This window comes from Rhinolophus ferrumequinum, chromosome 6 (assembly GCF_004115265.2).
Source record: "Rhinolophus ferrumequinum isolate MPI-CBG mRhiFer1 chromosome 6, mRhiFer1_v1.p, whole genome shotgun sequence".
In the NCBI taxonomy this organism is placed as follows: Eukaryota; Metazoa; Chordata; class Mammalia; order Chiroptera; family Rhinolophidae; genus Rhinolophus; species Rhinolophus ferrumequinum.
The window spans coordinates 45,774,295-45,896,190 of record NC_046289.1 but is presented as its reverse complement, the minus strand read 5'-3'; the positions used below and the strand labels follow the sequence as shown (position 1 = coordinate 45,896,190).

The window sequence follows — 121,896 nt, the reverse complement described above, 5'->3', positions numbered from 1 at the left end:
GTGCATGGAATCCCCAGCCCCGTCCTCAGAACTTGGAAAATGAAGTGAATGAATTAAACACAGGCTGGGCTGACAGATATAGGCCCCGGCTGTGTGGCCCGTGGCAAGTCCCTTTTCCTTCAGACTTTAGTTACACAAAAGAGGGAAAGAAAGAGGGAGAGGCTAGCAGAGCTCTCAGGCCCAGGCCCACTTCACTCCCCACCTTCCCCCGAATTCTCAACATCTGTCCTCTAGGCATGCCCTCCCAACAGCAGTCTACATCACAGGGAAGCAAAGGTCAGAGAGCAGTTCCTTTGGCTGATTTTTTATTTTGCATTTCATATATTATCCAGTTTCACATTCTCACAGGATCAGCAATTACAACAGCCACCTCGTCTCCCAAGTCTGAAAACGGCAAGACAGCCACAGCTGTGGCCGAAGGCAAAGCACTGATGTGCTCACGAAACAAAAAATTGCACAATTTTTCCTTCATTTTTCTTAAACTAACGCCTGACACAAAGGCTCATGGCTGGAGAACGGAAACCCTTTTCTTCTTCATGCCTCAAACTAAACATTAAACTTATCTGACAGGGCGAACAAGGTCTCTTTAATAATTAATTGCACACACACAAAAAAATCCTTTATGATGCATAAATATTTTGTTACACAGGGTACAAAAATATTTTCACTTTTTGGTTGGTTTCAAAGTCTGGAAAGAATGAGGAGCAGTGGCAGGGTGGGGTGTGCCGAGGAGAGGTAAGCAAAACGGGCCGAGAAAGGATGTTCTTAACAGTTGTTGGCCCATCTGAGGAGGAGGAAGTGGACCCTGATTTGAAATGAAAAGAAAACACTCTATCTTTGTTCAGTGGTCGTTGCTGTTCAGCCTGAAAGTGTGTGTGAGGGGTGTCAGGGGGTGGGGGCACCGGGTGGAAGTGGCTGCTGGGCTCGGGCCTCACGTAAGCAGGGTGGGTGTAGAGGAGGGGTGTGGAGAGAGGACCAGGAGTGCTGAACCATCAGTGGCCAGGACCTGTTGCTATGGTGACACAATGTGAGAACAAACTGTACACTCACATATACACAAGTCTAAGTGTCTTAATTCATGCCAGAAAACATGCAAAATCAAATGCCTCATTTTGTGGAGGTGGAGCTACAGAAGCAAGTTTGGACCAGAGGTCAGGCCTTGCTCGGTCCCCGTGAGGCCCCGTGAGTCAGGGTGTCCCAGCAAGAAAGCCCCTGAGTCCTCCCGTGAGGCCTTGGGGAAGGGCTCTGGGGCAGGACAGGGCTGAGGAAGAGGAGAGAAAGGAAACAGGAAGCAGTCCACTGAGTCAGGCTTAAAATTCACAGTCTTTGGAGGGAAGCAGCGGCTCTCCACAGGCCGCCGAGGCGCAGTGGCAGCTCAGGGCAGCTTCCTCCCCAGCGGGGCAGGGGCTTCAGCTGCGGTCATGAGACCTGGAGGGAGCGGAGAGAGGTGGTCATGAGCAGAGGTGTGGGACTGGGGCTACACCCAGGCCTTCCCCTTGTGACAAGGCTGCAAGACAGATGGCAGGGGGTGGGTGACGGGTGGGAGGAGAAGGGGAAAACCAGCCAGAGTGCCCAGTGCACGAGGTCAGGTGAAGGACTGGCATTGGGCAGAGGAGGGAACCATGGCCCTGCAGGACGCCCAGGTCTGGGACACTCACCCTGGGCCTCTGAGCCAGCGCTTACTGAAGAACTAACAGAACTGACGGTATTTCCATCCTTGCTGGGTGGTATCAGAGGAAGGGTACCAGCGCACCTGCAAGAGAAGCCAACATCAGGAGCTAGCTGTGCAGTCCCTCCCCTCGACAGGGGAGCCCTGTAAACATGGCCTTCAGTGTCCCTGTGGGAGTCCTGATTCTGTTACTGACTGGCAGATGTTAAGCCAGTTACTACTCACCTGTAGGCATCAGTTTCTTCATCCTGAAAATGGGAGAGTTCCACCTGACCTGCCTCCTCCACAGGGTGAAGGTTCAAATGAGAGAATGCTTACAAAGGTGTTTTATACTCCACTAAGCCCGACTGGAATGTGCCAGGTTGTACCAGGTGGCGTCATGGCAGCAGGGGGGCACTGGTGCCAACAACCTGCCCTCCCCCCTTTACTGGAACAGCGTGGAATTCCTAACATTAGGAGAATGAACCTAATACATTTTTGCACTTCTCTGAGTCTCAGTGGCCTCATCCAGCTATAGACTAGAGATGATTAAGTCACGGGCGGTGGTGAGGATCAGAGAAGACAGAATGTGCAAACATCAGAAAGCAAAGCTGGTGTGGTCTCCAAGGGGTAGGATGCCAGACACTGGTCCTGTCCTTGTATGATTCTCGAAGGAAGCCATGGTCAAGACCCAGCTGCTGCATCCTTCCCGTTTCCACCTCTCCATCCCTCTTGTTCCCTCTATTACAAGGCCCCTAAGTCTAGAAATTTGTAACCTACTAGCTGAACCCTCAGGTAGGGACCTGGCAGCTACCAAAACCCCAGCACTTGCCAGAAGGCCCCACAGAACAGCAGCCCTGAAGCAGGATTCCTAGAGACTGGTCAGAAAATGACATGCACCCCCTTCTCTGTGGGCCAGTCGTCTGGACAGTACGCCGTGCTGGGTGCCAAGTCAAGATTGTAGGGTAGGCTACCTGCCCCAGTTACAGACAGCACATCTGCCCTAGCCTGACCCATGGCTGCCTGGATGAGGGTAGGAACAGGGAATCACAGGAGTCTTGGTGACGGGGGGAGAACAGCCATGAGAGGGGAGCCTGGGATCCCCTTAGGGAAGGAAGGGATGGCACACAAGAGCCGATGTAGAAACAAGTAGCAGCTGGGCACACAGACAAGTCCCTTGGAGCTGCAGCAGTCGGACCCAGTTACCCACTTGGCCGCCTGGAATCCCTGCCTCCTGGGGAAGCAGAGAGGATATCACGCGATGCCAGGCCATCGGGGGGCTGGTGGAAGCTTCCTGAGAACTTGCTCCTGTGCCTCTTCCAAATGCTAGGTGCTGGTTTATACAGCTCAGGACTCTGACCACCGCATGCTCAGCAGAAATCAGGGGCTGGCTGGTCACCCCAAGATGCCAGGACGCTTGGCGTATAGCATATAGCAGGGCCAAGTCTTAGGTCACTTGACCGAAGGCTCTTCCCTGGACTCCCAGGATGTGCCACTGCTGTCACAAGGACACAGATGACAGTAGGATGCTAGAAATACCTTTGGGAGCCCCACACCACACAGGGCTAAGAGCCTCTTCTCTCGCCTTTGAGCTGTCTAGCCTCAGAGGCTGCTATCCCTTCTCTCCTGCCTCCTAAACATCTGGAAGTGATTCCCTGCCTTCCTGGATGACAGGTGAGTGGGAAGAAGACTTTCCCTTTGCTGAGCCGTGGATGCCCTCAGCTGGATGCCCGGCTAGACACTAGAGCTCATTCCACAAGGACGACAATGAGGAAACCAGCCCGCTGCTGCCAGATAAGCCCGTGGTCCAGCTCAGGGAATCCCCCAGTGTGCCCTAACCACCCCCTTCACCAAGCCTCCAGCTGGAGCAGCCCCCTGGCAAGGAAGTGCCTGAAAGCTGGGTGCCCTGCAGGGCAGGAGTAGGGGAGAACATCGGATGCGAGTGGGAAGGACTCTTTCATCACCGGGGAAGCCGAAGCCTCCTACAGCTGCTTAAGGGTTCCCTCAGAGAGCCCGCCTCATCTGGTCCCACACTCTTACCCCATGTACTAGAATTCCTGCCTCCAAAGCAGCAGCTTTCCCCCTTGCCTGAGATGAGCTGGCCGCTCCTTGGGGAAGAAGTAGAAGGCCCCATGTTTGAGCTTGAGACAGCGTTCCCCAGAAGTAGATAGAACGTACTCAAAGGACTGCATTTCCACTTCCCTCAGACACCGAGTAGAGGCCAGTGGTCTGGGTCCTCTAAAGCAGCACAGTCCATTCCTGGCTGGCTCAGAACAAGAGACCCTCAGACCCAGGGGTCAGGGCCAGCACATCAGGGAGCGCTCAGCCCCCTCTCGGGGCCTCTAGTTGTTCACAGGAGGTTTGGGGGTCCTGAAAGGCCACCCCACAGGGACGAGCCCATGGGCATCTAGAATGAACCAGGCTCCAAGAGGACCAGCACCAAAACACAGAGGGGCACGAACTCACTCCTTTCTCACATCTTGAGGCTGAGAAGATATGTCAAGAAGTGGGCAAAGGAAGGAACTCACACAAGAAGAAATATGAAAAGCCAATAAATATGGGAGCCTCACTCATCAGAAAAAAGGTCGATGAAAACAATACCCCGTCTTAGTTAACTCAGATTGGCAAGTCTACACTTTGACCTTGTAACAGTTCTAGGAATTTGTGATAAGGAAAACAAGCAGGACAGGTGCCCAGAGAGTTGTGAACAAGGTGTGTACCGCCTATCAACAGCAAAAAATTGTGTAAACAACCTATTTACCATCGACAGGGAGCTGGACATACTTACACAGCGGTGGGCTGGCCAGGCATCCAGAATGTACATCTACATTTACTGATGTGGAAACATGTCCTGATATTTAAATTTTAAAAAGATTAAGCATGTATACAGTAATTTTTGTAAGCAATTCATATCTATGGATTTATTTATATACCTGCACCCAACTACCTGCTGAGTCTAAGGACTAAAAGTAGTGATTTTCTGGGAAGCAGGACGATAAGTCAAAGAGAAAGGAGAAAAAAAACCCCTGCCTATTTCTTTCCATAAATGCAGACCTCTAATAGCTAATGCTTATGAAGCTCTTAGCATGTGCCAAGTGAGGTTCTAAGAAGTTTTCAAGTACTAAGTTCATTTAATGCTCATAAAAACCCTATGCAGCTGATGTTATTACCATTCCATTATACAGATAAGAAAATAGAGGCAAGGGAGCTCAGGCAACTTTAAGGTCATCAGTAAGTGACTGGGTCAGCTGAAGTGGAAAACCAAGTCCAGTCTGGGAGGACCCTGGGGGGACACAAGGAGACATGGAGAATCCCTGCTCTTAGAACACCACCCTTATGTGCCAGGTGCCAGTGCCCCCTGCCATCCACACCTCGATTGCCTCACCCTCTTTTTAAAGGAGAGGATTCTACCAAGAGGATGAGAAGGTTGAACAAGATGGCCTGGTGCCGACAGAGTGGGATGAACCATCTCCAGCACCTTCCTACAGGTCTCCGTGGCTGAGGCTGGGCTACTGGCAAAGGGCACGCAGTCGGGGAGTGCCGCTGGGGTAGAGCCAGGAAGGCTTGCTTTTCACCTCCTCATCTCTTAGCTGCCACCTTCTTTCCAAGTCACCTCCTTGCCCCCAGACACAGAAAAACATTTCTGTTGGTCCTCTGGGTTCAGAATAGTCCCCTGAGGATCAACCCTGTCCACTTTATTTAGGCATTTTCAGCCTCGACTTCTGAGGCAGCATTGTCAGGGGGGTAAGCGGGGGCTCCTGGAAGGAAAAGAGAAAATGCTACCACTTAGAAAATGCTTTCATGCCTATTACTGCATTTGGTCGTAACAGCATGTTTTACTGTTGAGGACATAGCTTTCCAGAGAGCTCGAGAAGTAGGGACAGAATTAGTTACTACGTGGACCAATCTCTTGTCATCAGTCTGCCTCCCCCAAAATGCCGCTATCCTGAGGTGGCCTTCATCCCCTCCCCTGGGAGGCCAGAAGACAGGAACTCATGCATGAGGGGGCCTCCAGCCTCAGACAGGACTTGGGTAGGGAAACTAGACAATAATGATATTAAATAATAGCCACGGTAACTGACACTTCTATAGCCCTCCCTCTGTGCAACCCTATGAAGTAGGTATGATTATCACCATTCCACAGAGACGAATTGAAACACAGAGAGGTTAAGTAACTTTCCCAAGGTCACACAGGTGTTAAAAGAAAAGAAAGAGCCAGGATTTGGACCAAGGTAGTTGGACCGGAGCCGAACAACCATAGGGTGTGGGGAGGGTGGGAGAAAGCTAGAAAGGAAGGTACACAGCCCTCAGGGGCAGGTAGCAGCGCACCACTCCCAGCAAACTGGGGGGCCACCCCGAGAAGGGCAGAGGCGCCTCTCCTTATTGTAATCACTGGGACACTGTCCCTGGCCCCCAACCTCTGCCTTGCCACTGTCATGGCCTAGCATCTCGGCGCACATGGGGCAGAATCTCTCACCTGATCTGGTCTAGGCCTCTCGTTTTACAGACGAGGACACGAAGGCCCAGAGGTGAAGCCACTTGCCAAAGGTCAGGTAGCTGACTGGGGACAAAGCCGGGACCAGAGGCGAGGAGCCAGCAAGGCCTCGAGAAGGCCCTGCAGTTCAATTCTCGATTGGCCAGCAGCACAGTGTAAAACTGCCTGGTCAGACAGGGCAGGAACAGTCTTCCCCGCTCACCACAGAACCTGGTTTGTGGTAAAAATCCAAACACTTCCCTCCAGGAGAAGAGCTCTACCACCTCCTACCCCCATCAGTTTCCCAGTGGGCTGTGGCACGCAGTTAGGGAACAGCACCAAGTTGAACCACACTTCTGCCCTCAGTACACTCTAACGTTGCCGTGTTCAGGAAGAATTCCCCTGCGGAGGACTAGTAGCCCCGGAATCTGAAACTTCTACCTCAGAACTAGGCAACCCAGATGATACTAAGCCCTTCAGAGAACCTGAGATGGACGGGAACTTAGCCCTCAGTCAGCGTACTAGACTCCTCCCACCTCAGCTTCTAGTTCCTGTGAACTCTCCCTTCCTGGCTTCTCATTTCCTTTTCCTCCTCACCCTTCTCCTGCCCTGGTCAAGTCTAGGTAACCTCTGTTCTCTCCATCTCTATAGCACACAACGTGCCCTAGCTAGGTCACTCTTCCCCACGGATGAGAGACCAAGGTGGGCTGGCCACTGCTCCTCAGCCCTCCTGTGCCCCCTGGCAGTGCCTGGTCCATACAGCGGGCAGTGTCCTGCCATTGCCTCCCAGGAATGGGCCGGTGCTGACCACCCGCCTGTTTGCCTCTAGGGCACCTGGAGCGGCACTCAGTGAGCACAGAGCCCTCCTCCTGGCCCAGCTCTACCCGCCTGACTCTCCTAGAAGTGCCGGCTCCCTCTTTCCGACCCCAGCACAGGTTCTCCAGGGAGAGCATCAGGCTTCATGAAAACAGGAACTCTCACTGAGCACTCAGGATGTTTGTCCCAAGCACCGTTCTAGTACCTCTCATATTAACATTTAATTCTCACAACAACCCTAAGGCAGATAATAGTCACCTACTCCAGATAAGTGAAAAAAATCAAGACACAGAAATCTTGAAGAGGCAGAGGCAGGCGGCCTGGCTCAAGGCCACACTCGAGGTGGGATTTGAAGCATGGTTGTTGCCACAGACAGAATGCATTCCAGTGCTGCAGGTGTGCAGGGTTGGGGGAACCACGGCCGGTCTCTCTCAGCTCTGCCTCATGTCCCCGACATGGCCTCACCGCTGTCCTCTCCCCACCTTCCACAGAACCCAAACTCTAAGGGGACTGTTACAGAAGACAGTAGTTCTGCGGTAGCTCTGGAGACATGAGTGGCCCAAAGGCCAGGTAGGTACCAAGTCTGGCCAACTCAGAGCCTTCATTCTTCCCCTTCCTGCTTCTCCCCCCGAGGGAGGTCTTACCTGAGCATGTAGGGCAGCAGCAGCGGCAGCAGCAGTGGCAGCTGGGTAGGTGAATGCAGCATGTGAGATGGCTGGGGTCAGCTCTGTGGTGTATAGCGGGTATGGGGCCCAAGCCTCTGGGGACGTGGGGATCAGAGCGGCCCCCATCAGGTCATCTACAAAGGGAGACGACAGCCCTCATCATCAGAACACTCGTTTTCCCTTCTGCCACCCCATTCTACACAGAGAAGGCGACCCAGCACGTGGTTGAAGCATAAACTCCCCATTCAGGCCAGCCGGACTCCCCTGAAGAACCCCAAGACCAGGGAAAGAAACCATGTGAACTTGGCATGGCATGGTGAGCATCCTGTCTGCTCTAAGAAGCTCTCAGATGGGTTTCCACCCATCTCCACCAACAGAAATTACACAAGGCTTCAGGGAAGTTGGCATGGCTGACAGTGCAGGAGCTCAGTCTGTCTAAGTTCCAGCAAAGGCTGCAGGGGAAGAAAAAAGAGTGGAACCCGCAGGGACAGGAGGATGTGGATGCAAGCAGCCGCCTGGAAAAGGGGGCAGGCAGGCAGGACTCATTCCCTTCATGAGAATCGCAACGTCTGCTCACTGTATACAACTCCACTGGGGCCTCCAGCTCAGGCCGAGTACAAGGGCAGCCGACGGCAGCTCGGAGTGCTACTCACAGGGGTCCCGCGCCATGAAGTGTGCTCCTAGGGCAGGGTGAGCGCTGGTGGGATTTGGTGTAGCCATGAGCTTGTTCTTGGCCATCTTGGTGTTGGCTTTGGCAAACTCTAGCCTCAGGGTCTGTGGGTTCTCAGGATCAAAGCGAATACCCTACACCAGAAGGAAAGAAAGGGAAAAACTTTATTCGGTAGGACCCAGACTGTCCACTGAAGTGGGGATGAAAGGACCCCAGAAATGACCTTGCCTGAAAGACTGGCCCACATGGGGCCAAAACAGAGGACATGCTGCCCAGGCCTTCGCAGACAAGGACTCTGCCCCAGGGCATCTGGGAAATAAGGTCCGTCTGTAGGCCCTTTCCTTGGGTGTGGAGTGGGGAAGGTTTGCAGAAGACAGAACACGGACACCCGGTGCCTGGAGGTCTGTGGGTCAGAGAAAGACCTGTTCTCCATCTACTCACGTTCAATGCATTCTTGGCTGCTTCTGCTCCTGCCCGGCTGTCAAAGATCACAAAACCAACAGGCTAGTAGGAAAAGAGAGAATACCCTTGCATCTCTTCCAACATTCCATCTCCCTCTCAAAATAAAACAGAAAAACCAAAAAGCAACTCTTGCCCATTTCCTCCCTACGTTCACCTGGAACACTAGAAGGTCCTCGTGTACCATGTCTCCCACCCAGATACCACATTGTGGGAAGTGCCAATTGAGCTTTATCCCACTGCACTAAACATCTCCCTTTCAGTAAGTCTTTTATTTTAAATGCATGCAGGTAATCAAGTTCCAGTATTTTCTCCAAGAAGAAAGGGGACTCCACTATAGCAAGTGCATAGGATTCCATCGGGGGCAACAGGGTGAAAATTCTCCAACTTCCGTTTGCCAAGGTTTAGTCCCGACCCCAAGTGGCCCCAGCCTCCTGGCATGAGGAGCCGGAGCACAGCCACCACTTCTGTGGTCCTCAGTCTCGTTTCAGGCTGTGGCTTCTCCAGAGCCAGAGACGGAGGACCTGGAGCTGACTGGTAAGAAGAGGGGACCTGTGAAGGCCACTGTTTCATCAGCCCCAGACAGACATGGGGTGACGGGGAGCAGGTCTCAGCGGCCAAACGCCTCAAGATTGAGGAAAAGGCAACAGGCTTAGTTCCAAGCTGAGCAGTTGGTCTGGGCTGGGGGCAAGAAAACCCTTGGGGAGAAATTACCTGTCTTGACGTGAGCTTGATCAGGGACCCTTCGTATCCCTGCAGAGAGAGATGGTCATCACCGGGGAAGGTCAGAGCCTTGCTGTGCTGCCCCCGCCACCCCGGCTATCACGCCCTTTCCCCAGTGCTCGCCTGTATCTCACACTTCTCCCAGAAAAGTCGACCCACTCTGACCTCCGCTACTATGGGGTGCCCTCCGCCCTGTGTTCTGGATCCCATGGTCTAGCACATGGTTGGGCATCATGAGACAGAGGTCATCATTCCATGCGTAAATTGCCGTCTGCTCCACTAGCTTGTAATCCAGACACACAGACCTTACCTTTGTACGTTTTCTCATTTGCAAACTGAAAAGGCTACACTGAATCTGAAAGATTACTTCTACAGCAAAATCTACTGAGATGCTCTACGTCTCCCTTTTACAGATGAGGAAACAGAGGCTCAGAAGGGCTAAGCAATCAACAGAAAGCAAGATGGGAATTAGAACCAGGACAGAGAGCCGGGTCTGCAATCAGTTTCTGACACACTGCCCTACATCTTCCTGCTGCCCAGTCCAGGGCACAGATTCATTCTTGATGCTTCTCCTCCATCCTAGGCTCTGCCCGTGGGTGGCTGGGTCCACTCACCTTGAACGGCCTGAAGAGCAGGTAGAGTTCTCTGGGTTTAATGTCCACAGGGAGGCCACTGACGAACAGTGTCCGGACCTGGGGACAGAGACCACAGTGGTCAGGGTCAGTTTCTCAGGAAGGAACTGGAATCCTTCCCGAGTTTAGGGAGGAATTCAGTATTTCCTGGGTCTCCTTTGCAGGCCGAGACAAATGAATACTCAAGAGTTTCCCAGCATTTAACTTTTCAAAGCCCTTCCTGTACACTTTCCTTTCTCTAGATTTATCCTGCAGGTGTCAGTCGACAAGCACCCGCTGACCACCTCTGTGCAAGACTGTCTGCTGTTCAACAACCACAAGAAGAGAGAGCCCTGTTTAACAATGCACAGATCGAGCACCCCTCTGATATCTGAAGCAAGCTATGGAGTCTTACTCCCCAAAATGCAGAAGGTAAAATGTATATATTTTTCTTTTTTTAAAATGTGTTTTTCTAGGACCCATCAGCTCCAAGTCAAGTAGTTGTTTCAATCTAGTTGTGGAGGGCGCAGCTCACAGTGGCCCATGCCGGGGCTAAACCGGCAACCTTGTTGTTAAGAGCACCACACTCTAACCAACTGAGCCAACCCCCAAAAATGTGTCTATTTTTCAGCAGATACTCATGGAACCCAGGTTGAGAGGTTCTGTCTGGTCCAGGGGAATGGAGCCTTAAGTCCTGTGCCACGTGCTGGAGCCAGCACTTTCACACCCATCTCCTACTGCCTCTCATGCTACATGTAGGCTCTTCAGTGGCAGGGAATGTGTTGCATTCTTGCCTCTATGCCCTGCTGGTACTAAATGTTTCTGAATAAGGGATCTGGGTAAGAGATGGAACAATTACACTGGGTTTTGAAGCATGAGTAGGATCTTAACAGCTTCAAGTGAAGCAGATAATGCTGTAAGTTACAAGCCTTGCCCTCAACATGGTTACATTTTGGTGGTAAGGCCAGGTCTAGACACCAAATGCCTGTCCTGTGACTCCAGCCAAACCTGACCACCTGAACTGCATGTGAGGTCCAGGAGAGGGTTGACAAAAACACTTTCCTAATTCACCGCTAGTTAAATGTTGCTGGTATCCAACGCTCAACTCGCAAGCCCAGATCAGTCAATACTTATAGTGGGGAAGGAAAGATTTTCCATAGTTTAGATCTATTAAAAATCCATCTTGCGGGCCAGCCCCGGTGGCTCAGGTGGTTGAAGTGCCGTGTTCCTAACGCCGAGGTCGCCAGTTTGATTCCCACATGGGAAGTGCAGCTAAGATTGTGAACAATAGCTCTCCCTGGAGCTGGGCTGCCATGAGCAGCCGGAGGTTGGCATAAGCTGCTGTGAGCTGCTGAGTGCCATGAGCGGCCGACAGCCCGGCGAGAGCTGCTGTGAGCAGCCAACTGGCGACCGATGGTCTCAGCCGGCGGGGAGCGCAAGGCTCATAATACCGGCATGAGCCAGGGAGCTGGGTCCTACACAACTAGACTGAGAAACAACGGCTTGAACCAGAGAGTGTGTGTGTGTGTGGGGGGTGGCGGGGTGGGGGGGGTGGAGGTGGAGGCGAAAGAAGGGGGGGAATCCATCTTGAAACTATAGCTTCTCGAGTAATGAAAAATCCGAGTGTAGCTTCCCTACACACTTGACTCCCATTTTGAGCTGTATCTCACACCCCAGTGCCAAGCAGAGGTCTTCTCAATTCATCACTGTGGACTTAAGAAAAAGTTCACATGCCACCATCCACCCCATGACCGGGCCGTTCCTGAAAGCACTTTGATTCCCTACAGTTGGGCTACATCCTCTTCTCCAGAGGCACCAAATAATTTCCTCCAAGGTCTAGTGACGGCCTATTGAACCCAGGCAACAGCTTTTTTAGAGACAATGGCTTGAATGAGGAACCTGGAGCATCCAGGCAAAGTTACACCCAACACACACCCAATACCTCCCCTGCCCCCAACACACACCCCCCTCCACAACAGAGCCAGGACTCCCAGACCGTGGAGGGGAAGAAATGGGTAAGGACAAGCTTCTTCCCTCACAGGAGTTTTTGCCAAGAAGCGTACCCTTGCTCTTTAGGACGCATCTTTCCCCTTCAGTCATGCCTTTCCCTAACCTGACACGCCTCTGCTCCCAGGACTGGGGGAAAGGTTTTGTACACTTCACAGCCCTGGCAGCTCTGCGACCCTGTACACACAGGATTTAAGTGATGCCCTGTTCCCAGATGCACCTGGGAGAAATGGGCAGCCGAGGCCCATTCCCTCTGATGGAAGGGCATGTAATTTCCATGTAAACCCCAAGTGGAAGTGATTGGCTCAGGTCACACAGCTTTTCTTTCAAGGCAGCAAACCTGGGACTCAAAATCCATGTCTCCCAGCTACTCTTTTGGGCTGGTCGAGGTGACACTTGCTTCTGTGTGACCTGAATCACTACTTCTCCCTCCTCCCTGGGATGGCAGGACATGGTCTGGGTCAAAGAGACAGAGCCAGAGCTGCCCCCCAGAAACCTCTGCCTCAGTTCTCCCCAGGGGCCACCCATTTCACCGGAGCTAATTTTAAACCCTTCCTCAAATGGCTCCTTTCTGGCCAGACCTCCCCAGGGGCCTCCTTAAATGGCAAGTTCTCAGCACAAAGTTTCCTGCTTGGGTGGGGGGAAGGGAGTGAGCATAGAGGATCTTTCCCTAATTCCCAGCTCAGATCCTCGTTTCCAGCCTTCCCTCTGGGCCAGATGTTCCCAGCCTTTTCCCCTGGTTTCGATCTTTTCAGGTTCTGAAGTGCTCAAAAGGCTCCCATCCTGCCCTGGCCACCTCTCAGGAAACAAGCTGAGGCCAAGGCGTGATGGGTAGGTGGTAGGTCCCTGTCTGCTGGGTCACGGAGCCTTTGCTGGGAGCAGAGTCTGGGAGGTTAGGTCACCGGATGCCTCACCTGACTGACTACATCCTCTCCCTGGATTTTACCTGATCTTAGTCCCCCCCCCCAGCAGGTGACAGGCACCCTGCCGATCCCCTTGTGCAGACAGGGAAACTGAGGCCCAGAAAGAGCTCATGCAGGTTAGTTCAACAAGCCGACTCGGCTGTCTATTCCACCAGCAATCCATCCCACTGCAGGGACAGAGGGAGTGGTACAGGGGTGCCCTCGTTAGCCTCATCGGTGGGTAACATGGTGCTATACACCCCTTCAGTAGCCAATGACTTCCCTACGCACTTGCTTAGGATGACAGCAAAGCTGGAGTGATGGGGGCAGAACTAGATGAAACTGGCAAACCAGGGTGGAGGGAAGCCTGAGCTTAACAATCTGGTCAGCTATACGTTGAGAAGGCAAGAGGTTCTAGAACCTAAGGCCCCTCTCAAGGCAGCTGCTGGCACTGCCCCTCGGCCGCCCCTTCCTTGTTCCTTAACTGAAGGGCACCCATCCTTCAGGTCCCTCTACTTCCTCACTCCCCTTTCCTCGCTCTGAAGTCAAACAGGCCGTGAGGACTCCCTGCCTTATATTGTTCCTACCCACCTAAACTTACCCCTCACCTGGAGGCTACAAAACACCAGAGACGGAAGCCAGGTCTCAAAGCTTTCCTGTCCTCCAAGGCGCCTAGAGTCGGCCTCAGCACTCGATCTCCACCATCTCTACAGACCTCAGTCCCTCCAAAGAGACTCCTAGTCACAGATGTGGCCCAGTGCAGCAGTGATGCCATAAATGGGACAGAAGACAGGCTTTAGTGAGGCCACAGTCTGTGTCCCAGCTTTAGGCTTGGCGTGGGGGAGGATGCTTCATGGCTCCGAATCTCACTTTCTTGATCTGTACAACATGGATACCACCTACCTCCAGGATGAAGACTTCATCTTACTCCATGCGCAGCACATAGGAGGCTCAACAAAATGCACTTAGGGTTCCAGTAATCCCAGCGTCTACTTACACGAAACCATGAGCCCTTTATTTGTAAGTGCCTAGTGAGGCTGGGTCAGGTCTGGGCCAGTGCAGACCTGGCAACATGGGTGACACGATCTCAGGGGGTGCCTGGATTCTTTCGTTTTCCTCTTCCCTGGGGGGTAATGTCCATGGAGATCAGCTCGTTCAGCCTCTCATTTAGGAGGAAACTGAGGCTCAGCACAGGAAAATGACAAGCTGATGGCAAAGTCAGGTTCCCTTAGGGAGCAGTTACTTCTGCAGTTACTTGTACAAGGCCTGGCCAACTAATCCTGTGTCCCAGGCCAGCGTTAGAGACCACTCTTTCCGTGCCACTTGCTGGTGTCAGCCTCCTGGCAATAGGGCCCGACATTTCTTAGGGGTGGGTACAGACAAGGATTCAGACCCCACCAGCCAGCTGGTTAAAGCCCAGATGGAAAGATCAACCTAAGAACCGTGTCTTGTCTATTCCACAAACGTATTCTACGAATTCAACACAAAAATGTTTTCAGTGTTTGAAGGAAACCTAAAGGGGTGGTTCCCACAATCTTAGGCGGCCAGGAGTCACTAAGCTTGTTTACCTAGCCCTTCTCCTTCCCCACTCTCACCCATTCTCCAGAAGTATCCAGACAAGCCAAGGGATTATCTCCTTCCTGACCTGAAACGTAGAAAGCAACCACAACCATTTTACAATGGTCATCGGCGTGGCCAGTAAGAGCAGATGGGGCTAGACAACAGCCACGTCCTTCACAGAGCTGGATGATACGTTTGGAGGGGCGTAGAGAGGATACTGGGGGAGAAATGGAAAATGGATTCTCCATCCTTAGAAGTCAGTGAAAGAAGAAACATGTTGAGGAACCCACTGGAAGCTCCAAGTTCAATACGGACAAGGAACTTGGCCAGAGAGGTGTCCCCATGCAGGACATCGCAGACACGGCTGTGTGGCCCTCATGGCAGTCAGGAGCAGACTCGGCCTTGCTAGTGGTCCCAGCCAGGACCAGGCCTGCCCGGGAGAACCAACTGGCCTTTTGGCACAGCTGAGTCTCACATCCAGCAAGGCTTTGGGGGCTCCTGAGGCAGCTCTTCCTTTATGCAAATCCTGCTGCCTATCTTTGTTCTGAAGTTGCTAGAAGGTCCAGTCCCTTGTGCTAAGGCCATAGGCTACCACTGGTCGGGGTGGTACACGTCTGGCTGTGTCCCTGGGCTCCTTCCCTCCAGCTGGTGCTGGACCTGGAGTATCTGAGGGCTCCTGGCCTCCCCCAGCAGAAGCCCCTGAATCTCACTCCCAGTGCTCTCTGCACCCGAGAGGCAGAGAAAGCAGTGGTCCCCCAACCTCAGCCTTATTCCTGAGACCCTTGGGTTGGGGATGCCCCCTCCCATAAGAAAGGGTTAGAAAAAACCTGTCAACCACACTGTCTAATCCCAGCCTGACAGAGGACCCGGGCTCCTGGGGCCGCCCAGCGCTGTCCTTTAGGGTAGGAGGGGAAACTGCAGGCCATGGTCCAGGTTTTCCTCCCCCTGTGCAGCCCTCCCCAGCCCAGAGGTCAGAGCTTACTTTTTATAGAGAAAAGAGAAGTAGGAAGAAGAAACTCTGACAAACTCATTCATATCTGTGTGTCAGTGATGTTCTTCCACCAGACAAACTGAAATCTGTTTAAAGATCTTCAGAAAAAAAGGAAATCAAACAAAAGCCTCCAGGAGAAAGGTGACAGTGCCAGCCAAGCATCAGCACAAATTCAGGCTTCTGTGGAAAAGCGTCCAGGCAGGATGCTGACCAACCTTTCCAATCAGCCCCGGGGGACATCTCTTGGCTCTGGCCACTCCCATAGGCGGACCTGTCATTCAGGTTGCCCCCAAGCCAGGCCCGCTCCCTTCATAGTGGCTGTTCAGAGGTCTCCCTCCTCCCCAGGGTACACTTGGGCCCAGCTCACAGGGCGCCCTGGAGGAATTAAGGGAAGGGGGCTGGCAGGGGAGAAGGAGGGGTGGGTGCTCTGTTTAAAAGAAAGCAGCTGAACAAAGCCTCTGTGTGGAACAGGACTGGGGCGCAGGGTCCGCAGGGGCTACGGAGCCCCTCCTCCCTAGTGAAGGGGACCCCACACTCAGTGGAGGCCAGGCCGGGTGCTGAGGGCTCTGTAGCTCCAACTCTCCCAACGGTTCCACATGAAAGACCTCCTCCGTTCTGGGCGTTAAACGCTCAACTTCTCAGTGAAGGACGGCGGCAGGGTACTGTGGCTGAGAGAACAGGCTCCGGAAGTACCAGCTTTTATTAGAGATGACAAGGGTCAACACTGCTTTCAAAACCAGTGGTCTGCCCGTGGAGAGTAAACCCTCAGCCACAGCCTTCTTCAGGCCCCCAGCCTGATAATCTCCAGACAGCAGCCCAGACTCCAGGGTCCACCTGCCTGGAAGATGGAGCTTTCTGCACGAAGGATGCAGAGACAGGAAAATATCAGGGGCACTCCCCACCCGCACCCCACCCCACTCCCACAGAAATTCCACAGATCCACCAGGAACACTCTCCCTTGTAAGACAGACTCCTGCCTTTAGGCAAATCCCTGCCTCACAAGGCTGGGACTCAGTGAAAGACACCCCCCCTCCCCCAGGGAAACCTGACTCCAGGCAACAGAAACACCCTACCAAAGAGATAAAGATGATATTTGAAAACTGATTCTTTGCGGCAATCCCTTAGCATCTCTGAAAGTTACAATTCAGTCTGGAAAGGAAAAACTGTTTCAACTGTCCACTCCATCAAAACGTTCAAGTAATGTGCTTGCTTCAAATCCCCGCCTGCTGGCTGCTTAGTGTAAGCTCTCCTGGTGTCATCTGGATGGAAAACACCACTTAGGGAAGGTGGGGGGGGACCCAAAAAGGGAAAAACAAGCCTCTCGTACGCCCCTCCCACATCCTTCCCCAGCTCCCAGCCCTCAGCAGCAACCTAAATGCAGAATATTTGAGCTGGAAGAAACCTTATTTTTAGATGAAGAAACCAAGGCCCTGGGGCCCAGTGAGTTGCTCAGGTCACGCGTGTCAGAAGCAGCCCCAGGGTCTCCAGATGCTCATGCGCCAAAGGCCTTTTGCAGACCCTGATCTCACACCACCAACCCACAGCCCCTAGTGAGCTCAGCCTTGGGCCCCCAGGAAAAGGTAGGTGGCCTTCCGCTCCTGAGCTAAGAGGATAGAAACTGCCCCTCGCTGAAGGTTGATTGTGGGGGTGGGGGACCCACCGGATGATCCCATGGTTAGTCCTTAAACGAGTAAGTTATAGGGGAGTCAAAGGGAAGATGGACAGACTGCCAACTCCCAGCTACTGTGGTAGCCTTGTGCCTCCTTGACTGTGGGGGGGAGGCTAGAGCAGGGCTCCTCACACACCTTGGACAAGACAGCTGACCACACAGAGCCCCAGGAAGCCCGAGCCGAGGCCAGCCACCCCCCACCAGCCAGGCCACGAAGGTTTATGAACTGCAGCCTGCACTCTATACAGCTTAGGGCTTTCCTGATCTAAAGATGCTGAAGATCCTTTTGAACTTGTACCAGCAGCCATCATCACACCCAGCTCTACTCTGGCTTCTCCAAGGGGAAGAGACCCCACTGAGAACCAAGATGGGATTCAGGCTCCGTCTCCTCAGCGAACACCTGCTGCCCAGACATAGACACAAAAGAAAAAGAGCCTCAAACCAATTGTCAGGGAGCTTGGCTTGAAGTCCCAGCCCTGCCACCAGCCAGGCAGGTGGCTTTGTGGCCTTCCTCCGCTGCCTCAGCAATAAAGGAGAGGGGTGACCTAGCCACAGGGTCCTTCACACCACACCTTCTAAGATAACAGGGAAGCAGGAGAAGGTGTAGCTTAAACACTTTCCTTCTGCCCACACGAAGACAAAGAAAGTCGTGAAGAAGGGGATAGAGAACAAGAGGGAGGGAGAATAGACATCAGAAGCCAGGCCCTGGACCAAGTTGGGCCTGAGGGTTTGGGAGGGGTCTCTGCCAGGGCATTACTGGGGGTGCCAGACAAAAAGCTCAGAGCAGTCACCCTCCCATGCAGAGATCTCCATGGCCAAGGTTTTTTCTTTTGTGTATGTATGGAGGAGGTGGAGTGGGGGCTGGGTTCTGCCTGGGTCTTAGGCTTGGCACCAGTGCGTTGCTCTTACCCCTCCCGGGGTGGTAAGAAGTCCCTCTGAGCGAGGCCACTTGACAAGAGGTGGATGGAATGTGGTGACATGGCCCGCAGACCCAGGACTTATAAGGGCTGAACAAGGGCACAGGGAAAATGAACAAGTAGATCCAGCCAGACAGTGGATGGGAACCTAGACGCAAGTGCTCCCAGAACCTGGTGCTTCCCTTGCTTCCTCCAGGGAGCTCTGGGCTGCTCAGCTCCCAGGCCAGGCCCCCACCCCACTTCCCTCCAGGAAGCCCCCACCTAGGACACCAACAAGGCCATTGCAGTCTGACCCTGTGTGAAGTCCCAGGCTTCGGATTTGCTCCAGTGTTTCGCCTGTCCCTGCTAATTCCAGTCCCAAATCACGTTATTATCGGAGCTTGGCTCTCAGGCCCCATCTGGGCAGCACTTGTTGGTTGCCAGTTCTTTCATGTTTACCACTGGTACGTAAGCCCGGCAGTCCTTTGATATGACAGGACGAGCAATACTGGCCCATTTTACAGACGAGGAAACCAGCTCAGGAGTTAGGTTCCTGGCCAGCCAGCCAGTAGCAGAGCTGGGGGTCAAGTCCAAGTTGCCTAGGAAGTTGGGGCTTTTCCCCCATAGCCTGCAACGTGTCCAAGAGTTTTGACTGTGTGTGTGTAGGGGTAGGAAACCAAGCCGGGGTGGTAAGAAGTTCTCTAAAGGGAGGGACAGTGCTGGCATGTATCAAGTGTTCACTAAGAACGCTTCCAACCCCACGTCCAGCCCCAGGCTGACCACCTTAGGAACACACCTGGTCAAAGCCAGTTGTGAGCATTGGCTGACACCTCATGTAGGGAACCAGATCAAGCAGCATGAACTACCCGGGCAGACTCAGTGCTATGACTGGGCACCCACTTTACACTTGGTGCCAGACAGAGCCAGGGGCTAAGGTTTTCAGAACAACTCAGAGTGGCAGGTTCACAGGGCCTCCAGCAGGGAGGCCTCCAGGGCAAGGTCCCCTCCCCTTCTGTGTCATCCACCTCCCATCCTTCCTGGTGCCCTGTGGTCAGCCAATGCAGATCTACTGCCTGTCCTGTGTGCCTGGCAAGGGTTGCAGTTGTCACCACTGCCACACACCACCCCACAGATTGAAAGCTTTGCCCTAGAGGGACGCTTACACCCCTCCCCCAGCTCCAAAATCAATACCTCCAATCCTTAAACCACGTGATGTTATTTAGCGTGAACACACTGCACTGGCACACACAGCACTGAGCCCAGCACTCCTGCTCCCCACCTGACTGAGGCAGATGACACCTGCCAAGCAATGTTTCCTAACGGAAAGCTCCTGTTGGGAGTGGGTCTCTGTTCAGGGATGGAGGCTGCTTCCAGAACCTGCATCCTGGTCTGGAGCTCCTCTGTCACAAATACATTAAAATCCCTCCATCCTAGGCTGTGCCTGGATTTGGCCACAACTATACATCAAGAACAGGGACTGGTCTGGGTGGAAGTTCTTCACAGCCTTCACAGCGACAACGGTTCTCAAAAGTGGTCTCAGGTCCTACTCCAGTAATTTCTCCTGCCCCCCTCCTTTTCCCCCAGTAAAAGCCCAAGACCTATTTGGGAAGGGGAGGTTGGTCCTTCCCAAGAGGAGCTAGGTACTGCAGACTTATCCCATGGCCTGGTCTAGGTCAGGCCCTGCCCTTTCTCCCTGGGAGTCCAAGTCCTGTTCAGAACTACACAGGTGGCCTCGAAGACGTGTGACAGCCGAGGGCTTCTGCTCAGTCAGCCGTAAGAGCCTACAGGCAATGGCAGATGGGTCTTGGCAGACCCACCCTCTGCTCTACTCCAGAGGTCCCCAGCACAGACGGATCCATCAGTGGACTCTTCAGGAAGGGAGGGCCCGATGATACTGGCACCTGTCTAGCGTTGGCACATCTCAGAGGCATCCTTATTTTTTCCGTCCGTCCAAGGATGGAGGAAAAGGAATCAGAAAGCAGGCTGTGCTGGTCCCTGGGCAGGCAGTATACGGGTTCTGGACACGAACCATCATGAGCTGGGTGCAGTTCCCACCTCACAGCAGCATGGTTGCTGAAGGAAGGGATGGGCTCTGCCCCACCACCTCACAGCACTGCCAGGGGCATAAGGACCCTTCCGAGGTACCTATGGTCAGGGGATGGCAGAGGAACTCTAACACTCATTCAAGAAGTGGGTGGCCTGGGACCAGGAGCTCAGCCCTCCAGGTAGGTGGGAGGGACTCCTCCTTTCCCCCACATCTCAGGACTGTCTGGAGGCCCCGTGGGATAAATGGGTGGAAAGCATGAGAGCAAAGGCTCAGCATCCCGCCAGTTCATGCCTCGCTTCTAGCAGTAGTGGTCAGCCCCCCGCTGGAAATGGGGATGAGAAGTCAGAATGTCCAAATGTTGAATGAGATTTAGAAGCTGGTTCTTACTTGGGCAAACTAGCCAGGCTGCCCATGTGCAAGGAAGGAGATAAGGAGACCCAAAAGAATGGCCACCCAAAATGACAGGCAGTCACTTTAAAGCAAGCAGCATTACTTTAGTTAAGATGCCCAAAGCAGCACGGTACCAAGGAGTGTGTGAAGACAGTCAGCCCCATACAGACAACAAGGGGGCATATTGCCTGTAGAGAACTGAAAAATAGTAAAACTGATTTGGACTGGTTTTTATTATCACCACAAGATGGCAATTTTAAACAATATCTGTGATAAAATGCTCCTCCTACGGGGCTGACAGCTCCCCTCACCCAGTCTTGGGATGCCACCAACCCAAAGGGAAGCAAGCCTGGGGCCAGTGTCTGGGCTTCTGTTGGGACCTTGGCATCACCCAAAGCTCAGGCCTCAAAAACTTTAGTTGCAGGACTTTTTCTCCCCCTGCCCCCAAGTCTCACCAAAAACCCTAATCTAAAACTGAACAGCAGGTATAGTGTAGTGAATAGTAAACTCTGGGTTCAAATCCCAACTTACCCACTCGCTGCATGAAAACTTATCTAACCTCTGTGTCTGCTCCTCACGTATGAAACGGTGTGATAAGTACCTCACAGGGCTACTGTGCGAGTTACAGGAAGTCGAATGGTAAAGTGCTTCAGAACGCTGCCTGGCACAAATAGTATGTACGGGCTTATTATGAAGATAGCCTCTGCCACCGGTTGTTTGAGCAGAGGGGACACAGCCACAAAAGCCAGAAGGGAGGGGAACCTCACCTATCAGAATCCACCTGCATCCACCTGCCTGGGCCATTTCCAGGTAAAAGCCCAGAAACACAGACACCTCCCTCCCCGTACACCAAAAAAACCTGTGGACAGAACACCAAGAAATCCCAGATTCCGTCAAATGCTTTTTATGACAGAGAAAAGAAAAGGAGGAGGTACCCAAGCTGCACGCTAGCACCCATCATTCCTTTACACTCATCTAGAGTACTGACTCCGACCCTCCCTTTCTACCAGGGCCAGAGACCTGGCTGGTTCCTCAAGAGATCCCTAGAGGTCACACGATGGACCCAGGGATCCCAGGCCTGCAAGAAGCAACTTGGCCCAGTTGTAGTGAATGCAATGGACAAGCAAAGATGGAGGTGGGAGGGCAGCAAGGGACTAACACCCTCAGGTCAAGCTGTCACCCCTTTAGCTGCCATTAACCCCTGCCGTTCTATAGTTAACCATTAGGGTGACATAAAACTTCTTTAACTCTTAGAAACTCAAACACCCCCACCCCAAGATTCCAAATAACACCCTTCGCCCAGGGGGCCTCCAATGCATAATGACTGTAATTTAGTTTTACCTTGTATTATGACAGTAGAGTCTCCATTTTCAAAATAGAATGTTTTCAAACTACACATACTCCTCTCCAGAAACAGTGTAACTATCTAGCCATCCCCCCAGAATCACTAAGACAGGACATGCTTGGGGTTGGGGCTGATTATGGAAGGCAAACCTGCCTGAGTAGGGTTCATGTGCTATATGACCTCACCTTCTGGAGCGCAGGCACCTGCTGTGACCCACCTGGGGTAGCGTATATCCTCTAGATTGAAATGGACACGTAGCTTTTCCTCTGCAGACCCTCCCCTTAATTCCTCACTGCCCTCCTTAGCTTCCAAAGGGTATCAAAGCTTCTAATACATCTCCTTCCCCAGTGGCAGAAAAATACCAATTTCCCCCCAAGTCTGTATGATCTCAGGCTCTTCATATTGTGCCCCCCAATACTGCTGCAACATAGCAAACTCCTGGTAGTCCCCAAACGAGCCATGGGTTCCACCATGAACTCCCACTTTCATACATGCTATTCCCTCTTCTTGGAATGCCTTTCCCACCCGCACAGGTGTGACACGCTCCTACTCAGCCATATCTAAGGAAGGCCTGACCTCTAACTTCTCAGCGGTACCATGCATCGCTTGGTGATATCCCCTTATTTTATCTACCATTGCATGTAACATACCATCACTTCCTGGCAAGTCCTTGTCACCTCCCAGTCTGTGATCTTTCACCTATATCCCCGACCGTGGTCCAGAAAAGGAATCTAATGCTTAGGATATGGATGAAGCCCCTATGGGTAGCTTGGGCAAGCAGCAAGAGTCCAGGCTACACAAAGATGAGCAGCTCCACTGAAACCTCCTCCTGGAACTATGAAAACACACCTCCTTCTCCAGTGACCTAACACCTTTAGGAATCGAGGGCTTATGGTAGACAAGTAGGGTTCCTTGGTTTTCTAGGGTTGCTTTAGTTAATCTCCAATAGTTAACTGGGAAGAGCCAACCTAGGTCAGCCATGAGAGAAAACTACTACTGCTAATGCAATTCCCTCAAGAGTGGCCCTTAGGGATCGCAGAACTAACCACCTAGGGTACACCTAAGCTAAAGGAGTCCAATTCCAGCTCCAACCACCAATCCAAGATGGAACCCCAACAAGAGAGCTCTTGGCCCACTGTGCAGAAGGCTAACCAGGGGAGGGGCCAATCCCTACACTTACCTGACCGGAGCAGGAACAGACACTGGGCTCCAGGATATCCCGAGCCCTCAGTTCTAAGACCTTCACACATAAGCCCAGGCCCCTTCACCAGCACCAGCTGCACTGACTCCCTGAACCACTACAGTGCAGTGACCACCTCCACCCCCAAGGAGTAGCTGGGATCCCACTTCTTGAGGATGGATGCTGCCCACCGTCCCAGAAAAGGCACTTAGAAAACAGTGACCAATACCTGAAACGCTCTCTCCAAGACTTTAGCCTGGCCACATGGTTCACCCTTCCCACTTCCAAGTGGTGGGTATGAGGGTTCGCCCAGCCTCCTGGGCAGTGTGGGGTCCCTGCTCAGGTCAACCCTCTAGCAGAAGTGGCCTTCTGGGTGCCAGGCCAGGTTCACAGGACACAGCTTCCCTCCCCCTTTCAGCCCACAGGTCGGCAGAGATCCCACACACCCTCCCCCAACTCTCAGGAGGAGATTCTAAAAAACCAGGTAGAGTCAGGATGGCATCAAGGTCCCCAAAGAAGAATCTGTGGGCATCGAGGTCCAAGGAGGACAAGAGCTTCAGGAACAAAACAACATCAGCACACTAGAGCCCACATCACACTAGTGGACAGATGTCAGGCCCTCCCTTGCCACCCTTCAGAGTGAAAAGTTGTACATTCCTCCCTTCCTCCCCCCCAAGAAAGCGGGATCTAGATCTAGATTCTCAAGATGTCATGTCATTGGTGGACTGGGCCTTGCAGCAGGCCTCTGAATTGCTAAGAGTGGGAGCTGGCAGTGTGACCCTCCCACGATCCCTCCCACAGTGAGGAGCCCAGCCCAGCAGTGGGCAGTTGCCACCATTCTGCACCAAACCTATAGCACGGTGGAAGGGCCGGCCGGCAGCACTGCCACTAGAACGGAGGGAGGTAGCAACACCAGTCCCCACCGGGGGCTCTGTGGTTTCTCCCCCAGATCAAGGGGAAGGGAGCTCAGGCTGGATAACTGGCCCCTGGTTTCCTGGGCAAGAGGATGCCAGGGCGGGGCAGGAAGGGTCTCTTGTCCCTGGAGTGACACAGCACAGGCTGGAGGCCCTTCCAGGGAACTTCGAACCCTGCCCCCTTCCCACAGCAGTTTTTGTCTCTGCCGGCCCAGTTCCTGGTCTCCATTCGCGAATAGCCATATCTACCACCTCACCCCACACATCCTCCCCGATCTCGCCATCCCATTAACCACCCAGCTGCTGGTGATTCCACGAAGCCGCCTCATAACTCCCACCTCTTAGCACATGGCCGGTGGACGATAATGTCGTCTCTCCTTGCAGAATCCCACCCAGGCTGGCTTTGGGGTCCTGGCTGCGCTGCCAGGACAAAACCGAAGCGATGAGAACCGGGAAGTGTCTTTAGGCATCTCCTTCCCAACTCTAATAAATTGCGGGTTGACCTCTTTGCCAAAGAGGCTGTGAGAGAAGCCCGTCCACCTCCCATGACTACAACTCCAGTGAACCACGGTGCCGGGCTGCCGGCCCGGGCCTCCAAGGTCACGGGGAGGGGTCAGGGTGGAGAGGGCATGAGACTGAAGGTGCCGCCCGCTTGCCGTGCTAATCCCGCTCAGTTCATTCTAGCGGTGGCGGGAGTCCCGGCCATGCGGGAAGAGCGCCTGGGAAGACCTCAGCGAGCCGGGCGGAGAGCGGAGAGCGAGGGACGCGCGGGCAGCAAGCGTGGGGCGGCCACCGCGCCGCTTGTCCACCACGGGACGCACGGACCGCGGCCCGCGCGCGGCCCGCCCCAAGCCCGGGAGGGCGGGGAGACAATGCCCGCCTGGCGGGGGAGTCCAGGCCGCACGCCCACGCTTGCTGGACACTGGCTACTCCTCCCTGGCCGAAGGGCAGCGGCGGGAAGGCGCCGGGAGCGACGTCCAGACCGGCCCCGTGCGCCCTCTCCCCCGCCCATCTCCGCGTGCACTTCACCCAACAAGTCCCGCGGCCGCAGACTCACCTCCTCCTCCAGGGTGCCGCCGGAGCCCGAGCCCGTGCCGGTGCTGGTGGTGTGCTCGTCGTCCGGCTTCAGGTTGCTCATGGTGCGGGGGGTGGGGTGAGGGTGGCGAGGGGAAGGGAACGCGTAAGGCGAGCGCGGCGCCGGGCCCCGGCGAGGAGGTGGAAGGGGCGCGGTGAGCGGTGCGCTCCGGGGGTGCGGGGCGGGGTAGCGGTGGGGGGCGCGCGGGGCGGTGAGAGGGGCGGCTGCCGCGTCGGGCTGGGGTCACATCAAGTTTGGCGGGTGCGGGAGGCGGGGAGGGGGTGCGGCGGGGGAGGCACTGGGAACCGGAGCCGAGCCCGAGCGGCCGCCGCCTCCGCCTTTTCACTGCGACCGCCGAGTGTGCCCGCGGCGGCGGCGGCGGGGGGCGGGCGCCGGGGGAGGGGGCGGGCGCCGGGCGGCGGCGGGGGGCGGGGGCCGGAACCGGCCTCAGCTGGGGCCGAGCCAGCCCCCCGCCCTCCTTGCGGTCTCCGGGGGAACGCGCAGCCAATCCCCGCCGCCCACTGCGGGCTCGCCCGGGCCCCGGCCACTGCGCGTCAGCCCCCGGCGGGGCTTTTCCCCTCTCTCCCTTGTCGTTTCTCTCCCTCTCGTCTCTTTCCCCTTTGCTTTTCTCCAAGACAAGTTTTTAAACTTTGTTGAACTCGCCCACCGAACTTTCTTAAAGGGGCCGCGCGCACTCCCGCGCTGTCCCAGCCCGCGGGAAGTGGAGCTGGGTGCCCGGCACCCTGCGCAGCTCGACATCCTCGCCTCGGCAGCCCCACGCGAGGGGCTCCTGGGTCGTCGGCTTCAGGAAGTAGGCTCCCCTTGTACCCTGATCTGAGGTTATAGGGTCGGCCCACTCATGTCACTCCCACGTCCAGCCGCCCAGAGCTTGTCCACGCTCTCCTCCCTCCCCGGAGCTCAGGGCTGCTGGGGGCCGGGTTCTGGAGAAGATGGTGGGGGCGGGGGATGGGTGCGGACACCTGGGCTGTGGCCCCGGCTGGCCGCCGCTTTGCTGCGTGACCTTGAGGAAATCACTTCCCCTCTCTGGCCTCAGGCTTCCAGCCCAGAGGGTGGGACTTAGATCTAAAACTCCCTACCCGCTACCAGTCACTGAATAGGACTCAGGGCGAGGAAACGAACCTTTGGGACCCTAATGGTTATTAGCCCCGGGAGGGGGTACCTCAAATGACCTAGAAGGTTCCATTTCGCTCCCTCCTCCCCAACCCCAATTTTTGGGTCCTCTCTTTTTTCGGCTTAAATGTGCTCCCCTCCCCCCCAACACACACACACACACACACACACACACACACACACCCGTTTTCCCCTCCAGGTCATACCCCATGGCGGGGGGAGGGGAGAACAGCCTCGCAGCTCCGGCGGGGTGGTAGTGACTCCCCTCTGCGCGTCTCCAGGGCGCGGCTCCCGGATGGGTTTCCCTTTGACTTTGGAAAACCCTCGCCCGCCTCGGGTTGAGCTTGAAGCACAGCAACCACAAACCGGGAGGAGCTGCCCCAGAACCGGTCACCTCTTCCGCGCCCCTGCCTCCGAACTCGAGCTACCACCCGAGGCCAGATGTTCGGCTGGGACTCGGGGAGACCGGCGGAACCCTGGTCGGGATCGGGCGTCGCCGGGTGTGATCTGCCTCCCTGTATCCAGTGTCTGTTCTTACTTTCCCCACCAAACCAGGTCGTTGCACCTGGGTTTTAAGATTGGAAGCGACGCGCAGCATCAGTGGAATGGGAGAAGTTGGATTTGCAGTCAAACCAGTTAGGATCAGAGACCTTGGACGAGTGACTCCATCCTTCAGAGTCTCGGTGTGCCGGCCTGCTTGCTAAACAGGGCTAGCATTACCTTAAAGGAGTACTGAGAGTAGAAGTGTGCAATATTCCTGACTTAGTTTCCCCAACAATTTATAATCTTTCTAATTTTCTATTTCACAGATGAGTAAATTGAGGCCTACAAATAGGCGATATCTTTCCCAACGACATAATCTTTCATTCAGTAAATTATTGTTGAGCACCTAACTGTGTGTGCTGGTGACAAGGCCAGTAGCACCCTGGTTTCCCACCACTCCCATTGCCAGCATTTGGTTCAGGCCCTAGTATGAGGGCAACTGCCTCCTATAGGAAGTTGGCACTGCCGTTCCATGAGAGGTGTTTCACTTCATCCAAAGTTCTTAGATACTTCCAGCCTCTGGCACCTCCAGATGGAGCCAACCTTGTGAACCCGCAGATATCCCCACCATTCTTCATAGGTCTTAGCCCATCTGGCATCTTCCTCACCCCTCCCTACATCTTCCCACCAGGCAGACTACCACCTTTGGCCCAGCTCTATTCTTCCTGCTCTCCCTCCTGCTCCCTTTTTGTTCTTTCCCCTCTTTTTTCCCTGCCTTATCAATTCCAATCCTCTCCTCAAATTCGTATTATGGCCCCATTTTTTCCAGGAGGAGGAGCCCGACCAGTTTTCTAAACTCAGGTATCCTCTAGAAGTTAGTTCAAATTTTTCAAAGAGTAAGGGAGTCTCATCTTGCCCTTCAGGTCTCCACTTTATAGAGGAGGAAACTGAGGCCCCAAGAGGCCCATGTGACAAATGACGCAGGGTCCACAGTTGACCCCCACCACTGTAGTTTTCCATGACATGAAGCTGATTATCTTTAAATAATATTTATTACTTTTCTGATGATAATAGCAATCCATGCACATTGTTGAATAGTTGCAAGCCATATGATAGTGTAGAAAACAATCTGCCATTTAGGGCATGAGATTATTAATAGTTCATTCTAGTCTTTTTGTCTGTGCCTATTTAAAAAAACAAAATTGCAATCTATGCTGAACATAACAATTTCAATACTCCTTTTTTTCCTTAAATTTATCCTGAACATTTCTTTTTAAAGTCTTCAGACAAAATTTTTTTAATGATTGCTTAACCCCCATTAGAGATGCCATAATTTATTTAACTTATCTCTTGTTAGACATTTGCATTATTTCCAGTTTTATTCTTTTTTGCCTTCATAAGAAACAGCTTATACAAGAATTTTTAGTGCCTCAGAAAGCTTCCTATATGTGTGACCAGCCCTTAAGCACATTGGAGGCAGCAACTGTCATTCCTCCTTGTAGCCTCCTCAGCTCCTGAAGTGGAAGAATTTCTGACTCCACAGGGACGTGGAGATTATATAAATGGAAAGCTCCCACCCAGCCTGGTGTGAGTACCCAGTGATGCCACCACCTTGGTGGTTGATGCCTGTGGGCCTGGATAGAGGAGTTTGGAGTATACAACTCTGGCAGACTCCCTGGAGGGTGAGAACTTTGAACTCAGACCCCTAAATGTGACCTAGGAGCCCAGCTTCTGGCAACCTTTCCGGTGCCTGCTCTTCCCCCAGTGCTTCTCATGGTTCTCGGTTCTCTTCTGTTTGCCTGGAACTGTCCCCTTTCCCCAGGTTCCTGATCTTCCTGCATCCACTCCCCGCTCCCCTTCCCAGATGCTCTCAGAGTGCCTTCTCTGTGTCCTCTTGAGCCCGGGAATACCTTTTCTTGCAGTCTCACCTACCAGATGGGAAAATCTCAGACTCCGTGAAGTATCCACAACCCCTGCTAAGTGAATACAGCCTCACCCCTCAATCTCTGCAGCCCCCGGCCTCCAGCAGAGAGCTTGATGAGTGATGGGCATTTGCAGTAGTAGGTGTTCAATAGACCTTTGCTGAAATGATCCCAGGCCATTCCTGGGGCCTCTGGGTTATCTGGGGCCTGTGGCCCTTCCTCTTTGATTTATGGTATATACATTACCCTTTGGTGTTTCATTCTTTTTTTTGTTTTTTAACTTTTGTTTATTTTAAGTGTGTTTTTCCAGGACCCATCAGCTCCAAGTCAAGTAGTTGTTGGAATCTGGTTGTGGAGGGCGCAGCTCACAGTGGCCCGTGTGGGGATTGAATCAGCAACCCTGGTGTTGCGAGCATCATGCTCTAACCAACTGAGCTAATCAGCCGCCCCTGGTGTTTCATTCTTAAGGGAGGAAAAAGAGTCAGCCTCCTGAGAAACGCTGCTCTGGGACCCACCCAGCATCCTAAGGGTGTGCCTGGACTTTAGGGTAGGCCTCCCATTCTAACCCCAGCTCCCCCACCATCACGAGAGCCTGGGCAGTAAGTAGGCAGGTAGAGAGAGTGACCTTGAGGCCCAAAGGCTGGGGTGTAGCTGAGGTGAATTTTCTTTGCACTTACAGGTTTAAGCTGCACTTGGATGGGAGAGGTCTCACTCAGGAAGGGAAGGGGGCAGGATGCTAGCATTTATAAAGTACCTACTCCTTCCTGCCCAGGCAATTAATATGTAGCCTCACAGAGTCTTCCCATTGTCCCTGCTTTCCCTAGTTGTAAAAACTGAGGCCCAGAAGTATTAGGGGAAGTCACCTAGCTATTATTAATGGATGGCATGCATGGTGGGAAACAGCCTTGTGATGGGATTCTAATTCTGTGACCTTGGGGGACCTACCAGCTGAGTATCAGTGAGTGCTCCTGTGAAATGGGAATACTAGTGCACAACTTCAAGGATGTGTTGTGTAAGATAAGTGAGAGCTTGTGGAAAGCACTTGGGGGTTGTGGTTATCGCCTTTGATCCTACTGCTAGTTTGAAGATCAGTGGTGCAGGTCAAGATCAGAGACTGGGTCATTTCAGCCCAAAGATCCTGAGCTCTGTTTTCCCCTTACCCTTCTTTACTCTGGGCTACATAGTTACCTCGACCCCAGATTCAAATCCAAAGCCAACAGTATTTCCAAACAAGCTGTGCCAGGAGACCTAGGTTTGAGTTTAGATGACCATGGCAACTTGTGTGACCGGAGGCAGTTTAATCTCTCTAAGGCTTTGTTTTTCTCCTTGTCAAACTAGATATGCCTTTCAGGTTCTCATGAGTGGTGATCCAGTCTTTCTTGAGTGCTAAATGAGATCCTGGCTCTGGAAGTTCTATGAAGGCCTCAAAGTTCTAGGACCACAGGAGGGGTGATTATAAAATCAGCAAAAAAGTAGAACCAAGAACTTAATTTCAAATCCAATCTTCCCAAGAGGCAATGTTTCCCCTCCTCCCCCAACATAATGTTATTTCTTCTGTTCCCACATGGCTGAAAATTAGGGGAGAACCCCGAGCACAGTGATGATGTCTTTTTTTCATTTTTGAATTCCCAGTGCCCAGGCAGGTCTTAGTACAGGGATTCAGTAATGAATATTGAATGAATAAAAGGCTTAGATTACCATGGAAAAATCCCTGAGAAAAGTATTGCTATACTAACATGTCAATGAATGCTTCGTCCCTCTCCCGAGGTGGGGAGGGAATGGGATCCCAGGAATGTGAAAGGGAAACGATTAAAAACAACAATCAGAAACCCAGAAAGGGTGTCTGGGCAGATCAAAGGTTCCTGGCCTGCACCCAGGGCTCCCAATTGATGCCTCCCTGTCAGCAGCCAGAGCCGCTGCCCACCACCAGTGCCACCCCAAACACTGGGCCAGCAGCCTTTGCAGATGTGGAGGTTCAGCGGCTGAACTCAATTCACCTGAGGTTGCGCAGCAAGGTACCGAGTTCATTTCATAGTTTCTATTTAATTGCAAAGACAGGTAACTTGGAAATTTTCTTTCTAAGAAAAAGTAAAACGAATCAAAGGTCTTTTCATATGGAGCCCTTAATGATCTTGTATCCCCCAGAAAAATCTGTGTGTTTAAAAAAAAAAAAAAAAGTTTTAAGTTCTGACAACGATTAAATGGCACTTGCTAAACTTTTACTGGTTTGGGTCCTTCCCAGGAAACCAAAGGTCACTGAGAATGGCTCTCTGGCCTGCTTCCCTGCCTGAGTTGCTGGTCCTCCCAGAGCCTGGGAGAGGCCCCCCGACCCCAGGCCAGACAAACTGCAGAATTGCCTGGCGTGCTGGGGAAGCTGGCCCCACTGGGCAGAATTTCCAAGACCTAGGGACTGAAAGTAACAATAGTTGTACTTGACTAGGGTCCAGTGGGACAAGTGACAGACTTTTGGGGATTAGGGCTCTGCGTAGAGTAGGGTGGGGCAAGGTAAGGAGGGAAGATGAGCTGGCTCTACCTTCACCACTGAAGGTGGCAATGAGGCGCCTGTACCTTCCACCTTTACAGTCTTTTTTGCCTTCCAGAAAACCTCTTGTTCATAAGGGGAAGGGAGCAGATGCACTCATTCTGTCTCAGGCCTTACGGATTTAAGGAGGGGGTAGGGAGAGAGGTCAGTGCCTAACCCAAAGGAATGCTTCCTCCAAGGTGGGCATTGCAGATGATAAAAGCTGTATTAAAAGGGGCCCTAGAGGTCATCCAAGCCAGTGGGCCTCACACTTGGCTGCAGACCAGAATCGTCTTTTGAAAAAGACAGATTCCTGGGGCCCATCTGAAAACAACTACATCCAGATCTTTGGAGACAGACCTTGGGAATCTCCTTGTACCCCAGTAACTAGAACCCTAGGACCTATATCCAGGTGCCTACGTCGCACACTTGAATCTCCACCAAAAACTGATCCAGCCTCTGCCTGAACTTAGGGAGAAGCAGCTCACATTACCCACCTCAAACTGCTCATTTCACTGCTTCACCTCCAGTTCTTCCAGGTTCTAGACTGAGACAGGCCTGGGTTCAAACCTTGTTGCACTTTATATTTGTTTTTGTGACTTTGTGCAAAGTGGCTAAGGACTCTGTGCCTCGGTTTCCTCCTCTGTGAAATGGGGACAATTTTGTGGGATCACACAACAGTGCTTGACACAGTGCTTGGCATTATGTCCTGTCAATTAAAAATTTAATTTAAAGTTAAACCCAGTTAAACCCAGCTCTGTCTCCCTGTTCCTTCACCCAACTCTTCCATATATATGGCCCTGGGTTCTATAGCTTCATAGAGCAAACCCATGCTCCCTGTCTTGGATGGTCCTTGGCAGACCCAGGCCCCTGTCCCAGTACCTGACCCTGGTTCCCGTCCCCTCACACCCTGGCTGGCCCCTCTTCTGGACTGTCTGGCACTAAGGGTGGTGAAATATTGTGGGAGGGGAACTCTGCTCAGTAGGGCCAGGCCTCCTACAGTTCCTTGAGCATGTGGAGAACCAGAGAAGCTAATGTGAGGAAAGCTGCAGAACACAATGATCCAAGGAGCGCAGAGGTGGCGCCCTCATCCTGCTAGTATAAGGCTGCTAAACTAGACTGCCAGCTGGGTGCCAGGCACAGAGCTACGCGTAACGAGTCCCAACTCGCATAGCTGGCCAGGTAGATAATTTTTCTGTCTTTTACATTTGAGGTGCAGCGAGGTTAAGTAACCTGTACAATGGTGCACAGCTCTAACTGATAGGATAGGGATTTGAACCCAGGTCCCCCTATACCCCACTACTGAAACTAAAATGGAACGAAGGAATCGAATTTGAATTGAGGTCTAAGTCCAAAATACAGTTTTCTTCCAGGAATCATCTAGATAAATATTTGCTAATTTCTTACCTACCAATAATCCCTTGTATTTACACACTATGCTTTATTTTTTTTCCCATGAAGTACACCTTCATATTTTTCTTTTTTGTTTTTAAAAGAGCTAATATTTGCTCATGGTGCTCCCGGTATACAATTCACAAAGGACAAAAGAATGTTAAAAACTGTTTTCAATTCTTAAAAATGTTAAATAGAATTACCAGATGACCCAACAAGTCTACTCCTAGGTATGTGCCCAAAAGAATTAAAAACAGGTATTTAAATAAAAACCTGTGCGTGAGTGTTCATGGCAGTGCTAGTCACAATAGCCAAAAGGTAGAGGCAACCCAGATGTCCATCAGCTGATGAATGGATAAACAACATATGGTACATACATACAATAGAGTATAAAAAATCCATGAAAAGGATCCATGTGGATGAACCTCCAAAACATGCTAAGTGAAAAAAGCTATACACAAAAGGTCACATATTGTATGGTTCCAATTATATGAAATATCCAGAATCAGCAAATCGCTAGAGACAAAGCAGATTAGTGATCGCCAGGAGTCAGCGGAGGGGAGACGGGGAATGATGTCTAACGGATATGGGGGTGTTTCTATTTTAGTGTGATGAAAATGCTGGGACTACATCGAGATGATGGTTGAACAACACTGAGTATACTGAATCATACACTTTAAAATGGTTAAAATGATTCATGTTATGTGAATTTTAACTCAATTTTATAAAAATATTGAACATTAAGTCTCCCCCAACCCCACCCCTCGCAACTAGCACAAGTTCTGGAGCTGTTCTGAGCATTTATAAACATTTGTAAGTGTAGTTTTTCATGTAAGTGGTAGCATCCTATCTGCATTGTTTTGTACCTTGTTTCTTTTACCTGGCAGAGATCTTGGAGATTATTCTACATTAGCACATAACAGACTGGCTGTGCTCTTTTTAACATCTCTCTACTGTTCCGTTTTGTGGATGTGCCCTGGTTTATCTAGCCTGTCCCCTTTTGATGGGCATTTAGATTGTTTCCAGCCTGTTGCTATTTTAAACAAGGCGGCTGTACATAGCCTTGACATGGGTCATTTCACACAAGCCTCTGTGAGGAAATTCCTAGAAATGGAATTGCGGGGTCAAAGGGCATGTGCATTTTAATTTTTCCAGTTGCAAAACTGATGCATACTTGTTATACAAATTTCAAACAACTCAGAAGCTAAAAAGTGAAAGAAGCCCGCCCCACGACCCCAGTCCCACGCCTCTGAGGAGGGGTTGCCCCCTCTTCCTGTCTGCCTCCCTTTTCTGGACTCTTCCTCCCTGGCCTTGGGTCTGCAACTCTCAGAGTCTTCCTTGCCTGCCTAATTCTGAGTCTCCGCTCCTTCTATTCCCTCACCTCTTCCTTCTGAGGGATGAGGCCTCAGTAGTTTATCATCTGTCCCCCAGGCCTGAGCTGGGGCTGAGGCTCACAGTCAAATATAATGTGTTTCCACCAAACCTATCAGTGGCAGGCCCCCGCCACTGCTTTGAAGTTATAGAATGTTCAAACCAAAAGGCACGGGCTTCTCATCCAACCCTCACATTCCACCTTATACAGGAGGCAACCGAGGTTCAAAGAAGGGAACTGTGGCTCAGTGAGTGGACTTACAGAGCCAGGAAGAGAAGCCACATTGCCTGACACTTTGTCCAGGAGTCATTTCACTCATTTAATATAGTTACTGAGTAACACGAAAGCCCACTGTTAGGCACTGGGCTCCTGCAGTGAATGAGACAGAAACCTTACATTGTGTTCAGGGAGACCAACACAAAACAACTAAACAGAATATTTCACTTACACGTGCCATGTAAGCATAAAAGTGACTTGGCCCCCGAAGTTTTAATTTGGTGGCGATATCCGAGATGGGGCCTGCATGGTGGGAAAGAGCCAGTTAAACCAGCATATGTAAAGGTCCTGAGGTAGGAAGAAAATGTGAGTGTGTGACAGACAAGAAGAAGGCCAGTGTCACCTGAAACTAATATTAAAAAAATTAAAGAAGAAGGAGGAGGAGGAGGCGACCAATGTGATTAGCGCAAATGAGGTGGCAACGGTACAGAGGGCTAATCACGGGTCTGAGAGGGAGAGTGAGGTCATTCTGTAAAGCCATAAGGTCAGCTTCTCCCTAGCCTTCCTCTGCCCCTAATAGCTCAATCTGCAGGACATAGCAGGGGTCCCTGAACCCTTGCTGAATGAATGAATGAGCACTGTGTGGTGAAGGTGAGAGAAGAAAAGCAGCAGATAGGTTTATTATAGAATCCTTGAACAGAGACATAGATTCAAGCCCAGGGATTACTTGCTGGGTGGCTTGGGGCCTACTGTTCGTCTGTATAATCATCATAATGGCAGCATCTGTGTTGCAATTACTCCACTCCGCCCTTGTAGCTATCATGGGAAAGCAGCCATAGACAATACAAAAACATGGGCATGGCTGTGTGCCAATAAAACTTTATTTACAAAATCAGGCTGTGGGCCAACCCATTAGAGAGTATTTAAAATGTGCCAGGTACAGTCTTAAGAACCTTACGTGTATTAACAAATTATAATGAGAGGCTGGACAGATAATTTTTCTGTATCTCATTTGGGTCTTGGACCCCCAATGAGACTCAGGTGGCATCTCTGGATGCTGGCTCTGGAAACCTATAGACACAGAGTTGTGCACACAGCTTGGGAGGTTAAGGACCTTTGTGGGCCCTCTCAATGAATAATCCCTAAGGCCCCTTCTGCCTCAGACAGGGACCATGTGGTGGTGCTAGGAATCGTGGAATGCCAGCGGGAAGGCTCCGAGAGACAGAGGAGGAATTGTGAGCTTCTGGAATGGATAGCAGACTTGCACAGCAGTCTAGGGACTGGCTGACAAGAGGCCTCCACTCAACCTCTCTGCTGGAGTCTGTATTATGAGCTCTAGACAGTTGTCTTCTCAGGGAAACGTGGCCCACTGGGTCCCTGGAGGACTTCCTTCCCAAAGCAAATGGCAGAAAAAGCCTAGCTGGGGGAGGAGCCCTGCGGGAGACTCCCTCAGCCCTGTTTCCTGGCGGAGCTGGTGGGTCAAACCGTTTCTTCAACTCTGTGCCTCCAGTGTAAAACAAAGGAGTTGGATTAGACTCATTCTTTCCAACTATGGATATTTATGAGTAGCTACTGTATACCAAAGACTACATTGGACCCCATCAGTGATGAAGCAGCCTCAAGCATACCAAAGTATGCCCAAGGGAAATGAGAGGCCACTTGCAGCCTTCAGCCAGGCCAGCTGGGAAGGCTCCTGGGGGGCTGCTGCACTGGAGCTGGACCCTGAAGATGGGTAGCTGGGAGCATTCCAGGCAGAGGGAAGGACATGGGTATGGAAAAACTCAGGGTGTGTAGAGCCTGGTTTGGCTGGAGTGTCAGGTGAACAGACAAGGAGAATTGGGTCCATGGTTTGGGCCCTGGTGGCAGCTGGACCAAGGGTCATAAGGACGTGGAGAGAAGGGCAAGCACTGGGCACCCCTCCCCCCCAAGAGCTTTGTAGGAGGGGATTAGGGAGGGACAGTGAATCCTGGGGTCGGTGGGAGGCGCCAGGGAAGGACAGAGAAAAGGCCAGATTTGGTAGGAAATCTGTCTCAGGTGGTTGGAAACGGGAGGCTGGAGCTGAGAGATTAGGCAAAAGATTGCCCAAGGTGAGTGAGGAGCAGGCAGTGGCTGTCTTCTCAGGGGAGACGTTGGTAGGTGCTTTAGGAAGTAAGTTTGGGAAGTTCCATTGTCCCCCTTCCATCCCCAACAGTCCTCTGGGAGATCCACAGTGCACATTAGCATGTGAAAGGCTCAGAAAGAAGGGGCGGTGGGGGTAAGGAGATTGGTTTAGCTGCTGTGGGCAGGGGAGGCGCACTGAGGCTCAGAGGATGACTTCCTGGAAGAACATTCCAGACAAACGTAAGGCATCTAAAAGATGTAACCATCTGACAAAACTGAGTATATTTTCTAAATGTTTTGGAGTAATCTAGCCTCAGTTGGAGGGGTGGATGGAGGAAGCGTGTGGGGTAGGTATGACCACGCTGAAGGCAGCCTGAGCCTTGTCCGGCTATTGGAAACCATCTCCCCTCACAACATTTTAACCCAAGAGGTTGGGATTGTTAACTCTTTTCCAGATGAAGAAGCAGCTGCTCAGAGAGGTTTAAAAGCTGCCACAAGGTTACAGAGCAGGGAAGCCAGGACTGGACTTGAATCCTAGTGTCTGACCTCAAGCTCCTTGCTTTTAACCTCCAGAGCATGCAACCTGGCAATTAAATTTAACTCTTAAAGAAGTCGGGATTAAAAGCAACATTAAATCAATGGATGGTTGGTAGATGAAGCAGTCAGGTCCCCCTTTCCCTCCTACCGCCTCAGTGGGGGCTGGCTGCCTGCCACCCTGCCCAAGCCTCCAACTCTTTAAGAATTGCTGGTTGTCTTGAGATACTGAAACCAAGAGAAATGGCAGAGTCTCAGACCTGGGGGCTTGGGAGCAGGTTGAGAGGAAGAAACAATTTTGTAGGATGATTATAGTTCATTTGTCATCGGATGGACTTGGATCCACCACTTATCAGCTATGTAACCTGGGACAATAAATATACTGTCTGAGCCTCAGTTTCCCCAGTTGTAAAATGGGGGTGGTGATGATACCTGCCGCACAGTGGATGTAAAGATGAAATGCAGTGCTGTGTGTCACACAGCTCAAGGCCTGTACGTGTATATGGTAGCGGCCACATACGTGGCTTTGATTCCTAGTTTCGTTATCCTCGGGTGGTTGGGATGGGTCCTGAGGTTTTTTTGACATTCTGCAGGGCTCGATGAGTTCACATTTTGAGCCTGAGATTCAACAAGCTGTTGGAGCTGCTGGACTGGAGGTCAGGAGAGAGGTCTGGAGTGGAAACTCTGGTCTGAGAGTCTGAAGCACAGCTCAAAGGTGGTCTCTGGGAATCTGGAGCCAGGCTCTAGTGTGTGGGGCATCTTCTGGAGGACACCATGCAGAGGAGCTCGGAGATGCTACCTGAGCTTCCCTCCTTTTTCAGTCCCTGCCATACACTCACCAACCACTCCTCCACCCCTCTCATCCCTGGCCCTATTTAGAGTCAGCTTTGGGCAGGGAACAAGTCAGGGCTCTGGAGTCAAAACAGTGGTTTTGCATCTTGCTCTGCCAAGATGCAAACTTGGTGTAAACTTGGGCAAGTCACTCGAATGTCTCTACTAGGCAGTTTCCCCATCTGTGCAAAGGACTGTGTAATAATGCTAACCCCAAGGGGAGGTTGAGAGGATGGGTCTAGACTCCAAAGAGAAGATATGAAAGCACTTAGTAAACTTTAAAGGCCGCACAAATGCAGGACATAACTTTTCTCACAGACCTGATGCCAATGGCACCTCTTCCATGAAACCTTCCCAGACTGCACAAATAGAATTGAATTCTTTCCCCACTCATCTCCTGCTGCTCATCTGAACCTTATGTATACACCTGCTGCCCCCATCAAGAGGCACGATTATCAGCACAGGACAGGTCTCTTGAATTCTGACCAGTATCTCCTGACACCCTTCTTGTGGTTTGTTCACCCAGCACTTTGCTTGCACTTGTCCTGTCCTCTGTCTGTAGGATGCAAAACCAGCTAGGTTCATCCTCTGTCGCTCTGCCCCCTGACTAAGGTACCGTGGTGCACAGTGGAATCCTTCACCCAAGTAGACTGATAAATCTCTGAGAATTTACACTTGGGCCTGGAATTAACAAGGAGTCAATTCAGCATCTCTCTGAGTAATTAAATGTGTAATACGCAAAACTCAGAAGCTGGTAGCTTTCCTTTTCTGTAAGTGGTGAAAACAGGGAAAGCTGTGATCAGAGAAGCAAAGATAAGTGATAGAGAAGCCTTCCTGGGCTCCATCACGTGTGGAAGCTTCCTTCCAGTAAATTCCCTTTTGGGCTTAAGCTAGTACTTGTGGGTTATAATACTTCCTGAACTTTATAGAAAAAGAAAGTAAGTCTTACAAAGACCAGCATGCCTGAGGTCACGTCATGAGTTAAGAGCAGAGACACATCACATATACTTCCTTCTAATCATGTTTTAAACAGATTATTTCAGGTATAATTGGCACACACATGTTATAAAGTATGCAATTTGATAAGCTTTGATATACGCACTCGTTGGTGTACGTTTGTGAAACCATCATCACATTCAAGATAATGAACAAATCCATCATCAAAGTTTCCTCCTGCCCCTTCTTAATCCCTTCAGCTGCTCCCTGACACTCAAGGCAACCACTGAACTGCTTTTAGTCACTATAGATTAGTTTGCATTTTCTAGAATTTTGTACAAATGGAATCATACACTGTGTACTCTTTTTTGGTCTTTCAGTCAGCATAATTTTTTTGAGGTTCATCCATGTTGGATATCTTAATAGATCATTCCATTTTTGTTGCTGAGTAGTAATCGGTTACATGGATATACAACTACATTCACCTGTTGATGGACATTTGGGTTGTTTCCAAGTTTTGGCTGTTACAAATAAAACTGCTATGGACATATGCTTTTGCTATTTCTTTTGGAGAAATACCTAAGAGTAGAGCGGGTGGATCATAATGATAGGTGGATACTATGTTTATCTTCTTAAAAAACTGCCAGTGTTTTCCAAAGTTGATTATTCTGTTTTGCCCTCCCACCAGCAATGTATAAAAATTCTAGTTGCTTCATATCCTCACCAAACCCTTGGTTTCAGTCATAGTTTTAAGAATTTTAATGCGTGGCTATAGTTTTAAGTTTTACCTTTAGGTCTATCATCTATTTTGAGTTGATAATATTGATATAGGCTATCAGTCAAATTTCTTTTGTGTGTGTATGAATATCCAATTATTCCAGCATCATTTGTTGAAAAGATTCTTCTTCTTACAAATGAATTCACTTTCTTTAATAAATATGTTGCTATTTAGGTTATTTCTTCTTGAGTTAGCTTTCACACTTTGTGTCTTTTATTAAGGAATTTGTCCATTTCATCTCATTTGTCAAATTTATTGGCATAACGTTTTTACAAATGATGTTGAGCATCTTTTCGTGTGCTTATTGGCTATTTGTATGTCTTCTTTGGAGAAATGTTGATTCAAGTCCTTTGCCCAATTTGTAATTGGTTTATTTGTTTCTTTTATTATTGTGTTTTAAGTGTTCTTTATATATTCTATACACAAGTCCCTTATCAAATATATAATTTGCAAACATTTTCTCCCATTCTATGAGCTGTCTTTTCCCTTTCTTGAGCGTCCTTTGAAGCACAAAAGTTTTAAATTTTGATAAAGTCCATTTTATCTACTTTTGCTTTTGGTGTCCTGTCTAAGAATCTGTTGCCTAATTTGAGATTTATTCCTATGTTTTTTTCTAAGAGTTTTATAATTTTAGTTCTTACATTTAAGTATTTGATCTATCTTGAGTTACTTTTTGCATATGATGAGGTAAAATTTCCAACTTCATTTTTTTTTTGTGTATGTGAATATCCAGTTGTCCCAGCACTTTTTGTTGAAAAGACCATTCTTTCACAATTGAATGGTCTTTGCATTTTTGTAGGAAATCAATTGACCATAGACACATGGGTTTATTTCTGACTCTTAATTCTTTGCCATTGATCTAAATGTCTATCCTTATGCTAGTACCATTCTGTTTTAATTACTGTTGGTTGTTTGTGGTAAGTTTTAAACTCAGGAAGTGTGGATCCTCCAACTTTGTTCTTTTTCAAGATTGTTTTGGCTATTCTGGGTTCCTTGAAATTCCATATGAATTTTAGCATCAGCTTGTTGATTTCTACAAAGATGGTAACTGGGATTCTGATAAGGATTGTGTTGAATCTGTAGATCAAATGGGGAGTATTTGACACTATTGAGTATTTGGGGAGTAAATGGGAAGTATTTGACACAGATTTAATTGCTAACACTATTAAATCTCCTGAGCCATGAACATAGGATGTTTCTCCATTTATTTAGATCTTCTTTAATTTTATTCAACAATGTTTTCTGGGGATGTTTTTCACTTCTCTTGTTAATCTATTCCTAAATATTTTATTCTTTTTTATGTTATTATACATGGAATTGTTTTCTTAATTTTATTTTCAGATTGTTGATTTGTGTATAAAAATGCAATTGATTTATGTATATTAATCTTTTATTTTGCAACCTTGCTGAACTTGTTTATTAGCTCTAACAGTATTTTTTTATGGATTCCTTGGAACTTTCTGTATACAAAATTGTGTCACCTGCAAATATAGTTTTATTTCTTGCTTTCCAACCTCGGTGCCTTTTATTTTTATTTTTTGCCTAAGTGCCCTAACTGGAACCTCTAGTACGATGTTGACTAGAAATAGTGAAAGCAGACATCCTTGTCTTGTTCCTGATCTTAGGGGGAAAGTGTCAAGTCTTTTATTTTTAAGTATGATGTTAGCTGTGGATTTTATGTAAATGCCTTCATCAGGTTGAGGAAATTGTCTTCTATTCCTAAGTTGTTTTGTTTTATTATAAATTAGTTGGATTTTGTCAAATGCTTTTTTTCATCTATTGAGATAATCATGTATTTTTTTTTGTTGTTTTTAATTCTATTATAAGTTATATTACATTAATTGTTTTTTGGATGTTTAACCAACCTTGCATTCCTAAGATAAATCCCACTTGGTCATGGAGTAATTCTTTTTATATGTTGCTAGATTCAGTTTGCTAGTCTTTTGTTGACCTATTGGCCTGCAGTTTTCGTATGATGTCTTTGGTTTTAGAATCAAGATAATTCTGACCTGATAGAATGAGAAATCCTGATAGAATCCTTTTCTGTTTTCTTGTAGAGTTTGTGAAGAATTGGTATTAATTCTTTAAATGTTTGGTAGAATTCATCAGTGAAGCCATCTGAGCCAATGGATACTTTTTTTAAATATTTCAATCTCTTTACTTGTTATAGGTCTATAGGGATTGCCTATTTCTTCATGAGTCAGTTTCAATAGTTTGTTTCTTTCTAGAAATTTGTCCATTTTATCTGAGATATTTAATTTAATGGCATACAGTTGTTTATAGTAGTCCTTTATAATTCTTTTTATTTGTGTAAGTTTAGTAGTAATGTTCCCTCTTTCATTTCAGATCCTTGTAATTTGAATCTTCTTTTTTTCTTGGTCAATATAACTAAAGATTTGTCAATATTGTTGATTTAAAAAAAACACAACAGTTTTTGGTTTATTGATTTTCTTTATTTTTCTGTTCTCTATTTCATTAATTTACACTGTAATCTTCCTTATTTCCTTACATCTGCTTGCTTTAGAGTTAGTTTGCTCTTCCTTTTTCTGTGTGTTAAGGTGAAAGTTTAAGTTATTGATTGAGATCTTCTTTTATAATATAGGCATTTACAGCTATAAATTTCCCTTTTAGCACTACTCTGGGCTGCATTCCATAAGTTTTGTATGTTGTGTTTCTATTTTAATTTATTTCATTTATTTATAGTCTAACTTCCCTTGTTATGTCTTCCTTGGACCATTGGTTATTTCAGAGTTGTCGTTTAATTTCCACTTATCTGTGAATTTTCCAAACTTCCTTGTGTCATTAATTTCTAATTTCATCCCATGCTGTCTCACTTTCATTTTTGAAACATATTTTTCCTGGATAAAACATTTTAGGCTGATATTGATTTTTTCTTTCTGAATTTTAAAGATGTGGCTCTGTTTCTCACTTGCATTGTTTCTGACAACAACAAAAATCTGCTGTCCTTATTTTTGTTTGTGTGTAATATGTCTTTTTCCTCTGGCTGCTTTTAAGTCTTTCTCTTTATCACCTTTTAAAAGCAATTTATGATATACCTTGATATAGTTTCTTATTTGTTTTCTTTTTTCTTTTTCCACTTGGGTACAGAGTACTTTACTGACGGTACATGCCAAACTCCTCCCCTTCTTCAGGGTCTCTGGGATGGAAATTGTGTCAAGGATGAGAGATTCTCAGTGTTTTGGGAGATTGAGTCGGGGCGAGCTCCCCAGCAGCTAAGGGCCTCTCTTTTCCTCTCATGCTCAGCGGGGCTGGTGATCCAGAGAACTCTTACTCCGTGGATGCCATATAGAGACTATAAGGTCCGTCACCCTGTTGCTGTAGTCAAACTCATTGTTCTGCCAAGAAAGAAGCTTGATAAAGTGATTGGGGAGGGCAATGTGAGCCTTAGCATCGAAGGTGGAAGAGTGGGTGTCACTGTTAAAGTCATAGGAGAGACAACCTAGTCCTCACGGTAGCCCAGGATGCCTTTTAGGGGGCCCACTGATGCCTGCTTCACCAGCTTCTTGGTGTCTTCATATTTGGAAGCTTTTTCCAAATAGCAGGTCAGCTCCATGACCGATACATTAGGGGGAAGGGACATGGAAGGCCATGCCAGTGAGCTTCCCATTAAGCTCAGTGATGACCTTGCCCACAGCCTTGGCAGCACCAGTAGAAGCAGAGATGATGTTCTGAGCAGTCCCATGGCCACCACACCACAGTTTCCCAGAGGGGCCAGCCATAGTGGGAGCCTATTCACCCGGGCTACTTTTAAGGTCTTCTGGCTTAAAAGTAGCCCGGGTGAATAGGCTCCCACTATGGCCAAATCTGTTGACTCCATCCTTCATCAGTGTGTCTCAGATGTACCTGGCACTGCACAAGCAGATGTGGCTGTCTGTCAAATGGGGAAGATCAGAGAGCATGGTATAGTTTCTTTATGTTTATTGTGCTTGGGGTTTATTAAGTATCTTACATCTGTGGATTTCTAGTTTTCATCAAATTTGGAAATTTTTCAGTTTTTTTTTTCTTCAAATATGTTTTCTGTCCTCTTCCCTCCTTTGGGGGCTCTAATTACACACACACACACACACACACACATATACATATATGCATATATGTTAGGTCACTTAAAGTTGTGTTATAGTTCACTGATGCCACGTTATTATTTTTTAAGCTTTTTTTCTCTTTGTGTTTTATTTTGGATAGTTTCTGTTACTGTGCATACAAGTTCACTAATTTTCTATGCGAATGTTTCATTAATCCATGCGGTGTGTTTTTTTTTCTCTGACATTATAGTGTTCATCTCTAGAATTTCAGTTTGGGTCTTTAAAAAAATATCTTCTATATCTCTACCTCACAGGGTCAGTCTTTCCTTTATCTCCTTGCACATATGAAATAGAATAGAATTATAATAAGTGTTTTAAACTTGTGTCTCCTAATTCTGTCATCTGTGTAATTTCTGGGTAGGTTTCAATTGATTGGTTTTTCTTTCTGTCATGGGTCATGTTTTCCTGTTTCTTTGTATACATGCTAATTTTTATTGGTTGCCCGACATTGTGAATTTTATTTTGTTGGGTGCTAGATATTTTTGTATTCTTATTAATATTCTTGAGCTTTGTTCTGGGGTGCAAAAGTTATTTGGAAATAGTTCAGTCCTTTCAGGTCTTGCTTTTTTTGTTAGATAGGGCCAGAGCAGCATTGAGTTTTTAACCCACTTCTAAGCCAAAAACTCTTTTGAGTGGTCTACTCAGTGCCCCATTAATTGTGAGGTTTCCACTCTGGCTTGTGGAAGCCCTGTGTGAGCTCCCAGGATTGTTCTCTCTAATCCTTTTGGGTTGTTCTTACCCTGCTTTCTGATAGTTTCCTTACGTGCAAGCACCAGGCTGAATTACTGAAGAGATACTCTCTGTAGAGCTCCAGAGTTCTCTATGTGCTGCTCTCGCCTTGTCAGTTCTCTGTGTCGTGTCCCTGGGCTCCTGGCTTCATCTTTCTACTGCAGGGAGACTGCCAGACTCCACCTGCCTTTCTCACTCAGCTCTGGTCTGGAAACTCTTCAGACAGTAAGACGGAACATTCTTAGAGCACACCTCATTTGTTTTCTGACTCTCGGGAGTCACTATTTTTCATTGTCTGGATCCAATGTCTTGAGAACCATTGTTTCATATATTTTGTTGGGTATGTTAGTTGTTTTAGGTGGGAATATAAATCCAGTCCCTGTTACTCCATCTTGGCTGGAAGCAGGAATCCTTATGATTGTTTGTGAATTTGTTCAGCTGGCATTAGTTGAGGGCGAGCTTGCTACGTACCTCCCTCACACTGGTCCCGTGGCTCCCCAAACACTGCACGTTTTCCCGTCTCAGGGCCTTGCATGGGCCCTTCCCTCTGTCTCAATGCTCTTTCTAGCTGTACTTCCCTCTCTCAGCTCAAAGGCCTTCTCTGATTCCCTTGTGTAAAGTGAATTGGTCTCTTTTATTTCCCATTACACTTCTGCTTTCCTTTACAGCTTCTTTTATTTGAGTGTAGGGAGGAATTTTTGTCGGATTCCCTGGAGCCAGCTCAGGGCCAGGCACACTGTAGGTGTCCAATAAATATTTATGAATGAATGAGGTCTTTGCATATTTCACGGTGCCTGTCATATAACAGCTCAGTCAAATTGGGGGGTGCTTGGCTGACGGGAACATCACTCACTCCCTGCCCTAAGGTGCCCAGCAGGGAAGGGATACTGGGCCCCTGGACTGAGGCCACACTCAACTCACTCTTGGCCGCGCTCTCCTTTGTGATAACCAAAGGCCCTGCGAGCTGGCCAGGGGAGGGCTGACAGGTGGGGCTGATGAGTTCCAGAGCCAGACCTCTGGGCCTCGGCACAGCTCAACAGAACCGGACGCTGGGCAGCAGCCAGAGCCAAGCTTCCATGACGTCCAGGGTCATGACGTCCCTCCCTGGGCCATGACCCCCCCACCCCCAGGCCCTTGGTGGGGCTTCAGGTCTCACCCTCCCCTCTCCAAGCTGTCTGCCACCAGGCTCTGGGGAAAGATAGAGCCCTCCCCCGGCTCTAGTCCCAGATCTAGTAGTATGACCATTGCAACTATCAGAACACTCACAGAATTAAAGATTGAAAAACACTTTGTAAACTGAAAACCTTCTATAAGTACTCACTGAACTGGAAAGGCCTTAGAAAGTATCTGTTCCAAACCCCCATTTTTGATAGAGGAAGAGATTGAGGTTTAAATGAGATAATGTATGTAGACTGCATAGCACCAAGCCGAGGACTTTGTGTTTTATTCTAGCTACTCACCACCTGCCTACCTCTGGCTAAGCGGCCTATGCCTTCCCGACAGCCCTCCCCTCCTCAGCTGGGGGCCTTGATCCATCTGTCTTCAATAAGGATTATAGCAATCATTTTTGGAGCATTTATGAGAAGCCAGGCCATGAGCTAAGCACTTTATAGGCATCATCTAATTCTCTTGTCATAGGGTGAGATAGGTTTTAGTGTTCCCCACTTTACTGATGAGGAAACTGAGGTTCGGAGACATTAGGTAATCTCCCCAAGACCCTACAAATAAAAAGTGGCTGAAGCAGTGTTTAGACCCCAGGGTGGAAGGTCTCCAAGCTTCTAGGTTCGGTTTCTCTCCCCTTAGGAGTCTCTTTCTTCTCCTCCTCCTCCTTGTTCTTTTCATATTTATTGATTTTCACTGTATTGACTTTAAATATGGTAAGAAGCTGACTGTGAGAAAGGGAACCAGTGATTGAGTTAAAATTAAGCTAAGGGTGAAAGTACATCACCTCTGGCTTCAGTCACCAAGCAGTCTCTTCTGATAACTTGTATTTCCTGCCAGCTACCCTCTCCTGAGCCTTTAGGGAGGGTTTCTGAGAGCCCATTTGGTCAGTCATCGGAACAGGGCAAGACAGGTCTACAACCCCCTTAGAATCTGCCCCGGTGCCCAGCTGTGAGCTTTCTGGAAGTTGGCGATGTGGATGTCTCTGAGGGTCAAAGATAATCTGGATCAGAAACAGTCCTGGGGTAAAAGGGAGCGTGGGCCCCAGCCTACAGACCCAGCTGTGCCCTCAGCAAGTGTCCTAGCAAATAGTTTTGTAGGAGCCCCTAGTTATACTTTCCCCACAGGATGATGGGAGCTGCAAATGCAGGCTGGTAAGTGGGGTCCAGCCCTGTGGGAGCTCCATGTGGCAAAGTCACCTCTGATGTGGCCAAGGTGGGGGCCTGTCTCAGAGGTTGGGGAGGACCTCACCAGTTTGGATGAAAGAGAGTGGGGGTGGGGTGGGCAGCCTTTGCAGCACAGAGAAGCCAGGAGTCCTGTTAGGCTATCCAGCCTTTCCCAGGCTCCTTTCATGTGTCCACTGTATCCACACCACAGCCCTGAGAGAGGGGTTGACAGATGAGGAAACAGGGTCCAAGACAGCAGGCCGGATGTGCTGAATGCCAGGTGATGAGGTGAATCATTCTGAAGGAGGCCTGTGGGGGCTGTGGGAGGTTCCCAAGTCTCTGGAGGTTACCTGGGCAATGTGTGGGGTGGCTTATCAGAGTGGAAGAGAGTGAAGGCCAGAGATGGAGCAGAGGCTGTTGGAGTAATCTTGGTGAGCTAGGCCTGGGCCAGGGCAAGTGCCTGGAAACAGAGTCCTGGGGGGAGAGGGCTGGGCTGATGGGAGGCGCGGGATGCCTGATCTGGAAGGGATCCCAGAGATCATCCACCCAATCCACCTGTTTTACACAAGGAAACTGAGGCCCAAAGAGGGAAGGGGGCTTGTCCAAGGGCACACAAGGGGTTAATGGTAGAGCCAAGCTAGAAAGACCCTGGGAAGCTCAAGGACACCCCCATTTAACAAGGAGCTGAATCTCCTCCTAGAAGAGACCCTCCTCCCCCTGGAGATCAGGTCCCCACCTGAGGTTAGCAGGGACCCCAGTAAGACCCTGGCCTATCCTCCTTTTTCCTGGGACACAGTTTTTGCTCATCTGTGAAATGAGGCCACTGGACCAGCTGAGCACTGTGGCCCTTTTCTGCCTAGAGGAAGATGAGGCTAGGCCTTCCTCCTCGCCCTGTCCCTCAGACCCCTGTTCAGCCTGCCACTGACATGAGGGTGGGGCTGGCCGCTGGGGCTCACATGCCTGAGGAGTGAGTGCCTGGTCCCGAGGAGGCAACATGATCTGTAAAGGATCCCTGACCCTCTCCTTTTGAACCCTGGAGAGGGCGTCTCAGTCATGTGAGGACCACAGGGGGATTAGTCCAGCTGAGAAGGGAGGCTGGGGAGGCAGCCACCTGGGGAAAGACCAGCAAGAGGGTAAAGAAGGAAGCAGGCTAAAGCAGGGCCTTGGGCTCCCGGGGAAAGCACTGAGCTGCTGGAAAGGGCCCTGCTGGGGCCCTGCAGTGGGAAGGTGCCCCAGCCCGTGTCCTTTGGAGGGTGTGGGACAGGCCACCTTCCAGCTCTAAGTTTCTGAGTGCATGAACCAAGTCAAGGTGAGCTTTTGGGGTGGGTGGGTAGGCCAAGAACCCAGGAGAAGGGGAAGGAGAGGTGTGGTGGGCCTGGAGAAAAGAGGAGGAAGGCAGAAGGGAAGAAGTCGGGCCCCGCCTGGGAGCTGAAGCAGGCAGAGGAAGAATATGGGCAGGGGGCTTTGAATGATGCCCGGTCCTGGATAAGAGTCACTGTCAGGCGTTGCATGCAACCCCGGGCACAAAGAGAGCTGGCAGAGAGGGGCAGAAAGCAATAGCTTTGGAGCCAGCCAGGCCTGGATTTCTGACCCTTCTGTTCACTAGCTGTGTGGCCTTGGGCAGGTCTCTTGGCCTCTCTGAGCCTCGGATTCTAGAACCAAAGAGCAGTTGTGTTTCATCCTTCACACTGGGCTGGCTGTGAGATTAGATTTCAATCCTATCCAAGACCCTCCCTCTCCCCTGGCTGGTCACCCTGGTTGTACTTCTTTACCCAAGCATACACCCCCTGGGGACTAGCATTATTCCCCCGTTGTCCACCCCCAGGGCCCACAAGGGGCTGCTTGAAGCATTCCGGGAGTGCCCCAAGCCCTCTAAAGGGGTTTGAGCCAATCCAGGGCCTTTGCAGAGAGGGGACCAAAATGGGAGGCTGGGGAGTGGGGAGGGCAAGGGCCTTTGCAAGGCTCACAGTGGGAGGAGGGAAGCACATGCCTTCTTTACCCCCGTACCTTCCCTTCCCCCTCCACCCTCTACTGGGATACTTGGGGCTCCCCTCCCCTTTTCCTGCTTGTCTTCTCCACAACAAGGAGAGAATGTTATTTAGAAGGAGATCAGGAGATTTGCCTTAAATAGGCATGGAATACTGTGCCAGGGCCCAGGGTGAGGGGTGGGGGAGGAGGCCACCCTGGGTGTTGGCGAGAAAGGAATGGAGCTGAAAGAGAGAACAACCTCTGCAGGAGTGTGCACCGCCCTTCCCAGTTTACCAAGCACAGCCCCTTGATTCACCCTGATGCTGACTGGGGCAGTTGGTCAAGCAGGGCTTATTCCCACCCCACTCCCATTCTGAGGATGAGGAAACTGAGGCCCAGCTCAGGGAACTGACATGCACTAGCTACCAAGTGGCACCTGAGACTGGATACCATGGTCTTTCTGCTGCTACAGTCCCCAGGAGCTGGGAGAAGGTGTTCAGGGAGGCAAGAAGCCCAGAAGACAGTGCCTCCTGCTGCAGCAAGGGTGGGGGCTCCTGCAGGGTGGGGATGTCTTGAGGCCTCCTGGGACCCCGGGCCCCACCATCAGTTCCCAGGCCTTTGGCTCCTGCCCCCAGATTGCCCCTGCTGGCCAGCCCCGGCTTGTAACTGGACGCCCTCCTCACTCCACACCTTCCCAGGTGAGCTGGGGCTCTGCTTACTGAACCCAACACCTGCCGGGGGAGGGAAGTGAGGCAGCCCTGTAGGTGGGGGTGGGGAAAGCATCTGCCAGGCGGCTGCGAGGCTAAGGAGTGGGATGCTGGGCTGCTAGCACCGTCACTGCCCTCCCTACAGGGCTTGTCTGGCACCTGGGGTTCACTTCCCTATTCAGGGTCTCCTTCCAAGCCTCTCCCTTTCTATCTTGGCCCCTCCCAGCCATTTATGTCTCAGCAGGTGATGCTCTTGGAATCCTAAAGAAATGGAGCCCTGAGTGTGGGGTTTCTGAGACAAAGCTAGGGGCCAGGAGGCACCCCATGTTTGCTCCTTTTTTCGAAAGCTCTGAACACCGAGGTGAGGCCTCAGACCCCTGGGACCCATCCTGGCTCCACTACTTACAGGTGTGAGACCTTGAGCTGCCCACCTGTGAGCTTCAGTCTCCTCTGTAAACTAGGTCTTAAGATCCCCCTCATGCAGATGCTCTGGTAAGAAGATGGAAGGAAGGAAGAAGGGGGCAGTTATGACAAATGCACTCATAGAGCAGGGCTGAGACCTCTTGTTGGAGGAAGGAGAGGGAAAAACTCCCCTTCCCCTTAGTGGGTGGGCCCAGCACAGAAGACTGTGAGAGAAAGCATTCACTTGCTCTGGGCTCCTGTTAATTCTCTTTGTTATTCTCCAGGCCACTCACAAGGCAAGCAGCGGGAGGGGGGTGCAGGCCAGTTAGGTAAGAATAATAAAGACCGATAGGAGAGAACCAGGAGGGTTTAACCTTGTGCCTGGCCCCACCCCAGCTCTTGCCTTGTCCTAACTTCATGGATTGGCTGTTAGCCCCATTTCACTAATGATGAAACTAGGTCTGAGGATTTAGGCAGCAAGTCCAAGGTCACATGGTAAGTGGTGGAACCAGTATCTGACTTCAGAGCCTTCTTGCTGACTTTGCAAAAACCCCAGGACCCTGGGACTTGGGTTCCAGACCAGCTTGCAGGGTGGCCTTGGCCAAGTCACCTAACCTCTCTCGAGATTAGTTTTCTCTCCCCATAAGGTGGGAATATCTCACTGTCCTCTCAGGGTTATTGTGGAAAACAAGAGGGCTAATGAACACAAACCATGAGGCATTCAACAGATACCAGCACAAGCTTCTCAGCAAAGGGACCCCTCCCTCCCTATGCTTCCTGGGCGCCCAGCTCCTGAGGTGTCCATGTGCCCCACCAGGCACTCAGACTGGGAAACAAAGGACCTGCCAGGTCTCTGAGAAGGGACTGAATGACCACTTGGCGCCACCTAGTGGTCTATGGAGTGTGGAGCGAGAGGGCCTGGTTGCTCTGGGATTGGGGGTTTGAGCGTGATCATTGGCCCCTGTGGGGGGTGGGGAAAATATGCTAGGACGTCAGAAAGGATGAGGTCATGCCTCGATGCCCTCCCTTGGCCACTCCCCTGAGGGTAGGGTGTAGTGGGGCACTCCGCCGGTCCACTATCTCAGCCCCACATCTTATTCCCTGTGGACGGCTGTGGGAAGACCACGGGGAGGCCACCGGGTCCTAGTTCCATCTCTGCCACTGCCTAGCTCTCTAGGCCTCAGCCACCTCCTCTTCAAAATCGGAGTAAACATCCCTGCCTCTCAGGGGACTGAGAACTGTCATGTGTTCTTTCATTTACCAAACATTTTATGAAGTGTCTCCTTTCTGAAGTCATGCTGAGTGCTGTGAGGACACAAAGGTGTCTAAGCCAAGTCTCTTGCTACCAAGGGACCCACCGTATTCTAGGGGGAGACAGATGTAAATTGCTAATTACCCTCAAGGCAGATCCCAACGGGCACTAAGACACGGGATACCTATGGGGGCCTGCAGGTAGTGGGACTCACAGGAGCCCCTCTTGCCCTGCAGGGGGGCTCTCACCCAGTGCTGAGCCTCCTCAGGGATAGGCCTTACGCCCCACCACCCCCATCTTCTCTTGCTTTAAAGTCTTTAATAAAGGGGACCATCAGCTCCATTTTTCACACCTCTGTGCCTTTGTACCACACAGTTCCCTTTTCTTAAATGCCTTTCTCCAACGTGTCCACCTGACAAACTCATCTTCAGCCTTCCTCTAACAAGTGGGGGAGAGGGGTGGCCGGTTAGCTCAGTTGGTTAGAGCGTGGTGCTAATAACACCGAGGTTGCCAGTTCGGTCCCCGCATGGGCCACTGTGAGCTGCGTGCGCCCTCCTTTAAAAAAAAAAAAGTAAAGAGTGGGGGAGAGAGTGGGAAATCTCGACAATAGGCAACTAGGGAAGAAGTCACGGTGTCCCCCAAACAGTGGCACAGACACTCCCACCGTCACAACAGCATGTTCAGGCAGAAGGCAAGCACTATGTTCCCCTAAGGCAGGCTGTCTGCATTCTCTCATTCCTTTATTCATTCCCTGCTCTTGGCCGGCTCCATTCCATGTGCTGGGCTGGGCGCTGAGGCTTCAAGAGGAGGGGACTGACTCAGTCCTGTTCTCAGGAGCTTCGTGGTGCGGGAGACAGACCCACAGCCAAGCACAGCACAATGGATGGGCTCAGAGTCGGGACCTGACCTCTCTGCTTAGAAAGGGGCAAAGCTAGTACCTGGGACACAGAGGAGGTGATGTCGCAGATGAGTCACAGGTGTTAAACTGGCCACTTCTGCTTTGCTAGAAACATGTAGCCAATCAGGGAGGTGTGAGGGGGGCAGCATCTGCTTTCTCGGACCATCTTCTAAGTGAGCTTTCCCTGCCCTGCAGATATTTCTGTTAGTGATTCTTTAGCATTTGTCACCATTTGAGGTTATCTTGTTATTTGCTTATTGTTTAGAATCAGTATCCCTCCCATGGATGCCGCATCCCGAGGCAGGGCCACGTGGTCTGGTTTACTGTGGTGTCTCCAGGGTCTAGCCCAGCACCTGGCCTATTAGAGGCATTGGATAAAGGGATGTGGAACAAATGAATGAATGAACACACAGGATGGGCAGGAAGTCTCCTTAGTATCTCAGTATGGGGATATTTCCTCCTTTGTTCTTCCCATACTTATCCATCCACTCCTATCCCCATACCCTAAGGGGGTCACCAGGACTTTGCCTCAAATTCAGAAGCTACCTGAGGATACCCTTTTCTGATTTGGGCTTCCCAGGTCCAATTCCTTGAGGGCACCATGTTGGGGTGAAGAAGAGTCAGAGAGAAGGGCCCCAAGACTAGAGAGGGGCAAATGATTAGAGGGTCCCCTGGGAGCCCCACAGGGAGGTGGCAAGGTTCCAGAGGGCATGGTGTGAGGCCCCTGGAGAGACTGGCTCTTGGAAAGACCGCCACCCCACCCTGCTCTCGGCCTCAGCCTGGGCAGTTATGGCCTGTAGAGGCTGGTCACTGCGGTGCAGCAGCCACCACGAAGCCCGGGAGGTAATAGGCCTGCTCTTACAAGGCCCACTCCTTGCCTGTACGACCCTGGAGGTGGGGAGCCCTCAGTACTGATGGATATGGCGTTTCCCTCTACCCCCAGGGATACAGGTTAGAAAGTACATTAAATTAGATGTCAAGAAAATAAAGAACCCTGAGGTTTCTTGCTTACCCCCCTCAAGAAACAGTCCACTATCATGATCTGAGCTGAGGGGCAGGGATGTCTGGAGTTCCCCCTCGTAGGAAACATGTCTGTCTGCCTCCAGGGGCCTTCTGGAGACTATCTTCACAAGAGAAGGGATGACTAAGGACAGGACTTTTCGGTGCCGGGGCCGCCTCATGAGGAAGCCGTCTTTAAGCTGGGCAAGGCCATCTGAGATGAGGAAAAGCTGAAATCAGTGCCTGGGTGAGGAGTAAGGGCTGAGAGGGTGAGGGGTGCCTCGGCAGTGTGTGTTGAGGGGGGCGTCAGAGAGGAGGGTCCCAGGAGAAGACTCTCAGACATTCTCAACAGCCTGGCTCTGGGAGATGATGTAAGGTTCATCTCTGGGCAGAAGCCCTGGTCCCTCTTGCCAGTGGCTGCAGAACCTGCGTGGGAGACCAAGCACACCAGTCACATACCTGCCTTTCGGTCTGGACTGAGTGGTACAAGAAGGCAGAAGAATGTAAGCCTCCTTCCCCTCATAGCTGTGCTCAGTATCCAGGGGTGGCTGCAGAGGTCTTCCTAGCCAGCTGCTACCAGCTCCACTCCTGCCGATGCTTCTAGCCTCCCTGGTTCCCACTTATTTCCAAGCCTGGGTTTCTGGGTTTCCTATCACTTCTCTGAGCTAGTCTTCTGTTCCATTACCTTCCTTTCCTGCTTAAGTTATCCTGAGTCAGTTTCTCCTGTTTCCATCCAAGAATCCCAAAGGTGCAGCGCTGTTAGAAAACACAAGACAATGCTATCTGTGCTGAAGTGGATGGTCCCCAGTGTGTTCAGTGGAAGGAGTGAAAAACGCAAGGTGCAACCTGATTGTAAGCTTCCTAAAGGCAGGGCCCCGAGCGTGACCTGCTAACAGCTGGGCCTGGGAGGGGGGCTGTCATGTGAGCAGACGGGGAACACCCCGGCCCTCGAATGGTACCATGTTTAAAGGCTCCCCTGGTTCCCCACTTGTTGAGGGGGTCGCCCTAGTGGGCTTGGCTTCTCCTAAGAGTGTCTTCTATTTGGGGCAGAGAAAAGGGTTCATGCTACAGAAAAACAATCGACTCCTCAAGGTCAGGAAAGATGGTAGTAAGAGAGATAGTCAGGGGTCATCCAGGAGCCCTGCTGGCACCTGTCTGCCAAAGGAGCCAGTGGAGGAACCAGACAGGACTGCTCTACAGACATCGTGGTGATAAACATTAGTAATCATACATGTTAATAACAGCCACTGATTGAGTTCCAGCTATATGGCTAGGCTTTCTCCCAAAAGCCCTATGTGAAAGGGAGTTACCACCTACACTTTATAGGTGAGGAAAACCCTCTCAGAAAGGTTGTATAACATGCCTAAAGTCGCACAGCTGGTAAGTGGCACAATCAGGATGGAAAGCCAGGCTTGTCCTGAGTTTTAACCATCAGTCAAATTCTCCATAGGCGGTAGCCCTGCCTCCTCCACGGGGCCCACAGTGAAGGTAGGAGGCCCCATAGGCCACCTGAACCACCATGGCACTGAGCCCCATGTCAATGGCCTCCACCATTTAAGCAGACACTCCCTGAGCACCTACTCTGTGCACTGGGGCCCCTGCTGGCTTTTGGAAGACAACGATAAATGCCTCCAAGCACCCAGATTTCATGTTCCCTGGCTACCAGCATGGGTTCATTCTTCTTGACCCCTTCCATCATTGGTGATTTCACATTTATGAGCTATTGCTCTCTGGAGCTGTCAAGGCATGCTTCCACCATCACTGTCGGTACCAGCCAGAATTGATACCTTTCACTCATAAGGGGGAAACCTTAACAGTTTTAACCATCCAATGACGGCCCCTGAACAATTTCCATCAGGCTTTTTAATCAACTGAAGCTAGTTTGTTGATCTCTTCTCCATCAGGATGTCCAAGCTGGCGCTCCGGCAAGGCCCACAGTGAGAAAGTTTCAGCCAAGGCTCCCAGCATTCTTCAGATGTTGCAACAGACCCCCTTCTTACCATGTGAATTTTCTGGTGTGTCCTTGTCTGACTATTGGGTGATGGTGGCTCACATTGTCATTTCATTGTGAGTCATCAACCTCAGGTAACTCAGCTTTCCAAATAACCAGTGATACTAATAAAACCTCATGAAAAGGTGCTGTGAGCTCAGCACCTGCCTTTGTGCGGGGGGCAGGACTGGGGGCAGGACACCCAGGAGTAGTCTCCCTGGGATGGGTATAGCCGGTGGCTCAGGCAGGGGTACCTTCTTAAAGAGAGCAGAATACTCAACTCACAATAAGGACAGTTCACAAGTTTATTTGTCCTATAATAAATAAATACAATCTGAGAACATCCATTTCAATCCCCCCCGACACTTAACTCTTCCCCCAAAAGCAGTTTAAGATACGGGCGCACAGTTTGCAGTGTGTGTTCCAATGCCAGGCTCAGGAGCGTGTTTGTTCTGACTGGGCTGGGCTGGGCCTACCTGTGAAGATACCCACAGGTTTCCCTCTCTGTGTGGGGCTGGTACTTAGCCTGAGTTTCCCAGGACTGCTAAGGCCCATTCCTGCTCCTGGAGCACCTGCCTCTCTCCTCCGACACCCAAAGGGGGCAGCGTTCCTGTGTGGCCCTGTGGCCAGCCCTTGCAGAGAGCTCTGTGCTCTAACACCAGATACCCACCACAGGCCCATTCCCAGCTGGCTCAGAAAGGGTTACTCCTGACCCTGGAAGCAGCTCACCCAGGACAAGGGGCGAAACTGAGGCACAGCTGGCAAATGGGTGTGAAGCATTCTCTCTTGACCCCTGCCAGGGGGCTGATAACCCCTTATGAAGGGAGAAAGGGGCACTGATTACCCTCCCCGTTCTCCCCTGGGAGCAGGAGGAGGGGAGACTATCTTTTGTCTTCTTTTTGCAGCTCAAAGGTTTGGGTCCACGTTCTCCTGGTCTGAGCCTGCCTCGTCGTCATCTGGGGACTCCTAGATGAAAGCCAGAGAAGCCGAGTCATGGGCTTCTGCTGTTCTCCAGGGCCACAGCCTTGGGCTCTCCTTCCTCTTGATGCTGTCCCCAGTGAAGCCAGAGAAGGCTCTGCCACCCCCAGTCCAGGCCCCTGGGCTTTTCCTGTCCTGGCTCCCAGGCTGCCCACCCCAGGGGGACTCCCTCTTACCAGGCCGAGGCCCCTGCCTCGCCGCAGGGCGGCATAGAAGCGCAGCACACGGGGGTTACATCGAACCACTGTGGGGTCAAAGTCCAGCACACGCAGGCTCTGCAGGCTGCGGGCCCGGGAAAGGGCCACGTAGGCCTGGCCGCTGGCAAACACGCGGCCCAGAGAGATCTCCACGCAATCTAGGGACATGCCCTGGGGGTTGGAGGGACAGAAATGGATCCAGCTCTGCCTGAAGTCCCTCGTGCCCACGAACCTGAACCCTACCTCACCAGCCCAGCTACTGCCCCTGGATCTCTTTGCCCGGTCCAGAGATTCTCCAGGCAGAGGGATAGGCTGACCCCAGATGGGTCTCTGAGGAGGAGAAGATCCAGGAGATAATCCAGGCTAAGAGTAGAGGGATAGGGGGGAAAGTGCTCAGGCCTGGGTTAGACAGGCATGGGAATGAATCCTGGCTCTGCCTCACTAGCTGTGTGACCTTGCACAAGTTACTTAATCTCTCTGATCTTGGTTTCCTCCTCTGTAAAACAGGAATGATTATTACATCATACAGTCATTGTAAGGATAGAGTTTAACATAACTGATAGTGGCTCAGAAAATGGCACAGCAGATCATAGAGGAGAAGTATACGAGTGCATCGGGGAAAGGAAGGGAAGGAAGCAGAATGGGAAATGCACTAAAGAAAGGTTTATTTTACAACAGGAATTTTCCATCGAGGGCAAGCTCAACCCTGATGAAACCTTTGAGGCCCCCCTTCAGGCCTATCTCATCCCCGACACTGGCTGCTCACCTGGCTCTTGTGGATGGATATTGCCCAGGCCAGCTGGAGGGGCAGCTGCTGCCGGCTGAGGAGCTGGCCCCCGGTGGCCTGCACCGTCCAGCGGTCAGTGCGGATGACCTCAGTGACTCCACACAGGAACCGCACCCGGGGCAGCCCTGAGGGAGAAGCCCAATCTTTCAGTCCAGCTTCAGGGCTCAGAGGTGAGAAGCAGGCCTCACCTCTCCATCCTAGCGTTCTTCTCTCACTTACCCCGGCACCCTGCTCCAAACCCAAGCAATAGGACTGCACCCCCATCACTTACCTCTCCCCTCGGTCTCGAACCCAACAACCACCCCTCGGGCACCATTCACCAGGCCCCGGGACACCGCTAAGTTCTTCACCAGCATCACCTGCAAGGGAAAGAGAAGTGGAGGCACGAAGAGCTGTCCCGTTCCTACACCTGGCCTCAGGTCCAGCAGTGGCTGCAGCAGTTCTGGGAGGCTGGGGTCTGTCATGGAGGGGCACTGAGTCCTAATCCTTAACTGGGCCACTGGCTGTGACCCATGCAGCAAGCGCCTTTATTTTCCCAGGTGTCATTCCCCCTTGTGTCAACGGGGAATAACATTTGCTCAGCATGCCTCAGGAGAGCGTAAAGAGCAATGAGGTAACAGACATCACAGGGCTTTGGAAATTTCCACATCTGTTATTGGGTATGTGTGGGGGCCACAATCTTGAGAGATAGCACCCAAGTCCTGCCACCCCTCTTCCAATCACACAGTACCTGCATCTTCCCCTTGGGTGTTCTTCAGAACCTGAGGAAAGACTCTCATTTGGCCCATTCCCAACAAGGGAGAAGGAAGGAGGACGCTCACGGTGTAGGGTACGTTACAGAAGACAAGTGTGTGGAGCAGATATTTTACTCCTCATTTCAGAGATAAGGAAACCAAGCTTCAGCCAGGGCGAGAAACTTGTCCAAAGCAATACTGCTTGGAGCTCCAAGCATAGGAACAGGAGGGCAGTGGGAAAGCTGAAGACAGAAGGTGGGTGGGAATAGGAGGAACGGAGTTTGCTGTGATCAGAGCTGGGCCATCTGGCTGTGGAGCAGCCTGGGCTGATGGGCAAGGATGGGGGAGGCCCAAGTTCCTAGAGTCTAGCCCTGCTTCCCACTTACCTGGGCCCCCAGCTTCAGCTGAAGGAGCCGACTGACGGGACAATGGGCATCCAGGGTCCGGGCTTGCTCAGGGTCACTGTCCATGGCCTCAAAGCTGTGGACCTCACCTGGGAAAAGAGTCGGGCAAACAGATTAAAAGTCACTGACATGGCTTATCAGACCAGGGCATGGGGGTAGGTAGTGGGGACAGCTCAGGCCTAGCTGGGGCTTTAGAATTGGAGACCTGGGTTCAAGTCTCAACTCCAAGCACTTACTGGCTGAGTGACCCTGACCCATTCAAAGTCACACCTCTCCAAGTCACAGCTGTATCTGTACATGTAAGGTCCTTACATAAAGGTCCAACCTCATGTAAGGACCTTTATGGCCACAGAGGTTGGGCCTACATATCTAAATGATCCCAAGGGCTCAGGCTGCCTGGGAGCCATAGCTGCCTGGAGGCCCCACCCAGCTGGTCTTGCCCAGCCCCAGCTCCCTACTCACCTGGCAGTTCCTGCAGCCGCCTTTCGTTGGTAAGGGTCACGTCATCCTGGTGGGTACAGAGCCTTGTGGCCACAATGCCATCTCGCCCCACCTTGTGGGTGGCTGTGGCCTGGAGCTGGCAGGTCACCTCATCCGAGCACCTGTGGGAGTTGGGCTGTCAGGGCAGAGCCCACCTGAATACCAGGTAGGGGGGGCATGTGGGTGCTATGGTCCAAGTAGCAGGCCATGGGTCAGGCCTGGGGACTGGAAGAGGGCATCAAGGCAAGATTTTGCCGGCCCCAAGGCTGGCCAACTTGTCCTTTCTGCACTTTGACCTCATATATGGGGACTGAGCATGGTTTGGGTGCGGGGGTGCTTGGCGGTGATCCTGGGTGGGCACCCTTTCCTGTGCCTGCCCCCAGGAAGGAGCGAGCCACCCACCCACCCCCAGTGTTCCTCAGGAAGTTGGAGCCACTGAGTGAGCACAGGCCAGGGGTTTGGAGGACCTACACCAGGCACTCATAACCTGTAATACTGGTAACATTATCAGATCAGCCTCCAGGGGACAATCTTCCAGCCCCTGGCCTGCTGTTTTGAGGGGGAAAAAATTGAGCCTGTGTTTCTATTTCCCCCCATTTTCAGGCTTCCTCCACATGGAGAAGACTAGGTGCAGCAGCAACTCCTGTGGGAGGAGGGGAAACAACTTGGACCCACCTTCCCCTGCTCTGCCACTCAGCCTGCCTTCCTCTTGTGTATGCTGTGCACCCTCCTACCTGCCTCCTGTCACGAGGCATAGAGAGCCACTCACCACCACCACCCTCTGCCTAGCCCGTCCCAATCGAACCTTGCCTTCAAGGCCCAGATCTGGCCCATGTCGTCCATCCTCCTGGCCTGCCCACCCCCATGTTAGAGTTTATGCAGCATTTCAACCTTTTGTCCTAGCTGGGCTGGGATGATGTCTGCAACCTCCTCTCCCCTACCAAGTGACCAACAAGTTCTAAGAGTGGAAGGAACTTAGGTTTAGAGTCAGACCTTGGTTCAAATCCCAGCTCGGTCACTTACTAGCCGTGACTTTGGGCAAGTCACTCACCTCTCTGAATCTCAGTTTCTGCATCTGAAATGGGAGTGTGGACATTACTGAGTTCCTCTTGTGTGTCCACCTGCCCAAACTTCCCTGACACCTACTCTGTTCCAGGCCCTGTGCTGGGTGATGGAGACCCCAGTCTTGGGGGAGGTCGGGTCCCAGTGCTCACAGAGTGACCATCTCCAACAGGTCCGGAAGCATTTCACCCCCTTCTCTGGGTCCCTGTGCTCCTCTCTGACCCACTCTTGGATCCTCATCCCGTGGCCCCTTCCCTATTCAAAGGGCCCACCTGCCCAGCCTGACAGCCTGCAGCAGAGAGATAAAGGTCTGGTCCGCCTGCCTCCACACCTTGGTCAGCTCCAGGGTCACAGGGACGCACCTCCTCCAGCTCTTGGCCTGGTGGGGCAGGGTGGGGGTGTCAGAGAACAGAGCAGACCCCTGAGGGGGAGCAGAGCAGGAGGGCGAGTGGTACCTGGAAGCAGAACTTCAGGGGCTGGGAGCCCCTGGTTACAGGAGGCAGCTGCAGGAAGTCCCCACAGATGATGAGTTGGATCCCTCCAAATGGCTTGTTCTGCTGCCGGATGGCTCTGGAGAGAAGCAAGGAGTGCTTTAGGGGCTGGGGTGGATGTGTTCCACATGGAAAACCACCAGAACCCAGCCCTCACTGCACATACTGACCTGGCCACGGCCTCCAGCTTGTCAAACAGGTCTGCCTCCACCATGGAGATCTCGTCAATGACCAGACGCTGGCAGCCCAGCCAGCCCTGCCGCACCCCTGGCCGCTGGGCCAGGGCTACACACTGGGACAGCGGAGCCCGACCTGAACCAATGCCTATGAGCGACACTATTCAGCCTGGGCTGAGACCCCAGCCCTGTCTCAACCCTGACCTTCCCTCCCTCCCTTCCAACAGGCCTGGCTTGCTCCCAGCTCTAGCCAGGGGCTCTCACCTGCAAAGGCATGGAGGGTGGTACCCCCGATGTGGCAGGCTGCCACCCCAGTGCTGGCAGTGGCCACAGTGCCTGTGGGCGGCAGTGAGCCCAGGATACGCTTCAGCAGATAAGACTTCCCTGTCCCTGGGCAGAGGGCAAAGTCAGGGCTACCTCTCCTCCATCCCTCCCCCATCTTCCCCCCACCCCTGACTGCCTCCCACTACCTGCACTCCCAGTGAAGAAAATGCTCTGGCCTTTCAGGACAATCCTCAGCACCTCAGCCTGTTCCTCAGAAAGCTGTGGTTTGGTGGGGTGCAAGCTCAGCCTCTTCACAGGCAGGGGCCACCTTGGTGCTTCCTGGGGAGATAGGGCTGTCTCAGGGTCTCTCACCACCTTCTCAGCATTGTCCCCCACCTTCTTGGCCCAGCTGCAATGCTAGGTCTGGTAGCCCTGTGTCTCTGCTGGCTTCATTCCTTGGAGCCCTTAGGCAGCCTTGGTTTATCTGGAGATCTTGCCAGTAACAAATGGGGTGCAGGTCTCTCCTTGAGAGGGAACCAAGGCTGGGTGTCCACTGACTCCTGATGTCCTGAAGACACCATTGTGCGGGTCTGGATCTCAGCTCCCTCCCCTAGCTTCCCTAAGCCTCCTGGTCCTCTCACTCACCTGTCTTTCCCACTACTCTCGCCTCAAAACACCCAAGAAAAATCCTGCCTAACCAGGGCGCCTTCTTGCCCCATCTCCATCTTCTCACCGGCTTAGTCTCAAACCCCTGTGGTCTACGTACGATCCATCTGTCCCAGTTCACAAACACTGTCAAGCCCACCAGGCTTTGTCACCACCCTATTTGATCACACCTGTTGGCTGCCCCTGACACTGCTGACCACTTTCTTTTCTCTAAAAGCTCCTATCTTTCTCCAGGAAGACTACATTCTTACTTTTTCTTCTGAAGTCTCCTTTCCAGGCTTCCTTTTCAGCTTTCTCTTTTAATGTGACCTGGGCTTCCTTTTCCTATTCTGACTTACCCAGTCTCAGGGATTTCACTATGAGAAACACACGCACAATTCCCACATCTCTGTCATACTCAGAAATCCTATGGATATCTACTATGAGAAAACCAGCATCCCCCTCAAATACCGCCATCATCTTTTCCCCAAACTTCGGTATCCTTGGTCTCTTCCATCTCAGTGGCACACCCAGTCCCCAAGGGGTCCCCCCTTTCCTGTCCTCACGGTACTGGGGTTGGCCCCAGCCCGGGGCTCCGTGGACTGCTTCACCGGCGTGGTATCCGGGACCCGCGTGGCCGCCGCGCGCCGTAACTCCTCAGGCTGCACCGGGCTGATGGTGACGAAGTCGCTGGGCCGAGGGCCAAGCAGCTGCGTGCGGGCAGAAGCCGGAGGTGGCCCCGGAGCCGCGGCCAGCTTGAGGCGCAGCGTGCGTAAGAAGCGGCGCAGGCGGTCCGGGGGGCAATCGGAGAGCAGCAGCTGCACAGCGCCTGCTGGAGGAGCGCCATCCGCTGGGAGCCGCAGCGTGCTGCGCCCCGCCGCGGCGAAGCGAGTGAATAGGCGCGCGGCGCGCAACGGGAAGCAGCGCGGCCGTCCTGCCAGCCCCTGCGACTGCAGCCTCAGCATCAACTCGCGGCGCTCGTTACGACCCAGGCTCAGCTCCGCGGTACGTAGGGCCTGGCGCCTTCGCGGCTGTCCACCCGGGCTCAGTTCCTCCACAGCCACGCGGCACCGCAGCTCCGCGTCCTCGTATTCCGCCGCTGCTGCCGCTGCTAGGGGGCCAGACAGCATCGCCACCGCCTCTGCAGGTCTGCAAAAGGACCGGAGCACAGGTGTCACAGGGACTCAGGGACGTAACAGGTGTTATAGAGACCATGAAGGGGAGCCCGATCTAGGCCACACAGGGTTACGGAGGCTGTCACTAGTAACACAAAGAGGTCACAGAGATGGTAAAAGGACCCTGGGGCCAACAGGAAATTCAATTAGAAATTACTCTCCTGCACAATTTCCAGACAGGAGGTTGGGTAGCATCAAATGCATCCCGGTTTGGGGATCCTCGGTTGTCCGGCATGGTCGCAGAAGAAGGGGGACCCTGAACAGAAAAGAAGCCAGCTTCCAAGAGACCTATAGCGGCCACTGAATCTTCTCCCCAGTAAACAGAGCATCTCACGTGGGGAGTTGAGCAAGGGGTCTGACATGTAATAAGGGCCGTCTGTTTTCCAGGTACGTTCACTGGTTTATATGCAGCGGGGCAGGTCTTAACTATTCCCCGTGTACAGAAGTGAAAACAGGTTGGGAGAGGCCCCTAGGCTGGTATAAGTCCAGGCTGGTGTGATTGTGAAGCCCTGGCGCTTCCCACCTTCAAGATGGGGAAGGGGTAGAGTATTTGACTAGGGAAATCGTGGGGGGACCCTGGGACCCCTGGAATCCGTGCTCCCTCCGTCTGACCCTCTCGTTTGCACCCTCCGGGCAGGGACTCCTTGAAGAAGCAGGCTCTATGCCTCCTATCTCTGAGATCGGGTGGATACTCACTTGCGGTGGCACTCGGACGAAGAAGCTGAACAGAATTGACCTGCCGGCCAAGCTACGGCACTAGGAACTTTCAAATACTAGCAGTAGAGACTCACCCTATCACCAGCCGGATCTTTAAATTACCCAGCCAATCAGAGACAGGGGCATGGCAACGGGCGTTCTTTGGTTGGGTTCCACCCCCCCGAGCTTGGGCTGTACCAATTGCACGCGGGAGGAAGGAGGCTTCCTGTGGTGGCCGAGCATACCAAGTCGCGTGGACGAGTGGGCGTAGCGGGAGAAGGCGGGGGCTGCAGCTGCGCCGCACGTGCTGTGGTGTCTCCAAACGGGGGTCTGAAGATTTGTTTTCAAACTATCGCTCCAACACACTCCTCCCATCTAGCTTTCACCTGGCGGCTGAATTTGGCCTTGGGGAAGAGCTGCTTCTGATCCCTCCCACCTCTGTTTCCACTCCCGGGGTCATTGTCCAGTCCTAGGAAGACCACTCCATGGTCAGCCGCAGCCGCTGCCCCCGCCCCTCAACTCTTCCCACCCTTCTCTGCCTTTATAAGGGTCGTTTTACGCATTGTCTTTCCCACCCATCTGAGGCGCATCAGTGAGGAACTCCGAGACCTGTGTCAGGTGGGCACAATACAAAGGCAGCTCAAAGTATAAGTGATCCCCTGTCTTCAGGGAATACTTATCCCTCCTGTTGCCCTGGATACTTGGGAAATTTATTTTTAATTATCTCTTTTCCCCCTCAGTGAAGCTTAGGATCATACAAGTGAGTCCAGCCCCGTCCCCACCCCCGCCCCCGCCATTTATTTACGTGTGCTCATTTTGCGAAGCTCCAAGAGTTTTGCCTAAGGTCACATAGTAGATAGCAAAAACAAAGCCTTGAACCCAAGTCTAACCCGGCCTGAGCACCTGCATGTTTCACTACTATACCACACTCCTCCCACGTGATTGGTCTTCCAAGAAGGGAATCCAGGCCTGGACTGATAGGCACTGCAATGCCCCAATCCGGTGATTAGAAGTTACTCCTAAGCAAATTTCCTTAATGTCTCAAATTTTTCCCCCTCATATGTAAAAATGGGAAAAAGATGAAAATGTGATGATTGCCCAACTCTTGACTATACTAAAAAACATTGTGAATTGTTTGCTTTAAATGGGTAAATTGCATGGTATGTGGATTATATCTCAATAAAACTTTTAGGGAAAAATCACAAGAAATATATTTTCCCTCTTCAGTGTAGTCTTGACATATGAGTACCAGTAGCATAAAATGTCAGGAAAATGCCTCTTCCTAAAATGTCCATGTTTTAATCCCCAGAACTTGTGAATGTTACCTTACATGGCAAGAGGGACTTTGCAGATGTAATAAGGATCTTGAGATGGGGAGATTATCCTAGATTGTCTGGGTGGGCATAACGGAACCACAGGGGTTCATTGTAGGGGAAAGGGGGAGGCGGGAGAATCAGAGAAGGAGATATGATGAAGGAAGCAGAGGGTTGTGTGTGTGTGTGTGCGTGTGAGAGAGAGAGAGGGAGAAAGATTTGAAGGTGTTATTGCTGGCTTTGAAGATGGAAGAAAAGGCCATGAGCCAAGCCAAAGATTACAAAAGGTTTCTAGAAGCTGGAAAAAGCAAGGAAGTGGGTTCCCCCCGTAGTCTCCAGGAATTCAGTTGTTGATGTTAGCCCAGTAAGACCTCCAGAACTGCAAGATAATAAATCTGTGTCGTTTTAAACTACTAAATTTGTGGTAATTTGTTAAAGCAACAATAGCAATAAGTTATACAGCTAGAAAGTGAAAGAGCTGGGATTATGAACGTAGGTCTGTTCATCTCCAAAGCCGATGTTCTCTTCCCACTACCTTCTACTCGAAGTCAGCCTAGCACACAGCCTGCTCCTTTCCCCCTTTGTCTCTGTGCAGTGCCCAGACTACCTCTAGAGAAGGCATGGAGACGTACACATGGATTTTCTCCCAACATTTATTTTTTCTTTTGGCTTTCAAACATTTTTAATTGTAAAATACACATAACACAAAATTTACCATTTTGACTATTTTTAAGTGTATAATTGATTGTCATTAAAAATATTCAAATGTACAACCATTACCATGATCTATTTTTAGAAAATTTTCATCATACCAAACAGAAACTTTGTACCTATTAAACAATAACTTCCCATTTCTCTCTCCTCTCAGCCCCTGGTACCCCCAACATTTATTCTGAAAATATTCCAACATATACAGAAAGGTTGAAAGACTTTTACAGTGAACACCCATATACCTACTACCAAGATTCTACAATTAATATTTTGCTGATTTTTTAATCACGTCTCACAATTTAGCCATCCCTCCATTCATCAATCCATTTTTTGTTATGCATTTCAAAGTTGCAGACAATGGCACACTTCACGTCCAAACACTTCAACACACATAGCATTAACTAGAATTTATGCTTACATTTTTAATGTAAACTTCACATATAGTGAAATGGACAAATCTTAGGCTTATCGTGAGAGGAGTTTTGACAGATGCCTATACTTGTGAGGCCCAGACCCTTATCAGGATATAGAACTGTGCTAATAGAGTAGCCACTAGCCACACGCGACTAATTTTAAAGTGATTAAAATGAAATTAAATTAAAAATTCGGTATTTCATTTGCACTGGCCACACCTCAAGTCCTCAGTAGACACGTGTGGCTAGTGGCTACCCTATTGGACAGTACAGAAACAGAGCATTTCCGTCATTGCACAAAGTTCTAAGAACATTATCATCAACTAGAAAGTTCCCTCATGCCCCCTTGCAGTCAATCCCCACCCTCAGTCCTCAGGCAACCCCTACTCTGATTTTGTTTTCATCACAGATTATTTTAGCTTGTTTTAGAACTTCTTATAAATGGAATCATACAATATGTATTCTTGTGTATACGGGCTTCTTTCACTCACCATAATGATTTTCCACGTCGTTATCCATATCAGTTGGTGGTTCCTTTTTATTACTGAATAGTATTCCATTGTATGAGTATACCACTTTGTCCGATTTCCAGCTCAGGAAAGGAATGGAATGAATAACCGAACACAGCTTGAATAACGGTTCTCTGGCTAGGCGCTCCTCCCCTCCCCAGCGTAGCCCTCAGATCAACTGGATCCTGATTGGCCGGTGGAGGAGGGAGGCGGAGCCAGAAGGCCCCTTTCAGCTGGGACTGGACTTCCTCTCGGCTTTGAGCAGCCTTGGCATCCGCCTGGTACTCTCTCTGCTCGCTGCTGCCTCTGGGGTCATTTCGGAGAGAAGCGCAACACCGCTCCCGGAACTCCTCGCTTAACCCGAAGGCTGCTGCTCTCCGACTGCCCCCAGGACCGCCTGCGCCGCTCTCATGAGGAATGGGATTTTCTTCATAAAATTTTCTCCTCTAGAACTCTTTCCTTAGGTATTATCTGCTCTCTCTCACCGGTGGTCTCAGTTCAATCCCCGGCTCATTAATAAATACAATGATTTTAACGCGGGACTGAGTGGTTTATAAAATGCATTTTCGGCGTCATCTTGATACTTAAAAGAGCCTCTCCCCTCCATTTTATGATACTTTCTCTCCAAGCGTTTGCCTTCCGCCTTTACAGCCGTATCATCGCTTACAGGACAGTCCTGTTTGGGGAACTAAAAGGGTGTCTCGCAACAGCGGTCTTCCAGCTTCCAGAGCACGACTTCATCACTGGGCAGCGGACACTTATTTTATTGAACTTCTGGTACAGGTGATACTTCCTCTTTGAAATACTCTCTTAACTCTCCCAACATACTCCCCTTGTTTCATCCTACACGTTGGCTGCTCCTTGTGGGTCTCCTTTGCTAACCTCTTTTTCTCAACCAGACTTCTCAGTGTAGTAGGACGTTATCGTTTTGTTCCACTACCTTTTCCAATCTCATGGTTTAACTGTCAGCTACATGTTGATTCCCAATATCATATATCCAACCTGCCCTTCTCCCCTGAACTCCAGATTATATCTCTATTTGTCCTCCTCGTATCTCACACAGATGCCTAACAGGCATGTCAAACTCACTTGCTCCAGAACAGAGCTTCTAAGCTCCTTCTCCAATACAAAATAAACCTGTTTTTCTCCTGTCACTTTAGTAAATGACACCACCAATTTTGACTCAAGTTAAAAACCCACATCATATCCTGGATTCCTTCTTCACCTACCACATCCAATCAACCATCAAAACCTGTTTCTGCCTCCAAAATGCATTTTGAATCTATTCACTTCCCTCCATCCCCACCCCACACCCTAGAGTTAGCAACCTGTCATCTCTCCCCAGATTACAGCAGTAGCCTCCAATCTCACTGGATTCCTGGCTTCCACTCTGGCCTCCATACAGTCAGTCCTTTCTTCAAAGAGCAGCAGGTGTAATCTTTTCAAATGTATAAATCAGATTTTGCTACTGCTCTAGTTAAAAGTCCTCGATGCCTCTTTAGAAAAAAATCCACAGTCCTTACCATAACCTAAGGCCAACTCCCTCCCTTCCAGCTTTGTGAAGGCAGATATTATAGCTGTCAGGTTTATGGCTTTGTGCTGTTTAGAACAGTGTCTGAGACGTGGTAGATTCTCAACAGATATTTATTGAATGGATGAATCAATGACTAATGAAACCATTATCTCCAAGTCCTGATCCCTCTATCTCTTTACTATCCCTTGAATCTGTCCCTACCATCCTTATAACCACTGACCTGGTTCAGGCTCCATCACTTCCAACCTGGATTTCTGCAACAATCTCCTACCCAATGGGCCTCTACCTCTCTTGCCCTGCCACCACACCCATACTGTTTCAGATCTCTACGCCATTGTTCACACTGTCCCCTCTGCCTATAATACCTGTCCTGCCTCTTTGTTCTGGTTTTGGTGTCTTCCTTTCCATATTTACCCTCACATTTAACACATAGTTTCCTCATCTGTTTACATGCCTTTCTCTCCTCATGAAGAACAGGGACCGTGGGTACTGCCATTATCTTCCAGCCATTAACATAGGGCCTGACAAGCAATCTAGGCAAATAAAACTTGCGTTGAATGAATGCATGTGGTATGGAGGCAACAACCAGAGGGCCAGCCTGGGCTGGATGGGGAAACTGAGGCCAAAGTGGTTATCAGTGGCTTATTCCCCAAAGTGGCAGAGCTGGCTAGATATCAAAACCCACCTCACCCCCACCCCATTCACACCCCTACCATGAGCTGCTTCTGTGCAACAACATGAATTCCCCAGGGTCACTAGTCTCCTGCAGGTGGAATATGAGTTTCCAGATATAGCATCTTTTGAGTCCTCAGGCACAGTGTGCAACAGCTGCACAGCTCTGCAGATTGAGGGAATAAAACCATATGGTGGCTGCAAGAAGGTGCCACATACACTGACTTTCTCAAATCCCCAGGCTGCATTTTTTTTCATTTTAGATAAAGGGACCCAGGCACGGCCATGAGGAAAAGATGTGCTCCCATCTTCTTCCCCCTTCGCCCTGTGTCCCCAGACTGCCCTTTTCCATTCAGGACTGGAAATGGTTGGGAGCCTGGTGGTCAGCAGAAAGCAGTGAAAAGGGAGCTCTGTCAACTGGGATATCTGCTGCTATGGCAGCCAGAGCCAAAGGAGGTCACCATTGATCCCAAAGGATCCCAAAAGCACTTAATTCTTCCTGCTGAGACACGGGGCAGGGTTGACCCGAGAGCTAAGGGGAAAGAGGTGGGGGTGGGGCGAGAGGGTGCTGGAGGCTGAGATGTGGCCACTTTCTCTCTCTGAGTCTCTGTCTCTCTAAGTGTAAAATGAGGGGCGCAAGCTATAACTAACACCATTCTCTGCTGGTCCTTACATTTCACTCCCTCATAAAGGTTGTCAAGGCTGTAAGATCACCAGTGGGTGGGGGTGGGGGTTGCGGGTGGCCCTTAGATATTGGAACCAGAGAGGGGGACAATTCTGAGAAATGCTCAACGAAGACTGGAGAACACTGCATTTTAGGACTCCTTAGAGCCAGGGGCAGAACCCCTCTCCCAAAGGGCCTACGAAGCCCAGTCCCCCAGCCCCACGTCTTCCGTTATATTACTGTCCATGGGATTCGAGCTCCAGGCATGGCCCTGCCAGGAGGTTCCAGGGAGAAGAGGATCAGATCGTCACCACCGCCTGGCGTCGGGGAGGAAAGAAAAGGAGCTTCTTGGTGGCCTCATCTCTGGGCCGCCCGGGACTGCTTGGCCCAGTCGGGCACCCCGGCCCACTCCAGTCTGGAGACCTCAAAGGCACAAACCGCCAGCGCTTCGGGCGCTAGCTCTGTCCTGCCCCACCCAGCCTCGCCCTCCGGGTCCGCCCACATCCCTCGCCTCTGCCTCTTGCCGGAAACCCCCTCCCCCTCTTCCCGCCCGGTCCCCCGCACCCTCTATCCCCTCCCCGTCCCTCTCTCGGCGAGTCAGGGAAGCTTCTCTCCGCCCCTGTCCCTCCCTCTTCCTCCAGCTCGGTTTCCTCGGTCCAGACCCCGACCCCCACCCGCCCCGCCCAGGCTCCTCCCTCATCCCCGGCCCCGCCCCTCCGCTTCCCTCCCCAACCCGGGCCTCCAGGTCCCGCTATTCCCCTCCCCAGGCCCCGCCCCCCGCCCCCGGAAACCTCTCCCCGCCCCCGGCCCCGCCCCCCCGAAGTTTCTTGGGCCCCCGGCGGCCCGCGGGACAGAACGCAGAGAGCCGCCGCCCGGCTGGGCGTGGATGGAGCTGGCGGAGCGCGCGCGGTGCCGGGGGTGAGCGGCGGAGAGGCCGATCGGCCGGACCTCAGCGGACTCGCCATGGAGGGGGAGGTGAGGGCCGGCCAGGCGGGGGGCCTGGGCTGGGGTCTTCCAGCCACTCAAGGCGGTTGAGGTTCTGGGCTCAGGCCCTTGTTCCTGCCAGCTCCTCTCTCCCAGGTCTCCGGACGCCAGCACATCACCCCCCCACCCACCCCAGGCAGAGCCTAGGCAGGGGCAGGAGTAGGGATCGCGTGTCCAGCACTTCAACGACCGGTCCTGCTTTATTATCTCTTTGGTTTTTCTCATCAACTGTGGGCATGTTATTGTTCACATTGGATTAACGGGGAGACTGAGGCTCTGCTGAAAGTGGCTAGGGGTGCTGGGCTTGAACTTCGGTTACCGTTGACACCCCGTGCCAGCCAGGTCTGATCCCGAGGGCTCAGACGGTATGTGTTGGGTTGGGGGGGAGTCAGTGGTCCTTCCAGCCCCTGTCTCAAGGAGTCCTGAGGCAGTGACCCTAGCTGGTGGCTGGAGGACTGGAGAAGTTGTCCTTTTTCTCCCCTGTATCAGTCCCTGTGAGACCCCTTTCCCTTACCCTCTGGCCTGCCCGAGAGTCGGGCCCATGTAGGGCTAATCCTGGTCCCTGCCTTCCCTACACCCGTGGGAGGTCTAACTCCCAGGGGCCCTGGGCAGCTGGACCAGCAGTGCCCTTTGAGCCTCCCCCTTTTCCCTCAGAACCCTCTTGGTCTGGGGTGGGTCAGGCACTCTGTGACTCCTGTCCTTTACTTGCATACTCAGTTCTCCCAGTAGCCCCATCATCCCAGCACACAGCAAACACTTCACGTGTGTCTGTGGAGTGAATAAATTAGAGGGGCCTGCTGAGTCTAAAGGACTTTTCTTATAGTCCTCTGAGGAGGTCTCAGCTTCTGTCCCTCACAGCCAAAGGGAAGGGGATATGTCTGTGCCTGGATGTATGGGGAGAAAAGATGAAGCCTTCATTCCTTGGGCAACCCTGGCCAGTTGGGGAGCCTTGAGTGGATCCGGCTGCCTGTGTCCCCATCAGAGCCCATCTCCCTACTTCCTGGCACCACTGCGCAGGGGCAGCTGGGCTGTCAGGGTTCCCTTCAGGCCGGGCCCTGTGTTTCTGTGGGATAGTAGATAAGTCACTTCCCCTCTCAGCCTGCGTTTCCTCTTCTGTAAAACATAGGGCTTGAGGGCCTCTTCCCTGGGTCCTGACTGTATGATTGTGGCCCTTTCTGTCAGAGTGGGTGGAAGTAAGGGGCAAAGTCAGGCCACTATGATTTGCTGTGGTTTTTTGCTGACAGGGGTGGAGCAGCCCTCCCCTACTTCAGGCCCCTGTTGTGAGGGCTGGGCTGTCTGGCTGTGGCCCCTCCCCTTCTCCCAGAGGATGTAGGACAGGATTACTCCATCTCCTGATCTGCTCTGGCCCCCAATTAAGGGAAGTTCTCCTGGGGCCTTCTGGGCCCATGGTTTGTCTCGTGGCTAACCCAGCCCAGCTCTGCACTCTCTGGTCCTGAGTTTCTGACATTGCCACTCACTGATTCTCAGAGGCCAGAAACTCCGCTCATAGCTGGGCCATCTAAGATCTTGCCTACTTCCTCCTCCTATCTCCTACCTCCCCTTTTCTAACTATTTTCCTCCCATTTCTTCTCCCAGTCACTTTCCTTCGTTTCTTGAGGCCTCAGTGTCCATCTTTGTTTCTCAAAAACCCCTCTTAGATTGTAGTCACCTGCTGTCTCCCATGACCCCAGGCAGGGGTCCCACATAATTGCTTTCAGCCCTCCCCAAGCTTTGAGCTTCCTCCTCATGCCCAGCCACCCTAGTGCCAAGTCCCCTCAGCCTTAGTGACCTCTTCTGTGCAGTGGGTTGGTAGTCTCTGTCAGACTGAGGTTTGGTGAAGAAATGCAGGTCTGGACACTGGGCATCTATCCACTTGTGTTCTCAGGGACTCAGTTTCCCCATCTATAAAACGAAGGAGGTGGGTAATCCAGAAATGCGATGCTGTATGTACAGAAGCTTTGAAAACTGCAAATATCGATGTGAGGTATTGTTGCCACTGGAGTAAGGTTGAAAACACTGGACCCAGGCTTTCCTGTGTGTGCCTTGGGGTTCTGCCCTCCTGTCCTATCAGTCGTGACTTTGCCTGGCTTGGCCTCCAGTGGCTCCAGGCTGCGCAGTTGACCTTTCCCATCTAGAGAGAAGCTGGGCAGTGTGCTATCCCAGGACTGGTTTTGTGACCTTGAGCTAATCTCCGGCTCTTTCAGGACCAAACTTTCTCATTCTATAGTGAAGGAGTTCAGAGAATAGAGTCTTGGATACCCTCTGTGCCTTTCCTTCTTCTCTGGACCAAGGTGTGTGTCTCCTTCCCTCCTTACCGTCCTACCAAAACCCTGCCTTCTGCAAGTGCTTCCCAAATGAAACTCAAGCCCTTCCCCACCAGAGAGCTAGAACCAAGGTGCCCTTCCGGATAGGGGCTATGTTCCTCCCCACAGGCTGGGGCCCTCTCAAGCAGAGGATGCCCACCTAACCCTCAGACTGGGGACTTCCATTGTGCAGGGTCTGTGTTGCCTCCATCAGACTGGAAGTTCCCCCAGGGCCGAGCCTGTGCTTCCTCCCTCTGATTGCCCCATCGGAGGCCTCTGACATAGTGGCTTCTTAGTCGAGTTCAGTCAGAGAATCACTGGGTTAGTCAAAGGGCAAAGATGGTCATTCTAAGCGCCCCGTTATGTGAGGTGCCAGGTTTCCTTCTGCTGGTCTCCATCTCTGTCATAGCCTGTGTCTTGGCTTTCTACCTGCTCCCTTCTGTGCACAGGGTCAGGGTGGCCTGGCATCTTTTTCTTTTTAATGAATGACCCAGAGACCCTCCCACCTCAGACAAAGGGGAGCAAGGCTGGTTCCCAGGGGTGCCTCAGGAGCTCCCCACAGTGGGCAGGGGAGGGCCTGAGTGAGGATGGATGGGAGAGGAGAGGGAGAAACAGGAAGAATAGTGGTCAACAAGAGGAGAGGAGGCCGAGACATTGGGCTGAGCAGGACAAAACCTCCCCTGTGAGCCCTGCCAAGGGGAGGGGCCACTTATTAAAACTTACTGGGGCATAGCCAGGCCCCCTGGTGGGAGATTGTCTGAAGGGCAGGGAGAGGGGCTGGATGAAGGGTGGTGGGCAAGCAGGTCTCCCTTCAGGTCGCTGTTGCTGATTCCTGATACGGAGACCCTTCCCTGGGCTTTGGTTTATGGCTTCAGCCCCTCACTTCTCACTCCCCCTGTCCAAAAATGTCTTCTCTCCTTAGTCGCATCCTGGCCCCACCCATCCCTAAGGCCCTAGACTTGCTTCTCTAGCTAATCCAACCACGGTAATCACTGGACACTTCTCTGCTACATCCAGAGAGGACAGTGGTCAAGGCACAAGGTTCTAGCTGTGCCCCCTGGGAGCTTCTAGCTGGCAGGAAGTTTTCACGTTTCAGTGGGTGAGGCAGGCAGGGGAGGTCACAAGTGGAGGGGGTTTAGAAAGGGGTGTGGATGGACCCCTGAAAGCAGGCGGTAAACTTGGAGCTCAGAGGTGGGAAACCCAGGCAGCAGCTTCACACTGCTATTCCTACCTACCACCTTGTTTAAGAGAGACTGAGAGTCTGCAGGCCTAGGAAGTGGCCAGCAGTGTTGTAGTTGCTGATGGAGGGGTGTGATGTGTGATGTGGGGGTGGGGGTTCCCATTTCCCACTTCTTCCAGCTTTGGGCTTGGGCCACCCTGCAGGGTTCACTGAGGGGATGAGGGCCCTATGGCTCACATAGCCCATGGGGCTGAATACAGGGTCTCTGGTGATGCGGGAATGGGGGGTTGGGTGCATGATAGAATACGAGAGCACCCCCCCTTCTTGTAAAGGGCCTTGAAGCCCCCTCTTCCCCTGGTCAAGGGTGGCTCATAACTGGCCTGTAGGCAAGTCTCCCACTTCCTCATTCCTCCATCCGGGAAAATCATTTGGGACCATCGCACTTCCCCATTTTTCTTGTCATCTGCAAGTTATGGAGAGAAACTGAGGGGGCACCTCACATTCCAAGGAGCTACTTGGGCATTGAGGCCCAGCAGTTAAACCCACAAAGGTCTTATTCTAAATTCTGAACCAGGCTCAGGGAGAGAGGGTCCCAGAGAATCAGGGGGATGGCCGTGGAAACAGTAACAATAATGACAGCTACCATTTACTAACTTATATGCCATCTCTTTGTTCAGCAGCAAACATTTATTGAGTACCTGCTGTGTGCCAGACGCTGTCTAGGCACTGAAGATATAGCAGTAAACAAAACAAAAATCCCTGCCCTCGTGGAATTATATAATTTTTGCAACTTCTGTTAATGTCTCCATTTTACAGATGAAGAAACTGAGGCTTAAAGAGATCAAGTGACTTGTCTCTGGTCTGTGTGACTTGGGCTTCAAAGCTCAGACTCCCAACCACCAGACCATGCAGTTCAGAGAGGTGGGGGGTGCAGTGAGAACAGATTAGGTGTTCCCTGCCATAAGAGAGAGCAGGGAGGCTATGCCCTACCCAGCCCCTAACAACTTAACCACGCTTCCATCTGCCTGGGCTTGTCCATCCAAAGGCAGCTGTGGCCACAGGGTATCCCCTGGGGAGAGGTGTGCTTCTTTTAACTGGGGTCCCTTTTTGAGCTTTATGTAAATTGCAAAGTAGTCAAAATTAGTACTCATTTCCTTCTGTCATCTTCTAGATTCCGACAAGTTCTTGACCCCCCCCCCCACCCTCCTCTTCACACTCACTACTGTGGGTACCAGTCACTGCAGCAAAGTGATAGCAAATTTGGTGTATTTTTATTTTCATTTCACGGATATTTCTTGAGCACCCGTTCCGTGTAAAGGAAGAGTGCTAGGTGCTGGGGACCATCTGGTAGGCATACACCTGGCACTCAGTTACCCAAGGAGGTAATCAAGGGGCACAAGATGTCAGTGGCTGGCCTGGAGGCCACAGGGTGGCTGCCACGTCTTAGAGAAGGGTTCGAATGGACCTCCTATACCAGCCTTTGGTCGAAAGCAGAGTCCTTGGAACCCTCACTAGATGGGGTGGCTGCCCCAAAGTCCTGGCCTGAGGGAAGGAGGAGGGCAGAGGAGTCTATTGTTTGGGGGCTGAAGCAGGAGCTACAGAGGGGGTTCTTTACAAGGGTGGAGGGAGAGGGCAGATTACCACTCTGCCTACCTGCCTCCTCTCATCCTTCTGATACTGCTTCAATGTCTTCTCTGGGAGGTCTTCCTGAGTCACCCTACCTGAACCAGGTCCTGCACGGTCCTCTGTCACCCCCCACCCTTCACTGTTTCCTTTGTAGCATTTCACACTTGTAAATGCGTTTCTATCTGGTGTTTATTTGTTCAGCAATTCCTTCCCCGAATTGCCAGCTCTAGGAGGGCAGAGATCCATTATTTTTATTCCTCTCTGCCTATACCAGCACCTGGGACGTTGTAGGAACTCAGTGCAACATTTGTTGGCATGGGAGGCTGATGATGGAGCAGGAAGAACTAGGGGTCAAAGACCCAGTTTGAATTCTGGCTCTGTCCCTCCAGCTGTGTGCCCCTGGCAAGTCATCCCTCCCCGAGGTTCGGTGTGCTGTGACATGTGGATAATGATGCCGCCGCCTCAGCCGGCAGTTGTATGGGTTAAATGAGGCAACGTGTGCAAAACATGCAAAACATAACACGGTGGCTCAATACAGAGTAGCTGCTGCTGTTATTATTGTTGCTGCTCTTATTATTTCTTTTTTTTTTAATCATATCAGGATACAAAGTTTGTTTTTTATTTATTTTTTGTTTTTAAACTTGTATTTATTTAACTGTGTTTTTCCAGCTCCAAGTCAAGTCGTTGTTTCAATCTAGTTGTGGAGGGCGCAGCTCACAGTGGCCCATGAGTTGTTAAGAGCACCACGCTCTAACCAACTGAGCTAACTGGCCGCCCCCTGCTCTTATTATTTCTAATACTGGATTAAGAATATCTGCCTTGGGAGTTGTGGGGAAGTTCACACGGGATGATATCAGTACATACCCAGCAGAGGGACACATCCCTAGTGTGGTTTGTGGACTGTGGTCCCATGGGGGCAACCCTCATGGCATGTCCTGGTGCTGTCTTACAGGGTATGAAGGAGGGAGGCGAGAAGCCTCGGGGCGCACGGATGGCGGACAAGGCTGGTTGGATCAAGAAGAGCAGCGGGGGCTTCCTGGGACTCTGGAAAGACCGCTATCTGCTGCTCTGCCAGGCCCAGCTGCTGGTCTACGAGAACGAGGTGAGGACCTGCCTGGCCCTGAGGTTGGGGGTGTGGGGCAGGGGGCAAAGTGAGGGCAGCCTAAGCCCTCAGGAGGATCCCAGAACTGGGGCTGGAAGACATGTCCCACCTTGGCCATGCTGTGCAACCTTGGGCCAGTGTCTGATCTTCTGTAGGTCTCTGCAGCATGGGCACGATACCTCCAGATGCAAGTCTAGGGCTCCTGGATGAGGGGCTCTTTGAAGTGTGCATAGCGATGTGTGTAGCTCCTCAACTGTACACCTACACTGCACCTCCCTGTCCCTAGGCTAGGTTCCACTTATGCGAATGTTCCAGAAAAATTAAGCTTGCTCCATTTAGCAGTGATAGTAGAAATAATACTTATCGCTCAAACGTGTTTGGAGCTCTTACATACCTCTCAGATGACACTTACGACAGCCCCATGAGGTGGTCTTCATGTCACGTTGTACAGAGATGGACCCTAAAGCCCAGGATGGCCAGATGACTATTCAGCATCTCAGTGAGTGAAGGAGCCAGGTCTAGAACCAAATCCAGTGCTCTTTCCATGCATCGATGCCAGCAAGTAAACTCTAAAACTGATTTTTGGTGGGAGTCCTCTAAAATATGTGGAGTATTCTCTACTTTCTTCAGCAGAACTCACTGGCCTAAACTGAGTCTTTCCTTGGTGGCTCGGAGTCACTTATTATCAGACGGGTTTGTACAGCCACGCTGTACTTTTCAGCTTTTCTTTCTCCTTTAACATCAAGCTGCCAGGTGCCACTGCTGCTGGCCTTGTACCTCTCAGCCCTCACATCTCAGCCCGTCTCAGCCCCACTGCAGACGGGTGTCCCTTCTCATTTCATCAGGCTTGGAACTTGGGCAATCAAAGATGCTAACATTGTATGTTAAGTAAGAGTTGACAAAGCTCTGGGGGAAGACCTGAGGAGGAAAAGTGGCTTTCACTGTAAAGGATGTTTGTGTCCTGGGGTTGAGGCTATCAGAAGACGGGCTCTCACTGTCTGCCTTTGACAGGTGGACTACATGGGGGAGAACTGGCCTGGCTGCCAAAGAGGGACATCCTGCCGGTTCCCCACCACCCTCTCTCAGCATGCCTCAGGGTATCTTGGCAAATTCACAATTGTGCCAGGCCAAGAAAGATGGGAACCCCACATCTACATGTTTAAAGGCGCTGCCCCTGAGAAGCACCTTGCTTTTCCTGCCTCAGGCCCAGGTTCACGGAGTTGGGGTGTCAGAGAAGCAGCTGGAGCAGGGCAAGAGGATGAGTTGTACAGACAGCCCTCCAGATGTTCTGTACCATTGCTATCACCAAATGAGGACGTGCTGTGGTGGCAGCACGGGGATATTTTTATAAATAAAGGGCGTTGTTTCAGCTTCCTCCAGTCCCAGCTGCCTGAGTTAGCTGAGTGACAGGCCCCAGCTCTCAGCCTGTCGGGCGCTGTTAGACTTGTCCTGGGCCACCTTTCCACATCTGGCCACAGCTGGGAAGCAGGCAGGAAGGATTTCATGCCCCCTAAACATGAAAAATCTAAATCACACTTCAAAACAAAAAATCAGTATTAAAAACCTCAATGTAATTTCAAAAACTTAGCCCTCAGGGGTGAGGAGCTTGGCCCAGGAGTAGGAATTGGGAAATGCTTATGAGTTCAATTCCTCTTTCTTGATGTAAGGAACTAGGCAAGTGCAAATAACTTTTGGCTGTTTGTTTGCTTTCAGTGAGGCTGACGTTCCAAAAATGCTGCCCCCACCCAGTGCCTGCTGGTTTATCCATTTTTCTGAGCTGCAGAAGTGCCAGATGATTCAGCATTCTGGGTGGAGAGGAGACCCAGGTCAGGCAGACGTAGGGAGCTGGGTGGTGGAGATGGACTGACTTTCTGTTTTGGCCAGTAATTGTCCAGTTGTGGGAGGCCTGTGTACATGGGGCAGGTGAGCTGCGCTCTCTGCAACGGGGGATCCTTCCTCAGGTGGCTTTCTTCCTCTGGATGCCCAATAGGAGGGAACTTCCTGGGGTCTCACTCTGGGTCAGACATTCAGTCCAGCAAACTGGTCCTACCGGTATATATGTCCCTCTTGAGGGCTGCCCCTTGTAGGGCGCTGTAGGCAAAACAGAAAGGAGAGCAGACACATGCAACACAGGGTAGAGAGAGACAGTCCAGCAGGGAGTTAGGACTGTTTTTCCCCATGGCAAGGTGTCCCTAGCACCTAGTCCAGTGCCTGTACCTGGCAGGGATTTTGTGCATGAAGGACCTCAAAGGAGGGAGGGAGCAGCAAGGCTCAGGCTCACAGGCGTGGGCAGTGGGGCTTCCTGGACCAGACGGATTTTACTGTCTCTTGTGCTGAGTGGAAGAACCTGGAAGGGATTGGAGACTAGGGATTGGAAGGAGATGTGTAGAGGCAAAAACGGGAGACACCTGACTGAATCTGGATGGGAAAGCTCAGGCCACCCTGGCCATCTGTTCCTCTTCCCCTGAGGGGCTAAAGAGAGGGCAGATCAGTGGTTATCCACCTTAGCTGTACAGTCATCTGCTTTGAAAAACACTGATGTCTGGGCTCCACGCCTCCGGGGATCCTGATAAATTTGGGATGTTGCCTGAGCATTGGGGTTTTTAAAAGTCCCAGGTGCCACCATGGTTGAGAACCTCTGGTGTAGAGCAGAGGTTCTCAAACTTTTGTATACATCAGAATCACCTGGAGGGCTGTTAAAATTCCAATTGCCAGGCCCATTCCCCTAAGATTATGATTCAGTAGGGATGGAGCCTGAGCGTTTGCATTGCTGACAAGTTCTCAGGTGATGTTTTGGCTGCTGGACCAGGTTCCTCACTGGAGGACCATCACTGGTACAGAGCAGCCTGCTGCTAAGGCCCTGACCGAACCTCTGCCTCTGGCTGGGAGGAGTGAGCTGTGCTGGGAGGAGCTCTGGCCTGGGAGTCAGAGGGTTTCGGTTTGAGGTTGGCCCTGCCCGGCATACTGGGGTTTGTGTCCCTCGGGCAAATCACTTTACCTCCAGGCTTCATTCTCTTCCTCTGTAGAGTGAGGCAAATACTGGCTTTTACGGTGATTAAGAGGCTCTGGAGAATCTGGGGTGTAAAAATGCTTGCTGAGTGTCAGGGTTTCTTAGTAGGGTTGTCCCTCAGTATCCACAGGAGATTGTTTCCAGGACCCCCATGGATACCAAAGTCCACCGGTGCTCAAGTCCCATGTAGAAAATGGCACAGAATTAGCATATAACCTATACTCATACTCCTTATACTTGATCTCTAACTTACTTATTATACCTAATACAATGTAAATGCTATGTAAATAATTGTTATACTGTATTGTTTAGGGAATCATGACACAAAAGAAATGTTTGTACATGTTCAGTACAGAAGTAACCATCGCAGGTCTAACAATGTAACTTTTTTTTCCCCCAGACATTTTTGATTCAAGGTTAGTTGACTTTGTGTATGCAGAACCCTCAGATACGGAGGAAGGCCAACAGTATATGTGGATTATCATAGAGGGAAATTGGGGCATTTCCTTTGCAAATAATCGAATCACTGCCTCCCAGATATTCCACCCACAACTACAGGGCACTGAGGCAGTCCCTGGGTGGGTGCTTTTCCTGGCTGTCTGCGTGAGTTTCCTTCAGCAAGAGTTCCCTTCACTTGTTGGCCAGTGTCCCCCTTTCCCCCCGGCCCCAACCCAGGGCCTGCTTCTACTTCCCTAGAGTCTCCAGGGTGAGACTGTGTCACATCCAGGAAGTTGTTCCAGCCGGGTCTTCCTGGAAGAGGAACCAACTGACCACCAGTGAGGGAGGAGCTTGTCCCAGACAGCTTGCTGGAGAGGCACCTGGTGGCTAAAGTCCAAGTGCAGAAAACACTCCGGTGCCAGGGCTGGCGGGCGGGAAGGCAGCCCAGCCAGTGTCCAGAGGTGGTCTAGAAGAGGCTGACCACTGTCCAAGAAGATAGCCTGGGGAAGGAGGTACTCTTAAAGGAACCCTTGCCCTTTCTGTTGTACTGGCCATGGAGGGTGGCATCTCACTCCAAGCCAAGGGTCAGCGGAGCAAGATGCCAGAGGAGAAGTCAACTCAGGATCCGTGCGGTGAAGGCAGGGCACGTAGCCCAAATGTGCCCTATTCATACTTCCCTCTGTGGTTCTGCCTGGAAAGCCTTTTCATTTCTCAGCTTGCTCCCTCTTCCAGGTTTCCTCTTCCACAAATCTCCGCCCGGCCTCGGGGCATGCATGAGATTAGGTGCTATCTAACACCAGGCATCCATTTTTAAGCCTCTCTGGCTCCCCCTGTTTCTTCCTTTGGCCTTAGGCATATTTGAGTAAGCCCTGTTTCCCACTTTCGGGCTGGGAGTCCCATTTCTCAAGTGCACGGTGAGGCTTGAGGGTGTCCCTCCCGCCCTATAGTGTGCATTTGCTATAGTCTAAATACTGCATCTTGGTGATTGACTGGCAGCCCGAGGTCTCCCCTGACCAAGTGATGCCCTTGGTGAGTGGGATCCGGGTGTGAAGCGGGGCCAGGGTGTTTGAAGGTCTGGGTGCATCTGGTTCTCACCACTTCTCGTCCCCTGTCTCTCTTCCCAGGATGAGCAGAAGTGTGTGGAGACAGTGGAGTTGGGCAGCTATGAGAAGTGCCAGGACCTTCGTGCCCTCCTTAAGCGGAAACACCGCTTTATCCTGCTTCGATCCCCAGGGAACAAGGTAGGGCTGTGCCTGCCGTGGCCTGACCTTCCTCCAGGCTGGGGTCCGCTTGGGAAGATCACCCCAGGAGGCTCTCTAAGACAGGCCGAGCTCCTGGATGCAGCTTGAATATGCTCTGTGGAGTGTCTGAGGCTCAAACCCGGGGCCGCCACAGGTTGGACCTTCTGCTCACTTTGTCGTGGAGTCCCTCCAGTCCCTGGTTGATAGGACATGCACGTAGGGCTCTGCTGCGAGCTCTGCTCCCCTCTCCCCTTCCAGGCCCTGGGCTGAAAGGGCCTAAAAGACCGAAACGGGGCTCTTCCCAAGCTGTAGTTGGAAAGTAGCCTTTGGGAGGTGGGGTCCTTGGCCTTCTCTCACACCCTGGACACAGGAGGCCCAGGGCTGAGGCAGGAAAGCTGGGGATGAGGCCTTCATCTCACCAGGCTTCTGACACTGTGATGTACTATGGGCCAGAGGGGAAGGTGGGACCTCTCCTTCATCCCATGCCTTCCTGGGTGGGCCACCCCTCTGCCCTCCGTCCTGGACTCCATGCTCGGGGATGTGCAGCCCCCCAGCTTTCCTCGCCTTGCACTTTCCTTTCTTAACTGTTGCTGGAGAAAGTCTCTTGCCCAAGAAGTTCTTTCCCGGGACATGCTGTGTGTGGATGAAGTTCATGGTTTGTACCACGTATGTCTGGCAGGGGGTCCCCGTGGGCGTGGACACATGGCATAGTTTCACAGATATGAAGAGGAAGTCAGATCCGAGGCTGGTATGTGCAGCACCTCTCGCCAACTAGCTCCCATCTGCAGCTGGGTCAGGCCTCGCCCGACCTCTGCACGTCATGTGGAGCCTCTCAGAATGGGGCTGAGTCACAGAGGCGGGGAGTTGGGGCAGGTCTGATGTGGGCCTGCTGGAGGCCATTATGTTTCTTCCCCAGCATTTAGGGCCAGGAGCCCAGTCTTCTGTGGCTCTGGGCCCTGGAGGAGACCACGCTGCTTTACTCACTAACTCTTTGTCCGGCTCTGTGCTGGGTCAGGCCAAAGAAGCAACTAAGGGGTTCCGACCCTGGGATTGGGGGTGGGCTCTGGGTGGGGGCAGGTTTATAGTGTCATGAGGGTTCATGGGGCTGGGCCCAGGTTGCACTTGACATAGGGCTCTTTGGGGAAGAGGAGAACCACGTTTGAATCTTTTAGGCCCTAGAGCCCCTACGCTGTCCGGGAGGCCTGCTTCCTCTCTAATTGGTGCTGTGGTTGTGTGTGTATGTGTGAGACATGCAGGGTTCGTTAGGTATGAAGGTTTGTGCCTCTGTGTGTGTGTGTGTGTGTGTGTGTGCACCTCTGTGTAGGTGCGTGTTTACCTGGCCACGGTCAATCTGGGCTGTGTGTGTCTCTTAGTGAGCTTATGTGGATGTGAGGCGGAGGGGACCTTGCTTCTCTGTCCTCTGCCAGTGCTGTTCTGCAGGCCACCTCCTTTCTGCAGCTCTGAGGTCAGCTGGTGGTGGGCTAGGTGGGTTAGGCGGGGCACAGGGCAGGGTGGGACATTACATTCCGAGAGGCCTGTTTGTGCACATACATTCTCAGCTGCTTCAACCAACACCCCATTTCTGCCATGAGTTCAGGTTGGCTCTGATGACTCTGGAAACAGGATGACCAGTTGGGGACACGGCCGTGGAGCCATTGGTGGGGGCCTCAGGGCAATGGGAGGACAGCATACCCTGATTCCAGTTCAAGAGTCCCCTGACCCTCGACACCCCAGGAGCTCACACAGAGTGGGGGCTCTCCAGAGGCAGATGGGGGACCGCCCAGAGAACCACGTCCCCCTCATCCATCCTCCCACCCTCCTTTCCTATCGCCCTGGGTGTTCCCCATCCTCAGTGAGGCTGCCCGCTGGCCAGAAGGTCACATGACCCCGCTGTCTAGTCCTGAAGCCGCCTGTTTTTTCCTTCTAATCAAATAAACAAAGACTCCAGTGTCTTGCATGCCCCTCTCCCCCCTGCCTCCCCATCCCCACGCCCCTGCCGTGAGGTCACAGGCAGACGCTGCCAGGAAGCAGGGTGGCCTCTGCTGGGCCTTGCTGTCCTGCTGGTCTCAGCCAGCTTGGCCCTTTCCTCTTTCCTGCCTCCCTTCCCCCTCCCACTTTTTTCCTCTCTGCCATTTTGTCCTCTCCCCTTTCTCAGGCCATATGGGCCTATTCTGTGGCCAGTCCTGTTAACTCCTAAAGTCCTCACAGGGCCTGTGCCCCTGGGGCTTCTGGGAAGGGCTTGGGGAGGGGACCTGTGCAGCCTGAGCTCTTCAGAACACAGGTAGTATTGGAGCAGGAGGAGCAACTTGTTGGTGCTCAGTTAGTCCCTGTTCTGATCACCATGTGGGATGCGGGCTCATTCCGTCAGGATCATGGTTCCTGAAGGTGGGGTTGGGTCCCTTTTAACCTTGTATTCTTTCTCCTAGGGGAGCCCTTTGGCCAACACCCTCCCCGCAGCCTGCCTCAGGTGGGCTGGCCAATGGGGAAGGCTGCAGTTTGGGTTGGGTCCAGTGGTCTGTTCTTGTCCGTTAGGCCCCGTATAGAGAGGAGACCTGTGCAGGGCGCCACTGCTGGTTGGTAGGACTAGAACTCCATCATCTTGACTCCTAGGACAGTGCTCTTTTTCTGCCCCGTTCTTGCTGTATATGTTGCTGGGTTTAAGTGCACCTTGCAAGCTTTCGGGGAGGCTAAGTCCTGCACTAGGCAGGGTCCCCACGAACTCCAAGCCTGTGAGCAGGAGCAGCAGCTGAGCTCACAGGGGCTGGCCCTGGTCCATGTTTCTCAGCCCCATCACAGGGTTGGGTGGGCCCGTGCAGAGCCCGGATGCAATGCCGTCCCTCCCTGAGCCCCTAGCAGCCCTGATGGCTGGGCTGAGAGGCAGTTGCCAAGGTGCCCTGGGGTTTCTGACTTAACTGCAGATCTGCTGCCAGGATCGAATTTACCCTGGTCATGCAAATGAGCATTTGGCTGTGCCTGGCATGGAGAGGTGGGTGGGACCCAGGGCCCTGTATGGGGAGAAGCAGGAGGCAGCCAGGAGGAAGTTATATAACAAGGATGCTGAGGGGGCCAGGCGGACTGTGGTGTTACATAACTCAGAGAGTGGCGAGAGGGAAGGTGCTATCTAACACCAGGGTGGGGGATGGGCAGGCTGGCGACCCGCCCGACAAAGAACTGGGGCATCTTGAGGTCGGAGAGTGGGCAGTGGCCCAAAAAAACAGGGAAAGGGAAGGAAACTTGGGCCAGTTCATTCATTTATTGGCTCATTCATTCAGGAAATATTTACTGTATCCCTACTATGTGCCGGGCTCTGGCTTTAGTCAGGTTGAATTCCCTCAGCATTTCTTTATGGTAGGCCATGTTATCCCTTTTTCCAGATGAGGAAATGGGCTATTTTGTCTAGAAGGAGGGCCATGGTGATGATTCCTACTACTGAGCACTGACTCTGTCCAGCTCAATTCAACACGTTAGATACATCAGTGATCTTCACAGCTCCACGAGGCAGGTCATGGGGATGTTTTTCTTTTTTAGATGAGGAAACTGAGGCTCAAGGTCAGCCAGCTGTAGGTGGTGGCCTGTCCAGCTCAGAGGCCCTATTGCTGTGACCACTGTGCAAGGCAGCCCCTCGGTTTGCATGGCCTCGCTCCTTTCACTCTTTCCTGTCTGACCGTGGGGCCTGGCAGGGAGGGGGCCCTTGGAGCTGCCCTCTGATTCTCATGTGGTACCTTGGAGCTCCTGCCTGAGAAAGGAAGGGATCTGTGGGGTGGGGTGGGGTGTGCAGTCAGGAGTCATAGGATTACTGTAGGCTGCCTTGGCCACATTCCATGGCATCTGGTGAGCCTGTGTTTCCTCACCTGTGTGATGAGAGCTTGGAATTGACCCCCGGTGTCCTTTCTCTCTTATAATCTATGATTCAAAGAGACCCTGCGACTTTTTCACTTGGGGCAAGGGCTAGGTGTGGGGCCCACGGGGGAGCTGAAGGTGTCCCTGGTTCCAGTGGGCCTTCACCAGTGGGACACCCCTCATGCTTGTCTCCTTCATCACCCCAGTCCTAGGAGACTGGGGCTACTACTACTTTACAGAGAAAACTAGAGCCCAGAGGTCAGGCAGCTGGCCTGGGGGGGCAGTCACATGGAGTGAGACCAGATCTAGGATCTTTCCACAGGGCAAGGCCGATTCCAATGCAAATCTCTGGTGGCTGCATTCAGGGAAAGAGCCCCTTCACTGCTGGGTCTGTCCTCTCCCTTGCCCTGAAGCCTGGTGTCTGACCTGTTGTAGGAGTCATTTTGGTTTGCTCCTGGCCATCTGGGCCAGGGCCAACTTTGAAATCTGGGGTGGGACGCTTCCTTAAGACCCTCCATGTGAGCCTGGTTAAACATCTGCCATCCACCCCCCCATGCCCCCTGCAGGTCAGCGACATCAAATTCCAAGCACCCAGCGGGGAGGAGAAGGAATCCTGGATCAAAGCCCTCAATGAAGGGATCAACCGAGGCAAGAACAAGGCCTTTGATGAGGTGCGATGCAGTCGTGTGCAGGGCTCTGAGTCCCCTTCCCCACCAGGGTGTGAACCCAGAGAGGACCTGCCTCACCACATCCCAGACAACCGCTTGACTATGTCACTACAAACACTGGGGCGTCTGCTGTTGTTACCTCACTTAATCCTCACAATACCTCTCAACATAGGCGGTAGTGTTCCCGCTTTACAGATGCAGCACTGAGGTGTAAGGAAATTAAGTGACTTGATTTAAATGAAAACATGGGTAAGTGGTGGGGCAGAATTTAACCGGCTGCAGCCATGTATCCTTGCCAGCCTCCGCTGGAAACAGCAGGTGGGCCCAGGACAGAGGGATCTAGGGGGTGAGTTAAGAGCCAGAAAGCTCATTTTTCAGTTTGGCCATGAAGTCCAGGCCAGACTGTCTCTAGCCCTGGGGCTCCCATCTGTCTGCAGTGGCCACCCAGCCCCCTATAGTGGTGATGGTGGCAGCAGTGGCCATGACCAGGCTGTGGCAGGCAACGGTGTCCCCTGGGGCCAGATCTCCCGGGAGGATTGCCTTGGACATCATGGATTTGTAGCTCTTGGGGCTAAAATGCATCTGAGGGCCAGATGGAGTGACCCTTGGATTGTAGAAGTCTGAGACCTGAGTGGAATGAATCTTCTCAAGGCCCCTTACTGGAAGCCATGGTTCCTATGTCGTGTCTTATGTCACTATGTCATATTCAGCCCTTCACTAGCTGGGGAAAGTGTCCCCGTTTTGTGGGACATATGGTGGGTGTTGGAAGCCACGGCTGGAGCGTGGGCTGGGCCTGAGCGCAGTCCCGGCAGATCAGCAGCAGCTCCTGCCTGAGGAACAGAGACAGCTGGACCCCCGGCCGGGCCTGAATGCTCAGCCTGACCTGGAGACTGAGGGTCTTAGCCCCAGCCTCATTACCGGGACAGGCTGCTCCAGGCTTCAGAGTCTGGATTTTCCATGTGAACTTTACTCTGTGGCTTCCTGGACTACTACTACCCTCTTTCCTTACCCTTAGAGAGGACAGGCTGCCCTCCAAATACCCCGACCCAAAGGGGTGGAGGCCCTGCTCTTTCCGGGCCTATCCCCAAGGGTCCTGGGAGGGTGACTGGGGCCAGGGCAAGGCCTATTCTGGAAGCAGGTACCCGGGGATCATGGGCTGTCTTCTTCCTCTCCCCCAGCTAAGCCCAAAAGCAGCCTCGGGGCTGCTTATGTATTTGTAGTAGACTGAGGGGCAAGGGCTGATAGCCCATATTGTGCAGGAAGACTGACACAGAGAGGGCAGCTGCAGAGAGGGAGAGCCTCAGACTGCAAAGAGATGGTAAAGGCAGTGCAGAGACAGGACGAAGAGCGGCGGTCCAGTCATGGAGAGATGCTTCAGAGAGAGGCAGCAACGGGCCGCTTGACCCTGCGGGTGCAGACCCTGACTTTAAGTTAATGCCTGAGCATTTCATCCTCTTCCCAAGGCTTGGTGGGGACTGACCTGGTTCCTTCTCCTTCCCAGGTAAAGGTAGACAAGAGCTGTGCCCTGGAGCATGTGACACGGGACCGGGTGCGTGGGGGCCAGCGGCGCCGGCCACCTACAAGAGTCCACCTGAAGGAGGTAAGACTTTGCCTCAGCTTGGCCAGGTGGGAGGCCAGTTGAGCTGGGGACCCCAGCTCTTTAGAATGGCAGCCAGGCTCGGATCCCCCTTTTTCCAGAGGATTCCTGGACCCAGGGCTTCCTGAGTGGTAGGCGGGAATCTGTGTGTGGCGGCACGTGTGTTAGATGTGCTCAGGGTGTAGATGCATGTGCCTGCTGTGCTTATTGAGTCCACACACTGGCCTTAGCCATAGCTGGTGCCGGAAAGAAATGGAAACCCTAAGGCTACTCCCTGCCTCTCAGGGCTCCGTTTCCAGCTGGAGTAAAGACCAGCTTCAAGCAGAGCTGTGTCTAAGGGTTCTGGGAGGCTGGAGCAAAGGGACCACAGAGGACCCACTGGCACTTGAGCTGACCCTTGAAGGATGGGAAGTGTTTCAGCTGGGAGATGGGGTATGAGGGAGATGCCCGGTGGAAGGAATGGTGTGAGCTGAGCATGAGGCAGGAGAGTGTCAGGTGTGCTGGGAGATCTGTCAGGGAAGGTGAAGTTGGGAGGAAAGTTAGGAGGGCTGGAATGCTGGAACTGGGGACAGGATGGATGGGAGGATGTGTTCCAGAGGTTATTTGACGCACAGGAAAGGGTGGGTTGGGTTGAGGGAGGGAAAGGCAGGGGACCAAGAAGAAGAGGGAGCAGTGGGGCCTCCAGGTTCCCATAGGAGTTGAAAAGGGAGGGGCCAGTGGGAGAGAAACTGGGAAGCAGGAGTCACCTGGACTTGTGATTGAATATGGGGCTGTGGCAGATGGACTAGACAGAGAGGGAGGGTTGTCCAGATGTCCCGCCAAGCATGGAGGCTGGGCAAATAGAGGCCCTGGGCACAGGGAATTTGGGAGAAGGTATGAGCAAGGGGAGGAGTAAGGGAGGAGCCCCTTTTCAGACCAGTGTTGCTGGTGGGAGTAGATGGTGGGGGGAGGGGCTTAGAGGCCAGGAAAGAACCTCAGCAAATGAGGCCAGAGAGGTGGGTGGCACATCTAGGGAGAGAAAGGCACAGGACCTGAGGGTCATCAGCCGGGTTGGCAGCCACAAGTCACAAGGGCAAGACTGAGGAAAAGGCAGGTGGTGACGTTGAAAGCATATTTTCTCAGAAGACTCAGCTTAAGGCTGTCATGGGGTAGAGAGCTGAGGGTGCAGGGGTGAGAGAATCATGGGGGGGAAGGACGAGAAGGGAAGGGACCAAAGTCATTGGAGAGTTTATTTTGAGGTGAAGCAGCCTGTTCTTGTCTGTCAGCTGAGGAAAAAGAGCCCGTAGAGGGAGCGGACTGTAATATCCAGAGAGAAAAGGAAGGCCTGAGGTAGGAGGTCTAGGAGGTATTGAAGGAGGGCCAGCCTTTGAGGGGAGATCCTTTGAGAAGAATTCAGGGAGGGACTCTTGACTGATGGAGCATGTGTGTCAGCCAGATGGCCGGTGCGCATGTAAAAGGGAGTGAGGGTCCCAGCCAGGACCCCCACCACCTGAGGGACCTGGGGAGAGACTTACTGCCCAGCCCTGCTCCACGGCCTCCGAGGCTCCCGGGGAGGGTCCCCATGAGTGTGTGGCTGCTGGGTGTCCCTTTGGGTCCCTGAGGCATCCCAGGTCGGTATCAGCTGTCTGCTTGGTGCAGCTGTTCCCCTCTGGCAGTCAGCTGTGGTCTGGGGCCACATCTGACGGTGTGAGGAGAGTGGGCACTGCTGAACAGCTGGCCAGGCAAGGCCTGGAGAGATCTGGGCTGGAGGGCTGGGTGTGGGGCTGGCAGAGCCGTCAGAGGTTTCCAGGGAGGGGAAGCAGAAGGGAGTGCGCGAAAGACAACTCTAGAGACCTGGTAAGTCCTGGTTCTGTCGCCTACTGGCTATGGGAACCCTTGGTGGGTGGCTGCAGAGAAGGGACACTCTGCCAGGAAGGGATCAGAAACAGGGCTGGAACCATGTCCCCTGCTGCCCAGGTCAGTATAATTGCATTAAAAAGAGCAGCCCCTTTCACTGGCTGGAAGAAGCCGGGCTGGGGCACCGAGTGGTCCCCCTGGCTCTGACTTCCTGGCCTGTGATTCCAGCCAGGGAATCCTACGGGACTGAGGGAGAGGAGAGGATCCATCAGAGGGCATGGAGAGTGGGTGCGAGGGACCCGAGCAGCCTGGATGGGAGGGCCTTAGTACTCTTACGGGTGGGCACATCAGACCCAAAGGCCAGTCACCCAAGATGACACCCATATGTTGCTTCCCACCAGGTAGCCAACGCAGCTTCTGATGGACTTTTGCGCCTGGACCTGGACGTTCTGGACAATGGGCCGCCAGTGTTTGCCCCCAGCAATGATGTCAGTGCAGCCCAGCCCCGGGAGATACTCCGGCCCCCCATGCCTCCTACCAAGCCTTCCCCAGCGCCTGAGATGACCAGCCTCAGTGACAGAGTGGAAACCCCTGTGGGCGAGAGCGTCCCAACCCCTGTCTCAGCAAACTCTGAGGCCCACCCTGAGAGCCAAGAGGATTCACAGACCCTGGTGGCAAAGGACGGTGGCTTTGAACAGCCCCCCAACAAGGTCTTGCCTGACAAACTGATGGTGAGCTGGGAGAACCCCAGCCCCAGGGAGCCTCCTGACAATGAGAATGCGGAACCACCGCAGACACTCTGCTCTGAGTCTTCTGAGGCTATGCCCAAGGAAGGGGGGAAGCCCCCTACACCCCCACCCAAGATCTTGTCAGAGAAACTGAGAGCCTCCATGAATGTGATGGAGCCTTTGGGGCCAGCCCAGAGTCCTGGGGCCCCAGAGACCTCCGCCTCAGGCACAGCTCAAGTCTCAGTGAATGGCGTGGATGACAGTCCTGCGCCTGTCAAGTTATCCCAGGCTGCGGGCACCCCAGGGGCTCCCCCAAAGAATGCAACAGCATCCACAGCACTGCCACCCTGGGACCAGCCACCTCAGTTTCATCCCCGCTGCTCCTCCGTGGGGGACCTGCTTGGGGATGGCTCCCAGCGTCCAAGGCAGCCTGGGGCACGGCTGTACCGGGCCCAGCTGGAGGTGAAGGTGGCCTCGGCACAGACGGAGAAACTGTTGAACAAGGTGCTGGGCAGTGAGCCGGCCCCTGTAATCGCTGAGACCTTGCTCAGCCAGGCCGTGGAGCAGCTGAGACAGGCCACCCAGGTCCTGCAGGAAATCCAAGATCTGGGAGAGCTGAGCCAGGAAGCACCTGGGCCACGCGAGAAGCGGAAGGAGTTGGTGACTCTCTATAGGAGAAGTGCACCCTAGGGCCCGCCAGGCCAGGACACTGTCCCCTTGGCCAGCCTAGTCTATCAGAGCCCTGCTGAGAAATGTTCTTCTGCTCAGTGTGTGTTGAAGGGCCGTCGGGCATGGCAGGGTTTGGCCAGGACCTGCAGAAACTCCTGGTATCCTTCCTGCCCTGCCTTGGCCAGTGGTGCCAGGTGCCACCCGGGGCCACTGTCTGGCTATCTGGCCCAGCCTCTGGGCTCTGACTTGGGCTGGGAGCACACACTCAGGACCTCTGTGCTTGCATGGTTGTTCTGAAATGCCGCCGGGCTTTGGCACAGCCCTGCGGGGGTTTTGGGGGTGGCGTAATCTCTGCTTCTCAGCCCCAGTAGTTTACATTCCTGACTTCTGAATAGAGCACAGCTGAGCTCCCCGCACCTCCGTGTCCAGAGAGCCCTAGGCAGAGAGCCTCATGGCAAAGGAAGCTTCAAGCCCTAACCAGCCCTCCCACCCACATATTCCGAGTAGCTGCTGAGACCCTGGGTCCAGGCTGTAGGTTCATACCTCAGTTGAGTAAGACCTGGAACTTAGCGAGGGCCTTTGAAGGCAGGTGGGAGGCATCTGTGTGAGAAAGCCATTCGCTGTGTCCCCTCTCTGGGCCTGTGCTATTCTGCAGCCTTCCCCTCTGGTGAGCTCTGACCAGAGGACCCCAGGGTGGAGGAGGGACTCGAAGGGTCTCCCTGCCTCGCGACCAGCTTGTGTCCAGCCTTGTACATTCCTATAGCGGTGAACCCCAGAATGGCCCTGAGGTCAACGTCAGAAACTCCTACATGTAACTCATTATAAATCAACCTTTAGAAGAGAAGCCACCCCAACTTCTGTGCCTCCCCAGATGGGATTTATATCTGGGTCTCTGTGGTTCCTCCTCAACTCAAATAGGTCCAATATCCCAGTCATGTCCTCTAATGCTGAGGGGGTACGTCGGGGCCTGAAACCACTTCCCTCTCCCCTCTTCCCTGCACCCCTCTGGCTCAGGCACCAGATGGACTGCTCCTCCTGAACTTCCTAGTGGAAGGAAACTTCTCCTGGTCCTTCACTGGCCTGTGCCTGCAGCCTGGACCTCTCCCTAGGGCGCTGCTCCCCGCCCTCCATCATCCCTGGCTCTGGGAGCACGCCCAGTTTCCATCCTGCTGCAGCAGCTGCACTGAGGGCAGAGCTTGTAGGTGCAGAGGACCTGAAGGCCACAGCCACTCTCCCTGGGGCCTGTAGGAGTGGGAGAAGTTCCTGGCAGGAGCTGCTCAGTGGGTTTCTGCATTTGCACTTTTGTTTACTGAAAGAGGAGAGGGAGGGTCACAGCTTCATGCTCTGGTCTTTCTGCCCACTTCCCCACATCTATCCACCAGTCGTGCCCACAGGCCTGCCAGCGCAGGTCACTGCCTTCCTTACTGTACTTCTGCTTTGTTCTTGAGGGTAATAGCCAGGGATCAGGAGAGGCAGATGTCCACTCCATGGCCTGTACCGGGCAGGGGTGGGGTAAGCAGCGATCTCATAGCTCTTGAGCCCTCATGGGCCTCCCCAAACCACACTCCTTGGACAAACTAGGCTCCCATGCCACAGTCTGCCTGTTTCTCCATCTGTGTCTAATATGAGAGCAAGAATGTCATCAGATACTCACAGTCACATGGCCCCCTATCTTCCTTTGGGGAACAGCTTTCCGCCACCAGCAGCTGGGGCTATCTGGGGCTTTAACCAAGTCACCTGCTTCCAGGGACTAGAGCCTCCTTTTCCTCTTCTGATAAGCGTGACCAGGCTAAGCGAGTTTCTCTGGGGCTAGCTACCTCAGTGGCCTAATGCCGTTGGTTCCTGTGGGGCTCCCATGCCTTGGCAGCCTGGGCCCCAAGGGGGAAGCCAGCTTTCAAGGGAGGGGGAAGAGGATGGGGAATACGCAGGTGCCGCCTTGCCTGCGTCTCGAGGAGGATGGCATTCCATGTCTTCTGCTTATGAAGCGCCTTTCTTGAAGTTTGGCAATAAATCCCTTTTTATGGAACTTTTCTGCCGCAAGCCTGTTTGTTGGTGTGGGACCAGCTCCAGGGCTGACCTCGGAAGCGGAGGGTAGGCGGTTGGTCAGTGGCTTCCCCAGCCCTCCAAACCCGTTGTAGGGCACCTTTCCCATAGGATGTCTGGGCACTGCCCTGCCACAGTGTTCCTTCTTGGCCAAACTCAGCCAGGACCCCAACTTTAGGCACACACGTTTCTACAGGCTGGGGGCTAATTTTCAGTTTTTAAAAGCTTTATTTGGAAATAATTTCAAACAGAAAAGTTGCAAGAATAAGAATAGCACAAAGAACACCCTTATACTCTATGCAGATTGACCCATTGGTTTATCTTTTGAGCACTTTCTCTCACATACACACTTTTTTCCCCCCTGGAATCATTGGAAAGTTAGTTATCACGGTCCCTTACCCCTGAATACTTCAGTGTGTATTTCCTAAAAAATGAGCATATTCTCTTATGTAACCACAGTACCGTTATTATCAACTTCAATATATTTAACACTGATATAATAGTTAATATTCCCACTTTGTCATTTGACCCAATAATATCCTTTATCATATGTTTCCTCCATTGTAGGGTCAGATATTGCACATGTTTCTTTAGTCTCTAATCTGAAATGTTGCCACAGCCTTTCTTTATCTTTCATGACATGGTCATCTTTGAAAAATACAGTTCTTTCCCCCTACCCCCTCTTTTAATAGAACAGTCCTAACTTGGGGTTTATCTGAGGTTTCATCATAATTAGATTGAGGTTATGAATTCTCAGCCAGAAAACTGCATAGGCGCTACCAGGTCCTTCTCAGGACCTCACATCTGGAGACACAGGCCTCCATCCGCCCCCTCACTGATGAAGTTAATTATAATCACCTGATCAAGGGGTCTGGTTTTTTTTTTTCTATTTAGAATTAATGACTTTTCTCTTGCAACTAATAAACAATCTGGAAGACATTTCAAGACTATGCACAAGTGTGTTGCACCTCATCAAAATTTCCCCCTAGGTTTAGTCTCCACTGATGATTCTTTTTTTATTTTATTTTATTATTTATTTATTTATTTATTTTTTTAATGCTCTGAAGTGCAATTCTTTTTTTTTTTTTAAGATTTTTTTTTTTTTTAATTGGGGAAGGGGTACAGGACTTTATTGGGGAACAGTGTGTACTTCCAGGCCTTTTTTCCAAGTCAAGTTGTTGTCCTTTCAGTCTTAGTTGTGGAGGGCACAGCTCAGCTCCAGGTCCAGTTGCCATTGCTAGTTGCAGGGGGTGCAGCCCACCATCCCCTGTGGGGCTCGAGGAATTGAACTGGCAACCTTGTGGTTGAGAGCCCACTGGCCCATGTGGGAATTGAACCGGCAGCCTTCGGAGTTAGGAGCATGGAGCTCTAACCGCCTGAGCCACCGGGCCGGCCCCGATGATTCTTTTTTTAAAGATTTTATAGGGGAAGGGGAACAGGACTTTATTGGGGAACAGTGTGTACTTCCAGGACTTTTTCCAAGTCAAATTGTTGTCCTTTTTAAATCTTAGCTGTGGAGGGCGCAGCTCAGCTCCAGGTCCAGTTGCCGTTGCTAGTTGCAGGGGGCACAGCCCACCATCCCTTGCGGCAACCTTGTGGTTCAGAGGACGTGCTCCAAGCAACTGAGCCATCCGGGAGCTCAGTGGCAGCTCAGCTCAAGGTTCCGTGTTCAATCTTAGTTGCAGGGGGCAGAGCCCACCATCCCTTGCGGGACTCGAGGAATTGAACTGGCAACTTTATGGTTGAGAGCCCACTGGCCCATGTGGGGATCGAACCGGCAGCCTTCGGCGTTAGGAGCACGGAGCTCCAACTGCCTGAGACACCAGACCGGCCCCACCACTGATGATTCTTGCCTGCGCAGGTGTTTCCTATGATGATAAAAAGTGATTCCAGCTGTTATTTTAACCTCAGTGCCTGGCCCTGATTAGGGGTTAGCCTGGGTCCTGCCTTATGCCCATGGCACCCCTAATACATCTCAGCAGGACCCCAGGGCTTAACTGAGCATTCTTTGGCAGCCCTTGGGGCAGTGGACAGAGACCCACAGGGACCTCAGTGAGTCTCAGCCTTGGGACTTCAATTTCCTCTCCCATGAAAAGGGAATTGCAGTGCTCCCCACTTCCCAATGTGGAAAAGCACCACTGTGCTCCCCAAAGGCTGGCTCCCTTCCTCCGCAAAGGGCTGCTGGATAGGCCCGGTGACCGACATAACAGGAAGCACCTGACCCAGGACCTATCGACTGTGGCTATGACCCTTGTATCCCTCCTGAATTCCCCTGCCACTGGCCTGATGTGTGAGAGCCATACTGAGTGAGCTTCTGCACCTTCACTTCACCTTCACCGGCCCTTTGTCTGTGAGGAGGACCCAGGGTAACGGAGAGGAGTCCCTTCATTGATGGAGGTCCCACCCTCCCTGGCCCAGAAACAAGGTCCTCTCTGGAGGGTCACCTTAAAGAGAGCAGCTGCTGGGAAGGTGTCAGTGGCCAGCCACAGGGCTGAGGAAGGATGTGGTGAGAACTTTCTTCCGTCTGGTCCCGGGGGCTAGAGGCCTTTTGAACACATGCTGCGATATTTCAGTGCCCTAAAGTCCTGTGGGTAGTTGTGATGGACAGTTTTGCAAAGCACAAGGTGCTACTTTCATACAGGACCCAGAACAGCAGGGCCTGGTAGGGGCGGGGGCATCCAGATGGCTCCTCCCTCTGCCTCCACATGAGCCTGGGACCTGGAAGCTCCCTGTATCTTTCTGGAGCCACCATGCTTTGTGTCCTCCTTTAAGCCCCGTCTTCCTGCCTCCCTCCTTACTCTATGAGACACGTCATGAGACATGAGACAGGGCTGCCAGAAAAGGCCATGTAAACTCACTCAAATGGAGGTTTCTCTGCTGTTATGAGAAGGCTCTGTGGGGGAACATGGAGGGTAGAGAGATGATGATGGGAATTCCTCCCTGTTCTCATAATTGTATTAAAGGAACAAAATTCCTGCGGAAGTAGCAGGGTATAAATAGAAAAACCATGACTTTAGATTTGGAGGCAGACACATGTAGCTTCAAACCCCAGCCATGAAAGAGAAACCTTAGGCCAGGGGTGTCCAAACTGCGGCCCGTGGGCCAACTGCAGCCCGCGATCCATTTTTTATTGGCCTGCAGCAAATTCCAAAAATATATTTAGTTTACTTAAATAAACCAGGTGAGGCAATACGTACTTCACCTCGAGTGAGTGGTCCGGCTATTTGTGTATTTAATCGCATATGGCCCTTGGTAAAAAACGTTGAAAAAAGTTTGGACACCCTTGCCTTGGGCAAACTGTGCCTCAATTTTTCCTGTCTGTAAAATGGGCTAATTCTCCCTTCTTCACAGGGTTGCTGTGGAACACTTAGCCTATGGCCTGCCTCATAGAAAATGTTTATAAACTCCAGCCTCACAGAGCTCCTATTTGGCAGACTTATATCTTGGTCTCTCATTGTCACCACAGTGGCCTCGTGAGGAAGATATATTTATGTTCACTCTGTAGATTAGGAAACTGAGGCTTAAACAATTTGCCTAGGAGACCACAAGTTGGTATCAGGACCTGGGATTTGACCCCCTAGGGTCCAGGCCTGGGGCCACAATCAACTGCTTCCTGCTTTGTCTCTGGAGAGTCTGTGATGTCAGATGGACACTCAGCCCAGGGGACTTCTGGTGGGCTTGGGGTATCCTCCCCTTTCCTGGTGCCTGGAGGATACCCTGAGGCTGGCCTGGCTCTCTACCAGCCAGCTGTGGCCCATGGGAGAAGCTCGGGAGGTCCTTCCCTTATAAGGACAACAACTCAACTGTGATGAAATTTCTCAGCTGCCCTGCTAGGTTGGCGGGGGAAGGGAAATGACAGGCTCCAACGGCTACAGCTGACAGCTTGAGCCTCCGCAGGAACTCGCCCACGAGCCTCCCCTCTCCCCTTCCTGCGTCTGTGCTGCACTGAGCGGGGCTTTCCAGAGGGTCCCACAGACAGGAGAGGGGTGGAGGAACCAGAGCCTAGGAGGCCAGAGTGGGTGGCCCACAGAAAGGAAGATGCAGAAACTAAGGCCTAGAGAAGGGACAGGACCCTTGTAGGCAGACCAGGAAGCATGCAATCTGGACTCCAAGCTGTAGGCTGATGTAACCCCAGCTCCACCCTCAGACTGGTTAGGGCCTGAGGGCTCAGTGAGGAAGCTGGAGGAGGCTCTTGGACAAGTCCTTGCTCTCTCCCTTTGGACCGCTAGGGTCAAGTAATAAAGGGATGGGGGCATGGGTGGAGCTGGTCACGCATGGGAGGAGTGTTACCCTCCTCCCTTTGCTGTGTCCCTAATCTACTGCCCTCCCCAACAAAATTCACCAGCCCCTATCTATCTGAGAAACTAATCATGGAATCACAGGATGTCAGCACTGATAAGGGTCTTTAAGACCATCTAATCACACTTGCTGTTTTCAGAAAGGAGGAAATAACATCTCAGAGGACCTAAATTTGCCCATCTGTATTGTAAAATTAAAAATACATCTGTAATAAATTATATGTAAATAAATAAATACATTTCGGGGGGCTTTTATTAAAAGTTCCGTTTTAAGAAATTCCATCTTGGGGCGGCCAGATGGCTCAGTTGGTTAGAGCACGAACTCTGAACAACAGGGTTACCGGTTCGATTCCCACATGGGATGCTGGGCTGTGCCCCCTGCAACTAAAGATTGAAAACCGCAACTGGACTTGGAGCTGAGCTGTGCCCTCCACAGCTAGATTGAAGCACAACAACTTGGAGCTGATGAGCCCTGGAGAAACACACTGTTCCCCAATATTCCCCAATAAAAATTAAAAAAAAAGAAAAAGAAAAAAAAAGAAATCCCATCTTGTTAGCTGAATAAAAAAAAAAACAAAGGGCTTTTCCACACCCAGATTGGGGTTAGCTCTAAGGATTGGAGTTTCCCTGGATTGGTGATTCCCTGGAGGCCACATCTGGGCATGGGGCGAGGCCAGTTCCCAAGGGAGAACCAAATAGGGCAGCCAAACGTGGCAGATGGACAATCAGGTTCAGTTTCCAACACTGCTGTGCACAAGCTGTGTGACCTGAAGCAGCTGCTCAGCCTCTCCCAATCTGTCTCATGTCTCCTGGCAGGGTGATTTTGAAGATAAAATGAGATAATTTAGATAAAGCATTTAGCTCAGGGCCTGGCACATAGCAGGGGCTTAGTAAATGGGTAGCAACACTGTGTGCCGGGCACTTACTCTGTGCCACCATTACCTTAGGTGCTGTGGATTCCAAGTACAATAAAATGGGATCCCTCCCCACGTTGCTCACTGTCAGCTGGGGAGACAGACCCTCTAACTCTGAGAACGCAGTGGGATGAGCCTGAGTTCGAGGGGCAAGTTCTGCAGCAGCTTTTGCTGGGAGAATCAGGCAAGGCCTCTTGAGAAGGTGACCTTTGCCTGGGTCTTGAAGGAACGGTAAGTTTCCCAAGGAGAGGAGTTGGGGAGGGCACTTGACACAGAGGGAACAAGCATGTGCAAAAACAGAATCACAGTGTGTTACTGGAGCTGTGGCAAATTCTTTGTCTCATATCCTGTAGGAAGAGGTGCTGAGGGAGGGGTGGGGGACTGGGAGATGAGGTAGCAGAAGGCAGGGTGTCGTGATGTTCACTCGGAAAACTTGGACTTTATCCTAGAGACCAAGGCGAGTCATGGGAGGGTTTTCAAGCAGGCAGGGCAGGCTGCAGGGTGAAGACTGGAAGCAGCAAGACCAGTTAGGAGGTGGTTGCAATGGACCAGGTGTGGAATGGGGAGGGTCTGGGTTGGGGCAGTCACTTTGGAGGCAGAATGGGGGATTTGAGGTCTTGTGGATGTGAGAGACATGGAGTGGGAGGAAGGGAAGTCAGAGATGACTCACAGGGTGTGGGGGGATGGAGGCACCCTTTCCTGACATGGGGAGCCTGTGGAGAGAGGCCGGTTGGGAAGAGGACAGCAGCATGGAGGGTTGTGGTGAACTGCTAGAACTAGGCTGGGGCAGATCTGAAGGTCACGGAATCTAGACGGTGGGTGATTGAAGCCACGGACATGGCAGAATTATATCTTATCTGTTACTCAGGATTAGATTTATTGTGACAAGAGGCCATGGTGTTGGGTGAGTTCATCAGAGGCTAAAATCTGAGCTCTAGGGGAGATAGGCCAAGAGAACAGTGACACTAGTTCATTGGTCTTTCATGTGAGTGAAGTCCAGCAGGAGAGGCCACTTCTACCGTGGCAGCTCAGCTCCATTGTCCTCTGAGCCCTGGCCTCTTTCTCTCTTACTGTTCTGCCATCTTAGCACCCCCTTCAAGACCCATAAGCAACTTGGCTCCAGTCACCACACTTGTGTTTCAACCAGTGGGAAGAGAAAGGGGTGATAAGGATACACACGGCCATACCTCCCTCCAAGGGTGATCTTGCAGCTCCTCAATCTTTATCCTAGTGATTACGGGCAGGCTGAAAATCAAAAGTCCTATTACTCAAGAAGGGAAGAATGACTCTGGAGTAGTGATTTTCAACGGGGGGCCATGTTGCTATCCAGCGGACATTTGGCAATGTCTGGCGATATCTTTGTTTGCCACAACTGTCACTAAACATCGTACAATGCACAGGACAGCCCCTCACACAACTGGCCCCAAACGTCAGTGGTGCTGATTGAGAAACCCTGACCTAGACGGACAGTGTATAGTCCCACGGCTGCAGCCAGGAGAGCATGCAGAGTGAATGCACAAGTCACTTGTGCGCACGTAAGACACCTGTCCCTAGCAGGCCACCCACAACGTCAGGGGAATTCAGCAGCTCAGACTGAGGCGCTGGGGTTTGTCAGATTTGTCACAGCCTGGAGAAACTCCCGCCCTCATACAAAAGCAAAGAGGCTTTGTTTGTGTCTCTGTCTTATTCATTTCTTGATGTTGGTCTCAGAAGTGCAGGTTCCCAGGCTGGACTCTCAGGGAAGGGGCTTAAGATGTGGGCATTTCTTTGCCCAGAAGTCATCCCTGGGAAGAAGTGCCATAGTCTTGGCAGCCAGGGCCAGGCTGTTCAGTCCCTCCCTTACAGTGGACCTCAGGACCCTCCCCTCAGCCTCCTGTCCACAGCCAGGGCTGGGGGGGGTGCCAAGGTGAGGCCCCTGTGGCCCAGAATCCTTGGAGACACCAGGGCAGCTTTGCCCACAGCCCTGCACACGTGCCTTGCTGAGCTTCCTCCCTCCCAGGCAGCCTTCCAGCTGAGTCAGCGTTTCTCAGCCCCACCCACTTTCATTTCCTTCCTGGCCTGTGGCCTTAGTTCTAAAGGGAAGCAGGCCTGCCACCAGTGCCAGGCCATGCTGAGGCTAAGGCCTGTGGGTTCCCAGGGTCCCCAGTACGTGATGTGGCCAAGAATGTGCCTATCAGTGGGATGGGAGTGTGTGAACAGCTCTACCTCTGGGGAGGGCTAGGAAGAGGAATAGCCCCCAGGTCCTTCTGAACTGTCTGGGGTCCCTGCTGTGGGCTAGCAAACGTCTCCCCAGGCCAAAAACACCCTGTTCCCTTGCTCTTCTCTGGCTGTGAAAAGGCCCTCTGAAAGGTACTGGTCTCAGAATTGCCCACTGGGGCTGCCTGGGCCAGGGTCAGTCCCTGCAGTGGTTTGGGAGGCAGGGTCTCCGTCAGCTCCTGCCTTCCAACCCGTTTCTGGATGTCCAGAGGGACACTGGAGTTTTTCAGCTTTTTCAAATATCTAAGTTCTTCAACAGGTGATGTGACTTCTCTGATCCTCAGTTTCTTTATCTGTTAAATGAGGAGAATAATGCCTACCTGAGAGCTGCGAGCATTAAATAGGGTCATGCATGTGAACCGTCTAGACTGTGCCCAGCCCCTGGGAGGTCAGGAAACAGCAGCTGTTCTTGTCGTCGTTGTATTAGTATATTGTCTCCCTGGACAGCCTTTTCTACTTTTAGCAGAAAGTCCTCCCCGGAACCGTCACTCTAAATTTTTTCCCCCCTTTCTTTCGCCTCCTCCCCCACCCCCACTCCCACTCCCACTCCAGTTCAAGCCCTTGTTTCTCAGTCTAGTTATGTTTTTTCTCAGTCTAGTTGTGTAGGACACAGATCTCTGTGCCCATGCTGATATTATGAGCCTTGCGCCCCCCGGCTGAGGCCAGCAGTCAGTCGCCGGTCGTCATCCGCCACTCACAGCAGCTCATGGCAGCCGTGAGCTGCCGGCCACGCAGCTGGCTGCCGGCCACTCATGACGGCACACGGCAGCTCACGCCAACCTCTGGCTGCTCACGGCAGTCCAGCTCCAGGGTGAGCTGGTGTTCACAATCTTAGGAGCTGTTGTTCACAATCTTAGCTGTAGAGGGCGCAGCTCACTGACCCCTGTGGGAATCGAACCAGCAACCTCAGCATTAGAGGCACGTCGTTCCAACCATCTGGGCCACCGGGCCAGCCAGTCATTCTAAGTTTTATCACAGAAACTCTATGGTGGGAGGAACCGCAGCAACCTGCATTTTACACATGAAGAGACAAGGGAAGGAATTTGCCCAAGGTCACACACAGAAGCTTGAGTGGCAGGTCATCAACTAGGTGGAATCCATGTGCAACATTGTCCTCTGGCCCTCTCCCAGGGCTCTCCACCTCCACTTAGGAAACGGGCCCAGGCCTTTCATCTGCACCATTGTTGGGAAGAGCCCCAGACACCAAAAGGCTGTTTTCCTTCTGTCCAGCTCAGCGTTGATGCCTGGAATCAGGACCCGGTGATGGGAAGCGTCCTGACGTCTGTCCTCCTGCCAAGGGGTGGCAACCTCACAGGGCAGGGCTTCCTGAAATACCGCTGTGGCAGCAGCTGCATGAGTTTGCATAACATTTAACATTCATTAAAAAAAAAAATCAAATATTAGAAATCGGGTGAGAAGGGAGAAGAGATGGAGTAGATAAGGAAACGAACTTTTCCAGCAGAGAGTAACTAGTTATTCTAGGGTTGATAAACCAAGAAATAGAAGCATTAAGTATATTATGAGAATTCATAAGAGCTAAAAATCATTCACTACTAAAGTGGTTACCTCTGGTCAGTGGTTCTGGAGGTGGGAGAATTTGACTTTATTTGATACTTTTTAGAACTGTTTGAATTTTATTATTTGCCATATATGTATGTTAGATCTATCAATAAAATAGTTAATGCTGACCTTAGTTGCAGGCAGAGGTTGGTTGGGCAAAGCTACAGTATGGCTTCTTTTGTCTCTAGCCTCCTTAGATGTGACCCCTCAGGAAGTCCCCTTGGTCAGGAATAGAGGGAATTCTGTGTTGGTCAGACTTCAGCTGGGCCCTGCCTCCCTGCCCCCTCAGTTGAGATTGGCTCCAAGAAAAAAAAATATGGCTCTAGGACTGTTCAAAAAATAGAGCTAGAAAATTTAGTTACCCATATGGAAAAGAAAAGACAAAAACGACAGATGATTGGATAAAGAAGTTGTGGTACATATATACACAATGGAATACTATTCTTCCATAAGAAAAGATGAAATATTACCATTTGCAACAACATGGATGGATCTTGAGATTATTATGCTGAGCAAAATAAGTCAGACAGAAAAAGTTGAGAATCATATGATTTCACTGATATGTGGGATATAAAACTGAAAACAACAAAAGAACAAGACAAACAAATGAAGAAACAAAAACTCATAGACACAGACAATAGTTTAGTGGTTACCAGAGGGTAAGGGGGGTGGGAGGTGGTAGATGAGAGTAAAAGGGATCAAATATATGGTGATGGAAGGAGAACTGACTCTGGGTGGTGAACACACAATGGGATTTATAGATGATGTAATACAGAATTGTACACCTGAAATCTATGTAACTTTACTAACAATTGTCACCCCAATAAACTTTAATTAAAAAAAAAGAAAGAAAGAAAAATAAACCCTACCTCACACCATACAAAAAAAATCAACTCTAGATGGATCAAGAACTTAAAAAGTAAACATTAAAACCTTTAGAAAAAGTATTTGGTGAATATCTTTTGATATCTTACTTCATTAAAATTAAGAACTTCTGCTCATCAAAAGACACCCTGAATAAAGTCAAAAGACAAGACTACAAACTGGGAGACGAATTATTTTATATAACCAACCAAGGATTAGTATTAAGAGTATATAGGAATAAAATAGAGAACTCCTGTAAATCAATTACTAAAAAGATAGACAGTACAACAGAAAAATGAACAAAAGACATATAAATGGCATTTCACTGAAGAGAAAGTATGTATGGCTAATTAGCATCTGAAGACATACTTAACCTCATCAGCATTCAGGGAAATACAAATACGCACAATAATGCTCATTTAAACAAACCCATTTTACACCTATTTGGCGGCAAAAGTTGGACAATACAAAGGTAGAGAAGGATGTGGCCCATGAGATCTCTTAAGTATAACTATTGGGAATAAAATTTACATATTCCCACACCTACTTTAGAAAACAATATGACCTTTTCTTGTCAAGCTGAATATACATTTACCTAGCAGTAGGTTGAATTATTATTATTCCCATTTTTTTTTTTAAACATTTTATTGGGGAAGGAGAACAGGACTTCATTGGGGAACAGTGTGTACTTCCAGGATTTTTTCCAAGTCAAGTTGTTGTCCTTTCAATCTTAGTTGTGGAGGGTGCAGCTCAGCTCCAGGTCCAATTGCTGTTGTTAGTTGCAGGGAGCACAGCCCACCATCCCTTGTGGGAGTCGAGGAGTTGAACCAGCAACCTTGTGGTTGAGAGCCCACTGGCCCATGTGGGAATCAAACCGGCAGCCTTCGGTATTAGGAGCATGGAGCTCCAACCGCCTGAGCCACCGGGCCGGCCCCTATTATTCCCATTTTACAGATGAAGAAACTGAGGCACAGAGGATTAAGTGATTTGTCCAAGGTTATAGTTATTAAGTATCAAAGCTGGGATTTGAACCCGACTGTCTAGTACCAAAGGAGAGAGGGCACTGATGAAATAATCCCAGACATTGGAGCAACTGCTAGCTTGGGGTGAGGTTTTCTGTGACCCCAGAGGAGAAAGCTAAATGAACTATCTGAAGATAACACAAACATAGACATGAGATAGCCTCACAGGGCGGAAGGGCCCTTCCTGGGCTTCTGGCTTTGCCACGATGTAAGTTGTAGGATAATGTCAGGTGCACCACCCTCCGCCCTCCGTTCAGCCAAGGTGCACAGCGAATGCCCACCAGGTACACTTGGTTGTGAGTATACGATGAGAAGACCCTGTTCCCTCTTGCAGGAATCAGCCCAATGGGGAGACAGACATATCGGAGGCCTAGACAAGTGCTGTGCTGGGTGGCAGCACAGGGGGTGGGGACACTGGGAGGTGAGGTGGGTGGGCACCTCACCCTGAAACCCAGCTGTCAGCATTTCTGTGTCTTGTGAACACATGACTCCTCAGAAGACCCTGCTGATTTGGGCCTTTCACAGACAGGAAATGTAGGCCCAGAGATAACCAATGACCTTCCCACAGGCACACAGCTTGGATGTGGTACAGCAGGGTCTAGGATCCAGGCCTTCTGTTGCTAAACCCTGAACGAGTCCTAGCCGGTCAAACTCCAGGCCCCGAAGCCAACAAATGGTTTGAACATGCCCTCCTGTGAGCCACAGACTCTGCTCCTGCAGTAGAGCACCTTCCCTGGCTTTCCTTCTCAGAAACAGACATATTATCCTTCCGTTGCCCTCTTGGTTCAACAGTGGTTGAGACAAATGGGTGAATCACATCAAAAGCAGCAGCAAATGTGCTTCAACCCCAACACCTACCTGCTCAGTTCCTGTGTTGGGTTCAGAAAGGTCATCCCTCCAGAGTTTTCAAACTCCCACCCAGATTCAAGACCACATTGCCTACAAGGGCATGTCTTCCTTGGGATGTGATCTGGGGAAGGAGGGGCGGTGGGAATATGTGCCAAGGTCTCCATAATTATATGGGTCTCCCCCCGCCTGAAACACCACCATTAAAGCCATTCCTTTGTGTCATTTCTCCAGAAGGACCTTGATCATTGAAACATATCAAACAACTTGTCAGCCACGAGTCCCATAGCATAGCTATGAAAGTGCTTTAGAGTTTATAAAGTGATTGAACATTGAAAAATGTTTTTGGTCCTCATCATGGCTATGAAAGGTAGGGCAGCAATTTAAACATGTAAATTTACTGAGACCCACCACCATGCAATAGATGAGGGCATCAAACGAGGCTCAGAGAGGCAGACGACTTCATAGCCAATACTTGAACACAGGCCTGTAACTCCAAATTCCATGTATGATGTGCAGATAATGGGCCGTTGCCTTAGAGAGCAGAGGCTGATGGGACACAGAACAGATAGGTTTTGATAGGAAAGCAGAAGGAATGAGGAGGAAAGGTTCTGGAGCAGGGGGAGTTGGCTAGAGGGTAAGGCATGAGTCTGCTGGGCGTTGACAGTTCGGGCAGGAGTGGCCTGGCAGTGGAGAGGAGGCCACAAAGGAGGAGTGGAGAGTGAGCTCTGGGGACTTCTGGTTGGGCCTGTCCTGACGCCTGAGGGGCTGGCGTGGACCTCTCCTCTAGGCTTCCATCTGCTCTCTGGGCTCTGAGGGCCTCCCAGCTTGCTGCCAATGTCTGCTGCCTGATTCCCGGCCAAGTGTCTTGTGAGCCTGTCAACACTGACCTTGTCACTCTGGCTCGTGACTATGTTCCTTGTGTGACCACAAATGAGTCAAGAGGGGAAGCAGGCACTCAAGGGCTTCCGGGGGATTCCCAGGATGCAGGCCTCTTAGGGCCCTGGGTGAGGGATGTCTTGGGGTGCCTTGGAGGCTGGGGCTTCCCAGGGCTGAGCTGTGAAGTCACCCTCCTCCCAGGACTGAGGGCCAGTCAAAATATCCTTGGACCTAACTCGATTCCTCTCCTGCCAAACGACATCCAGTGCGGAGGGGCACAGAGGCCACTTTTGTGGAGGAAGGCCTGGCTCAGTGTGAAGCAGTCTGCAGGCGCCTGGGGGCAATACTTCCGTGCAGTCCTGAGAGCTCCACTGTCCGGAGGAACAAATAGAGGATCCATTTTCCCTGGAAGAACACCTCGCCAAGTAATCACAGCAGGAGCCCTAGGAGCCCCGCATTTACTGAGACCCACCACCTGCCAGGCACTTTGTCAATTTAATCAGATTTTAAAATGGTAAGCAATCCACCGTTGTCCAGTTGAGCCCTTCTAACTGTCCATTAGCAGAAAAATCTTTCCCCCCATAGACATTTAGGTTGTTTAACTTAACTGAAAAACAACCTTGAGTTTTCTGCATATTTTTCTTCATACACATGTATACTCTCCATCATTAGGCCGTGTCCTAAGAGCAATGGGTAAAGAACGGAGGTCTTTTGGCTAGAAAAGAGGCCGGCAGTGGAGGGCTGTGAGGGGAGGATGCAGGCCAGCTGTCTCGCTTTCATGAAGGGCGGCCCTTCCATTCCTGCTTGCAGCTCCGGAAGCCCAACAAGGATGCAAGGTTCGAAGTCGCGATGGCCGGGGTATGACCAGGCAGTCTCTGTTCTCTCCTAGTCGGACACTTCCCCCTCATCACCTTTCCTCTCCGGGGTCCTGGTTCCTCATGCTGGCTCCCCACCCTCCTTCAAAATGTGCTCTGACAGAGAGGGAATGGTGGTGTGGATGGAGAGGCAGACCCAACAGAGGGGCGGATCGTAGTGCTGGCCAGGGCGTGGCGGGGCCCCATCCCTGTACTTCCCCAAGTCTGTTTCCTCAGCTGTAGAATGGGTATTCTCCTATCTGCTCTTGTGGGCATGGACTAAATGAGATGGTAGTGAGAAAACGTGTGGTTCCAGGTCACAGTGGTCATCGATTGACTCACATTAAGATATAGGCAACGATAAAGCTTCAAGGTGGCTTTTCCCAGTGGGCTTTGTATTTAAATCGGGGGTCGAGTCTAGCTTCTTTCCCAGTGGAGAGCTCTCCTTTCACCAGGAGGGGAGAAACAGCACAGGGTCTGAGTCGGACAGACCGAATCCTGGCTCTTCCCTGCCCTATGTCTGGCCTTGATCATGACAGTTCAGTTCTCTGAGACTCAGTTTGTCATCTGTTAAGTGGGGATAATAACAGGATCTACCCTCAGTGTTGTTGTGAAGATTCAATAAAATACTGTGTGAAGAGCACTCAGCCCTGAGCTTTGGGGAGAAATACCCTAAAAATGTTTATTGGTGAATATGATCATGATTATTCAGGGTGCAAATCCTGAGTGCATGAGTAGACTATGAGTAGACCCAGGGGCTAGTATGATAGGGGACTGAAGGAACCAAGAAACCACCACCACCATAGAGCTTCCTCCTGCCAGGCAGGAGGTTCCTCTGTATCATTCCTGGGACTGAGCACACTCAGCCTCCTGATGGCCTGTCCCTGTGGGGCTGACCCCAGACTGCAGGGTCAGCTGGCCAGGCCCTCGCTCGGCTCTGCATCCTCCCTCGGTCCCCTGGGTTTAGGAGGTCAGCCCGGCTGCCTGGCCTGACACTGAGCTTCACAGAGCTGGCTCCCTGCGTCAGGCCTGGAGACCCATGAGGGAGGGCCCAGGAGTGGGGTTGCCTCCTCCCAGATGCCCAGTGTTGTCCTCTTGCCTGGATGGCTCCTCAGAAAATGAGCAAGGCTGAAACTGATAGGGACAGAGGAGAGTAGGAACTGGGACCCAAAATGAGGAGCTAAACCTGAGACAGGAAGGGGCACCCATGCACGCTAGGCCAAGTAGAGAGCTTCGGCTCTCCTCAGAGCTGATTCCAAGTACCCAGGGGCTATGTCTCATACTTGTACACCCCTGCAGCCTGTCCTTCCTCCTGCCCTCCCCGCTCCCCAGTAGCCAGCAGCTCTCCTCCATTTCATACCTCCCCAGGGCTGGCATTACCCAGGATGAACTTCCCCTCCACACACACACCAGAGCTGGAGCTGCACGCCCCGGGACTGGACTGGAGTGGGGTAGAGGGCAGGGGGTTTGCTGGACAGACACTCAGGAGTCACCGCTGTGTTTGCCAACAGAGGTCAACATTTTGCTTCTAACCAGAAGCTTTCAAGCATTGTTTCTAAAACTTCAGCCATTCATGAATCACTCTCTAGACTTTTGCTGCCTAGACTTTTTCCCATTTAATATTTTTCTTTAAATCAATGCCTTTCAAAACAGCCTAGTCCGAAGCAATAGTATCTGTAAAATCACGAGTTTGATGAGCTGATTTATTTTTTCCTGATTTACATTTGGGTCAACATATTATTTTAAAAAAACAGAAATAGTTTACCCACATATCATCTGCATTCACCTTATAGACCATGATTTTAAATCATCTTGTGTGCCGTGTTTTGGGAAACTATTTAGTGGAAAGACAAAAATTTTGGCATCATAAGATATAGGTTCTACTACTTCCTAGCTGTGTGACCTTGGGAAAATCACTTAACCTCTCTGGGCTTCACTTTCCTCATCTGTAAAATGGGGATCCTCTCTTCCACAGCTGTCATGGGCATGGGTATGTATACGAACACAGGACATGGCCATGGTAGCTTTCCTCCTCCTCCTGGAATCCTGCCCGTTTCCCTGCAGGATAACTTAGGCAGGAAGCCTGTTCTCTCTAGCCATCTTCCTAACCACAAGGAGCATTGCATTCCAGGGATGCCTGCGAAGAGGTGAGTATTCCTTTGACATCTGTCCTGGAGTCTACCAATCACAGGTAAGTGCTTCCTGGCACGCACCCCAGGTTCTCGTGCTGCAACATCAGTTCCTGTTCTTGTTCTTCCACTCTCAGTGGACATGAGAATTAGTTAGGGACCCTCCTAGTTGGGGGGTGGGGGTGGGAGCAGGGGTTGAGGCAGCCTGAGAATGTGGAAAGGCTGTGGGCAGCTGGGTTCAATCGTGGCACTGGCACTGTCTCCTTGTGCGCTCTGAGCAAGTCACTGGCCCTCTCTGCATGTGAGTTTTCTCATCTGTAAAGTGAGGGGCCAGCTTTGACGGTGAACCCAGTCTCTCCTCCACTTCCTCTCTCCTACTGCTCGTGGGGTGGGTGTAAAGAGCACGGACTCCCGCATTTTCCTACTGGGTAACTACTTTGTTTCTCTTCTGGTTGAGGATGTGGGAACCCAGAGGGAGCAGGGCAGGGTGCCGATATGGATAGAGAGGAAGTTGTTGATGAGGGTGGGAGACTGGTTGCCACTAAACCCTTGTTCACTGGAAACTTCTCCTTGTCTCCTCCCTCATACCACTACAAGGAAGAGTCGAGGTGTTTCCAAAGATGGTCTGGGAAGGATTAAATAAATGTGGGTGTGGGGGTGTCATGCGGAGCCTCTGGTCCTGCTCCCCGCATAAGAACGCAGGATATGGTGAGGCCAAAAAGGAACACCAACGGAGCCATGGTGGGGGGTTCATACCACTATAGTCTCGCTGGCGCTGGATTGGGGACACAGGAAGCAGGAGCCTCACAATGCGCAATCCGCCTTCCGCTTCTCTGCCAGCCAACCCACCAACCAACCACCCCCTAACGTAGCCACAGCCGTTATATTAGTGGCTAATGGCTAACAGGTAACAACTGATGGCCACCCAGCCACAGCCGATGGCCATCTGATTACCACTGATGGCCATTTAATAACCAAGCTAGCACCTTTCCACGTGAGGCCGAGAGCCTGGAAACTGTTCTCTGGGACTCTGTCCCCACAGGGGGCATGCCCGATGGGCTATCTGGGCTGTGCTCCGTGTCTCCCTCTGAAGGAAGGGTGTACTCCAGATATCATCTGAATCTCCAAAAATGAGGGGTGGGAGGGTTCAGAGATCACCTAGTCTAATCCCCCATCCTGCTTTTTACAGGAAAGGAAATTGAGACCCAAAGAGGTACAGTGACTTGTTTAGGGTTATGCAATGACCTGACAGCAGAGTGAGACAAAACCTAGGGGTCCTGCCCTCTGCTCCCATCCTTCGGCCCTGCCTTCCCACCTCTCCTCCCCCGGCTCTGATGACACTCCCAGGGAGATTTGGGGCTTCTATTTAAAAAAAATGATCTAATTGATTCTTAACAGGAAGTGTGGGCTTTTTTGCTCTGAGTTGACAACCACAACAGCTACACACAGACAAGCACATGTGTACCCACATACACACACTCACCTTCCCCCATTTGTACACAGCTGTGTGCAAACACGTAGAGTCACCTGCTCATATTCTTTGGCATTTAGGTACACAGATGGAACACAGATGGAACACATCTGTGTATTTCTTCCAGTGCCAGGAGGTGCCCAATCAGAGGCTCCCACCTTGTGCCCTCTGACCCGGGTGGAAGGGCCTTGAATGCTAGCTTCCACAGTGAAGAGTGGATGTGGAGGGAAGGAGTTCAGACAAGGGGACCAGGCAGGACTTCAATGGGTAACAAAGGCCTATGCCTCAGGTGGGGCCCCATGGCCGAAACCCATCAACCCTAGCCTGAAGAGACCACTTATATAGTTCACAGGCCAGACTGACAGGGAAACCACCAATTTGTCATAGGGGCTCAGTGAGGCTAAAGAAATGGGGCCTTGGAGAATAAACTAACTTGTCCACAATGGCCCAGCATGTAAATGGCAAAGTCTAGATTTGAACTCAAGTCTGTTTGACCAAGCGCCCAGGTTTCTGGTCCCACTGGCACAACTTTCTTCATGCCAAAGGAGCTGCTCCAGGCAGCAACACCTCCCACACCCATAAAACGCCACAGAACTTTTTATGGACAAAATAAAGGAAAAAGTAATATTAATGGGAGTCTATGTGGGGTTGAGGGAATCTTCATGGACAAGTTGCCATTTGAAGCTGCTTTAAGAAGGAATGAGAGTTTGTTAGAAGAATGGAGGAGAGGACGGAGGGCCTTCCTAGCAGAGGGAACAGCACAATCAAAGGCAGTGCAAGAAGGAGCAATGGTCAGGGAAGGGCACGGTGGCAATGGAGGAGGGGGACACTGGCCAGATAGGTGGATGGTCAGAGCTCTGGGATGGGGCTGGAAGATTGACGGGAAGGTCGAAGGTGTTGGAAGGGCTTGCATGCCAGCCAAAAGCATTTGGGTGCTTTTGGATTTCCTGGAAGGTGCTTCAGGAGGGGGTGTGACTCCATCAGTCCTGTGTTCTAGAGTAGGGGTGTCCAAACTGCGGCCCGCGGGCCAACTACGGCTTGCAATCCATTTTTAATTGGCCCGCAGCAAATTCCAAAAATATATTTAGTTGACTTAAATAAACCAGGTGAGGCAATACGTACTTCACCTCGAGTGAGCGGCCCGGCTGTTTGTGTATTTTACCGCATATGGCCCGTGGTGAAAAACGTTGAAAAAAGTTTGGACACCCCTGTTCTAGAGGCTCACTCTGACTCCAAGAGGAAAAATAGTAGTGCGTGGATGCAAGGAGATGAGGCCGGGACAGGGGACCAAGGAAGAGCTGTTCCAGGTGTCCAGGAGGGGTCATGGGCTAGAACCAGACCTGGAGCAGTGGGATGGAAAGAAGGGTGGGTGGGAGAAGAGAGACAGCTCGAGAATGGATGGGGCAGAGATGGTTATGCAGCCACTAGGGGCAGGATTCTGAGACCACCCAGTGCCCACCTCTGCCCCAGCCCAGGCCACTGGGTTCAGGCTGAAAGCCCTCAGAGAAAGCCTTACCCCTGCTCCAGACTCCCTGACATTTCAAGGTGCTGCCCACCCCACCCACTTTGGGGAAGTGGCAGGGACCCCCACCTGCAGGCAAGCCAGGATTTTCTCCTTTTTTAACTAGTTAAGAAGCAATATTCAATCTCTGCAGAGTTGGAGGGACAACACTAGCTGCCACCGATGGGCACAGACACTGACTGGTTCTACCAGCAGTGAAAAAGGGACGCTAGGACTCCTGTTACTGCCATGACGGATTTGTACAGTGTCTGCTTAAACACTGGGTCTGGGGTAGTCATGCTGATTGGCCAAGTCTGGTCACATGCCCAGCCTTGGGTACAAGGTAGGCTGGGAAAAGGAGTATCTAGTGTATTTAATAAGGGAAGCTGGGCTCTTCCTCATAAGTGGAGAATACCCCACGCATAGGAAAGGGTTTCAGATGCTGGGTGGCCAACAGAAATGACAAATGTCCAATATGCTACCTTATAGAGATGTTGGTAAGAATTAAATGATAAATTCCGTGTAAAAGTGCTTAGCAAAGCATCTGGTATAAAGAACATGCTCAATAAATGTTAGCTCTCATTCCATTAAACTGTAAGCTCCATGGGGGCAGGAAGTGGACCTCTTTTTTGCCCCCTGATGTATCCCTAGTGTGTAGCATGGTGCCTGCCATATAGTAGAAGCTTAGCAAATGTTTGTTGCATGAATGTCTTGTTCCTCAAATTTGTGCTCTGTCTAGCCTTTCTCTCCTCCCCATTTTCTCTTTGCCCTGGCTGGGGCCACAGTATTTTCCAAGGAGGAGGCATATGCTGGAGCAGAAAGAACCTTATAGCAGGAGTCAAGTGCCCACAACTCAGCTCCAGCACCAGCTCACTCTGTGATCTTGGGCAAGTCCCCTCCCCTCCCTCAGTCTGAGTTTCTGCACCTGCCAAAGGGGTATAATAACCTCAGCTGCTCTGCCTCACATCTCTGGTGTGAGGGACAAATGAGAAAATGTGAGAAGCTGATTGCAAAGCAGCAAAAAGCCTTCTGCCCCAAAGCCAAGGAGGAAGCAGCTGCTGAAACCATCCACTGAGAAGTGTTAAGACCCCACCCCAGAAGATCCGCTTTTGAGGAGGGGTGGGAGGAATGCGTGTGGGGAAATGGCCTTCCTCTTCCCTCAGTGGAATGGCCTGGTGTTCATGTATCTGTGAACTGAAGCTATTTTTATGTAGCATACTGCGATTATGACAGGGCCTCTTCCTGAAGGGGAAGGGTGGGGAGTAGACCTGAGTCATCAGTGAGGCGATCAGGCCACCCAGGCCGACACAAGGCTGCCTGGGGAAATCAGACCTATCCCAAAAAAATGACTCCAGCCCTCTGCTTTCCTCAGGTAGAGGCCCCAAAAAAGGACAGTGGGGTGGACAACCTGCTCAAGGAAGGACTAGGTCAGTCATTGGACTTGGAGCCTGTCAATCATTGTTGATCTTCCAATGAGCTGTGGGCTGGTAGTATCCCACTAAAAACAGGACCCAAGGACCCCCTGAAAAGAGCTGGAATAGATAGATGGGAAGGGTGCCTGACACACCCTTCCTGCTCCCTGCAGGGTTGGCTGGCTGGAATTGAAGTTTCAACCAGGGATTACTGGGCATGGACTGTGTGCCCACACTGTGTTTAGGGGCTTTACATGTCCCCTTTTATTGAATTCTTCCAACACCCTCCCCCTTAGGTAGAGGTGATTTGCTTCCATTTTATAGATAAGGGCTCCATGGGGATGTGACTGACTCAGCTCTCCGGGACTCCTGACTGTGAGTCCTGGGCTGAGGGCGCCAACAGGAAGGGTGATTATTTTCTTTACTGGAAGGACAGGGAAAGCCTTCCCAGAGAATGTGACATTTGAGCTGGCCCCTAAACAATGAGCAGAATTTAGCTTTCTTGGGGGGCAGGGAGAGAGTAGAAGAAAGAGCATATGACCAAAGGGGATACAGCATGGGCAAAGGCATGAAGGTGTGACAGAGCATTGCTTGTTTGAGGGTGTCAGGTAACTGAGGTGGCTGGGGAGTGGCAGGGGTGGTTGGGGCTTCAGGGGAGGGCCTTATATGCCAGGCTGGGGGTGGGTTGGGCTCTTCAGGGTCTAGCAGAGCTGTGCAGGTCCTAGGTATCCTCCCGGAAGTGCAATCATGCAAAGAGAGGGGAGGGGAGCCCACAGTGGGAGGAAGGACGACGGGGACGCCTGTCAGGCCCAGAGGAAACGAGGTAGGTTTCCTGCCCTGGAACCTGGGCTCGGGCAGTTGCAGGCTCACAGGGCTGCTGTGCTCCATAGGCCCAGCCTCTGTCAGAACTTTAGGGCCCTGCTCCCTTGAGTTCTGCAAGGCCCCTTTCCTCTGACCTTCTCTGAGCTCCTCCTCTGTGCCAGCCTTTGCATACAGTATTCTTTAATCCTCACAGCCACCTGCAAGATGAGTATTAGCGCCCCATTTCATGGGGGAGGAAACTGAGGCTTAGAGAGGTTAGAGGACTTGTTCCGAGTCACACAGCCCCTCTGGGTGATACCATGGGATCCCCACCACCATCCTTCAACCAAAGAATTCTCTCTGAGCTCTGTTTTCAGTCAGGGGACCAATAACCTCCTTCCTTCAGAATAAAGAGGACCCTGAGGCTGAACCCAACTATAACCCATCTGCCTCCCAGGTACCCTCAGCACGGACTCAGATGTAAATCTGGAGAGCCCTTTAGACATTATTTTGTCCACATATTGCAGATGGGGAAACTGAGGCCCACAAATGTGCCTAAAGGTGATTGGCTAGCCTCTTTTGAACGAGTCTCTCATTGGGGCTCTCGCCCAGCTGAGAAGTTGAGCAATGAGGGACGAATCGATTCGATTGCAAGGCCTTGGGAGAATGTGGCTTGTGGTATACTGGCTGGCTTGGGGCTTTTGGGGGACCAGAGCCAAAATGCATTCAGCCCCTTCATGCCACTCAGAGCACTTCAGACAATTTAGGAAAAGATGCCCCCTCTCAGGACACTTTACTGCCATCTGCCTGAAAAGTATGCTAACAACTATGCAAATTTTGGTGACATCAAGGTGCCTGCAACCCCTAGAGTTGTGCAGTGCACAATTTGCACAATTGTGAGTGGCCACCCAGCCCTGAAAATGGAGTGACGTCTCTGGCAACTGTCCCCACTTCTCTATCTCCCTCTTCTTCCCCTTACCCCTTTCCACAGAGCCAGGGACCATTGTGGAAGAGGGAAGAAGGTCAAAGACAAGGGAGGAAGAAGAGCGAGGAGGGGGCAGCAGAGGGAAAGGGTAGGACTCATTTCTGCTTTCAGAAACCGAAACCAAAAGTCCTGGCAAGAATCAACGTGAAAGGCAAGTCTGCAGCAAGACACTGACTTTGCAAAGCTTTGCTGAGGGAGCAAAGCCTCTGTATCTGAGGGCAGCAGCCCTGGTTAGAGACACCCTAGCCTCAACCTTGGTGTCTCTTAGACCAGGCCTTGCTTTTCATGCTGACAAGTGTGCACAGTAAGAGACTTTCTCTCTGAGGATTCAAAAGCCCCCTCCAGACAGTATAGTAGTCATCGCTGGGGTTTGGAGCATTGCTGGAAGGGTTGGGGAGCTCAGTCAAGCCACAGAGACACCTAATGGCCCAAGAGAGGGTGACTTCAGCCTGGGCTGCTGTTAGTGTGTGTGTGTGTGTGTGTGTGGACATACACACACCCATGAAATGGGGCAGCTGGTATCTATGTTCCCCAGCATAGTGGGGACCCTATTTCTCCACGTTAAGCTTAGGACATGTGAAGTAACGTGGATTTTTGTGACACATCTGGCTATGAAAGGTCATTTGGGTGCCACAATATTGGATTCTTTGGAGGCTCTTGATGTTTTATTCCAACAACGGGACAGAATGTTCGAAATGTCTTTAAAAATTCAGATTGTTGTGTGGCCACCATTTCTTGTGACCTATGTGATTCAACAAGCCAGTTGTGTACAAGGAACCCAGGTGTCACACCCTCCATGGAGGTTTCCTGGATTCTCTATGTAGAGAGGGATGCTGAGCTCCATGGCTCCCAGCTCCAGAATGGGCAGCCAGCCCCTTGAGGGCTGATTCTGTGTTTAAATCATCTTTGAATCTCCCATGATTCAAAGTAACCTTCCTCCCTGTAGGGATTCTAAGAGTGTAAGCTCCTGGTTTCTCCATTTGTGTACTGACACCTACTGTGTGTGGCCTTCCAGAGGCAGGGAAGAAAGGGGAGCCTGGCTCCATCATTTTCCATCTGTGGCCTTGGACAAGTTCCATTCCTCTCTGAGTCTCAGTTTCTCCATATGGAGATTGGGATGATTTAAATAGCTGCCTTTTATTGAGCATGTACTCTATGGGTCAGGCACTGTGTTAAACATATTGCATGAAGTAACTTATTCAGAAAGTACTTACAAGGGCCTCCAATGTATAGGGACACTGTGAGGTCAGCTGAGGAAATGGAGGCTTGGAGAAGTTAGGTGATTGTCCAAGGTCACATGCAGGTGAGTGGCAGAGCTTGTACCCCAGAACGCACTCTGTAACCAGCCCTCTGTCCTGGACAGAACCCAGCAGGCCAGAACTCAGTGCTCAGCACAGAGCCGACCCAGTGAAAGCGCTGTGTGGTTGTGCTGTTAACGGACAGCTGGCCTGCTGGCCCGGAAGGCACTTGCAGTCTGAATTCAGGGCCCAGGGTAGTGAGAGTCTAGCCAAGTGACCCCACAGGATGCTGTGGGAGGTGGCCCTCCAAAATGGGATTCTGAAAGACCATGTCCAGCAGGAGGGGCAAAGGCTGCCCAGGGCCCTGAGGAAGGGGGTTGGGCCACCCTTGAGCAGGCTCCTCACTTGTGGCCTCAGATGCCCCCACAGAGGGCAGGAGCCTGAGAGGAAGCCAGCTGAGTGGGTAATAGAAGAGAAAACAGGTCGCATTCAGGTCTGGCTGACCCACAGAACCCAGGCTGAAGGGAGCATGGGTCTGCGAGTGTCCCAGAAAGCAGGTCACTGATACGGTAACAGTCACTGGGGCTGCCTCTGGGGAATCTGGCTCAGCCTCCCTTCCTAGTGCCTCAGTGCTAAATCCAGTCCTGATCCTGGACCAAGGACCAGCAGACAGATGGCGCAAACAGAGGCTGTGACTTGCTTGAGGTACCTCCTGGCAAAGACTGACAGACCTCTAGGCCTGCCAGAGAAGAGATGGGCCTGCAGTGCACAGCCCTAGGGGTACACACACACACACACACACACGCACGCACGCACGCACGCACACACACACGGACAGAACATGAAGGCCAGGCTAGGTGGATGCAGGGAAGCCACTAGAAACCTAGTAGCCCCTACGAAATCCAACAGGCCAGAATTTTTGAAGCACCCTTGCCTCCTTTCTCTCACACCCCACAGCCAATCCGTTGGCAAATGCTGTCGGCTCCTTCCTTTCCCACTGCCAGCAAAACCACCACTGTCTCTCATTTGGGATACTGCAATAGGCCCCTCACTGGCCTCTCTGTTTCCACCCTTGGCCCCCATAGCCTGAAGGAAAGAGCAGCCGGAACGATCGTGTTAAAGATCGTGTGACTCCTCAGTCAGAAGCCCTCAAGCAGCCCCCACTTCTCTCAGAGCCAAAGTCATGCCCCACCTCTAGCTCCCCACTTTGATATCATTGCCTACTCTTCTCCCTATCCCTTGCTCTGCTCCAGACACTTGGCTTTCTTGCTTTACTTCAAACAAGTCAGGCCTACCCTCCCATCCCTAGGCCTTTGCACTAGTGGTTCCCTTGGCCCAGAACACGTCCGTGGATACCTGCATGGCCTGATCATCAGCCTGCTCAGGTGTTACTGTACTTCTCAGCCAGCGGAATACGGCATTCAACTTAGGATTGTTTGAGGACTCTTTGCAAAGGTGTGGATGAGATGGAAGGAAACCCCAAAGGAGAATACAGTGCCGGGGCCCAGGAGCCTTAGCAACTCCCACACCTGAGGGGGAGGGAAAGAAGTGGCTGCTGGAACCAGGAAGGAAAGAATTGTGGGATAGGCCTCCTGACAGGAGCAGGAGCCGGGAGGGAGGGAGCCAGGGCCACAAACTCCTCCTTCTCCTTCCTGGCACTCTTGCAAGGGCTCAGCATTGGTGAACCAGGCTGGAAGGCCACTGGAAGTCCCCACACCATTAGCCACTCCTGCCCCCAACTCGCAAGTCCTTTCCCTTCCCATGTTTTTCCCATGGCACTTATCTCCTAACGTATTTACATATTCATTATGGTTATTTTTATTGTCTGTAAACTCCAGAGAGTAGGAATTTTGGTCTCTTTTATTTTCTATTATATCCCAAGAACACTGATTGGCACATAGCAGACACTCAATACATAATCCTTGAATAAATCCGTCTTCTTGGGCCCCTGACTGGGGAAGGAGTGGGTGGAAGCTGCTGTCTGGGGCTCCAGGATTGGAGAGAAGCCAGCAGAGCCTGGCTGGGAAGGGAAGGCAAGCCTGTGCTCAAGCAGCCTCCAACCTGTGGCTCATGGAGCAGATCCCTGCCTCTCCCCAAGGCTGTGATGTTGAGAGCAGGAAGATTGTCCTTGGCAAAGGCCTTACTGTGTTTGGTCTTCTGAACAAGGCAGTGCTCTGTGAAATCGCCTACCTCATGAATCAGCTCTTTGAGGCCACATCTGGCCCCTCTCCTGGGCCTCCAAGGAATGTTTCCCTCAAGGAGGCCTAAACTCACCCTGCACGGCGGTCCTGGAGTTGAAGGCTACAGGCTGTGTTCTAAGCCTCCCTTGGCCAGGCCTTGGGTTCCCAGGGACAGAGCTGTGCGGTGCCTGCACGATCACAGGGTCGCTCCTGCTGGTCTCTTGGGCTCCCTCCTCCCCAGATGTCCAGGGTGTTGGGGCCTCTCTGAGATGGCACCCCTCAATAAGCCTCACTGTCCTACAGAAGAGAAGACTCAAAGCAAGGTGACGTCCCATCCCGTCCTCCAATCGTAAAGTTGTGCAGTTTCTCCAAAGGGTCTATCACCTGGAAGCCATTTCAATCCAAATACCAACAGGATTGGGGAGGGAGCCTCAAAAAATCAATATCAATCTTCGTCTGGAAAAATAGACATTTGAAACCAGCAGGAAAATTCTGAAAAAGGAAAGGAACATACCACACAAACCCTGGAGATCTTAAAGTAAAAGACTGATAATTTGAACACGTAAAAACTAAAAACCTGAATGAAGAAAATTATCAAAAAACAAAGTCAAAAGGCCACACACTGGGAAAACTCTTTGGAACATAAGGTCAGATAAGGGTCTAATCCCTTTAATATATACATTTTAGAAATCAATACAAAAAGGGCAAATTTTAAAATGGGCAAAGTATATAAACAGACAATCACAAGAAAAATTTTTAAATGAATAGAAAATACATGAAAAGATGCTAAACTTCACTCAGAATTAAAGAAATGCATAACAAAATAACAATGAAATACCATTTTCAAGTACCAAACTGGTACCAATTAAAATGTTTCATAACGTGTAGTGTTGGTGAGAGTGTGGGGAAAGACAGACTCTTACATTACATTTTGGAAGGCAATTTGCAAATAGCTAGTGTGATGGAAGAAAAGTGGCCACACATTCTTTGATACTCCTTCCATAGACAGGTGGGAGTCTGTGACCGCTTCCCTTGAATTTTGTCTGGTCTCTAAGTTCTCTGACCAATAATTTACAGCAAAATAATTTACAGAACATTACAGATAATGTTCTAGGTCCAAATGTATCCCCTAACTTGCCCAGCAGGTTCTACTTCCTACCTTTTGCAAGCCAACTGCCAATTTACCTGAACTGTGATTACCTGACATCACCGTGTTATGAGAAGCTCAACTCAGGTGGGGAAGCCCTGGAAAATATGACACCACATGGAGAGAGTGGTCACAGAGCATGGAGGCCCAGTCATGTGAGTGATGAAACCAGTCTGGAAGAGAATGAAAGATGAACCATCCAGCTGAGCCTTTCCTGAATGCCTGACCCACAAAATTGTGAATAAAATAAAATGGTGGTTTTAAGCACTGAGTTTTGGGGTAGTTTGTTATACAACCATAAGTTTCTGAAATAGCTATCCAAATTTAAATGTACTCTCTGACCAGCAATTGCATAGATTCTGTGAATCTAACCTACTGAAATGTTTGCACAAGTGTACTAAAACTCCTGAACAAAGACATTCATTGCAGCATCGTTTGGGAGAGCACAAGACTGGAAATAATCTGTCCATTATCATGGGAATGGCTAAATTAATTCCAATATATCTAGTTAATGATATATACTGTGCCTATTGAAAGCATGAGATAAGAAATTGTCCTACTCATGGTCCCGTGAGCCTAGTGTGACATGACAGAATAGTTAAGAGCATAAATTCTGGAGCCATAGACTCTGGCTCTGACATTTATGATCTGTGTAACTTTGGAGAAATTGTTTAACCTCTCTCTATACCACAGTTTCCTCACCTACAAAATGGGGATGATAATCACAGTACCTACTTCAGATGGCTGTGGTGAGAAATAAACAAGTTAAAATGACAAGCCTGGTAAGTAACTGTGTTATCTGTATTTTGAAGTTGCAAAGAGCTTGGAATTTAAATTGGGTTGGACCAGACTTTTAATATCCTAAAGAGATTGCGTAGCAAAGGATATGCCAGATTGACATCCTGGGTGGGACAGGGAAAGGAGCTTTGACAAATAAGGCAATGGTGGGAGAATGTTTTTAAATAAATTGACTCATACCATACTTCCTGTTCTGCATCTTGCTATCTTTTAGAGATTCTTCTTACCTCAGTACTGACAGACCCACTTACCGTAGTTCTTTTTAACAGTTGCCCTGCATTGCATTGTATGGCTGCTCCTCAATTTATTTCACCATCCTTTCTTGATGGATGCTTGGATTGGTTCCAGTTTTTTCTTGCTATAGTTACAAACAATACTGCAGCAAACATCCTTGCATATTTATCTTTGCCTTATCTCTGCTATTATTTCTGTGGTGTAGATTCTTAGGAATGGGATGTTGAGCATAAAGTATACTCGTATGTACATTTTTGAAAAGTCTGATGTTTCAATATCTGGTCCCATTTCCCCTCCACTGCTTTTGTTTTCATAACTTTGCTGTCTGTTTGCACATGTTTATTATTTTAGATGAACTTTAGTATCATGTGCCAAGTATTATCAGGCCTTGTTTTGAATGAATACCAGAATGAATCAGCCACCATACCTTCCCTGAAATGTTCACAGTCTGGCAGACATTGGAGTGAGGGTAGCGATGTAGTAGTGACAGATGCAAAACAAACAGTTACCCCAGTGAGGCCGGGCTGGCACCAAAGGCTAGACCATTGATTTTGGGAGACCCAAATAAGAGTAGAAGTTAAGAGCAGCATTTTAGGTCTGGGGTAATCAGGGAGGCATCCACAGAGGAGGTTTCCTGCCTAGCCTTTGCACCGGTTACAGAGCACTTTTTAGAACACCAGTTCATTGAATTCTCACAACAGCCCTTTGCATTAGGTAGTATTATTATTTCCACCTTCCAGAAGAGGAGACTGAGGCCTGGAGAACGAAGATCTTGCCTAGTTCCAACCTCCCAGCTCTTAACTCCCCTTTCCCTTTCTCTTTGCTGTGTTTTCCCCATTATCTTCCCCTCTGTCCCCCACCTCCCCACCTCATGCCCCCCACCCTGAGTCATGCTGGCTGGGTTGGCAGAACCCTGGGCAGTGGGCACTGCCTATGACTGGACAACCTTACACAGGCTTGGGACTCAGACCCCACGTGCCCAGACGGACCAGCCCCTGCGCCTGCTCCGGGGCCCAGACCACACAAAGCTGCTTCACTTCCCAGCCCAAGAATGCCAGGTCATCCCATCCCTTCTCCAGGCAAACACCTCGCTCAGAAATTAGGCCTTTGAAAGTTCTTTGGGGTTAAGCTTTTGCCCTGTTCTGCAGTTTTTGAAAATGTACACTACTCTAACAGGAACCCATAGTCAATTCCCAAACTTTCCGTGTGAATAGTTATACCATCTTTTCCCCTGGGTTTAGAAAGGCCTGAGGCTCTCTGGGAGGTTCTTAGTCCACGGGCAATGTTGGGGAAAGCCTCAGAAAACAGAGCAGCAGGAAATCCAAGTGGAGGCCCAGCTGGGAGAGTCAGAGCAGGTGGGCACCATCCGTGTGGTGCCTCCTTCACCGGCGGACCTAACCAACCTCAGGTTAGACTACAGCCTGTATCCCCCAGCTTCTCCCTGCCCGTGCCCCTCTGGCTTACGTCACGATCATGACGGTAGTGGGGACAGATTACGTGAGTGCACACCCGCGGAAATTACGGTATGTAGGAGCACAGCTCTTCACCGGCTCTCGCTCCCTCGCGTGTCGACTGCAGGCACTGCAATCGGGCAGAACCGGCTCCTTCTCCAAGTAGTTTCGGGAGGAGGTTTAACCTGGAGAAGCTGGGCGCCTGCCTGCCCCTTGTCCCCCTCATGGGGCTTCTCCAAACCAGAGGACCTGCTTGTGGGGTTTTTGAGCCTGTCCTCCAAATCGCTTTACTTCCCGGCGAGAGAGTCGCCCCCTAGAGTCTGGATGCCACAGCGGACGCCGATCCGAGAGATGTCTTCCGGCCTCACCTGCGGGTGCGGCCCCACCCAGAACGCTGCAAGGGCGCAGCTCCCTGGTTTCCACTGAGTTCGCTTTGGAGAGCGGCATAGCCGGATTCCACTCTCAACTTTCACCTGTTTTCAGTGTATCCCTGGGCTAGTCATTAACTTCTCTAAACTTCACTTGCCTCCTCTGCAAAATGGAGCTTAGATTTACTCACAGGCTTGTCAAGATGATTCAGTGGGGTAGTACAGGTGACAGGTGGAGAACAGACGGATAAGAATCACCACCATCATGGGGGCACTCTCTGTGCCCCAGGACTGCCCCAGGCATTTTGAAATGACCCTATAAAAAAATATCCACAGATGAAGAAATTGAGAAAAGAAATCGAGATTTAGTGATTTGCCCAGAGTCACATAGCTAGAGAGCGGCAGAGCTGGGACTGGACTCAGGAAGACATGGGTATGCAAGTGCTGGGAAGGGTGGGTGGGGGTCCAAGATTTGTAAATTAGGGGGTGTCCAGAGGCCTGAAAACTAATCCAGCCGTGCTTCCCTTTGTGTCATTAATCAGTCCTTTCTTCCTCTAGTGGATTATTCACACCCTCTAGTGCTTACATGAGCAGGGACCTCAAAGACCATCCAGTCCTGTTTCCTTATGAAGAGAGGGAAAGACTTGTCCAGGGTCACACAGCTGGGCAGCTCAGAACTGAGCAGGAGCCTCCGTCGTAGTCCTGCTCTTCTCCCCACCTCTACCCTCCCCTTTGGGTGAGCAATTCTGCAGAGTAATGCTTCTCCTCAATAACAATCTGACTGCTCAGTACAGGCACCTCTCCAGGGGCTGTCCACTGGCCACTCCTGACCCCACTTAGTCAGAACCTTTGCCCCCATGTCCCCCAGTCTCCTTCAGGCACACC

At 51.4% G+C, this 121,896-nt stretch overlaps 3 protein-coding genes and 2 long non-coding RNA genes across 7 annotated transcripts; 3 read left to right on the top strand and 2 right to left on the bottom strand.

Annotated features, from left to right (window-relative positions):
* Nucleotides 1-288: 288 nt before the first annotated feature.
* RBPMS2 (RNA binding protein, mRNA processing factor 2) lies at nt 289-25,289 on the bottom strand. The gene is made up of 8 exons (XM_033109163.1): nt 25,025-25,289; nt 10,070-10,147; nt 9,447-9,485; nt 8,715-8,777; nt 8,257-8,407; nt 7,583-7,737; nt 1,659-1,753; nt 289-1,428 (listed from the first exon to the last, which is right to left on the bottom strand). The coding sequence occupies exons 1-7, from the start codon at nt 25,103-25,105 to the stop codon at nt 1,691-1,693; spliced, it is 630 nt and encodes a 209-aa protein (XP_032965054.1). The 5' UTR covers nt 25,106-25,289; the 3' UTR covers nt 289-1,428; nt 1,659-1,690.
* A 3,704-nt stretch (nt 25,290-28,993) lies between these two features.
* On the top strand, nt 28,994-56,563 carry LOC117023918 (uncharacterized). The gene is made up of 4 exons (XR_004423278.1): nt 28,994-29,125; nt 52,751-52,890; nt 54,548-54,728; nt 56,487-56,563. It is a non-coding gene; the product is annotated as an uncharacterized LOC117023918 (long non-coding RNA).
* PIF1 (PIF1 5'-to-3' DNA helicase) lies at nt 54,796-66,203 on the bottom strand. 3 transcript variants are annotated; one of them, XM_033109161.1, is made up of 13 exons: nt 65,651-66,203; nt 61,418-62,000; nt 60,413-60,545; nt 60,207-60,332; nt 59,937-60,090; nt 59,731-59,845; nt 59,548-59,654; nt 58,196-58,335; nt 57,716-57,822; nt 56,867-56,954; nt 56,575-56,720; nt 55,788-55,979; nt 54,796-55,599 (listed from the first exon to the last, which is right to left on the bottom strand). In XM_033109161.1, the coding sequence occupies exons 2-13, from the start codon at nt 61,979-61,981 to the stop codon at nt 55,540-55,542; spliced, it is 1,932 nt and encodes a 643-aa protein (XP_032965052.1). In that variant the 5' UTR covers nt 61,982-62,000; nt 65,651-66,203; the 3' UTR covers nt 54,796-55,539. The 3 variants fall into 3 exon arrangements, with proteins under 3 accessions (XP_032965052.1, XP_032965051.1, XP_032965053.1); XM_033109160.1 differs by lacking the exon at nt 65,651-66,203 and adding an exon at nt 62,723-62,791; XM_033109162.1 differs by lacking the exon at nt 65,651-66,203 and adding an exon at nt 62,723-62,791 and having other exon boundaries at nt 59,937-60,078.
* On the top strand, nt 61,762-62,804 carry LOC117023919 (uncharacterized). Its single transcript, XR_004423279.1, has 3 exons — nt 61,762-61,856; nt 62,203-62,413; nt 62,664-62,804. It is a non-coding gene; the product is annotated as an uncharacterized LOC117023919 (long non-coding RNA).
* A 3,179-nt stretch (nt 66,204-69,382) lies between the features above and the next one.
* PLEKHO2 (pleckstrin homology domain containing O2) lies at nt 69,383-92,483 on the top strand. Its single transcript, XM_033108365.1, has 6 exons — nt 69,383-69,513; nt 75,584-75,733; nt 80,306-80,422; nt 84,829-84,933; nt 86,432-86,530; nt 88,765-92,483. Exons 1-6 carry the CDS (start codon nt 69,502-69,504, stop codon nt 89,779-89,781), a joined length of 1,500 nt encoding a protein of 499 aa, XP_032964256.1. The 5' UTR covers nt 69,383-69,501; the 3' UTR covers nt 89,782-92,483.
* The last annotated feature ends 29,413 nt before the right edge of the window (nt 92,484-121,896 follow it).

Coding starts and splice junctions, on each gene's coding strand:
- RBPMS2 (XM_033109163.1), bottom strand. CDS start 25,105: ATGAGCAACCTGAAGCCGGACGACGAGCACACCACCAGCACCGGCACG. Junction 8,778..9,446: donor TCAAGCTCACGTCAAGACAG/GTAATTTCTCCC, acceptor TTTTCCTACTAG/CCTGTTGGTTTTGTGATCTT. Junction 1,754..7,582: donor CTGCTGCCCTACATGCTCAG/GTAAGACCTCCC, acceptor CTTCTCTTGCAG/GTGCGCTGGTACCCTTCCTC.
- PIF1 (XM_033109161.1), bottom strand. CDS start 61,981: ATGCTGTCTGGCCCCCTAGCAGCGGCAGCAGCGGCGGAATACGAGGAC. Junction 59,655..59,730: donor CCCTGAAGTTCTGCTTCCAG/GTACCACTCGCC, acceptor CTGCCCCACCAG/GCCAAGAGCTGGAGGAGGTG. Junction 57,823..58,195: donor GCGGCTGCAGGAACTGCCAG/GTGAGTAGGGAG, acceptor CTCTTTTCCCAG/GTGAGGTCCACAGCTTTGAG.
- PLEKHO2 (XM_033108365.1), top strand. Junction 75,734..80,305: donor TGCTGGTCTACGAGAACGAG/GTGAGGACCTGC, acceptor CTCTCTTCCCAG/GATGAGCAGAAGTGTGTGGA. Junction 84,934..86,431: donor AGAACAAGGCCTTTGATGAG/GTGCGATGCAGT, acceptor TCTCCTTCCCAG/GTAAAGGTAGACAAGAGCTG.